Here is a 105,000-nt window from a genome sequence, read left to right on the forward strand (position 1 = left end):
GCCTGTTTTCAATGATTGGTAAATCCTTTAGTCAACAGTCAAGAAATGAAAGTACGTATAGCAGTTCTATTGGTTTACCAGAAGGTAAAAATTTTGAATGTAATGTAAAAGTGAAGAGTTTGACAATAGTGGCAAATAAAAAAGACATGGTAACACTTCAGTTTCCGAAAAATATGTTAAAGAGGTTAAGTTGAAATTGTCAGCTGGCCAGAGAACAGCATTGATGGCTGCAGTTATATTAGGTGGTGGCACTGATTTGAAAAGTGTGACTCTGTTAAAGACAAATAGCAGAAGAGCAGATGAGGAATTTTTACAAAAAGCTCCTCATATAAAAGCATTTTTTACTGTGCCAAAGTACGCCACACTTCACTGACAGAAAAATTGTACCTTTAGACTTGCCATAGCAGTTCTCATAGCAGGACTGCCAGCTCACATGGCAGAAAACTGTTTGGTGGTCCTGTCACAGCTGATGGCAATAGGACAACCCAAGAATCTGTTACCCATACTGCGATACAGAAGTCGAGTGTTGAAAATGCCAATGTAGGTCAAGTTTTTAACACAACTGCTTGTAATTCTAGTAGGAAGAATGGGGCCTGTGTCAAGTTGGAGGCATCACTAGGCAAAAAGGTAATCTACTTGTCAAATGATGTTGACACCAATTATTGGAAACAAATTTGTGTGCAGTTTGGCAGATATTATTTGATGCAACATCCAGCCCAGATACACCAGAATTTAAGGATTTTCAACTGCATAGGGACTCACTTGCTCAGTAATCGACCTACAAAAGGCTTGATCTTTGCAACCATAGAATAAAAAGTCAGCATGAAGTAGTTGCTTTTTTATGTGAACTGCTGTCTGTGCCTGAATCTGACGATGCGTCAGAAGGTGCAATGTCTTGTGACAACTACCAGGAAAGTACCTAGTTGATTAGAGTTGCAAAAAAAACCGTTTTTTTTTAATTGTGTTTTTTTTGCAAAAAAAACATGTTTTTTTTGTGTTTTTTTTGTTTTTTATAGTTTTTTTTGTTTTTTTAGACTAAAAAAAATTATTTACTTTTATTTAATTTCTATTTTTATTATAAATGTAATACAATATATAATAGTAACATGATATATGATAAATATATAGTACATCACTTGAAAAATTTATTTTTAATTAACAAAAGACTCTGTATTCTGGCTTTCTTGTTCATTAAGGTCTTCTATTGTAAAGTCAAATCTGTATTCTTCAGAGTCACTTGATACCTCTGACTCTAAACTCTGTGAAGTACCATTGTCCAGAAAAAATTCTTGGCTTTGACTTGTTGATGATTCTGCATTACATTTTAGATTTTTGAGTTGTAAATTATGTGATATAAATACTAATTTTGAAGCTCTGTCATTTGTTAATCTATTCCGTTTTTGATTGTGGATTCAAGATTGTCTACTAAATGACCTTTCGACTGCAGCACTTGTTGGTGGAAGTAATAAAATTTTACTTGCAATATTTGATAGTATTGGAGCACAAGAACAACATATTCCCTTCCACCAACTTACAGGAGATTAATGTTTTACTGAAGCCCATATAAAAGGTTTTGCAAAAAGTCCTTCATTTGATCTATAATCAGCTATCTCACCCAAAATTTTGTCATCACATTCTTTAATAGAAGAATCAATTTTTCCTAATTTATGTAGCGTTTCAATGGCATCAATCTAAAAAAGATGTTTTAAATAAGGCATCTTAATTCATTTTAAATATAATTTCCTTTTTTTTCAATTAATTTAAATGAGGATTAAATTCTGAAAATACTCACCATTTCATCTCCAGAGATATGACATCCTTTATAAGGTGGATCCACTAAATTTGCAGCAAGATGAATGTTTCGAATGTGAAATTTCCTTCTTTTGGCAATTATTTCCATCATAGCATTTTCCTCGCTTTTTAGAATTGGACTGCAAAGGATACTGTCTTGAAAAGACTTTTCTAAATCTGAAAATGCTTTTGCAACAATGGAAAGACTTAATTTATCTCCTTCAACTGCTGCAATGGCTATGGCTATTGGTTTTAATAACTTGATAAACCCATCCACTTTATCCCAGAATACTTCTGACAACAATAGGTTTTGAATAGGCTTAGCAAGAGATTTTGCTTCATCGTCAATAGCTAATCTCCGTAGTGCTAATCTGTTGTTATGAAGACTTTCCATACAATGTATAATTGAAGCCCATCTGAAGAATATATTTATTTATAATTAAATATTTATTTGCCTAATGTTATTTCCATACTAAGTATTATGATTTATAATGTAATATAAATTTTTAAAAAATTTATAATAATACTTTTTATGTTTTATTTTTTATGTTTTTATGTTTAATTTTATTATAAAATTAATTTTTAATAAACCTAGTTGTTACTGGAAGCTTTAGTGATTGTTGAATGATTTGTCCTGATTTCTGCTGATGTTGTTTTAACAAAGCTGATAAAATTTGAGAGTTCTTTATCCCTTTTACCACCATTGTGCAATTTCTTTGGGAATCTGCTATTGATTTCAAGTTACTCGCATCAGTAAAAATTAAATTTAAGGTATGTGCCAGGCATCCATAAGGATATATGTGAGGAAATTCAGTAACTATTAGTTGCCATGCTTTTTTCATATTGGCTGCATTATCAGTACAAACACCAAGAACTTTCATAGGTCCAACATCGCATATTATTTTTTTAACTATATTTGCCATATATTCGCCAGTATGACTTTCTGCGCCTAAATAAAGAGTTATACATTTAATAATTATAATAAACTATAAAAATTTAAATATTTTTGAAAAACTTTACAACTTTGGAGAATATAAAATAAAACTTGCTATCTGACAATTCTGAAGACATGATAACTAAAATTAATCTAAAAAGACTACCTGTTTCTATGCTGGTCCAAAATACAGGTTGAGGTACCGTTACAACAAAGTTAATGATTCCTTCATTCCTGTAAATAGTAAAATCTATCTTTATTACTGATTTTTATTATTTATGAATTATACACATGAAGTTAGAATGCACCTAAATTATATATGTGTAGCTTACATTGTTACATAATTTTGTTATATAACGTTTAAAAGTATCTAGGTATTGGATACTCCTATACTAGTGCACAAATCAGAACGTAGATAAATAGTCCTACTATTTTAAATCATATTTTCCTTGCCTGATATTGCTCCACCCATCACACAAAATTGCTACACTTAAAGCAGTTCCCACACGTTCTTTAACGGTAGTTGAGGTTTTATTATAAACCCTTTCAAGTAGGGAATTAGACAACATATCACGGTTAGGTAATTTAAATGCAGGTCTCAATTTTGCAAAGCTGTCTATCCATAGTTTATTTTCAAAAACTCTTAATGAGCGCCCAGTACCATAGGCAGCGCGTGCTAAATCCATTTGCGATTCATCCTGTAAAAACATGAAATTTACAAAAATTGTTATTACAAAAATTACTTATGTACTAAATAAAGTTTGCTAAATATTTAAAAGTATTAAATATTCTAAATATAATTCTTACTATTTGTTCATTAGTCATTTTGTCCGATAAAATGTAGGATGCAATTTTATTTTTATGAGGTGTGAATGGAACTCTTGTTGAAGAATGCAATCGTTTCAAGGGAGGCTTATCTGAATTGGTTTTATTTGGCTTACAGTCTCCAAACTTAGGGGTTGTAGACCTACTTTGGTTTCCACAACAGCTTGGGGTTCGAAAGAAGGACTCAATTGGAATTTGCAATATAGCAGATGATAAACATATTTTTTCCTTTTTTTCCATACATTGAATAGGTAAGTTTTCAGGAATATCTTCTTCCATCATTAATTCAGTTTGAACTTTCTTTTGTTTAAGAGGCATATCGTTCAAATATTTGTTTTTTATTTGATCTCCACATTTTATACACTTTGCAATGTGCTCGGTCATTCGAGTTCCATTTTTTGATAGCTTTAAGCTGCAAAATTTGCATATAGCTTGTTGAATTTTAGAACCTCCAGATTCTAAAGGTGCCTCATTGAACAATGTAGCTACAAAACATTTCTTTCTGCCTGGCATTTTTTTTTTTAAATAAATATAAACAATATTTTTAAAATTGTTTAATATTAAGTTTTTTTCATTAGTTATACAAACTTAGTTATTGTGTTATTTTTATTTACTTGAATACTTTTTGAATAAATAAAATTTTAGCTATCTAATTGCAATTTGAATAAACATTTGAAAAAAATGATTTAAATTTTCTAAACTCAAACGAATCCAAGATGAAAAAACTTATAAAAAACAAAATTAAATCTTCAAAATAAACCAAACTATTTCAATTTTAAATTCCAATAATTAAAACTAGTTAAAATTTCAATTTTAAACTCTGTTTAAAATTGAAATATATAAAATAAAGAAATAAACTATTAAAATTTTACAAAAGTAATAAACAAAAGTAAATAAAACATTAAAGTAAATTTTATATAACTGTTGGTTCATTTTTGTATTTTGCAATGCAGTGATATTTCATTCATTTTTATGAATGAAATAACACTGCTGAAATAACATTTTTATTTCATTCATTCAGTAGTGTTATACTTACAATTAACTAGTAGCTACTAGTATAGTTTTTTTGAGATATATTAAAAAAATTACTTAATTTTTTTTTTGAGATTTAATACTGTTTTTTTTTTTTATATGCATTTTATTTAATAGAAAACATTCATATTTTGAAGGTTTAATGCCTCTGAAACTGTTTCACGTATTATTAATATCTTAAATTTAATAAATACTAAAAAAATAAAAAATAAAAAAAACTATAAAAAACAGTTTTTAAGAAGAAAAAAACCGTTTTTTTTGGGTTGCAACTCTATAAATTTGTAAGAAATATTATATAGGGTAAAATACATTACATTTAATAAAAAACATGTATATTTTGAAGGTTTACTGACACTGTAACTTTTTAAAGGATAATTGATATATAAAATTTAATGGACACCTAAAAAAAACAAAAAAAAACATTAAAAACATGTTTTTAGGACAGGCCTGTTTTTTTTGCAAAAAAAAACGCATGTTTTTTTTGAGTTGCAACTCTATAGTTGATACTGATACTTCTAGGAGAAAAACCTTATCATGGTGTACGATGGTTACAGCCTGGAGCATTTAGTCACACCCAATAGATAGCAACCATCCTATACAGTTCAAAGATGTAAGCATTCGGTGAACAGCTGAATTGTAACCAAGGTAAAATGGACAAGTTCCATGGCATTTGCTAGTTCAATGCCATTTTCTACATAAAGGCATGGATTTTCAGACTTTGTTGGAACAATTACAAAAAACAAAATACATGGTCAATACCTATTGCAAACAGTGGAATGGCACTGACATGATATCTGAAATTTCAAGAAGCCAACTTTGCGTGATTGTCCGGCCTAATTTTAGCTTATTGGTGCAGTGCACATCTCTTGTTGTTTAAAATATGAGTAAGCGTTTTAATTTTATGAGCTGTAAACCCTCAAGAAACCATTCCAGGACTGTTATATAATATTTGTAATTGATTATTTGAATAATTAGTAAAACAGTAAAATTTTCGACATTTTTGTACTTTTCATTGGGTTTTGGTGGCAAGGCTAAACAAATATATAAAAAAAAAAAAAATTGTTATCATAATTGTTAATCATAATGCAAAAAAGGGCAGGGAGCACAACTACTCAAACATTAATTTTTTTGGAGCAACCTACTATATATATATATATATATATATATATATATATATATATATATATATATATATATATATATATATATATATATATATATATATATATATATATATATATATATATATATATATATATATATATATATATATATATATATATATATATATATATATATATATATATATATATATATATATATATATATATATATATATATATATATATATATATATATATATATATATATATATATATATATATATATATATATATATATATATATATATATATATATATATATATAGTTTGTTGCATTTGAGAGTACGGAAGGAAAAAAATGATTCTTATGCCAACAAATACGTCACTTTTAATTACTTTTAATTACGTTTGACTTTCGTCCAACATTTGCGTGTTGTCAGAAAGTAAAAACCATTAATTTAATTATAAATTAATCGTTTTTTAAAAAAACTGCAAAAACGCAAATTTAATTGACCAGAATGTTTTTAAAAACATTCTGAATATTTTTAAAACATTTTGAATGTTGTTAACAATATAAACAATGTTTTTATTTTTATTATTTTTAATAAAATGTTTTTATTTTTATCTTTTTTAATGTAAATCATGCGCGTAGTGTTACCACATCGAATATCTTATAGCCTGACACGCAACAAAGTGCTGCTACATTTACTGACAAATAGTCTGACTCGCAATGGAGTGCTGCTACATCGACTGACAAATAGCCTGACTCGCAATGGAGTGTTGCTACATCTACTATCTTTTAGCCTGACTCGCAAGGTTAGCCTGACTCGCAGTGGGTTGATTATATATGAAAGGAGACTCTAAAATAAAAAAAATATCATAAAATGTTAGATAAATAGGTTAAAAGCGAAGGTACTTTTAGGGAGGTGGAGGGTACTCAAAAAAACATATTGCAAAATGCTGGGAGGGGGGGTGACAAAAAAAAAGCGTACATACTTTATAAATGACCCCTTAGCAGTGTGAGGTCATACTGAAATAACCTGCTGCCAGGGGCTTCAGTACATACATAGACTAACAAATATCCTAATTTGCAGAGGAGTGCTGCTACATCGACTGTGGATTTGGTATTGGGCAGCAATCTTTTCATTCAATATCCTTCAATTTCTTCTACTTTTTCTAAAAGATCCATATCGATTTAGATAGGCAAAAAAGTGAGCAAATGCTCACATAAATATGCTATAGTAGATATATATATATATATATATATATATATATATATATATATATATATATATATATATATATATATATATATATATATATATGTATATATATATATATATGTGTATATATTATTTTTAATATATATTTAATTCAAATTTAATATAAATTATATATACATATATATTTTATTTATTTAAAATTTAAATATATATTAAATAATTTAAAATTATTTAATATATATATATATATATATATATATATATATATATATATATATATATATATATATATATATATATATATATATATATATATATATATATATTATTTTTAAGAATAACACTATGTTTTTTATCTTGACATGTTTTATAAATTTATTTACATTTTGAAAAGATTATTTTTCAATAAAAACACTCTGAAATAAATATTAAAAAATAGATGTCTTTACAAAGAAATATTAGTGGAAAAAAATTATACATAATAAACCAATATATTTATTACATAATAACTCTGTAAATAACCAATCAAAATAACTGTCAAAAAATAAATAAACTGACAGTAAAATTAAATAGATAGTTTTTACCATAATGTAAAGTTTATTTATTAAGTAGGGACTTTCCTATTTAATGTGGAGGGCTTCTTTTATCTTTAATTTTTGTTTGATAAGGGCATTATCTAAAATTTCAAAAGAATCACAGTTAGCCAGATTATTGTAATTAATAGAGAAATATGTGTTAAAATATATGAAATCGTTTATCAATTTTAAGGTGCTCATTTATTCTAGTTGCCAAATGTCTTAAGGTTTTTCCAATATATTATAAATATAATATAAATGTAAATGAATTTTATGAAACATGTCAAAAATAAAAAATATCGTGTTATTTTTAAAAATAATTACTTATTTTATACTATTACGACATTCAAGAAATATGTATTTACATATATATATATATATATATATATATATAAACATGTATATATATATATATATATATATATATATATATATACATATATATATATATATATATATATATATATATATATATATATATATATATATATATATATATATATATATATATATATATATATATATATATATATATATATATATATATATATATATATATATATATATGTATATATGTATATATATATATATATGTATATATGCGGTAGTGGTGTAGTGTATATATATATATGTATATATGCGGTAGTGGTGTAGTATATATATATATATATATGTATATATGCGGTAGTGGTGTAGTGGTAAGAGTGCTCGCTTTGTAAGCGAGAGGTTCGGAGTTCGACTCCCACCACGTCCCTGGAAGTACCGCGCTCAACTTAGTTTCTCCGCGCACTGGCCTTGCTCGGCAAGGTTCGTGTTACGGAGTTAAAGAGTTGAGAGAGGGTTGCACCACGAATAACAATTAAAAAAAATAAAAAACACAAAAAAATGAGTAGCCTCCTCGACTGTAGTGGCCCCCTTTGGGTCTTGGGGAGGTGAATAATCTAAAAAAAAAAAAAAAAAATATGTATATATATATATATATATATATATATATATATATATATATATATATATATATATATATATATATATATACAGTGGTGCTGTCAGCATTTTTTGTTCTTTGAGATAGCTAACTTCCAGATATGGAGCAAACTCTAAACATTTATATCTTTACACCTATGTCAAATAAGGATGCTTTGCAAAAAATTGCGATGATTGGTGTTTGGGAACAAAAAAGCCCCAAAATTTTTTCCCCCCTTGCCACAAACATAAGGGCAACAAGTTGATGAAAAATTTTTATACTATTTTCTACTAGACTTACATTCATCGATAAGTTTTAAGTTTTATAGAATTATCTCTCAGCATTCAAAAATTATGGCAATATAAAATTTGCAGCGCCCTCAAATTGAGGGGGGTTTAAACTTTATATGGTCATAATTTTTGAACGCTAAAGTATTTTACTATGAATATAAGTCTAGTTAAAAATAGTACAAAAAATGTTTAATCAACTTGTTGCTCTCATGTTTGGAGCAGGGGGAGGGGACAAAATTTAGGGGCTCTTATTGTTCCCAAGCTCCAATCATTGCAACTTTTTGCAAAGCATCCTTATTTGGCATGAGTATAAACAAATAAATGTTTGTTCTATCTCAAAGGTCAAAAAATGCTGGCAGTGGACCTGTATATATATATATATATATATATATATATATATATATATATATATATATATATATATATATATATATATATATATATATATATATATATATAATAAAATCATTCAGAATGTTTGTTTTTAATTAAAGAATTTTTTTTTTTTTTTTTTTAAACATCTTCGCTTCCAACAAGGCTGCAAGCAGCCACTAATTAAAGTTGGAAGTTACTGTAAAGAAAAGATGAAGATTGTAGAACAAAATAACGATTGACGGACGATTTAAAAGATTGCGAATTATATGAATCAGGAAAGCAAGATAAAGGAAGCGAATTCCAAAGAGCTGATGTTCGAGGAAAAAAACTAGACGAATAAGCGTTTTTGGAGCACTTAGGAACAGTCACAGAAAAAGGATGACACTTAATTGAATGACGAGTAACACGAGAATGAATTTTAGAAGATGGCACAAGAGACGCTAGCTCTTTCGAGCAGTGCCCATTATAGTATTTGTAGAAAAGAGAAAGAGAAGCAACATTACGACTATGTGATAATGGTTGAAGGTTGGCTGCAAGAGCAGGTCCAACTATGTTTACAATGCGTTTTTGCACCTTGTCTAAAAGAGAAAGGGCATCATTAGAAGATCCGCCCCAGATATGGCAACAGTATTCCATACAAGGCCGGATTTGAGATTTATAGAGATAGAGAATAGAATCCAAAGTAAGAAAGTGACGAGCTCGATAAAGAGATGCAACCTTAGCAGATGCTAATTTTGCAACCAATTTGATATATGGTTTCCAAGAAAGATTGGAAGTAAGAGTTAATCCTAGAAGATTAAGAGTAGGTGACTCATCGAGTACATCACCGTTCATAAATATAGGAAGATCTAAATTATTGCGATAACGATTGGCTGAAAAAAATTGGGTTTTATCTGAATTAAAGTTCACCAGCCATTGTGAGCCCCATGCTGTAGCATAAGTGAGATCCTTTTCAAGCTCAAATGCCCCCTCCAGGCAATCAGAGGGTGTTGGTTTCTTATCACGACAAGAATAAATGGTAGTATCATCAGCAAACAATGCCACCTTAGATGTGAGAATATCTGGAAGATCGTTAATGTAAATTAAAAAAAGTATAGGGCCAAGGATAGAACCTTGAGGAACCCCTGAAGGTTCTAGAATAAGAAGAAGAGTGTTGTCCATCAAGGACAACTTTTATGCTATGATTGGAAAGAAAGGATTCAATGATCTTAAAGATGTTGCCGGATACACCATAAGAAGAAAGCCATAAGGAGAAAGACCAGCATGCCAAACTTATTTTTTATTTATTATAACAAATTAAAATTATTCCAGTCTATGAAGTTGTATTTTTGTGGTTTTTTAAAAAACAACAAAATTTAACTAACTGTATATATAACTTATGTTAAAATTTAAAATAACTATGTATATGTTTGTGTATATACATATGTAAATATATATTTATATATATTCTTATAGTTTCACATCTAAATTTACTGTTAGTAATGAAAATGGGAAAATTGTGTGATAAATATCAATAGAAATGTATATTCCACAATTACCAGTTAGGTATACATTTAAGGTTTTTCAACAGCTAAATTATTTTTAAGCATTGCCAAAGTGTGGAAGGATGAAACCAATAACTTTTTGAAAAATGTATGACAAAAACATTGTCATGGTGCTGATTTTAACTAGAGAATAGAGAGGGGAAGAAAACAACCTCGAAATTTAATCACTCAAATTTAAATATTTGTTATATTTTTCATAATTGTAATATAATTTGACATACTTATAAAAAACTTTAATTAGTATATATATATATATATATATGTATATATGATTGGTTGTTTATGTATTATATTATATTAAAATAATACAAAAACTCTCGAATGTAAAACAGTGCTCAATATTACTATAATAGAACAATAAATATTTAAATTTTGTCTAAATGAAAAACAACATTATTAATTGTACTCAAAGTTTTGTGCCATACACGGCAATCATCAGCTATTAAATACATAAAATACATAAAAACCATTAGAAAAAACCGTTTAAAAACAAGCTCTTTTTCAAATGAATTGAAAATTACTGTAGAACGTCTTCTGAAGTAATAAAAGATGAACATTTTTAGTCACCGGTATTAAAAGAGGACAGTAGGAATTTGTTGGAATGTCAGCACTTAGATGGTATTTCATCTTTTGAGCACTCTACTTAAGTTCATCTTAAGTAGAGTGCTAAAATTAAAACTAATTGAGAAAACGGAATCACTTTAAAAAAATAATGAAATGGAAAGCATTTTAGTTTATCAACAACAACTTAGCATACATAGATAATAAGAACTATATAAGCTATGGAATTAATTCCACCAAATGACCACCTCAAGTAAAAGAAATGTCTTCTTTCGAGAAAGATGTAATGTAATATATCTAATAAAAACAATAAAGTTTAGAAAAGTCAAAAACACAATTCAAGATAATTTAAAAAATGATGTAAAATTAGTACACATGTCAAACAAAACTTATATAAAAGCTGACAAAACATCGATTATGTATAAGTTATCCAAAGAAGAATATAACCACCTTTTAAAAAATGCTATTACTGCCACCTACAAGAAAGCTAACCCAAAATTAAAAGAGAAAATGAATAAAGAAGGAAAGTATGTTTTGCAAAACCATGATGTAATGATAAAATCAGATTAAATGGGTCTTCTGAATGTTTTTTCACCTTAAAAGATCGCAAAGAAAATTTTGCCAATCACACTAAAGTACGACTTTTGAATCCAGCAAAAAATTTAGGAAGAATAAGCAAAATATTATATCAAAAATTAACAATAAACTCCAAAGTAAGTTATTAACCAATGGCAAAGCACTTTAAACGTCACTGATCAGTTTTTGAAAATTAAGGATAGACATCTTTACAAATTTTCAGTTTTTGACATCAATGATTTTTATCCTTTAATAAGTGAAAAAATGCTTAAAGGGATCCCTAACTCCCAACACATGTTGTGTTCATATTAAAGATAATGTTGAAAAAAAAGGTTTGAACCAAATTTTTTTGATTAAAAATAAATAATGAATGCAAAACTAATCTTCTCGTTTTAGTCAAAGCTCACCTTCTTCATTTTACTCAAAAAGTTGAAGTCTATATTATGTCGCAATCTACAGACTTCGGTAATTCCCTTGAAGTGCATTAAATTCATTAAAGTTTTAGTATTTGACGTCATGGTAGACTTTTAACAAATAAAAAATGTAATTAAACAAAACTGCGCTTTTCTACTTTTATTTAAAAAGTACGTTGAAGTATTTTTTTAACATACAGCAAAACAAATTTATTTGTAATATTTTTCCAAACATCGCAAATAAAAAAACTTGTAAAAACAAGTAGTTTATGTTATGTAGAATGTTGTATATAAGGGCTCACATTTTTGTGCATGAAAGCGCAATATTATATATTCTGAATCTTACTTATTTCATTTAAACGATGGGAACTATTTTCTAACTTCTGGTCATTTTTATGCTATAACATATTTTGTTCTCTCGTCGAAAATAAGTATTTATTTAACAATTAATTTCATTAACTGAGAGTATTAATTATAGATATTTGATGAACTGTTAAATTTTTTTATTATAAAAAAATTTTAATTACGCTGATTTAATTTAAATTGTCTAAGTGTCGTAACGCGTGTTAAAAGACCTATTATATTTGGTATTTCCCAATTTATGTGTCGTATTTGGCATTTGTCTCTTAACATGGAAAATTAAAAAACTAACAAAATTGACAAATACAAGTTTTCTAATAAACGCTACAATAATTCTACATAATTTCGCAACCTTTAGTCATAATAATTACAATTTTGTAAATAAAACAAACTTTTAAAAATAAATTTAATTAAATATATTCTCTCAAAGCCAGATACATTTTGTGAATATGGGCAATTCCATGGCGGAAAATGAAAAAGTAGTCAATCTTCATTCTCTTTTTCTTCAACTTTTAGCAAATATTGATGTAGACACATGAAAGTTTATTTAAAATATACCTTTAGTACTAAAATTAATTAATTTAGATCATTTTTATGTTTCTGAAAGTTACAGTTTTTCTCATTGTCACATAAAAGTATCATTGTAATATGTTATTTTAAACATGAATTTATTTGCATAACCAAAATTAATTTAACGTGAAAGTGGAATTAGCATGTTCAAATTGTTGTTGGTTAGATTTCATACTGTATAAGATATATTTATTTCAGCAAAATAACGAAAAAACTTTTGCAATTTTCATGTAACGTAAGTTAACAAAAACATAATAGAGTTTGTTTTTTTTCCGAAATAAAGTTTAAAAATTTGTTTTATAATAAGATATGTGAAAGAATATTAAATGTTATGTTTTTAAATTTAAAGATTTGCAAAGCGGTGCTCAGTTAAAGCACATTTTTATTTTAAATTTGTGTAACGTAAGTTAAAACTACTTGGATTTACTAAAGTTCTGGCACTTTTTCGTTTTTTTTTTTTTTGTTATTCACCTCCTTAAGGCCGAAAAGGCCACTACAAATGAGGAGGCTACTTAATAGTGGTTACAACCCTCTCTCAACTCTATAACTCCGAAACGCGAATCTTGACGAACAAGGCTGTTGCGCGGAAAAACAAGTTGAACACGGTACTACCAGGGACATGGTGGGGATCGAACTCGGAACCTCTCGCTTATGAAACAAGCACTTTACCACTACACCACTATCACATGTTTACATGTGATAGTGGTGTAGTGGTAACGAATTACGTCATAAAGTAATTCACATTGTTTTTATAAGGTTCTAACTAACACTTTTTATATTAGGAGAATTTAGAAGTGGTATATATATTTTTAATGTTAATTAAAATTACTTAAATTATATTTTTTTAATTTGTTTTTGTATTCTTATAACATATAAATATACATAAATAAATAAAGGATATAAATAATAATAACATAAATAAATAAATATTTTTATTTAGACAAATAAATTTAGTCAGAATGTGGAAATAAAAATAGGCAGTCGTTTATTTGCATTAATTGACCTGCACTTTCTAGTAAACGATAAATTTCACAAAATATTTAACAGAAACTCAATCAAAGTTAGTTATAGCTGTATGCAAAATGTAAAGTCTATAATTAGTTCACATAACCACAAGATTTTACACAGTAATGCAAATTTAAATGCAAGAACTTACAACTGCATTACAAAAGCTGCTTGCCCATTAAATAATCAGTGTTTATTAAGTAATATTGTTTATTAAGCTTCTGTGGTTGATGAAAATCCTAATCCTTAAGGAAAAGAAAAAAAGTATCAGTATCGAGACACTATTCAAACTTAGATACGCTAATCATTTAAAATCTTATAATGCTGTAAAATACAGAAATGATACTAAGCTTTCTAATGATATTTGAAGTTTAAAAGAAAAAAAGCACACAATAAAGTGGAAAATTATATAAAGCGGTTAACCTATTAAAACAACATTCGAATTTTGTAACCTCTGCCTTCATGAGAAATTTATAATTTTATATCACAAAGAAAATAACCTGCTCAATAAAAAAGACGAAATAAAAAAAAGTGTTGACATTCCAACAAATTTCTAAAAAAAAATTTCTATTAAAAAAAAATTTCATTTAAAAACATATTTCTATTAAAAAAAAAAAAGTTTATATTAAAAAAAAAGAAAATTTCTATTAAAAAAAAATTTCTATTAAAAAAAAAAAAGTGTAGACATTCCAACAAATTTCTACTGTCCTTTTTTGATACCGGAGACTAAATAGTTACATCTTTTATTACATTAGAAGATGTTCTACTGTAATTTTTAATTCATTTGTTAAAAACTTTTAAACAGTTTTTTCTAATGTTTTTTTATGTATTTTGTGTATTTAATAGCTGATGATTGCCCTGTATAGAACAAAACTTTGAGTAAAATTTAAATATATATATGTATATACATATATATATATATATCTATATATATATATATATATATATATATATATATATATATATATATATATATATATATATATATATATATATATATATATATATATATATATATATGTATATGTATATGTATATGTATATGTATATGTATATATATATATATATATATATATATATATATATATATATATATATATATATATATATATATATATATATATATATAACACCCTATAAATAAAATTTCACACAAATTTAATTGCATTTATTATGTAATTTATTTCATGCACGCAAAAAACCTTTATACTTATTTGAAAGAGGATTTTATAATCTATTTAAATTTAATTTAATTAAGTTAAAAATATTATTTAAATATTGAAAATAAAATGGTCAAAGTCAAGGACCTCGAAAAAATTATGGAAATTTTTTTCCAAAAATATCGAGAAAAAGGTAAAGCATTTGTTGCTAAGCAGTTTATGGAATGAGGTTTACCCAGATCAACTGCTCACAATAAAATCGAAAAATTGGAGAATGGGTCTCTAAAAAGAAAAGTTGGAAGTGGTCGAATCGCTAAGGTAGCGATTCGACCACTAAAACTAAAGAAAATATTCCAAAGATTGCTGCATTTTTTGAAAATAAGTCAGGGTGCTCCCAAAAGAAATTAGCTCACTCAAATTTCCCAAGTATTAAAAACAATGACTAACATTCGAAATTCGAAAAAAAAAAATCGTCCAGATCGAAGCCATCAGCAGCAGAAAGCTATGCATCCTAAATGTCATAAATTGTACGAAAATTATAAAAACTTGGATTTTGGTTATGGATGATGAAAGCTATTTTACCTTAAACAATAGCACATTATTTTTATTTTATTTAATTTTTTTTGTTATTTACCTCCTCAAGGCCGATAAAGCCACTACAGATGAGGAGGCTACTTAATCGTGGTTATAGCCCTCTCTCAACTCTATAACTCGGAAACACGAACCTTGGCAAACAAGGCCGCTTTGCAGAGAAACAAGTTGAAACATTAGCTGGTAATAATAGGTTTTATACCGCTGATCCTTCTCAATGTTCTGACCAAGTAAGACACAATTTGTGTAAAAAGTATGAGGACAAGCTCTTAGTTTCTTGTTGCATCAGCCCCCATGGAATAAGCCCTCTTTATATTCATCACAGTAAGCAGGCAATCAACCAGTACACTTATAAAGAGATACTAGAAAAAACTTTACTTCCTCTAGTATCAGAATATTATAAAAAAGACAATGAGTTTATCTTCTGGCCTGATCTAGCTCTATCACATTACGCAAAGTCGGTCATCGACTTTTTAAAATTGAAAAAAATCAAAGTTGTACCCAATGATATAAACCCAGCTAATGTTCTAGAAGCAAGATCAATTGAAAACTTTTTGGGTGATTTAAAATGGCTAGTGTACGAGAATAATTGGAGAGCTGAGAATTTGGAAGAGCTTGAAGCAAGAATTAGATATTGTTATTCAAAGATGAATAAAGAAATTTTCCTTACTCGAATAAAACATCTTTCAAAAAAACTTTATAATATTGCTAAATATGGTATTTGAAATAATTATTTTAATATACCTATAAACTATGTATACTAACATATTAACAGTTGAAATATTAAATAATAAAACTTATTAGTTCTTAAAATATTAATTTTAATAAATATATATATATATATATATATATATATATATATATATATATATATATATATATATATATATATATATATATATATGTATATTATATTAGTAGAAAATCACTTAACTACTAACATATTAACAGTTGAAATATTAAATAATAAAACTTATTAGTTCTTAAAATATTAATTTTAATAAATATGTATATATATATATATATATAAATATATATATATATATATATATATATATATATATATATACATATATATATATATATATAGAACCCTTAGATGTTGTCCGAAAGTTTTTTCCATATTTTGTTGACAAAAAGTAAAAATTAAAATGCAAGACCGGAATTTTTTTTTTTAATAATGATAGACTGCCTGCCCCAACCAAACCCTCAGTCGATGTAGCAGCACTCCCTTGCGGGTCAGGCTATTTGTCAGTCGATGTAGCAGCACTCCCTTGCGAGTCAGGCTATTTGTCAGTCGATGTAGCAGCACTCCCTTGCGAGTCAGGCTATAAGATAGTCGATGTAGCAACACTCCCTTGCGAGTCAGGCTATAAGATAGTCGATGTAGCATTACTCCGCGCATGATTTACAGTAAAAAAAATAAAAATAAAAACATTTTATTAAAAAAATAAAAATAAAAACATTTTATTAAAAAAAATAAAAATAAAAACATTGTTTATGTTTTTAAAAACATTCAGAATGTTTTAAAAACATTCAGAATGTTTTTAAAAACATTCTGGTCAATTAAATTTGCGTTTTTGTGGTTTTTTTATATAACAATTAATTTGTAATTAAATTAATGGTTTTGACTTTCGTCCAACACGGAAATGTTGGACGAAAGTCAAAAGTAATTAAAAGTGACGTATGTGTTGGCGTAAGAATCACTTTTTTCCTTCCGCTCTTCCTAAAGCCAACAAAATATAGATCTATATATATATATATATATATATATATATATATATATATATATATATAAATATATATATATATATATAAATATATAATATCAGAGGAAGCAACTGTAACATTTTTTGGACACACTGCTAATTTCCTTTTCCTTTTTTAAAAATAGCTCCAATCTATTAGTCTCTACTGAATATTTCCTTTTGTGCCAACTCTTGACCTTTGATTTTGGATGTAAAATGTTTCTTTCAAATTATATTCAAAGTGTTTAAAATTCAACCCTATTGCTCATTGTAAATAACTTTGGAGACATATTTAGTTTTATTCTATTCTATTATCTAGATTTTTTTTTGACAATTTAAGATTTATGAAATTTTTTGTTTGAAGCCTGATTCACTGCAATTTTTTTTCCTATCGGTGACTGTATTTTCCTGTATTTGTATTTTCCTATTGGTGACTATATTTTCTTATTTTTAAGGCTAGTTCACACAAATTTGTTTTTTAATTTTGAGATTTTTTGTTGGTGAGTAGAAATTAATAATCGGGGATAATTAATAGTTGGGGATTCTTTATAAGCTTGTGGTTAGTGGAAAAATTTTACAAAATTTAATTAACATCTCCTTTTGTGTATTATGCATGTGAAAGTAAATTTCTTGTTTTAAAATTCACAGCAAAATCACAAACCCATTTTCTATAGTAAGAAAAATTGTTTCTTAAAACAAGAAATTTCTTGTTTTAAGAATCAAACTGTGGATAGGAAATTTATTTCTTAATACAAGAAATAAATTTCTTGTTTTAAAAAAAATACTTAATAATAAATGTAATTTTGGTGTGTAACTAGTTGTTAAAACAGCTGCTTGTTGTAGGTAAAGGTAGAGCTCTAGATTCTGATATTTTACTCATAGTTTGCTACATTCCATAGAAAAATTAACAGCAAAAATGTTTAATATTATGGTGATGCCAAATGTCAAAAATCAATTGTCGCAATCACTGATAATGCTCTAACAGTGCCCTAATGTTTTTTTGAACTCTATATAGTCTCTGTCTGCCACTGATTCTAAATTGTGTCTTTCATCTTGCTGCTGAGAAATTTGGTTCTTACAATTGTATGCAACTCTGCAACTAGAATCTTTTTGCCCACATCCAAAAAGCTATCATTTTTAATATTTTTGCAAAAAGAGGAGATCCTTTTTATAACTGCCTTTCGTATTTAGACCTTTTTGTAATTTAGCTCGTTTTTTTATTGCTTTGCTTGTTTTGCTTTGTCAAACAACAACATGCAAAAATTGTTGCTGGAATCAGCTTGGAGTATCCATGTTTTTCTTATGGTTAATTTGTGTTTACATTTACACATGTTAATTTTAAAAATTACACCCTAGGCAATGCTAGTTGTTGAGGAAAAACAGTTAACATTGTTTCTCTAATTTTTATAGTAAGTTTAAATTTTTCTATCATTCTGAACATGTTCAAACAACTAGAATTTTCTCTATGTTTTGTTAATCATGTTCATAATTTTGTGATAGTTAGCATAATGCATCAAATAAAATAAACATGTAAGGGTCATCAACAAATTTTGACACAGAATTTTTAACAGTTTTTGACTCCCTCCCCACCTTTGTCACAACTTCTTAACTCTTTAGTAACAATTCCTATAGCAGTCATCTCAAAACCACTAACACCTCTTCCTCCTCCACACCTAGAGCGTGATGTAATTTATGAATGACCTCTAATGTGATGTATCAAATGTAAACATGTAACATAGTATATCAAATATGTTCATGGAGTGGTGTCAATTTTAATTTACAAATAATAACTGTAAATTAAAATTTCTTTGAATCTAAAAACTGTTAGGTTTAGTCATTGAAATTTTTAAATTATATATTTTTTATGTTTTTTAAACATTTTTATTATGTAGTTTATACTGGTAACACTGGTAAATATTTTTTAATGAGGTAATTATTTGGAACAGGAGTCTAACTAATAACTTTAGTGAATATCTAGAGAAAAAAATCAAATTTGAATACTTACAAAAGGAAGAACTGAATCAAAAAATTTTGTAATTACGCCTTATTTTCTTAATTACAAAATTTAAAAGACTTAACTTATTATTATGTCAACAAGTTAAGACTTTTTCATGTATTTTATCATGTATGAAAATATTATGCAAAATATTTAAACAAAATTTTTGTATTTTCTATAGATGTTTTAACAAGTCTAAAGCAAAGACGTCATGTTGATTTTGTTAAGTATCTGGAAACAGCTGGTTCCAAAAGTGTTACTCCTGATTGTTTTGATAAATGTCTTAAGTTAGCAGTTGAAAACAACAACTTTACTGTAATAGGAGTAATAATGCTTCGAAAACCTCGTAATGCAAAAGAATGTTTAATTGATGCAATTAAAAAGACAGATAGTTATAAATTTGATGCGCTAAAAATGCCAGATTGTTCTAAAAGCACCCTTTTATTGCTATTATGTTATGCTGTTGAAAAACACTTTAATGATGTTATCAAAGAAATTTTTGAGAACAAAGATTTTGAGACAGACAAATCTCAATGCTTAAAGTGCGATGTTCTAATTTCTGCTGAAACATTACATCATTTAAAGTATTTTTATTAATTTTTTTTTATTACTATATTAAGGCAAATTTTTTGTTTTACTTTCTTTTTTCTTATCTCCTCTCCCCTGACCCTATCTTTGCCCCTTTAAACATAAATCTTGAAAAAAGACTTTATACAAAATAATATAAGACTTAAGTTAAAAAAAGATTTATAAAAGTATATACAAAATTATTTATAACTATTTCAAATTTTGGTTATTTCTTTATTTAGGTTTGTAAATAATAATAATAAATGTTTATTTAGGTTTGTAAATAATAATAATAAATTTTTATTTAGGTTTGTAAATAATAATAATAAATATTTATTTAGGTTTGTAAATTAATAACTTTTATCTGCACTGTTAAGAAAGATATAAGCAAGTCATCAAAATGTGACTTGAAATGAAGTAAAAAACAGAAAAACAATCTTCAATAACAACTTGATGCATTCATTGCAATTATGTGTGACTTTGAGTATCTATACATATTTAAATATTTTTATTAATAGTTCCATGCTTCATTTTTGTGGTGTAGTACAATTACTACAATGTAAGAAAAATGGTCATGTGCTCCAATACTCCACTTTCTTTTGGCTGAACAAGGTAGTGCCTTTGGCCTCTTATTAGTATTTGTCAATAGTAGTAAGATTTGATTTCTTTAACTATTGATTTCACAATGAAACTATGTATGATAATGCTATATATACCATCTTATAGGACTTTCATATTTAAATTGAGCCAAATATAAACCTAATTAAGCCAAAAGTGGACTTGTTGTCATTTGTTGACTCTTGTGGTTTCTTGACTGAATAAAATGATAAAGTTAAGTAATTCCAGGATAGCAAAGTGCAGCATGCAAGTCATACAGTGACTCTGAACTTTTTGCTGCACACCGAACACAAGTAAATGTATCTGGACCACTGTTACATTTCCCTGAGCAATAATGAATATCATAGGAGTATGGAGACAAGGCTGTTCTTCAATGCATTATCTTATCATTCTTATTTTACTGTTTCATTTGTAATAATACTAAAATTCATTCTGATTACAAACCATGCGTTGGCCTGTGATCAGAATGAAAATTTGACCCATAAAAAAATGTCGCCAATGACTTATGTCTTTGAAATTATTGAAATTACTACTCCACTGATAAATAGTATTGTTCACATACTTAAAGAGTACATGAATGCAAGGCAAAAGGTCTGCCATCTTGTTTATGTATGACTGGTATAGCGAAATCGGTCTCTATAGGAAGAGGGATATTCTTATCTATGGTTTGCATCAAAGATTTAACAAGCATTTTTTAAGTTTTCAAATGCTAATATTTGTTGCTGATTGAATGGGTACTTGGTTCTATTATTCCTGCTTTAACCAAATGATGGGTTTCAGATTTGATAAATTCTCTATCTCTTTGAGAATAATGTCAAGAGTGACACTAGGTCAGCAATCTTTGGTGAGATTAGCAAACAATTTAATGATAATATGTAATAACTAACAATTTAATGATAATATGTAATAATGATAATAACTCTTAAAAATCAATTCTCAAAAATGGTATCTAGACATAAGTTACCTAGCACATGCAGTTTGACTTTATTATAGATTTTATATTGAAGAGTTGTTGAAACATAACAATATCTGCTGATTTTGCTGACAAAAAAGCTGATGCCATTCCAATATCATTATTTTCATAAATAATTGCTAAATTGAGTAAATCGACTAGTTTATTATTATTGAAACTTTTATTTGTACTTCCAGGAGAGGCTAGGGCTGAGGGATGGCTGGGGCTAAGATGATGGAACAAAAGTAATTATCCTCAATGTTAAGTATGGTGACGCTGAGAAATTAGAAGATCAACAAAGTTTTTCAAAATGACCTACCTTTTTACATTTATGACAGGTAGCTTCATGAGAAGGACATTTGATATGCAGATGTCATACTTTCACAGAACCGACTCAATTGTTTTGGCTTTACTGCAGCAGCTACACAATTAATATTATGAATAATAGCATTATTTGTAGATGATTTTTTCATTTTCTGAAGAGAGGCAGTATCAGTGAAAATCTGTATAGTTGATTGAGATTACAAGTTTGAGTTTTGTTAGGCCATAGCTAAAGATCTTGCTTGGTCATAGGCTGTTGTAAGATCTAGTGTCTTGTTTTTTAATAAATGTTGACATATAATGTTGGAAAGCAAGCCTATTACAAAAGCATCACGATCATTTTAGATTTGTACTCCTTGCTAACAGCAGTAAACTTAAAGTCTTTAGATAAGTTCTTTAACTCATTCAGGAATTGCTATCTGTTCACCAGTTTTTTTGCTTACATGTAGGTAAATCATGTGTTGCAAATATTTCATTGCTTGGTTTTATATAAACAGAGTTAAGTATACTTGTTGCTTGCCCAAACTTACACTCTGAAATATATTCATACACATTAGGTTCAATATGATTAATTAGTAGATTAAGCTTGATTTCATTATCAGTAACTTATAAAGTTGTTAAACATTTTGAACCAGTTCACAATGGTCTAATTTGCCGGAAAACCTGGCTAAAATCATTATTTTAAAAAGGAAGAAAATACAAGTTCTTTGTTTTTCCTAACCCCTACTATATTGACTTTTTTGAATTAAACAATGTTATTTGTCCATAAAGTGGTTGCAATGGAAACCATTTCGCCCTAAAAACAGTGTTATATATGTGGCTATTCAGCAGCGGATTTTTTCATATTTAAGTGAAGTAATTTCCAGTTTGGTTTTAAACTCCAACCTTTTATATGTCATAAATAAATGTTTTCCCGAAAATTGCGCTGTTTAGAGCCTTGGAACCAAAAAATCCTTAGAAGTAGACAAAACTACCCAACTATGAGGGGAATTAGTTTTTCAAAATATAAATTCTAATATCCTAAACTAGGTGGAAACATCTTCAATGTTCTAAAATTTTATTGAAAGTATTTAGCTTAGAAATTGTGTGGAAACATCCTTGAGGTATTAAAATTTTATTGAAAAACAATACAATACTGCTCAAAAATTTAGCACACATTAGCTTTAAGTTGCGTTTTTTTCTTTAAAAATGAAATAAAAGTGAGAAACAAGAAATTCAAGGATTTTTAAAAAATGAAACATATTTATTTGACTTTTTTAATTACATTAAGAGAAAAAAAACAAAAAAAACAAGTGTCTATCACCAAGTATTTTCAATCAAAGTTAGTATATAAAAAACAAGTTAAAAATAAGCTGCTCATAAGTTTAGCACACCTGTATTTAAGTTTGCTTTAATAGCAAGATCAATAAGGGAATGTCCACCTTTGTTCTTCATGCATAGTTCACATCTTCTTTTAAATGAATCAAAAAGTTTTCGGCAATAATCAGTTGATAAGCTGTCAAATGACTCTTTCAAAGTTTCCCTAAGATTGGTGATCTAGCTGGCCAATGAAGCACCTTAATGTTGTTTTTTTGAAACTAAATAGTCACCATTTTTGCCTTGTGACAAGGAGCATTTGTTTTATTGAAACTAGCACTCCGAATCTTTGCTAAAAAAGATGTCTCTAGTCGGAATTAAATGATTTTCAAGCATTTCGATATATTTATGTTGATCCATATGACCATTGTGCCTACCGAACCTCCACCACCTTGTAGTTGCAGCACAATGAAGCGACTATGAAACATCTCATTATAGCATCTTTGGATAATCACTCTGTTCTTTCGGTTAATAACTGTAAAGTTGGATTCCTCACTAAATAATAATCTTCTTAGTTCATAATTAGTCATTTTCAAAATAGCTCTACAAAATTTGATACGTTTTAGCTGATCAGTTGGTTTAAGCAGTGGTTTCCTGGCAGCAACGTAGCAACAAAGTTTTTGATCAATCAATCTTCTATTTACAGTTTGTCTTGAGATATGATTTTTTAGAGCCAAGTTCACTTCTTGTGCAATCTTCTTGGCTGAGTATTTAGGTTTTTTTTGCAATTCTATAGATACTATTATCATCGGTGATACTTGTTATTCTTGGTCGGCCAGATCAGTTTTTGTCTGCAGTAGTACCAGTTTCTTCAAATTTCTAAATTGTTCTGAGTACACATGAACGAGATACAAACTTAAGAGTTAGAGCTATTTCAGAACTGTTGAAACCACCAAGATGTAGTCCTACAATACACTGTTTTATTTTAGAGCTAATTGGTTTTTTTCTCATCTTATTGGTCAAATTATGGACAAAATTTAGGCGAAAAATACTAAGTTTATTTCAAATGAGGTAAAATACATACTTTGTTTAATTTAGAAGCTTTTGTTCAGTTATTAAAAAGTAGTATCAAAGTATCAAAAAGTAAAAAGTGGCAGTTAAAAGACAATAAGAGTGCAAGTGTGCTAAACTAAAGGCGACTTTTTTACACCGCTTTAATTAGTGGTCTCTGTTTAAGTTAAAAATAGATGGTTAAAATAATGTAATTTTTTCTATTTTTTTTTTATAAGGTTTGTTTTAATTAACTGTAAATAAAAAAAATAGAAAAGGCATATGAAGTTTACTGCCTAAAAATACAAAAAAAGGAAATACAATACTGCTCAAAAAATTTTTTGAGCAGTATTATATTTTGTTTAGAAATTATACTTAATTTAAATTTACAGCCCCCCCCCCCTCATCCTTTGTTTTGAGAGTTGTAACCTTTGAATAGTTATAACTTTTGAATGCCAGATGTTATTTTTGAAGAACCAATTTCACTCACATTTGGGCAGGTAAAACAAAATTTGCTGGAAGCAAAAATGCCCTTTTTAGGGCATCTTTGTTTTCAGGCTCTAATATGCGCAATGTTTTTTAATCTAAACACCAAAATATCCTGGATCCACTCCTGCCATTTGCAAAAGTATAGAACTTTTATTAAAGGACTTTAATTTACTAGGATTGAAAGTTGAAGAAAATAAAAGATATCTTTGTAAAATGCAGGGATAGACAGTCAATAATAATTGTTAAAGACTAGTAGTTGAACTTCAATAATATGCAAAAGTAATTGCTGACATATTCTAACATTTTTTTGAAAGCTCGCCAAAAGTTTACTTATAATTAAGTTAAAGTCATTTAAAACACATTATTTAAAATAATGATCAATCTGGAATCATTAAAATATATTTCTTTTGTCATTTGCATTTTTAAGTACCTACTCAACTTTATTAATTTCCATTGTAAGTTTTATTAAGCAAACATTTTGTTGTGAACTAATTTTTTATGAATTTAACAGTCAAAATTTTATTTATTAACCAGTATTTAGCCTGTTTTGATATCTTGAAAATTTTTATCTCGAATCTATTAATGTACCTATAACATAGTACCTTCATTTCATGGTGTGCAAAAACTTCACATCATTTATTTCTGCAAAAAGTTAAATTCTAAAAACTTGAATTAACTAGACATTTTAAAAATATATTTCATTAATGTGCCCATATTTGGAGTTACAGAAGAGAAATTTGTTATTTCTGAACTTACTTTCTTAGGTAATTGAAGAAAAAGTGTTTGTTAAAACTTTGTATAATGTAATAACAAATAAACGTATTTGTTAAAATTTTTTTAGCTAAGGCTTTAGCAGTTTAATAATGTTTCATATATAATATTAAAACAATATTATTAATTAACAATAATAATATTAAAAAAAAAGAAACGCAACCTTACAATGATGGGTGAGAGGCTCACGCTTGGCAGATAAAGCAGGTCCAACTACGTTTACAATGCATTTCTGAATCTTGTCTAGAAAAAAAAGAGCATCATTAGAAGAAGCATCCCAATTATGATAACAGTATTTCATACAGGTTCGAATAAGAGATTTGCAGAGGTAGAGAATGAAATCAGGAGTAATTTATTAGTGTTTCTGATAGAGAGATGCAATTATCAGATGCTAACTTAGAAATCAGTTGTATTTATGGTTTCATGAGAGGTCAGTAGAGGACTATAATCCAAGAAGATGTAAACAAGAAAGCTAAGTGAGAAAGTAGCCTTTCATATATATAGGAATCTTAGCAGTATTGCAATAGTTGTTTGCAGTTAATAACTGAGTTTTGTTGGATTTAAAGTTCATAAACCACTGCAAATCCCAATCTGTTACAGAAGTGAGATCATATTCAAGATCGGTTGCCTGTCCTAAGTGATCGAAAAGAAAAGACTTTTTGTCAAGACAGGAGTATAAAGTTGAGTCGTCAGCAAATAGAACCACTTAAGATGTAAGATTGTCAGGAAGATTATTAATGTAGATAAGAAACAAACACACTTGTTCAATAGTTTAAAGAGAATTGAAGAGAGCTAGAGAACACTTTTGTAAGACAAGAATGTTGTCTGAACCACAAGTCATAGAAGAGTTTAATTGAGATATAACTTTAGCAATGGATGCTGGAGTGATTTGAATGTCTAATAATCTGTTTAACTGGAATGAAATGAAAAGTATGGCTGTAAGATTCAAGTCTCATGAATTAGAGATGGAATGTTAGACTTTTTTATTTTTATTTCATGTTGATTCTCCTCCTCAAGGCTGACAAGTTCACTAAAATTAAGGAGGGTAGTTTAATTATGGTTACAACCCTTTCAATTCTTTAACTCCAAAACACAAAGCTTGAAAGTAAGTCCGCTGCTTGGAGAAACAAGTTGAACATGGGAGGTAGTATGATCAAACTCTGGGAGGAGGTACTAGGGAGGTAGTATGATCAAACTCTGAACTTCTCACTTATAAAGTGAGCACTCTACCACTACACCACTTATGTTTGTTAATGACACTGTTGAAGATTTTCCAAATGCCTTAAGGCCCTAACTTCTGAGATAAGATTTAGGAGAAAGTTTTCTGAGAAAGATGAAAAAAATGATTACCATTAGATATAGCAGCTGTACAAGAAGGTGAAAGCCAAGGAGTAGAAGGAAGCTTGACTTGAAATTAACAAGAAAGAATAAACGCTTTTATTTCTGCCTGGATGTAGGTCTTTTGAAAGTTCAAAAGATGTCTTTTTTAGGTCCTGTGCTCACTGGGTAGAATTAGAACAAGAATTAGAACTAGAAACCCTTGTTTTAGATAATATGTAGAAATAATTGTATATTTACCCAAAACATTTTTCTTTTCAAATGTAATATGCGGTAGTAGAGTAGTGATAGCAATACATTCACCTTGTAAACATGAAAGTTGAATAAAAGTTAATTGCTGTAATTGATTTGGATCTAGGTAGGCAAATGTGGTAAAAAAAATTACAAGTTTGTTTTTTTTGTTCATAAAGTCCAGGAGCCAGAGCCAAGCTGGGAGCTGAGCCAGAGCTAGACATTTCTTAGGAAACTTTTAACTTTACAAGCCTGTATGTATAGCATATTATTTGTTTTACATAATAATAATAATACTGTTTTTTTATTTTTTACATAATACTGTTCTCTGTTTCTCTGCTGCAAAGAAAAATCATCAGACAAAAATAAAATATACATTCAGTATCTATTTTTTAAGAAGTAAGATATAAATTTTAATTATTGTGCACATTGCCACTATAACTGCTATTGTTTGCTATAATCAACCTATCAAAATTCACTGAACACCTCTTATTCTAATCCTTTACATAACCCAAGACATCAATATTATAATGACTAAAGTATAAAAGATTAAAAAAAAAGCACTCATATTGCTATTTTTTTAAATTTTTTAATGTTAATTCACCTACCCAAGGCATGAAGCCCACTACAGAGAATAAGTCTGCTTAATTGTGGTTAAAACCTTCTCTTAACTCTAAACTCCAAAACACGAATCTTGATGAAGCAGGACGCTGCGCGGAGTAACATGTTGAGTACAGTACTACCAGGGACATAATAGTACCGGAACCTCTTGTTTATGAAGCAAGCACTCTACCACTACACCACTACCACATTATATGAGTTGGTTACGGAATAGCTTTGTTGGTGTAAGTGCCTGGTATTTAGCTTCTCACATAGTAGTGCTGACTTAAGTAAACAATGATTTATCTAATAAATAGAAGAAAAGTATTTTAAGATTATTAGTAGAGTATGAACTTATGGAGGAGTTTGATTGGAGGAGTTTAATTGTTCCAAACTAGAGCTGTCTTTATTCTTTTATCTAAAGTGAACTCTTTGCTTCTGAAAGCACAGAGCTAGCTGACCTAGTTAACAAGTTATTTAATTTAACAAGTTAATTTTCACAGTATTTGATATATGTAAGAAAGATATTAATAGTTAAGTTAGTGATGAAAATCTGTCTACTAACACTCATTTCTAAGATTTCATTGAAATACTTATTAATTAATCAGTGGTCAACAATGGAGTAGAACAATCATAGAGTTAATCCAAGGCTTTATTAATGACACTAGATATGTAGATCACTTTTCAAATATGTTTTTTGTATCTCACAGAATTGTTTCAAATTTATTAACCAAAAAATTGTTGAATAAATGTTAATTATATTTTGTTTGGTATTAGAAATGGAAAGTTTTTTTTTTCATTACTAAATATAACTTCATCATTTACTTGTAATTTTTTTAATGTTGACTATTTGTTAACAAAAGGGTTAAAAGTACAGTAAGAGGAAAAAAAATATGGCGGCACCCATGTTTAGATTAAGAAGGTTAAGTGTCCAGAGTGGAGAGGTAAAAGAGAATATACAACTTTAGTTCATTTTTTTTTTCAATGAGAAGTTGTTAGGTATTGTATTACAACTATATACACTGGAAAATGAAAATATGCTTTAAAAGTTGAAGTTTACTCTTATAGCTTTATTTTTTTCAGACCTGTAGACACTACTGTTAGACCTGTTATTTTAAAGTTATTATTATAAACACCCTTATGTACATTTACAACTTTTATGTCTAAACAAATCTGTCAATGTATGTACACTACAATGTGTATGTCCCTATAAGCCCAATTTTGCTCTTTTTTTACCCTTAAAAAACTTAGTTTGCAGTTAAACAAAAGAAAAATATAGGTCTACAGTTTGAACTTTGTGTCCTATTTCTATTCCTAATTTTCCTATTAGTTTACCAGTATTGTTTACATTTTACAAAAAACAGAAATTTGTGGGTAGCATTATTTTTTCCACTACTATTCTCTACAAACTCAATATGCAGTTAGCATGAGACAATAAGAAATCTTTTATGTTTAATGTATTACTATATGTACTTTAAATCATCTATTAAATCAATTTATTTTATCTGATATAATGTTGAGTGATGAGATGATAAGAATTTAGATACTATCTTCTTTAAAAATTTTTCCTAATCTTTTTAAGAGATAAGGTGACTTTAAGAGATGAGTTGGCTTGAAGAGATAAAGTGACTTGAAGAGATAAGGTGACTTAGCTTACCCAAGAGATGAGTTGACTTGAAGAGATAAAGTGACTTGAAGAGATAAAGTGACTTGAAGAGATAAAGTGACTTGAAGAGATAAAGTAAATTGAAGAGATAAGGTGAGTTGAAGAGATAAAGTGATTTCAAGAGATGAGTTGACTTGAAGAGATAAAGTGACTTGAAGAGATGAGTTTAACTTATAGTTCTTGCTCCTAGTTATATCTTCTAATTTTTTAGTTCTATTTTTATCCAATTTTAGTTCTAGTTTTTGTTCTATTAAACTTTAATGATTTAATGAAAATTTCCGATTTATACAGCAGCATGATGAAGTAATCAGACAGGAGTAAAAATGGAAATTGCCTTTGAATGAATGACACAATGCCTCAAGAATGAATACTTTAGAAGGACAATGACCCAAATTACACTTCAACCATCATAAAAGATTTTACCATGCAAGAAAAAATTAATTGAGTTGTAACAATAACCTCAGTCTGCTCTCACAGTTTGAGTTGTGTAAAAAATTTTTTAAGTCATATATATACAACTAAAAAATTTATTTTTTAGTTGTATATTATTTATAATAATAATGGTATTAATAAATTTGTTAATGAATTTTGATTTTTTGATTTTAAAAAACAGTTACGTATTTTCTTTTTTTAAGATAATTTGTAATGAACATCAAAGAGTATATTTCTTTCCCAATAAGTATTGGATGTAATCCTATGGTGAAAAATTATGAAGGTGTCAAATATATGTTGTTAAACATATTTTCTGATAAGAAAAATCTTGAAGCTGATTGGAGAGGATTGAAGTTAGGTAGTCTTCATGAAGATTGGTGACGACATTTGTCAAGCTTTAAAGATGTTATTCTTTCTTATAATGAAATTAAAAGTATACCATCAACTGGTATTTTGAATTATTTTGGAGCAGTACAAAAGTTAAATCTTAGTTCAAATAAATTACAAGAGGTACCTGAAGAATTGTTTAGGCTTCCAAAACTTCGCAGTATAAATCTTTTAGAAAATAAATTAAGACATCTCCCTAATGTTAAAGAATGGTCACCATCTCTTACAACAATAACTCTTAAGAGTAATTTATTAGAAACTTTTCCATCCAATGTTGAAGGACTCTTAGTGAAATACTTAAATTTAGCATCTAACAGATTAGATTGTGTTCCTGAAAGTATTTGTAACCTGAAATGTTTAAAAACTCTTGATATTAGTCAAAATGTTGACATTCATTCATTACCAGTAAGCATGGGAAAGTTATCAAAGCTTACCCAACTAGATTTGGATGGCTTAACGGTAAATTTTAAAATAAAATAAAATGCTTCTGCTTTATATTTCTAATAGTTTATATCAAGTTATGCATATATATATATATATATATATATATATATATATATATATATATATATAATATATATATATATATATATATATATATATGTATATATAAATACTTGTATGTTTGCGTTTGTGTATAAATTATAAGTTTTGTTTTATTTGGACAATTATATGTAGATTTATATTATTATGCAGTATTATATACAGTGATGTTTAGACCTATTTTTGACTGGTTGCAAGGAAAGGCGACTGAAAGTAGTTATTTAGCTATTGTTAGTTTCCTGCTGATACTTTGAATTGATCATCTTCATTTTTTTAATGGTCTTATTTCATATTTTTTAGAAGAACTTTTATAATAGTAATTTTGATATATATTATTCTAACTAATATGCATTAAATATGTTTATCTTATCAATTACATATTCAGAAATCAATTTTTTTTTGATGGTTGAAATAAAGCTTCTTATCTTAAAGTTCCTTTTTTAAATTACCTTGAAATAAGTATTTTATAAAAAAGTATGCACCTAATTTAAATAAAGTACATATAACATTATTAATGCTAACTTGTTTCTCTGCGCAGCGGCCTTGTTTGTCAAGGTTCGTGTTTCGGAGTTATAGAGTTGGGAGAGGGTTATAACCACAAGTAGCCTCCTCATCTTTAGTGGCCTTCTTGGCCTTGGGAGGTGAATTTTTTAAAAATTGAAAGAGTCAACTTTTAGGTAAAAGTTAGGATTATTAAAAATGTAATAAAATGTTAAATTAAAAAGTTTTAAGATTTCTTAATAGCAATTTTTAGTGTGCTTTATATATGTATATAAAAAAAAGTCAATTGCACATTTAAAAATTATACTAATAAATTTTTTGTTTAATTGTATTTTGATTTGGTATAACTCACAAATAAATATTATATTTTAAATTAAATTATCAAAATATGAATTTCCTTCATGTGACCAAAGGTGCAATGGACATACTTATCTTAAAAATTATAATTGAGTTGTTATAAAGTTGTTTTTATTTACTATCAATGAAATGTTAGTGTTTCTTTATAAGTAAATTTTGATCTAATAATTTTTTTTTTTTTTAAATTATTCACATCCCCAAGGCCAAGAAAGCCACTACAGTTAAGGAGGCTACTTTTGTGGTTACGACCCTCTCTCAACACTATAACTCCAAAACACGAACCTCAATGAACAAGACCGCTGCGTGGAGAAACAAGTTAAGCGCAGTACTACCAAGGACGTGGTGAGGATCAAACTCAGAACTTCTCGCTTATGAAGCAAGCGTTCTACCACTACACCACTACCGTTTACTATGTCAGGTGTTGCATATTGCTACTACATTAAAGCAGTCCTTTCAAACATGCAACTCTAAACTAGTCCTTGCAAGACATTACATTATTGTTTTCAATCTAGTCTCAATCTGTTTGAAATACTTAAAATTACATCAAAATGTAGTGAACTTGAAATGCCAAAACAGTCATCAATAAATAGTGAAGATATTTTCTGACCATAAAAAGAAAATTGAAGATATCTTCTGACCATAAAAAGAAATTTAACTGTGAACAGTTAAAAAATTTCAAAATAGCTTTAGTTAAAACAATAACATATTACATACATATAAGCAATGATTAAAATATTCTATTGTGACTGTTTGAACAGCTATTTTATGTATTAATGAATTTTATCCTTAAAAAGGGTGTTTTAGTTATCGAGTTGGTGTTAGAGGGTTACATTGCCATATACTTGCACTTTTATTGTTTTTGAAACACTATAATGATACAAAAGATATGTTTTTGGCTAAATCTTGCACAGAACAGGTACAAATGTAGCAGTTGCTTAATTACACTCGTCACACTGATTTTATTTGTCATATCAAATAAATGATTTATGACTTTCCACTTAATTTTATGTTTTACATAAACACCAACTCTTCATAGAAAGCTTGGTATCATTTCTGTACTTTACTGGGTTGAAAGATTTTTAATGATTTTTGTATTTTAACTTGAATGGTATCTCACTAATACCAAACTTTATTATTTAAATTTTTTTTTTTTTTCAACATCTTCACCTCCAACAAGGCTGCGAGCAACCACTATTAGAGTTGGAAGTTACTATAAGAGAAAACATGAAGTTTGTAGAGCAAGATAATGATTGACAGACGACTTAAAAGGTTGCAAATTATATGAATCAGGAAAGCAAAATGAAGGAAGCAAATTTCAAAGAACTGATGTTTGAGGAAAAAAACTGGATGAGTAAGAGTTTTTGGATCACTTAGGAACAGTCCCAGAAAAAGGATGAGACTTAATTGAATGACGAGTAACTCGAGAATGAATTTTAGTAGATGGTACAAGAGACGCTAGCTCTTTAGAGCAGTGTCCATTATAGTATTTATAGAAAAGAGAAAGAGTAGCAACATTACGACTATGTCATAATGGTTGGAGGTTGGCTGCAAGAGCAGGTCTAAATATGTTTACAATGCGTTTTTGCACCTTGTCTAAAAGAAAAAGAGCATCATTAGAAGATCTGCCCCAGATACAGCAACAGTATTCCATGCAAGGAAGGATTTAAGATTTATAGAAATAAATAATAGAATCTGGAGTAAGAAAATGTCAAAATACTAGTAAAAGCTTTAGAAATGTCAAGACCTATAGCCTTAATCTCTCCACCTCTACCTAATGTACGATAAAACCTATTAATTATTAATGTTAGCAAATTAGCTGTAGAACGAGAACATTGAAATCCATTTTGATGATCAGAAAGTGAGTTATTAGAATCAAAATGAGAGATTAAGTGTTTGTTAATTAAAGATTCAAAAACTTTGCTTATGATAGGAAGAATACTAATGGGGAAATAGTTGGACAAGTCAGATGGCTCTCCAGATTTTTTGAAAATAGGAATAATAGATGCCACTTTCCAGTAGGCTGGAAAAGAAATTTCTGATAAGTACTTGTTAAAAAGTTTTAAAAGTATAGACAATAACTCCGGAGAACACTTCTGCAAGAATATAACAGGTATGTTGTCTAGACCACAAGCTGTAGAAAAGTCTAAGGAGGAATTCACTTTAGATACCAAAGCTGGAGTGATTTAAATGTCAAGCAATGGATCAACCTGTTTGATTGTTATATAAGATAGAATGCAACTGGTGGAATCAAGGGATGATATTAATGAAAATTTCATAGCAAACAGTTTGACTTTGTCTCTAGGTGAGGTGACAAAGTCTGAACCATACAAGAGAGGTAGAATAATAGATTTGCTCTTATTATTGATACTGTTAAAGATTCTCCAGTAGTTACGAGAGCCTAATTTTTGTGATGAAATATAAGATTTTTATGACCAGAGAATAGCGGGCTTTGGCATCAGAGAAAACCTTTTATCAATGGTTTCTAGCATTAGTAAACAGACGTCTGTTTTCTGAAGAAATGTTTTGCTGATAGATATGGAAGTAATGGTTTCGATTGTAAATCGCAGCAGCACAATGTGAGGAAAACCATGGAGAAGAGTGAGGCTTGTGAAGAGTAAAGCTTGACCTGGAACTGTCGAGAGGTAATTAAAGATTCCATGCCAGCCTGAATCCACCAAGTTATGTAAGAAGCACATTTGTCAACAGGAAGACGAATGATTTCTACCCAAGGGCCATAACGAAGAAAATCATGGAAAGAGTCCCAGTCAGCTTTAAGGTAGTTGTAAGTTGTACAATCATAAGAGGGATTCTGATGATAAAGAAGAATGAGATAATAGTTTTAGAGAGATCAAACCGTGATCAGAAGCACCTAGAGGTGAATGTCAAGAAACTGAGCACTGACTAGGATCAGAAAGAAGACATAAGTCAAGTAGAGAAGGTAAATTGTTGGGGTTGTTTGGAAAGCGATTTGGAAAGTTAACTATTTGAGTTAGAGATTGAAAAAGACAAAAGTTGTAGGCCTTAACGCCTGCAAAATCAGGATTTTTAGTTATACAGTAGTAGTACATGATAAACAATATTATCAAACATTGATTATTTAATGGACAAAGTTTTGTGTGTCATTGTTGATTATTTAATGGACAGAAGTTTTGTGTGTCGTTTTTGTGATGTTTTGTTGTTATATTCCGACTTGTATCAGTGTGTAAAATCTTATCTAAATCTGTGGTTATGTAAGCTATTTATGGTTGTTATATTTTGCATGCAGTTATAAAGCCCTCAGAATTTGGGTCGTCATTCGGTAATGCTAACCTAAAAGTGTTTGAGGTTGGCAAAAAATTGCCAACCTTATTTCTATGTTTTATGGTAGAGCCTTTATATTAAGTTTTTTTTGCTGACCTGATGCCAATCTCTCAAAGAATAAAGTTGGCAAAATATTGCTGTCCTCATTTCCCCTTATTCTGAGGGCTGAGCTATAACTTACTTTGATTGAATTTCTGTTAAATATTTTATGAAGTTTGTAGTTCACTGGAAAGTTCAAGTCATTTAATGCTAGTAAGGGACTTCCTATTTATGTTTCCACATTCTTACCGAATCGATGGGTATACCATATGATTTTTGGTTTGCAATTTTTGCTTTTAATTAAAATAATCTGAGGTTGGTGCTTAAGTGTATAATTGATATCCAGTTTTTTTTTAATGCTTTTTTGTGAGATGGAATAGCTTTATTGAGTTTTTTTAAATGTTTTTTTGTAAGGTGAAATAGTTTTATTGAAAGCAAAATCATTTAATGATGTGAATTAAACAAATTTATTCAATGATGTAACTGAAAGAAGTTTTAATTTCACAAAACAGTATTTCAATAAAATAAAAATTGTCAAATATTATGCATACGACAATTAAATCAAATATCAAGCAAATAGTATAACCAAACACAAATAAGATTAATTTGTTGCTTAGGTGCCATACCTTCAACCTATCAACAATATTTGATCATGAATTGAATCTCAATCAGTTAACCATGAAATTTAATTAACTAAGTTTACCATGAAATTTAAACAACTGAGCTAATATGAAATAAACCATGAAATTTAATCAGCCAAGATAATATGAAATTAATTAATAATTAAATAATATAAGAAACATAAAATTAGTTAAACAACTTTGATTAATTTTTTGTGCATAAATGCGCTTAAGGGTGGCCAAAAAATTTTTTCTTTGAATTTGATATCACACATCCTTTGAATTTGATATTGTACACCCTTTAAATTTAATATTGCACATCCTCTATTTAGTGAGGCTTAGTAAAAAGTAATTAAATATATATCAACAATGAATTCGTAAATAACTGTTATTTTCTGTATTTAACAACTGCTTGCTTATATATTAAATCTTCTGATGTCATTAACATCTTTCAGAAACTTTTCTGGTCTATCACCAACTTGTTATCTTCATTTATCTTGGTGTAACAATCCTTTTCATCATAGGTAACATCAAAAAATATAATCATCTTGGTGGCAAATTTTTGTTCATAGTTATGTCTTGTAGCAGATTTTCTATTTATGTGCTTAGATACTGTATATGCAGAGTATTCATGGAGCAGCATGCTTGTGAATATTCTTCAATTTAATTGCTACATAAGGCTTTGCTTCAGTTGAAATATTAGCCTTAAGCCAGAAAAGTCATAGTGAAAAATCAATGTGTTACAGGATCTTGAAATCTTGAAAAGTTGGTGTTTTGACTACTCTTTCATAAAAAATTTGAAGTAGGGCAAACTCTTTGTTGGCAACTGACTTGGTCCATGTGTTCTTGAAAGGAAAAGCCAAATGTTTAACAAGCCAAACATTCGTAGTTGAGGGTGTTGCTTTATCATCTTATGATAAGTCTTAAGCAGCCATTTTCTTAAGTAACATTAATTACATAAGTAACAACAATTTGATTTCTGTTATAATTAAATGTTTTTTTTTTTTTTTTTCTAGATTATAGATCCTCCCTCTGAAAAGAAAACGTCAAAAGAAATTTTAAATCTTTTAATAGGAAAGTTAAGATACTCAAAGCCTTATTATAATATGAAGCTAATGATTATTGGTTGTCAGCAGCAAGGAAAGACAACTCTACTTAAAAGGCTTAAAGGCGACAATAAATTTAATCTAGATATATCAACACAAGGTATGTGTTTGAATGCATTTGTATTTTTTTGTCATGGTTATAAAAACAGCAGTGTTTTTAGTCCAAGCAAACATTTGCTACAGTGGTTTAATAGTGCAATAGTGTTTAAAAAGATGCAGAAGCATCCATTAACACCATTAGGAAGTAGGATAAGTTTATTAAAGATTAAATTCAGATGGCTTGAGATGTTATCTGGGTAAAAAACTTTAGGGAATTTAAAAGTTTTTTTATATTGTTTTTCAAAAACTAATTACAAATTTTTAGTAAAGAAATATTTATAATTACAAGAATGAAAGTCCAACACATTTTTACACTCCTCAAAACCAAAAATATTATTTTGTATGCAAAATATTTAGTGGGCCTAGAGTGGTCAAAAATTAAAAAAAGGTTAAAAAAAAAGTTTTAAAACCAATTATTTACATATCTGCACCAACTCACAGTGGGCCAGCTATGGACAAAAGTTTAAATTTTGGCATGATCCAATTTGTCTAAAAATCATATACAATGTTCTATATATATAGCTTGTTAACGTTCTGGAGTTATTTTATTATATTTGTTGTTAAATAATTCTTAATCATCTTTCCGGAATGGCTTTATAGTAATTTAGTAAAAAGTTGACAATTTTTTAATAATTATGTTTACATTGTTACACAATTTTCTTTAATTATTTTTGCATAACAACAGTATTGATTGCTATTTTATTACAATTTAACATTTAAAATGTAATACTTAGCCACAGTTATGGATGCTAATGTCGTTTTAAGGTGTAATAAATGAATACTAGAATAGGTATAACAAAAGTTTAATTTTATTATTTAAATGGGCCAAATGAAATGCATCTTTTTTGGGGCGGGTTAGGACAGCATATAAATGGTCATAAACTGTTCTTTAACATGTAAGGAAGCCTAAACACTTGATTTTATGGATGTAGACAGACGTATTTAAGCTACACATTGATTACAAGTTGGTTGCTGAGGTACCAAATTTTACATAGCAACAACTTATTTTTACATTAACGTTATTTTAACAGTTTTTATACGTGTATTAAAATGAGATTCACACTTCTTATGGAAGTCATAATTTTAATTGGTTGCTATGGATACCTAATTTTTTGAATTATTTTTCATAACAAGAATATTAATTGCTATTTTATTACATTTTAACATTACAAAAGGTAATACTTAGCCACAGTTATGGATGCTAATGTTATTTTAAGCTGTAACAAATGAATAACAGAATTGGCATGACATAAAAGTTTCATTTCATTATTTAATTGTGCAAAATTAAAAAAAAAAAAAGCCGAGCTATTTTTTATTTTATTGTTAATATTTTCAGACATGGCGATCACAAAATTGGATATACGCATATTTTTACGTGAAAATAGTATAAGCATTTTTAACTCTAAAAGCTCATGAACAACCTTTAAGCTATTTAATTTGCAAACTAAAAGTGGATGTATTTCATCAGCAGTGATAAATTAAATTAATTCATCAAAGGATATAAAAAAAAATGGAGAATTGCATACAATAATAATACTTTATTTGAAAAAAAGTTCATGGATTGGTTAAATTAGAATTATATTGCTGTAGATGAAGAAGCGCTACCATCACTACCACTGCTCCCAGTTACTTCCAGTTCCATGGTAAGGCCAAAAGTACAATTTGAAAATGCTGGCACAAAAACCAAGCATAGAAGAAGTCTGGAACTAGTAGAGTCAAGAACATCAGAAGAGCTTATTTTATTAGGTCAAAAAGGCACAACTTCTAGGTCAAATGCTTAAAGCTGAGTCAGATGGGTCTTGCTCAGTGGCAACACCATATTTTCCTACGAAAGCTTTAGCTATTTTACTGGATTGTGGGTTAACTAAGCCGGACTACCAAACACTAAGAAATGAAGCCATGATTGTAGGGTCCAACATTTATCCAACTTAAAATTCTCTAAGGGATGAAAAAAAAACTGTATGCCACTAGAAATTGAAATTGTAGTGTCAGACTATTCAGCTAAAGTAAGTCTTCAAGCGCTTTTAGATCATACAGCTATTCGTTTGTGCCTGTTGCAAGAAGAAGTAATTAATTCATTCGATTTGTCATCTCTTAAATGGCTCACATTGCAACACAATATTGGATTTGATGGTAGTACTAGGCAGTCCATATACAAGCAGACTACAAATGGTGAAAGACACCTTGAAAGTGAACAAAGTATATTTCTCACATGCCTTGTTCCACTTGAACTATCTTGTGTTGTTGATGACTGTAAACAAATAATTTGTTGCAACCATAAGCCAACTTCAACATTGAACTGTCGTCCACTGCATTTTAAGTTTATTAAAGAAACAACAGAAGAAGAATCTTTTATTCAATAGAAGAAGAATCTTTTATTAGAAATGCAAATCTTGAACTAATTCAAGAGAATAACATCAGTATGTTGCATATCATTCAAATAACCATGGTTGATGGTAATGTGGCAACAGCCTTAAATGGTAGCAATAAATAAAAAAAATGGTAGCAATAAATAAAAATGCAAACTACTCTGGTCTTTGGTATGGTTTGTTATCATTACATGCATGGATTAGAACAATGGAATGCTGTCTTCATCTTGCTTACAACTTGGATAACCAAAAGTAACAGGCAAGTAGCACAAAAGAAAAGTTTTCTGTGACGACAAACAAAACAAGAATCCAAGATGCCTTTAAAAATCGCCTTGGATTAATTATTGATGTGCGTAGATCTGGTGGTTCTGGGACATCCAATGATGGAAATACAGCTCGTTGTTTTATCTAATTTGAAAATATTGTGACTGAAATTTTAAAGCTGGATGTACTACTGCTGAAAAAGTTGCATGTCATCTTGGCCACATTGTTGTTAGCTCTGCCAATTAATGCAGATGCATTTCAAAAGTAGTGTCTTGAGGTAAGTTTATTTGTTAATATTATTTTTATAATGAGCTGTTGCTAAGTTAGCCTTGTAATTACAGGATTGATTGCCTTTTTTAGGTGGCTCATTTGTTTGTACTGAACTACCCATGATATTACATGCCACAAAGTTTGCACAAGATACTATTACACGGACATGAGGCTGTGAGGAGAATGATCTTGCCTACTGGCACGCTCTCTTAAGAGGCACAGGAAGCACAAAACAAGGATTTCAAACGTTTCCGTGAAAATTGCACACGCAAATGCAGTCATTTGAAAACTAGCTACGATGTATTATGCCGACTTTTATGCTCATCAGACCCAATAATCAGCAGTATGAGGAGGTCAAATTTTTTAAATTCAAAATACCAACTCCCAGAAGGAGTTAATGATTTGCTTCAGGCTCTGACAATCGACTAAAATATGATTTCTTATTTTATGCATGTATGTATATTTTATAAATAGTTAATGTGTTTCAAATTGTCAATGTTTTATTGCAATATTTTTTGTTTTTATTATTAAAGATCTGAATATTTACCTAAAATTATTTACCTAAATATGTTAAACAATATAGTTATCCATAGCAACTATATTAAAAAGTTATGACTTCTCTATAAAGTATGACCTTGTATTGGTATTCATGCTAAATTTAGTGAATATAGCACTTGTAAAAAATCTGAAACTATCAAAATAGGTTGTTGCAATGTAAATTAGGTATCCATAAAACTTGGTAACCATGGCAACCAAATAATAAATATCCCCTCATAAAAAGAGCAAACCTAATATTAATGTGCAAACTAATTATATTGTATATAGCGCGTATAAAACATCTGCAACTGCCGATAATAGGATGTTGCTAAGCAAAATTAGGTAGACAGCAACCAAATATAAAAATACACTTTCATAAGAAGCGCAGACCTCATATTAGTACTCATGCCAAATATTGTAAATAAAGACGTAATAGTTAATTACTTACTTTTGTCCAATAAAAGTGAATTCAGGCCCACTGTGCAACTTTAGAGTAAATTTTTTTTTGGTATAGATGTGTATTAGGGTGTCCTAAAAAACAACATTTTTGAAAAATATATGCAGAGACCCCCTTAATGTGTTCTATTTAATGCAAAAACACTAGATTTAAAATTTTTTTGAATAAAAAATATTTTAAGGGGTCCCTCAAGACCCTTGAATATTTAATGGGTCCCTAATTATTTCAAAAAAGTTTTTTAAAAGTATGTCAACCTGGTACTCAAATGAAGCAAAATTATATAAAAATTTCAAAAATAATATTAAATTTGGAAAAATTTTAACTTATCAAAATTGTCATAAAAATACATAAAAAATGCATTTTTTTGTTTTTTGTTAAAAAACGTAATTTTTCAAGTAATAAAACCCAAATTAACAATTCTATATTTGAAATCTATATTATTTTTGAAATTTTTATATAATTTCGCTTCATTTGAGTACCAGGTTGACATATTTTTGAAAAATTTTTTTTTTGAAAATATTTGGGACCCATTAAATATTCGAGGGTCTTGAGGGACCCCTTAAAATATTTTTTATTCAAAAAAATTTTAAATCTAGTGTTTTTGTATTAGATAGAACACATTAAGGCAGCGTGGAAAATAACGGGCGGTCAACGGTCACTGACCGCCCGAAGTGACTAAAATTGTTATTTTGACCTCTCAAAACGAATTCTTCCCGGTCAAGGTTGACCGGTTGAAAAAAAGAGTTATATAACGTTTGACAAATTATCAGGATGCCTTTGAAAATGCATTTACCAAAATTTCATAAAATGCTACTTTAAATCGCTTCGTTAGTGAGTATTATAAATGACGTAAACTATTAATTTTTTTTGCTTCACTTATCAAAACTAATTTCATTTTATTGGTGGTGAAATCCATAACTGCTTTTTTCATAAATGATTGAAGTTCTTATTTTATTATTGTTTTAATAATAATATAATATTAACTAAGAACATTTTTTTATTCCTACATTTTATTTATATATTCTTTATATCATTTTATTTATTTTTCTTTTTTTCTACCTTTTGCTTTTACATTTTACCTTTCGCTGCCAATTGCAATGAAAAAATACCTTTATCTTTTATTTTTAGTTTCATTTATCCGTAGTCAACAAAACTTACAAAGTATCGACTAAGAGCCGCACACCAAGCCCTTCTGTGATGAAAATAAATTTTTTCAGATTTCAATTGGTTAAGACTCCGGAAAATAGAAAGTTCGTATTTGAAATTGTCGAGGTTCTTATGTTCTCTATTTTAAAGACTCTTTGTTCGGTTGACGCTGAGTGACTGAGAAGTTAACTTTATTATTTAGATAAATTTAAAATTACCAAATGCGCGTTTGTTTATTTTTTCTACTATTAAAATCTTAAAAATATATATATTGTAGTATAAAGTTTCGTTTTAAGTAACACAAATAATTTTGATAGTATTTCATAAAACGATTGTCATGATTTTATTAAATATTAGTTCAGCATCTGCCGGCAAGAGGCATTAACATTATTATCAACTAAATAACATTAATAGTTTATAAAATGATTTTAAACAAAAATGAATGAAAGATATAAAATGATACAAATGAGATATAAAATGCAATCATTTTTCATATAAAGTGCAATCATTTTTCTTTTTCAATGTCGGTAACGACTGAAGTTCTTATTTAACCATTATATAAAATTAATGTAACTAAGAACATTTTCTCCTTTTTTTTCATTCATTTTTCTCGTAACCTTTTCCCGCAATATCTGAAGTCATAGCAATGAATGAGTTATTTTTAAATAAATTTCAAATTAACAATTGCGAATTTGAACATTTTTTATATTACTAAATTATAAGAGAATCGTCAAACATCAGCACTTCAAAATGGAGGCGACTAAAAAGAGACAAACAACACTTTCATTTTTAACACAAGCAGGATCGGAATTAAAACCACCTGTTGAAAAGAAGAAAAAACTCAATAGTTGAAAATAACAGCTAACAACAGCTCAAAAATGGGTAAACCTACTCTTGCAAAATATAATGCAAATGAATGGCTAGAGATATTATATAATTAAAAAAGAAGCTATATTTATTATCAGTTTCGATCCTACTCCAATAGGAAAGACCGAGATATGCGTTGAGTGTTCTTTTCTTTCTATTTCTTATCTTGAATACGGAACATCTGAAGGAGTTTTTAATAAAATTAGTCAATCCCTTGAATCAGAAGGTATCGAAAATTTTAAAACTAAATTAGTTGGTTTTGGTGCTGATCGCGCAGCTATAAATAGAGGAAGTAGAACAAGTGTAAATGTATTACTTCAGAAAGAAATTCCATGGGTAACTTTTGGTTAGTGTGTTGCACATCGCCTTGAGTTAATTTGCACAAATAAAAGCGTTTAATGATGTCAATAACATCATTTTGAAAATGTATAACATTTATAAAAATCCCTAAAAAAGTTACGACAGTTAGGAAAGCCTATTGCTATCCTTGAAGAGGGTAATTCAATTGACATTGCAGGTATTCGCCCCAAAAAAGCATCAGGTATATTGGATTTTTTTTTTCAATTTTAACTATAAAAAATACTTTATAAAACAATATACTTTATTAGATGCTGGTTTTTTATACAACAAAAGTTCTTTATAAAACAGTATTTTGAGCAATAAAAACTTTTTATAAAATAAAATACTTGTGCAATAATAAATAGGAACACGATGGATTGCACATAAAATTCAAGCACTTGAGATGATCTTAGACAAATATGGAGTATATATGAAACATCTCGAAAACATGACTGCAGATTTCAGTTTTACTCAAGCAGAAAGAGCAAAGTTTAAAGAGTATCATCAGAAGTGGAATCATGGACGAATACCTCTTTATATAGCATTATTCATAGAAGTTTTATCGCCAGCAAACTTGTTATCTTTATCTTTTCAATTCCGTAGCATCATCTAGATTTATTAAACAAACTAAAAAACAGTTAAGTCGCTTGAAGAAAAAAGAATTTGCGGATTTACCAACAGTCAAACGTTTCCTTGCAAAAGTAAAAAACAACACTGGAAAGTATTCATTCCAGGATGTTGAGCTTCATGACTTTACAAACGCACTAACTTTAGTTAAGAATTCGAAATCAATGATTGTAGCGTTAATTGCCGAATCCATAGAAGAGCGTTTGGGAACACAAAATACGGTTCCTGATATGTATGGAATGTTTATCCTAAACACTGGTGGCTGGTTTCAAAATAACACCAATAATTCATTTGCTGACAATAACATTGAAAAATTGTATGACTTTTATAATATGCCGTTACGTTATGCTGGCTTCACTGGGAGTGTAAATAATATGTTTGATGCTTGGCATAACTTAGTTGATTACGCTGTCAAATATTTGGCACCAGATAAAACTGAGTACCGTAAAGTATGGTACCAAATTTTTTCGAGTTCTATGAAAAAAGTGCGGAGTCCAGTTCTACTTCTTGTTGAACTGCTGTTCGTATTGCCTATTTCGAATGGAAAGGTTGAGCGTCTTTTTTCTCTTATTAATAGAATTAAAACTGACACAAGAAATCGCTTAACTGAAAAACGGCTCAATAATTTAATTCGGGTGTGCACTGATGAAACAAATAGTGAAGAATTTGATGTGAATCCTGCCATTGAATTATGGGCCGAAGATACGTTGCGAAGGCCTACACAAGAAAGTCGAAAAATTTATTCAAAAAAAGAAAAGAAAAAAACAACTATAAAAACATTAATTGATTTAGAATTGTCATCAGACGAGTCTTTAGATTTAAAATCGTCTTTCGATGAAACTTTGGTTAATAAATCAGATGAAACGTATCTTTAAAAAAACATTTTTAAGTTATATAAAACTTTGTTTTTTGTAACTTAGGCATTTATTATAGTAGTATTACATAAAATGATACTTGATTAAGTATTCAGTTTAAATTTTTTTGATATAACATAAAAATGTGTATTTTTTATTATTTAAAAAAATAGAATACAATTAAAAAAGGAATACGAGTTCGTTCATTTTAAAGTATCAAGTTATTGTTTTATTTACAAAGTTTCGTCATGCAAAATAATTGCTACGATAAAAATTTAAAACAAAAAAAAAAATTAAAATTTTGACCGCCCAAAAAAAACAACTGACCGTCAATTTTATGTATTAGCCGGTCAGTTTGACCGCTCGCCTTTGATTTCTTATTTTCCACGCTGCATTAAGGGGGTCTCTGCATATATTTTTCAAAAATGTTTTTTTTTTGGATTCCGTAATATGTATGTATAAATTTATTTATTTGAATATGTTGTTTAGGTATTGATATTGAAGAGGTCATTATATCCTTTCAGAAAAAGGAACCTTTTGTTTTTCAAGTATGGGATTTTGCAGGACAAGAAGATTACTTTGCAACCCACCAGTGTTTTCTATCTTCTTCATCTTTATATCTATTAGTTTGGGATGTAACTAAAAAAGATGAATTCGTCCAACTACTTCAACCATGGATTGAGAATTTAGTAGCTTGAGTAAAAGTTTTTTATATTATTGTTGTTGGTACAAAGTTAGACCTCCTAAATAATAATGACCTAGATAAAGCTTGCAATCTTATGAAAACCGAGATTAAAGCACTCATAGAAACTATTCCTGTTGTTAGAAATTTAAAAGATGAGGATAAATATTTTTCTGGTAGAATTAAAATTTGTTTTGTTTCTCTGGACACAAAGTGTCAAAGTTATTCTAAAGGTAAGTTGTTTTTATTCATTACTGTTTTTTTGTTGATTTTGGTGAAAATTAGTGATTTTGCCGGTTAACCGTTTCAAAAACCGGATAACAGTTCGAATCATTTTGCGGTTAACCAACTATTCGGTTACGGAGGGGGGGGGGGGGGGGTTAATAAAAGGGGGGGGGGGATTTTTTATAAAAAATTTTAATTTATAAATTCAAATTAAAAAGTTTTTTACAAAACACGAATAAAACTTTTTAATTCTAGCGCGGCTTGCTGTCAAATGCACATTTTCTATCAGCCGTTTTATCATAATTTCAATATAATTTAAATTGCTTTTACTTTGGTGAGAAATAAACTAAGTTCGACGATTTTTAAAGCTTGTTTTCACTGAACTTTTTGTTTTTATTTATGACTGATATAATTATTTTTTAATTTTTAGGCCGATTTTCATAGAGTTTTTTTTTAAATCTAAGATATAAATTTAACTTTGATAACAAGTAAAAATTAATAAACGAGGGGGGGGGGGTCTTAATAAGCTTGGGGTGGGTGGGAAAAATAATCAAAAATTAATAAGGGGGGGGGGGGAACTTTTATTAGGAACTCGAGAGTAAAAACATGAAAAAAGATATAAAAGACATATATTTTTTATATTATAATATACCATTTTTAATTATATAATTAAAACAGGTAGGAATATATTCCTTGTACTTTTTTTTACTTGTACATTATTAATAATGTACAAGTATTGTTTAATTATCGGCATTATCATTCATCTCGACATCAATGCTAAATTGAATTTCATCATCATCATCATCATCATCATCATCATCATCATCATCATCATCATCATCATCATCATCATCATCATCATCATCATCATATTCTTCTTCTTCGTTATCATCAACCAAGTTTCCACGTAATTCTGAATTTTCATACAGAAAAACCAGCATCTCTGCATGTTCTGGCGTTAATTGATGTCTTTTCTTTGTGATAACATTTCCGGTGGTTGAAAATATTCGCTCACTCGGACAGCTGGTTGCTGTGATGCAGAAAAGCTGTGCAGCCAAACGAGAAAGAAGGTTGAATCGAGAACTATTCAACTTCCACCACATTAGTGGATCTCCCGTGAGCGGTTCAGCAGCTTCTGCTATATAAATATGCATTTCCTGACAAAAAGTTGTTGGTAGTGAGCTGGCATTTGTTGTTGGCTTGTATATACGCAAGAGTAAATCAACTTTTTTTTTACTTGTGTGAAAAGCATCAAAGACTTTGCATTTCGATGATGCAGAAGTGATTGCAGCAGGGCCCATGACAGGTTGCTGCTGCAAGATAGCCTGCAATTCTTCCGCATACGTTATCACACTTGCTTTTTCTTCGGTGGTCAGAAATGGGAGGCTTTTGAATCAAGGGTCCAAGAGGGCAGTAACCATGCCTAAATAGCAAGGAAAATCATTGCTAATACTGCTAACCAAACCAAACCGTTGCTTTATTTCACTTTGCAGCTTTTCTTTCAGCTGTACAGCAGCCCACGTGTCGTTCTCATCATCCGGCTTAAGAAAATCTAGCAATCCGAAAATTGCTGGATAAATCGCTGAGTATGAAACATACCGCTGACCACTCCAGCGAGTAACCTGGTCAGCAAAGGGTTTTAAAACTTCCACCACTGTTTGCGCAACGCCCCAATGGTCAGCGTTGGGGATGCCACACTTTGATCTAGCCATGTCTTTCTTCACTTGAGGATCCTTTAGAAAAGATGTTCATAAAAATAAAAGCTCACAAGCTTTCATTTACAATCAATAATCAATCAATTATTTATAGTTAATTATAACAATTTATCTTACCTGCATTGCCGCAATGATGTTCTGTTGTAGCCTCACCATTCTTTCTGCCATATGGATTTTGCTGCTCCACCTGGTTTCACAGTCCATGATAGGGCGGATAGGCTTTGGAAGTCTAGATACTGCAGTACCACGGTTTTTATAATTCCTCTTGATTTCGTCTTTCTGAATTTGTTTGAGGACATTCCAGGACGGATTCGAACTTCGGAAGAACTGTGCCACTCTTTGGATGGCTGCTAGAGCACCCCTAACTGCCTGGATAGCATTGATGCTGTCATTAATGGCCAATTGGCTTGTATGACCGACACACCTTACCATATGCTGTACACGTTTGCTTGAAGTTAGTGTCAGCACAATGTTTGCAGCATTATCTGACACCACTGCAAAGGCTTCTGGAATTTGCCAGGCATCCATTGCAGCCTCCAAACTTTTCTGTAGGTTGACGCTTGTGTGACGCTCCTGGGAGTGAACCAAATTGATAACATAACTGACAAGGTTCCAGTTCTTGTCAATTAAATGAATTGAAAAAGCTATGAAGCTTTCGTTAGAATTTGATGTCCAGCCATCTGTTGTGAGACAAGGATATATGTTTAATTGTCCCATAATTGTGTGAACTTCTGAAAAAATGGCAGCCTTTCTTGCCTCAAATTGCAAAGCTATTCGTGAGACAATTGATGTGTATCCTATTGGTGGAGCACCTGTAAGTAAAATGTAAATAATGTAATAAAGTTATGGAAATAATGGAAATTATCATATTAATATAAGATATTTTATTTGCATTACTTTTCAAGTGTTAGTTACAATTCAAAATACGCTAATAACATTTAAAAATGCTGTTATTAGAACAGCCAGATATCTACTATGCAAAACTTATATATATATATATATATATATATATATATATATATATATATATATATATATATATATATATATATATACATATATATATATACATATATATATATATATACATATATATATATATATATATATATATATATATATATATATATATATATATATATATATATATATATATATATATATATACATATATATATATACATATATATATATATATACATATATATATATATATATATATATATATATATATATATATATATATATATATATATATATAAAAATAATAAATTAATAAAAAAAAGTGGATCCAACCTGGATACAAAAATTGTGCCACTGCACGGAATCCTCTCCCTAAGACAAAACTGATAGGACGTAGATCTTGAATGCACATCATTGCCAACTTGTTGCGGTACTCTTCTTTTTTGGCACGATTCATAACCACAGTTGTTGTGTTAAAATACGTACTTATGAAGGTATTTCTAGCACTTGTTGACGAACCTGCTCTAGATCTTCCAGCAACAACCAGATTAGAAGGATGACGCAATTTTAAGTGATTCTGCATTGCAGATGTACTTCCTCCTTTGCACGATATTTTCTCACCACACACATTACACACAGAAAAATTACTGTCAACTTTTTTAAAAAAATTCCATACAATACTCTTTTTAAGACTAGACATTATGCTCTAAACAAATAAATCCATTGTCATATAGAAAAATTAAAATGATGACATATTCATGCTATTAAATTAAAAAAGTTAAGGTCATAACATTAGTTACATAACTAAACTATGTAATTTTTCTGCAGAAATAGAACATTAAGTCAAGATGTTTTCTTTTCTTTACTTAACAAGAACTTGTCTCTTACAAAATTATCATCATAATTTTTACTAAATCGTACACCTCAAAAATTACCATTAACACCCACCTAAACATATTTACAATTTCATATTAACCCTATAAATTACACATAAAACCATACAAACATATAAACAACCACTATCAAATATATATGCACTATAATTACAAAACCACTTGACGTCACGGAACATTGTAACGTTTAACTTAATATAATTACAAACTATAAGTCCTGCAAATTTTTCTTATCAAAATGTTTTAATATCAGCGGATTTTTAAAAGCATTCTCTCATATAAAAGCATTTGATCAGAAAAAGAAAGATGTTATAAAGTTTGCGTGTATTTAATTAATAAAATTTAATTAATAAAATTAATAAAAATTGCGTGTATTTAAAAAACTTATTGTTATGCGGACATAGATAGAAACATGGATAAACTTGAATGTTCTCAAAACATCTTGGTCCGGAAAGATAATTTAAAGAACATTTGATAACACTAAAATACCGCCAAATCTACAAATAAACGAATTCTACTGGTTCAAAAAACACGCTGAGTAAGCAAAAAAAGTTCCAGAATATTCCGAAAAAACTTTCTTAAAAATGTATTGTTTAAGTTGCATAAGTAATAAGTAATACTTCGAGATTTCTATTGTAAATTGTTATAAGAATATATTATCAAACAAAACTGATTAAATTAACATTTAAATTAATAAAAGAAATTTATTATAATCTTTAATCAATTAAGATTTGTCAAACAATAAGCGTCATAAGTAAGTTGTTACTTTCTATAAAAATTTTAAGTCGGTTTTTATTATCCGAAAATAGATATTCGATATTCGAAGAAAATCCGGTTAACCGAAAAACCGGATAACCGGCGAATTCACTAGTGAAAATGCAGAATTTGTTTTTATATCAAATCAGTTTTTGATATTTTTTTTGTTGATTATATGCTGTTTATTGGTTAAATTTAAAATGCTTAACTTCACTGTGTGACAAAATGATAAGGCATCTTCAAAAATTTTGAAAAACCCAAGTGCACAAGAACTTACAATATAATTTTAACATTATATGATAATGTTTGGACCATACAGGAATAATGACAATTTAAAAATTCATTTTTTTAATGCAACACTTTTACAAAAAACATTTTATTTACAAACTTTAGTTGTGGGCAATGACAAACATTTAGTTGATGTAAACACCACAGATTATGATTTAACTATAAACTGTGGGGAAATGACAAAAACTTAGCTTAGATTTTTTTATTAAGTAAAATTCAAAATTTTATTTTTTTAAGTTTTTTAATTTTAAGTTATAAATTTTTATTTTTTTATTTTATTTATAAAGTAAAATTAAAAATTAATAATGAATTGTGCTGCACCATTGAGTCCAGAAGAGAAAAAAGTGCTCTTTACCTTAGCAAAAATTTGTTATTCCATTAGTTGTATGGCTAGAGCCATTAAATTTAGAGACACAGCCAAACTGTGATTAGAAACTACTTTAATAGTCCTCATAAACATAAACAGAGTCATAAACATGCAAAGTCACAGACGTCCATCAACATTGAGTGACTGTGATAAGCAAAAGTTGTTGAGATGAGCTTCAAATTCTTCATTAATAGCACATCAAATTGCTATAGAAGCAGGTGTAATTGAATATCTACCTACAATTCAGCAAGCTATTTGTCATGCTTTTCACCTTTCACACAAAAAAACTTCAGCGAAAACCACCATTGACAGCAAAACACACAAGCCATCAAATGAGCATTACAAAGGACCACATAGCATGAAAAGAAGTAGCAATAAATAGTATTTTCTAGCAAAAAATGACTTTGTCTTGATGGGCTGCTTATGGAATTCTTATTTTCACAATTTAGTGAAGAACTAATAACATAGCATTGGCGTCAAATTGGGTAAATCAGAAGTTCATTTTATTGACGGAAAAAATTTTCGTCAATAAAAGGCAAAAGACTATCTTTTAATTGTTCAAGAATTTTTATGATGTGAAGCATCTGGCATTGATGGTAAAAACTTTGTTTTTCAGCAAGATAATGGTAGCGTTGATACAGCTAAGATAGTAAAGGATTATTTCAACAACATTGAAATTTAAACATTAAAACAGCCAGCTAGATCCTCAGACCTGAATTTTATTAGGAATGCTTAGAGACAGCTGGCAAATGTAGTGTTTGTAGGTGCCATTTTGTCACACTGAAAAAACGTTTTTTTTAAAAAAATAAAAGTGAATCATCTTTATCATAACTTTTTTTAAACTTGTAAAACTTTTGTTGTATAGTGTTGTAAACCCTTTTCTTTCATTTACAATAAAAATTAGTTTTTAAATATAAATGTATAGTATAGTTTTTAAAATATTTTTGGGGTGCCTTATCATTTTGTTGTGCAGTGCATATAGCATGTTTAGAAAGAAAAAATCATCAAGCAATTTGGAGAAACTGTTTCTTTATGATTTTTTTTTCTTCATGTTATGTTTATCTTAAAGTAAAGATGTGACACCTGCAGTAACTTTAACATTTTATTTATATCATGTTTATCAAGAAAGCATTAAAATTTGTGAATATTTTTAAAAACGTTTACTTATGAAATTAAAATTAAAATATATTTGAGTATATGACAATAAAATTTAAAAAGTATAAATTAAGAACATTAAGAAAAATAACATTATTTGTTTTACATTTTCCCCCTACCATATCTTTCATTGAATGTTTATCAACTTTGAAAAACAAACTATTAAATGCTTATTTACTCTAACACATAATGTATTGTTGATGCCTAGAAAAGGGTGGTTTAGTAGGATACTTAATACTATGTTTGACCTTGATTTTTATTGCTGCTCATTGAATTTACCAATTGGACAGAAAGTTCTTATGTTTTAGAACAAAGTTTCATAATTCAATTTGAAAAACAAACACCTTTTTATCACAGAAACACCAATTAAAACCTCTGCATTAATATAGTTATTAAGAAAAAAACTCAACAGGTAAGAAGTTTACCTTATTAGAGAAAACAGAATTTCTTTTATTTGTCAGTCTCAGTTTGATCAGTGCTTCAATAGTTTTTGATCCCTCCTGAAAAGAAATTAAGTACATCTTCATTGATCAACAGCTAGTCTACATTAGTGAGTGTTCAAAGTCATACATTTGGAATAAACATTTATCCCAAATGTATGATTTTAAACCATCATTCCTTTCTTGTTGACTATTTTCATCTTGAAAGGATTATGTTTACTCTAATAATGCACTGATATAGTGTACATCTTTTGTAAAGATCTTCTTTTTTGACAGATTTCGTGCTATTCTCAGACTTATAAATTAATTTAGCCTACTATCATCTCCTTCATGTTGACTATTTTTAACTATGTATGTATCATCTCCTTTATGTTGACTATTTTTAACCATGTATGTATCATCTCCTTAATGTTGACTATTTTTAATCATGTATGTATCATCTCCTTTATGTTGACTATTTTTAACCATGTATGTATTTTCCTTTAAAAGAATAATAGTAATAGCAAAAAATTCTTAAAAAGTATTTAAAAAAAACTGATAAAATCATTATTATTTAAAATTCACAAAAACTATATTAAAAACAAACTATAGGAACAAATATAAACAATATTATATGCAACAGTTAAAAAGATCTTTTTAAAAACATCTGTAAAGAAAAAAGTCACAATTTAAAGTCAAATTTTTTATAATATGATAAAAAAAAAACTTATTGAAAATAAAAGTCAGTTTTATCATAATATAAATCTAATAAATAATAACATAGTAACTTTATTTTATTTTTAATAAATATTAACATAGTAAGCACATAATTTTATTTAAAACAAATACTAATATAGTTAGCACCTCATTTTGCTTAAAACAAATACTAACATTGTAAGCACCTCATTTTATTTAAAATAAAATACTGACATAGTAGGCACCTCATTTTATTTAAAACAAATGCAAAGTAGGAACAGTGCAATTTATAAGCGATATTTATTTTAAAGAGCAATAAAAAACAAGTTTTATCTTTAAAAAAAATTTAGAATTTAATGTCATTAGAAAATGTCTTTAAAAAAACTAAGCAAACAGTGTGACCATAATTGCATCCTAATTTTTAATTTAAAGATTATTTAAAACAGTTAGTATCTTTGATTTGTTGTAAAGTTTCAATCTGTAGGTTTATTTTAAGTTGTTTAAATTTAAATTATTTTGTTTTTAAAAATCTACAATAGAAATAAAAGAAATTAAGAAGATATTAGCATCACATCAATGTCAATAACAGAATCTGCAACATTATCAACAGATTATAAGCAAGATCAAGTATCATAGCAAAGTCTTTTGTATTGTTTTTATATTGTGTCATAATATAAACTATTATTAAAAATAATAGCACTTAAAATTCATATCTATATATATATATATATATATATATATATATATATATATATATATATATATATATATATATTAATATAGATGATTTCGGTCTGTATCATGATGACGGGGCTAGCGATTATTTAAAGACAAAAATTGCCAGCAAATAGAGAAAATCAAATAACATTTTGTAAAAATTTTAAAAGGTAACGATCTTCTTATTTCTATCCAATCCAATATAAAAATAGTTAACTATCTCGACGTGGCATTAGATCTCAATAACAATTCTTTTCTACCATACTGTAAATGCGACTACCATACTGTAAATGCGAAATAATGTTTACTCTGATTCAAACCATCCACCTAGTATTATCAAAAGACTCCCTTGCACTGTTGAATTGAGATTATCTGCCACCTTAGTAAATGAATCTGTTTTTTATAATGCTATCCCACCTTGCGAAGAAATTTTAAAAATGTGTGGCTATAATTATAAACTAAAATACCAACCTCAAGTTACCTTGACTAAAAACAAAAATCAAAAGCAGAAAGTCATATGGTACAACCCTCCATTCAGTTTGAATGTGGAAACAAAAATAGGCAGTCGTTTACTAGCATTAATTGACCTGCACTTTCCAGTAAACCATAAATTTCACAAAATATTTAACAGAAACTCAATCAAAGTTAGTTATAGCTGTATGCAAAATGTAAAGTCTATAATTAGTTCACATAACCACAAGATTTTACACAGTAATGCAAATTTGAATGCGAGAACTTACAACTGCATTACAAAAGCTGCTTGCCCATTAAATAATCAGTGTTTATTAAGTAATATTGTTTATCAAACTACTGTGATTGATGAAAATCCGAAACCTAAAGAAAAAGAAAAAATATATGTCAGTATCAGCGAGATACCATTCAAGCTTAGATACGCAAATCATTTAAAATCTTTTAATGCTGTGAAATACAAAAATGATACCGAGCTTCCTAAGGAGATTTGGAGTTTAAAAGAAAAAAACATGATGCACACAATAAAGTGAAAAATTATAAAACGCTGTAAACCTATTAAAACAACATCTAAAATTTGTAACCTCTGCCTTCATGAGAAATTTATAATTTTATGTCACAAAGAAAACAACCTGCTCAATAAAAAAGTCGAAATATTATCTAAGTGTCAACATTCCAACAAATTTCCACTGTACTCTTTTGATACTGGAGACAAAATAGTTACATCTTTTATTACATGAGAAGACGTTCTACCATAATTTTTAGTTTATTTGTAAAAGAGTTTGCTTTTAAAAGGTTTTTTCTAACGTTTTTTTTTTAATGTCTTTAATAGCTAATGATTGCTGTGTATGGCACGAAACTTTAAGTACTATTAATGTTGCTTTTCATTCAAACAAAATTTAAATATTTATGGCTCTATTATAGTAATATCGAGCACTGTTTTACATTTAAGAGTTTTTGTATTATTTTAGCATAATATAATACATAAACAACCAATCAATATACAGGCTTTGGCAGGAGTAAATGAGTGCATGAGCTATAAATAACTGGTCTAAATCTGTTTTAGCGGGCCCGCATAGCCTGCTTGAAAGTCTTGCACAGGCTTTTTTGAAAAATGAAAATTATTATGTTTTGCTAAAAAGTTTTATTCTAAAATTTTATTTTGTTGTTTTTCATGCCAGGTATAGTAACAATTTTAATTGTAATAATAAATGTTTTTTTAGCAATAAAAAGCCATAGAAAAACAACTTGCAAAAAAAACAACAACCTAATGTTTTTTTTAAATAATTTTTTATATATATATATTTTTTTTTAAACGTCTTCGTTTCCAACAAGGCTGCAAGCAGCCACTAATTAAGGTTGGAAGTTACTGAAAGGAAAAAGATGAAGATTGTAGAGCAAGATAACGATTGACAGACGACTTAAAGGATTGCAAATTATATAAATCAGGAAAGCAAGATGAAGGAAGCGAATTCCAGAGCTGATGTTCGAGGAAAATAACTAGACAAATAAGCGCTTTTGGAGCACTTAGGAACAGTTACAGAAAAAGGATGACACTTAATTGAATGACGAGTAACACGAGAATGAATTTTAGTAGATGGCACAAGAGACGCTAGCTCTTTAGGGCAGTGCCCATTATAGTATTTGTAGAAAAGAGAAAGAGAAGCAACATTACGACAATGTGATAATGGTTGGAGGTTGGCTGCTAGAGCAGGTCCAACTATATTTACAATGCGTTTTTGCACCTTGTCTAAAAGAGAAAGGGCATCATTAGAAGGTCCGCCCCAGTTATGGCAACAGTATTCCATACAAGGCCGGATTTGAGATTTATAGAGATAGAGAATAGAATCCAAAGTAAGAAAGTGACAAGCTCGATAAAGAGATGCAACCTTAGCAGATGCTAATTTTGCAACTGATTTGATATATGTTTTCCAAAAAAGATTGGAAGTAAGAGTTAACCCTAGAAGATGAAGAGTGGATGACTCATCGAGTACATCACCTTTCATAAATATAGGAAGATCTAAATTATTTCGATAACGATTGGCTGAAAAAAATTGAGTTTTATCTGAATTAAAGTTCACCAGCCACTGTGAGCCCCATGCTGTAGCAGAAGTAAGATCCTTTTCAAGCTCAAATGCCCCCTCCAAGCAATCAGAGGGTGTTGGTTTCTTATCACAACAAGAATAAATGGTAGTATCATCAGCAAACAATTCCACCTTAGATGTGAGAATATCTGGAAGATTGTTAATGTAAATTAAAAAAAGTATAGGGCCAAGGATAGAACCTTGAGGAACCCCTGAAGTTACAGAATAAGATGAAGAGTGCTGTCCATCAAGACAACTTTTATACTACGATTGGAAAATAAGGATTCAGTAATCTTAAAGATGTTGCCAGATACACCATAAGAAAAAAGCTTATGGAGAAGACCAGCATGCCAAACTTTATCAAAAGCTTTTGAAATGTCAAGAGCGATGGCCTTTACCTCTCCACCTTTATCTAATGCACGATAAAACCTATCAGTTATTACTGTTAGCAAATCAGCTGTAGAACGAGAAGATCGAAATCCATATTGATGGTCAGCAAGTAAGTTATTAGATTCAAGATGAGAAATTAAGTGTTTGTTAATTAAAGATTCAAAAACCTTGCATGTGATAGGAAGAAGACTAATGGGACGGTAGTTAGACGAATCAGATCTCTCTCCAGAATTTTTGAAGATAGGGATAACAGATGCCGCTTTCCAGCAGGCTGGAAAACAAGACTCTTATAAGCACTTGTTGAATAGTTTTGAGAGTATAGGCGACAGCTCCGGAGAACACTCCTGCAAGACAATAACAGGTATGTTGTCCGGGCCGCAAGCTGTAGAAATATCTAGACAGGAAATCACTTTAGATACAGAAGCTGGAGTGATATGAATGTCAAGCAATAGATCAACCTGTTTGTTGGCAATATCAGGTAGAACGCAACTAGTGGAATCAAGAGATGACATTGATGAAAAGTTTTTAGCAAACAATTCAGCTTTGTCTTTAGGTGAGGTGACAAAGTCTGAACCATACAAGAGAGGTGGAATTATAGATTTGCCCTTATTATTGATATTATTAAAGATTCTCCAGAAGTCACGAGAGGCTAATTTTTGTGATGAAATATAAGATTTTTATGACCAGAGAATAGCGGGCTTTGGCATCAGAGAAAACCTTTTATCAATGGTTTTTAGCATTAGTAAACAGACGTTTGTTTTCTGAAGAAATGTTTTGCTGATAGATAATGAAGTAATGGTTTCGATTGGAAAATGCAACAGCACAATGTGAGGAAAACCATGAAGAAGAGTGAGGCTTGTGAAGAGTGAGGCTTGACCTGGAACCGTCATGTGGGAATTAAAGATTCCATGCCAGCCTGAATCCAACAATTTATGTAAGAAGTACATTTGTCATCAGTAAGACGAATGATTTCTACCCAAGGGCCGTAACGAAGAAAATCATGGAAAAAGAGTGCAGTCTTGAGATGAAGGAGAGCGATATAGAACAAAGAGAAAGGCAACAGAGTGAAGTGGTGCTAAACGAAAACACATGAAAGAATAGTCTGTGGATTCAAACCTAGTTTCACGACAAATAGGTGAATTCTTACGAATGTAAATGCCCAGGCCATGCATGTGACTATTGGAGTCTTTACGAATTAAAGGAAGATAACCATCAACACTAAGGTCACAAGATGAGACAGCTGAACTCAAATTAGTCTCACAAAGAGCAAGTAGGTCTGGTGAACTTTGCATGAGATAAGACTCAACAGAAGAAAAGTTACTTCAAAGACCACAAATATTGGTGAATGATAGGTTTATTGAACTTGGTGATGATGATGGTTTTTGTGTTTTATAGTTTTTGGTACTTTATTCATTTTAAAATTAGATTGAAGAACTTGACTCAAAGCATAGATAGTACTCAGTACACTGTTTAATAGCCCAAGCAATTGCCTCACTACTACTAATAAACCCTAAGCCGTAACAAAGGGCTCCAAATGTGGCCTCCGCAATGCACACCAAAAGTACAAACAGGGACACCATCCATGCGCAACATGGCACTGTTAATACTTTGATATTTTTCAGCTGTTGATGGAATCAGCCTCTCTGAGAGCTACCACAGTGTTCGGGAAACCTGACTACCAGCCGGCTTCAGAACCATAAAACTGAGTTTTAGAACTGTACCCTCATTAGGAGATAATAGAATGAGTTGCCTAGTCACAAAAACAGAGACACAAGCAAAACCTGCATTGAGTCAAGAACCCATGCATTGAGTCAAGAACTTACTTTTTATTTAATAATTTAGTAATTAATTAAACAATAAATAAAAAACAATATTCAAATAATAAAATATAATCAATCGTTCTAATAAAACAGTAATATATAAAAAATTGTTATACATCACATTGTTGTTTTATAAAAACAAATGATCTTAATTATATTATTATAAAAGTTCATTCGTTTCTCTTCTTTTTTGTGAATGAAAATGTCATCGTATATAAAAATTTCTACAATTGCTATATTAACAAGTAAGAGAGTGACAAATCATTTCAAAAGACTTTGGTAATTAAACTTCGAGTAGTTGGGTATTTGTAAAGTTGAGATAATAGTTTTTTGAAGTTACACTGCAGTTTTTAACTTTTGCCCAGAGTTATTAGTTTGTGCTTTACTTAGTGAATTTTTGTTACTATGTTTTTGTTTTGGTTATCTGACTGACTTTATTTTTTTATTCTTTAGTTTTATCAGTTGTTTAACGGATTTTTGTTGATTTTATTCCAGATAAATTCAAACCAATAATTTGCAAGCAACGCAAAAAATAGCAGAAAAACAACCTTCGCAACCATCATGTTTCTTTATTCAAGCATCTTGATGTTTGCTTTAAAAATTTTGCAATGAACGTAGCAGTTTTTGCAAGATTTTTTTGAGTAATAATATTTTGTGTTGTTAAAATAATCGAATAAAATATAACATTTTTTATTGAGCTTCTTTAGTTGACTCATTTTTCTTGTGCTTTGTTAATTAAATTCAATTTTAAAAATTTAACTGTGATTTCTCTAAGCTATAAAGATATTGTGACAATTATATTGAAATCTTTTTTTAAATAAACCCTGAACCAAATAGTTCTATTCTTTTACACTTTTTTTCAACTGTTTAGATTAAAATTTTAATTATTACCACTTTTTCCATTCAATGTACTCCTTTATGAACTCGTAAATGATTTTATATTCTTTTCGGAAATTAGGAGAATATATATGTTATGTTGATGTGATATGTACGTTAAAATTTGAGGTAATCTATATTTTAATTTCTAAGAGACTTGGTACAAATAGATTTTTTAAGATTCTGGTATATATACTACTTAAATATATTCTTCTTATATAATATAGGTGTGTATAAAAAAAAGCGTTATAGGATTTAAAAAAAAACTAATCTTTTTTTATATTTTACATTTTTATGAATAGAAGCAATAGAAGGGTATTAAATGCAGTATTTTTTTATATATCAGGTTTATTGCTGTAAAATATATTTAAATGTATTAAATGTAGCGCAAATATAAAAACGAAAATAAAAAATAAATAAATCATATAGTATTATTTTTATCATACAAAAGGAATACATATAGTTATTAATTATTTATAATTATTCATTTTAAATAAATTAACCCAAAATACCTTCAATTTCAAAATCAAACGCAGTTTCTTTACTTTCACTCGATTCAGGTGTTCCCCATTTAATTTCACTGCTTAAACTATCATAATCAATGTCGTCCTTTTTGTCATTTACTGATGTAGCAGGTTAAATTATTGTATCAAAAATAGCTGTTTGCTGTTTTTATAAAAATATATCAGTAACCCTTTCAATTGCGTTTTCCTATCATTATCACTAAAATTTGAATAATTGATTTTAATGGCCAAGTTAAGAGTTTTGTGGTTGATTCCAAGTCTTTGGTCTGATATAAGCATTGTCAGAAGACTAAAGGCTCGTTCCACTGATGAGTTCGACCCAGATAAGCATGTGATTAAACTTGCTATTTTGCATAAATTTGGGTACTCGGTCTGTTGACTTTTTAAAGTATGGCTCCATATATCGCTCATGAATATTTATCTCGCGAAGCAATTCTTTTTTATACTGAATACAGTTGTTACACCATAGCTTTGCAACAAATATTGTTCCATTTTCCACAATTGTTTCTTTTCCACAAACTGCATCTTTACCCTAACTCAGATATGTTGCTAGTGTAACTCTGTTACCGGAAGATACTATTTCTTTTTACTGAAACTTTACTTGTTAACTTGAAAATTTGAATAACTTGAAAACTTGAATAACTTGATAATTTAATAACTTGATAACTTTATATCAGACACTCAATTTATACTATAAAAATCGATAAGCAGTCTGTTGATTATAAATGAAATATTCGATTTTTAATAGCGAGTTATATATTAGCTTATTAAATAAACTGCCACCTTTTTCAAAAAAAAAACAAGAAGTTAACGCGAAAGTATACAGGGAAATATGCACTACTTTAAACAACTTTAAAGTATGACAAACTAGTTTATCAATCAATTAAGCAAAATGTGTGATTATACAAAAAAGAAATTGTCTTTATTATTTAACAGTTTTTATTGTATAAGTTTACAAATTTCCGAAGAATACTGAAAACCCGGATTATTATGTTAAATTCTTTTGCAACGCAAGCATATTTTGCCTGCTTTTTAACATACTAATTATTTAACTTTTTTCAATCTGATTTACATTCAATGTTAAAATCGATAAGGATCTTATCCATTCTTATTGATTTTAACTATGAATTTTCAAATATTCTTTCTAAACTATTTAATATATCATTCGTAAATGGAACTTTTCCGAATGTTCTAAAATTATCTTGTGTTGTTCCAATATTTAAAAACGGCTCCAAACTTTTATGTACTAACTACAGACCTATTTCTCTTTTATCTATCATTAGTAAACTTCTTGAAAAATTTATGTAGTTATGTTAATTATGTAGCCTGTGTGTGTATATATATATATATATATATATATATATATATATATATATATATACATATATATATATATATATATATATATTTATATTTATATATATATATATATATATATATATATATGTGTGTGTGTGTGTGTGTATATATACACTAGGGATATGACTTTTTAATTTTTTTTCAAATAAAATGTTTCCTGTATCATAAATCGATGAACTTTTACCTAAAATCATGAAAAAAGGCCCAAATAGCTTTCTATTAACAAAAAAAGGTCACCCCCAAAATAAAAATTTGATTTACCATTTTTATACATTCATTTTTGACCGATGTTTTAATCTTAAGCTTAATTCTCAGCTTAATTCTATTTATTTCATTATTTTGTTATGAATTTATAAATATAACGCCACACGTTACCATGGCAACGAAACGGCCGTGTGCCGGCAAATACTTGGAATTGTTATGTGATGACGTCATTGTGTTACCACGGTGATATAGACGACTGTAACAGACTGTAGAAGATTATAGAACTTAGTAGAACATTCTGGAAGCTCTAAATAATTATATAAGCGAGCTGCTGTCAGAGCTCAGTGTTGATAATGTGAATAGTTCTATGAAGTACTCTGCGTGTAACTGAGCTAATAAGGAACTACTGTAGCGAACTAAAGACGCTGTAAGTGTACGAAGTATAAGTAGTTGTAGCATTATCGTTAGGATACGGACTGGATTATCGAACTGTTATCAACATTGACTGGATTATCGAACTATAATTGGATTACTATACAGTTAAAGTATTTTATTAATTAAACGACTTTATTAAACGGATATTTACGCTCAGCTATCCGTAAAGTCGTAACAATATTATATGATGTCTCACAAGAAAAGTCATACCACAGTAACAAAGAACAAGAAGACTTGGACTAAAAATTTGGTGAGATTTCAAGAGTCACACAGAAGAAGAGGAAGCGTGGCTGTAGAAGAACATTCACTCGATGAAAAATCCAGAATACCACTTCAATTGCAGATCGTAGGAAGATACCAGTTTCTCGGAGCATATGTTAAAGGAAGAAAAGAACGAATAGACCAAATTTCTAAGGAAATTACAAAATTGTGGGACAATAAACTGAATTTTCCACGTGTGTCTGATCAAGTGATAAGAGCAAAGCTTATGAAGGTGCTGAAGGTCTATGATGAATGTGTCAAGCATGGAAAATATGATGTTCTCAATGCATTATTTGACATCACGAAAGTGAATGGCCAGTGGTTATCCTCGGAAGATAAACGTCTATACCACCTACAAAAAGAAAGTAAAGGACAGGTGGGGTACTCAACAGGACAAGTGGCAAGTAAAGAAACCATTCACCCTTCCAAGAGAAGGAAAGTCCAGTCTGGAACAGCAATACCTTCCACATCACAAGTCCTGTCTACCACAGACAGTGGTACTGAATCTGAAAACTGCAAAAGTAAGAGTGAAGATGATGAAGACGACGACGGTGATAAAGACGATGATGAGGACACTCAGAAAAAAACTAGAAAGCACTACAAAAGTAAATTTGCTGTAAGTATGGTTACATCAAGTGGAGTTTCCACAAAGAAAGCTGCTAAAATATGCAATGTATTATCACAACAAGGTATTGATATTCCAACTCCAAGTCAATCAGCAATTTACAAGTCCATATTCAAAGAGGCAGGTAAATTAAAAAAAGAAATGATACAACAACTTAAAATTGAACAGTGGTCCTTACACTTTGACGACAAACGAATAGATGATAAGGAATATCAGGTAGTTGTACTTCAGAATGAAAGAACTGACGTGAAACTTGATGCACTGCGTTTAAAAGATGGCAAAGCTGAAACTGTTGCTGAAAAAATTGCCAAACTTATTGATGAATACAATTTGTGGAATTCAATTAAGATGGGAAGAGAAATGGAGTTGTTGTGAAGTTGCAACGTATGTTTAAATTAAAGGGTGTCACAATACCACAATTTATCGGTTGTCAGCATCACGTACTAGACAGGATTCTCCGTCTGGTGATGGACGAAGAACTTGGGGGTGATACCAAATCTCCAAACATTGAATACCCATTTGTGTCTGAACTGTTGAATAAGTATGATGAACTGAAGGATAAGTTTGTGAATGGAACTGTAGAAATTCTTGATAAATCAGGGTGGAGAGACGATATGAAGTTTTTGTACCATTTAACAAGAGTGTTTAGGTTCTATGAAGAACAAAGAAACTTCCCTCTGATTCACTTTCAGAACATTCCTAATATGAGCAATGCCAGATGGAACTCAAGAGCCATTCTCGCCATTCTGGCGTTCATTCTTATGCCTGAAGCGAGAAAGAATTTGGAGAAGGTTTGCAGGTTCATTTCATATGAGTGGGCAGAACATTGGTTTAGTAGTCAAAAGTACAATGACAATGACTTCAAGAATTTATCTGATGTATTGAAGCCTTACAAAAAGGCATTGCAGTCATTCAAAAATCACTGGAAGAAAGAGCCATCCGTCATCGACATACCACGAAGTAATCAGATAGCTGAACGTGCAATCAAGGTGATGCAAGACTTGTATGCTTCCTGCAGAAAGAAAGACAAACTGCAACTTCGATTCATTCTAAGTAATAAGCGCTAGACTCTTTATGAGACGTGAGCATCATGTGACCCATGTACTAAACACAGTAGGCCTATAGACACAGACAGTTATGTATATTGTTGTACTAGACGCTTTGATACTGTTAATTTTGTAATACTTGTATAATTATATATCACATAATGTTTTTTGTTATATCACAGTACATGTTGCATAAATAAATAAAATAACAACAGGAGTATGACTCTTACAATATCTTCAGCCTTTAATATTCATTTACTGTACAAAAGTGTACCTATTGAAAATTCGATTTTTTGGTTTTGGGGTGACCTTTTTTCAAAATATGTCAAAATGAAACATCTATTCGTTCTTTTTACATAAAAGTTCATTGAATTACGATACAGGCCTAGTAGGTTGCAAAAAAGTCATATCCCTAATATACACACATATATATATTTATTTTTTTCTATTTTGAGTGTACTCTTTTGTTAACTCTTTTAACTGTTTAAATGAATTTCAATTTGGTTTTCATTCAAAACATTCTACCTGCCATGCATTGATAAGTATAACGGAAAAAATCAAGAAAGCTCTCGACACTTGTTATTTTGTTTGTGTTATCTTTATAGATTTACAGAAAGCTTTTGATACTGTTGATCATAACATTTTGATTTCTAAATCAGAACACTATGGTATTCGTGGTGTTGTAAGTGACTGGTTTTGCTCCTATCTTACAGATCAGAAACAATTTGTAAGTATTAATGGTTATAATTCTACTAATAAATCCATTGAGTGCTGTGTTCCTCTAGGTTTTGTTCTTGGTCCTCTTTTGTTCTTAATATATGTTAATGACATAAACAACTCTATTAGCTTCTCGCCAATTCATCTTTTTGCTGATGATGCAAACCTATTGCATATCAACAAATTGTATAATTCTCTGTGCTAAATCATAAATTCGGATCTAAGGTATCGTTCACTGGTTAAAAAGCTAACCTAATATGTCTTAACGCAAAAAAAACTGAACTAATATTTTTTTCATCTTCTAGAAAAAAACACAATCAAAAAAACAATTCTAAAATTCAAATTCAAATTAATAATAAATGGCTATATCCTACAAAAGTTATTAAATATCTCGGTGTTTTGAATGACTGTAATCTCTCGTGGAATTTTTATATTGATGAGCTACACAAGAAACTAACCCGAGCTAACGGCGCACTTTTAATAATTTGTCATTATGTCGATAAATTCACACTAAAGAATATTTACTCTGCATTATTTTATCGCATCAGTTACTGTTTTCAAATTTGGGGTCAAAATGGCAACTATCACATCAAAAAATTGATGTCCTCTCAACGCCAATCCATAAGAAATATAAACTTCCAACCTTCAGAAACATCAGAATCTTTCAAAAAACTGAAAATTCCAACCTTTCCAGCACTTGTAAAATTTGCTAATATTCTTTTTGTTTTTGATTCTCTTAACAAAAATTTAGCCTATTCTATAACAGATTTTTTTACAGAAAGTAGAATAATACATACATACTCTACTAGAAAAATATATAATGGAAAACTTAGTGTACCATTATTTAAAACTCAGAAGTATGGTAAACATTCTGTTGTTTATCAGTGCATTTGTGAATGGAACAAGAGTCTTGTATGCATAGTGAATGAGTATAAAAAACTACAACTCCAAACACCTTTAACGACTTAATCTTAATTTAAAACAAAATCAATTTTAAAAAATTCTGAGAACAAATTTATTCTAACTTATTGACATGATTTTCACTTAATATTTAAAATATACTCTTATTTTTTTAATTATGATTAATACAACTATTATCATTAACTTCTTGATTGTTTATTTTTTATTGTTATGATCAAAGTATGATTTTTAGATGTTACTTTGTTTATGTTAGTTCTATGTGTGTATTAATCATATTATATTTAAAAACTGGTGTCACTCCTTTGATCAGAATTCTGTTTGAGTGACACCATCCTTATCAATCATTTAGTTATCATTATTAAATCCTTGTAATTAATTTACTCATTATTATATTATTATCATTTTTATATATATATATTTTTTTATTTTTTTTATTAAGCAATTATTTTTACTTACTACAATCAATAGAGTTATGAATTTTTTATTTTATTATTATATTATTATTATTATTATTATAATATTACTATATGATTTAAAAAGGAAAATAAATATCTTGTTGTTGTTGTTGTTGTTCTTATTTGATGTTAAATTTTTTTTTTTTTTTCTTGTTCAGACATAGAGAAACTTAAAACAGAGATCTATCTTTTGGCAGAAGCTATGACATATGATGGGAAACAAAATGGGGAGAAAATAATGGGTAAATTGTTTCCACAAATTTATATAAAGTTGGAAGAAAAGATCAATGAAATTAAAAAACAGAAAGAAAAAAATAGTGAGGTTCCAATAATTAGTCAAGAAGAATTCATTTCTTTTGCGAAGTCATTAAAATGTGATGATGATATCTTTCAAGATGATGATTTAGAACCAGCAACTAAGTTTCTGATGAGCACAGGTTTCTTAATTTTTTTAATGTATTTGTTTGAGTCTTAATTATTTATAACTTTATTTGTATACTGTTATTCATGTGATTACTTTTTCATTTTTAGGCTATAATTTTTTTGGCGACACTTAATTATTACTTAAGACCATTTTACATATGGCGATTTTTTATCTTTGTTAGTTGACTGTAATTAGTTTATTGTTATTGATTGGCTTATCGATTGTTTATTTTTATTGGTTGTCTCTATCTTTATTATTTGTGTGCTGTTATCTTAATTAGTTGACTATTTTTAAAGTAATTTTTAAAGAACATGACTAAACTATAGATGTAATACCTTTAAAAAAATGCAATAGAGAACTAATTGTTTCTTTATTTTTATTTCTTTGTTATACATATTAAGCATTCTTTGATTAACACACATAGTATTAGTTTGAACCTTAAATCTTACTTTTTTTTTTTTGTGCATATTTTTTCAATGGATTACAACACACCTATCATGTTTATTCTCATATTTCAAACTTTTGTGTGATGGTTACAAACAGCTTCTATTGGATTTGTTTGAAAAAAAAAGTTTTTAGTTTTTTTTAGAGATTGCTTTCAAATACTCATTATTTTTTGATTTAGTAAAATTATTAAGATGGCATTTTTCATCACCGATACAACAAAGTGAGAGCTCAAAAATATTTATTATTGATTAGTTCTCAAAATGTTCCTAGTGAGAATGATCAAATTAAATATTCGTAAACTAATATTTCCAATGTTAGAGTACCAAAGTTGTAAATAATATTTTTTTTTTTTGTATTTAATATTTTTGATCTTTTAGAACTATCTTTTGGTATTATAAAGTCTTCATTACTTTTTTTTGTTTTTAATAAATTATAAACTTTTTTGATTTATGCGTAAACAAAATTAAAGAAAATTTAAGAAAAAAAAATTAATTCTATCTCAGGTAACAGATTGTTTCTGTGTAACAGATTGTGTCTATGTAACAGAATGTGTCTGGTATCAATTTTTAAAAAGTCTTGATCTGACTTACTCTGATGACAAATTTTAAGTTCTTTGTTTTTTATCCTTGTTATCAACTTCGACTAAAAGTTAAAATTAGTTAACTTTGAAAAATTGAATAGTTGATTTAATTGACTATGGACTTCCTACTAATCAACTAAAAGTCAATTTAGTTGACTATGGACTTCCAACTAATGAACTAAAAGTAAGTTAGTTGAGTCTAATCTAACTAATCAACTAAAAGTTAGTTGAAATCTGAAAATCCTTTTATCTTTTCATTCGAATTCGTTTCACTTTTTAATTTCTTATCTAAAATATATAAATATATCTAATCTATATATTTCGACAAACAATGTATATTATTGATATGAAACTGGAAGATTAATTTTTTATATATCTTCACCAAGCCTCTGCTATGCATAAAGTGTTAAAAAAAATCAAATTATAAAGTAAACAAAATAAAATGTACTTTAAAATTTTCAATTATAGAAAGCATAGAGCTCAACTGAATATAAATATTGAAACTGAAATATATAAATATATCTAAAATATATAAAATATATATATAAAAGATCTTTAATTTTTGTTTGTTCATTTAATAGCAATAGTATGCACTATTATAACTTTTACTTAATTTTTTGTAATTCATAGCATGTTAGCATTATTTATATCTAATTAAACTTTCAATTATGTATTTAATGCATTTTTTTTTTTTTTGTTTACTTCATGCTTGTAATTTTCATAAATACTTTCATAAAGGATCACTCCAAACTGGCTCTGGGACCTGGGGCAAAATTAAGATGTGTAAATATGATTGGATAGACTTTTTGATATATATCAAGTATTTACGGCAGTCCCTAAATCATTGTGGTCTGGAAATAGATTGTTCCATTGTTGGAGCAGCTTTTCTCACATTGTTTTGCTCCATTTTTATTTAAATGATATGACGTTAAAAAATAGAAAGTGAGTAGTTTATTATTTTTATTACAATTTATTTGAAAAAAGTAAATTATTAATTTAATTAAAAATCAACTTTTAGTCGACTTAAACGATTTCATAAATATATTAGTCAAAGTTGACAGTCGAAGTATTTAATAGTCGTAAAAGCATTATTGCTTTTATAAAATTATTAGGAATACAAAATTATAAAAATTTTTAATATAGGTATGTTCAAAATCAAAAAGTTCCATTAAATCCAAGATGATCTTTTATGAATCATTACTCTACTTACGATGGTTAAATTGCGTTTTTGTCTTTATGATGGGTAAGTTGTGTTTTTGACCATTCTCAAGAATATCAAGTTTAAATACTAATTGATTAAAAATAATATTGTACTGTTTATCCTTTTAACTGCTGTCATCCTCATTCCCTAGCGTTGAATAAAGCAATCGCAAATTGAATAGCTCTTAAATATCTTGAAATATTTTTAATACTCATCTTTTCAGTCTTTTAAACTAGAAAAATATTAAAATAGAAAATTAAACCAAACAGTTTAATAAAAAAAATTAAAATAAAATAAACATATTCATAAATGATATCTATGCATTTTTATATTTATTGTGAGTTGCAATAGTTGAGAGAATTTAGCAATCATAAAATATATACTACGATTTAAATATTAGCAATCATGAAATATTTTATATAGTTGCAAATTTTAAGATATAGTTAAAAAAGATGCAAATTTTCTTTGCATCTTTTTTAACTATATCTTACAAAAAAACTATCAATAAAAAAAATTAGTAACTCTCTAGCATTGTCATTTACTAAAATTTACTTTAACAAACTAAAAATAGTGATGTTTACAAAATATGAAAGCCGGTTTATAAAACTTACGTTTTAAAAGAAAAATGAAAAAAAAAAAAAATTTTAAAATATTTACAAACATCTTTTCATCTTTATTCTTTCTATCAATAGTTAACTGGTTAATTAATCTGAACAATTAACAATTTTTCCTATCAAATAACTGAATAACTAATTTGAATAATTAATAACATTAAAGTTTTAAAATTGTAGTTTCCTGCTAATAAAAAAATTAGCAGTATTTTTATTGGTTGATTTTAAATTTAACGCTCATTTTTTTCGAACCATTTTTAGAAATGTTTTTAAAAGTAACGTACCAAAAGTTCATTAAGTTTTAAATATTATTCATTTATTATATTGAATTTTTATTGATACATTATTATTTCAATTAAAATTTGGGATATAATATTTATATCAATCTTTTTTTTTTACTTAAACTTGAATTAACTGTTTTTTAAACAACAACAAAATTATAAATGATTATGATTATCATAAGTTATTAAACTTTGTATTCTTAAATTTATTGTTTTGCTTTTTGGTAAATAAACTCAAGTTAGTTCGCCCCTTCAATAACAACAGTTTTCTATGAACCAAAATTTTAAGGGCCAGAAATTTTTTAAGATACGCTTCCTTCTAATTAATTATCAACTTCATCTTCAACAGCCTTATGTTTGAGTGAGTTGTTGCCTACTACAACAGTTAAAAGAAATATTGTTTTCTTTCTATCTGCTTTACAAGATCACTCAAACATTATTTACTTTCTTTGATCTCTGAAGCTGTGTAACGTTAATATTACCTTCAGATATTTCTAGCTTAATCTGTACTGTCAGTAAGCCATGAAGTTCTTCACTATGAATACTCTTTTGATTTAGCACTTGAATTAACTGTGAATAATCGAATTTTGATTTCCAATGTTAAATTATTTATAAGATTTATTTTTTTAGGTTGGAGATTCAACAGTGTCTCTTCAATAAAAGTTGAAAAACTGGGTTTAACACATGTTGAAGTGCCTATACATAATGTAGTTTGTATAAACTTGTCCTGTTGCATGTCTTGATGTTTAATGATACAGTTTATTAGATCACACATCTGGCAGTTTTGACTATTAATTGTTTTAGAGTGAAGTTAATTCAAATAGGCCCTAAAATCATCAAAAAAGCTTCTTTGTTTAGTGACTTCAAATCAACATTTTTCATTTATACAACAATGCTCATGATGGAGGTTTTTGTTAAATTGGTATAAAAGCTGTGTCACACGAGTGGTATCAGAGGAATTTAGGAACATATATAAATTGTTTGATTTGAAAATTTTAGTACATTAAAATTAAATTGTAAAAAATGCGTGTAAGAAAGCAGGGCTATTGGCCTTGCAGCTTTTTTTTCAGTACTATATTTGTCAAACTCATTAAAAATACCTTAATCTATTTAAACATGCAGCAGCCTTCTGTGAAGTCAGTTGATATTCATCAATATCTTTACTGTGAAGCCATTTGATTTGTAATTCTAAGAGTAGCAATAAGTACTTGATAAAGTAAGTTCCTGCTGTAAATTAATGTGATATTATATTATCACTTTAATCTTTATCATAAATATCTTTATCAAAAGTTTTATATAACTTCAGTTGCCTGATATTGATAAAAAGGATGTTCATATACAGAATGTGACAATTCATAGCTCTATCTCTCAAAACTGAAGACCATTCTTTGACTAGAACAGTCTAGACAAAAATAGGTCTTCAGTTTTATTTTCATCAGTTAAAGTACCATCAACGCCATTGTTGATAGGCTGTGTTTTCATCAACTTGCACAGCATTTTGTTGTGATGAAATATTCCATCTGCATCAAATTCTTCTGACCAAGTTCCTATATCCGCTTGTCCTGTTTTTGTTCAATCAATTTATTTGCCGAAGCATCTAGAAGGATCCATTATTAGTTATTCTGTTCTGCTCTAACTATTTTTTATGAATATAAAGTTTTACAGTATTTGAAATATTTAAAAAGTATAGTTTTGAATTAAGGTTCAAATAAAGCATGTGTATGTTAGAAAATATATATGAAGGCACAATTTTTACTCATACCAGAATAAGAACATGCCATTTTCCTGATGCAATAGAGACATCTATTTTTTGATAAATTTACTTGACATTTGAGTGTTTTTTCTTTGCTTTGAAACACAACAAATATTTAGAAATCCTTGTTTTAAAAAGTTTTTATTTGTACTTAAAAAGTCATTAAGAAGACATTAGCTAGGGTTACCTGAGACTTGTTCATAAGTAGTTTTTTGCAAATACAAGATTTTTACAACTCAAACAGAAAAAATAATTTAGTAGTAATCTTACAAATACTAAATGTTAACTTAATTTACATTAATTTTAAAAGTTGATTTTTTTTTTTCAGTTTTTTTTTTAAATTTATTCAACTTTTCATTCACAGGCACTATTCTTCATTTTGATGGCGCAAATGAAGGTTTAAGAGATATCGTTTTTATTAATCCATCTTGGGTTTGCAAATTAATGTCAAAATTTATCACTGTGGATGCTGTTCATACATTTGTTAAAAATGGCATTTTAGAAAAAGATAAAATTCCAGTAAGTAAATATTAACAATGAAAAAATTGTTTTTTACTTTTGCAAGTGTTTTGCAAGCACACATTTAATGAAAGTATTATTTTAAAACATTTTAATTTATCATAACCCTTTGGGCACGTGTTATCCTATCGATGTCGGATGAGAAGTAGCAAAAAGAATAATTAAGTGTTATTTGAAGAATATTATTTATGTATAATTAATTAGAATTAGTTAACTAAGCAACCAATTAAACAATTTATATTTTAATAATTTAAGTAAATAGCTTTTCTATATTATGTGAATTTTTATATTTTTTGATTTAAAGTTTTTTTTTTTCTACTTTAAACTCGACTGTCTACAGTAAACCTTTGTTGAACCAGTGATCAGGCTATTTAAAACTTCTTGATGGGTTTTAATTTCATAGACATTTGATTTTTTTAGTTAGTGCCATTTTTGTAACGCAGGTTACAAATTTTAATAATATTTTGCTATAAGCTTATTAACTGCTAACTTAATATATATTTATTTATAAATTAGGATACATTTACAATTAGTTTAGATATTTACAATTAGTTTGGATATTTACATCTGAAAAAACACAAAGAGTTGAAAGTGACTATTTATTGTTCCTAGATAATTAAATATAAGTTTTTATAAAAGAAATTAGTTCAGTTTTATAAATAAATTTTGTAAAGCAACTTTTGAATTGGTTGAAAAGTTTATAAAAGATCAGTTGTAATTGCAGAGTTCTCTGTAATGAGTTCTTTTGGAAGCATTGCTTTTCTTTCCTCCCCTTTTTCTTCCAATTCATTCTTATAAAGGATTTTTTAAACTTATAAATATAATATAAAATGAGTTCTTCTCAATTAAATGTAGAATGATTTTAATTAATAACCTAAAAATAATATTGTTTATCACTACTTACAAAAATCTAAGTTTCTTTTTTCCAACTTGTTTCTCCACGCAGCTGACTTATTTTTCAAAGTTTGTGTTGCAAAGTAACAGGGGTGAAAGTTACTCATAAACTTAAAAGAACAAGTAAAGAAAAGAAAGAGCAGCTTCCTTGACTACAGTAGTGCTCTTGCATGTTTCAATCAGCAACAGGTAGATGCTATGAAACAGTTGAAATAAAACATTTGTACAATAACATATATAATAAAATGATAAATTACAACATCAAAATTATTAAAAATTTGATTTAATTGTATTAAACTTTTATACTTATTGATTAAAGAAATATTTATGTTTTATAAAATGTAAATAAAATATTATATGATATAAATTAAAAAAAAATAAACTGGGGTATGAGATATATGCCAACAAAAATTGCAAAATAAACATATACATAGTGACTATAAACGAGTAACATGTGATTGTTTCACAACAATTAATATCTGCTTATATCAAACTATCAAATTACTTTGGGTAATATGTCTGCATTTTAAATTTTCAAAAGGTTTTTAATTGCTTGTTTGTGACTAAGTTGCAAAGCTCTTGTAAATAGTAAGTATATATTTTTTTGGGCTAAAAATAACACAAAATATTTATTTACTGTTTACTTGGAAATGTTAGATAAAAGAATGGTACAAATATTTATTTGTACCACCTTATGTATACCAATATCCAACACCAAGAAGGAATTCAGACAACCGTCATCACCATCATGTCCACTGTTAGCTTTTAAGCTAACAGTGGACATGATGGTGTTGATGGTTGTCTGAATTCCTTCTTGGTGTTGGATATTGGTATACAGTAAGGTGGTATCTGCTGTGTGTAAAAAAATAGAAGAAATAAATTGGCAAGGTTTTATGCCGTTATCTATATCTTACAAGGTTTGATTTAAAGCGGACTGGTAATTAATAATTAATAATAATAATAACTGTGTACATGTACAATGACAATGTACGGAGCCTAGGTAATCTAGGTTTTAACAGCCAATTTATGTTAAAAATAATTTCAACTTTGATTTAAATTGTTTAAGTGTTTTAGAATCTACAATGTTTTGATCTAAATTATTCCAGCTGTTAATGACATGGTTTGTTAAGAAATAGTATCTCTTTGGATTTTTAATTAATTGTCTATGAAACCTCATATTGTGACCTCTCGTATTTGAAGTTATTAAATCTGGTGGGTATTCCAATGTTAAGTTATCTATTTTTTTTACTATTTTGAAAAGTTGGATTAAGTCATTACGTTGGCGTCTTTTTTCAAGAGTCGTTAATTTAAAGTAGGTTAGTCTACTTTCATAGTTTTTCCCTTGAAGACATTTTGTTCGTGTTGCTTTACGTTGTATCGATTCAATTTTTTTTTTATCTTGTTCTAAGTAAGGACACCACACTGAATTTGCGTAGTCTAGATGCGGTCTTACAAGAGAGGTGTACAATAATTTAGATGCGTTTATGTCTAAGTTTTTAAATGAATGTTTTATTATTCTAACATTTTATTAGCTTTACCAGACACATAATTAACTTGACTAGACCATTCTAAGTCGTTTGAAATCATAATTCCTAAATCTTTCTCAATTTTTGTTTCTGGTAGTTCAACTCTATTTAGCACTGAATCATACATTGTGTATATATGCCTAGTATATTTGCTACCTATATGCATGCGTTTACATTTGCTGACATTAAATTTTAATAGCCATAATTGTGACCATGTCATTAATTTGTTTAGATCTGTTTGAGTCTTTTCTATATCAGAAGATGATCTAATTATGTTAATTAGTTTAATATCATCAGCATACATTTTACAGTTCGTTGATAACTCATTCGGTAAGTCGTTTATATAAACAATAAACATAAACGAACCCAAGACAGACCCTTGCGGTACTCCACTTGTAACTGGAGACCAATTTGAAAATCCGCCGTTGCAGACGACACGTTGCACACTGTTACTTACGAAATTTTTACACCATCTAACTGCTTTTTTGTTAAATCCATAACTTTTTAGTTTAAGACACGATCTGTTGTGAGGCACGGAATTGAAAGCTTTTTTCATATCTAGGAAAATGATATCTACTGGTAAATTATCTTCCATTGCTTGACTTATTAGATCCATTAATTCTAAAAGGTTTGTACAACAGTTTTTTTTTTTAGAAAATCCATGTTGTTCCTTAGTCAAGAGATTGTTATTTTCTAAGTGCGACATAAATGTAGCTTTAAAGATACGTTCCATTACTTTACTTATAACTGAAGTAAGTGATACTGGTCGATAACTTGATGGTTCCGATTTATCTCCACTTTTAAATAATGGTGTTATATTAGCATTTAACCACATCGATGGAATTATTCCAGTGTCATATGATTTATTAAAAATAAGTGATAAAGGAAGTGAGAACGCATCTGCGCAACACTTTAAAGGAAACGGGTGAACTCCATCTACTCCTGTACATTTATTTGGATTTAGTGACTTCAGGATTATATAAACTGTGTCCGGTGAAAATGTAGGGTCATCACAAATAATGTTTGTCCTATTTTTAAAGAATGGCATATTGTCACTAATTTCATTGGTGAAAACAGAGCTAAAATAGTTATTTAATGAATGCGCTATTGATAAATAATTTGTTTCAAGTTTGCCGTTTACATTTAATGCGTTAATTCCTTCTTTAACTTTTGATTTTTTGTTTATATATGCATAAATTGCTTTTGGGTTATTTTTAACGTTTAAGGCGATGGTTGTTTCATATAATTTAATTTGGTTCTTAATTTCTTTTTTTACTTTATTTCTAATTGATTTGTATTCTAATACATTTCCTTTGTTTAAAAAACGATTATGTAAACATTTTCTCCAGAGGTTTCTTTTCTTTCTAATTAACTTTTTTAAGTAAGAGTTCATCCAAGGCGCTTTTGTTTTAACAACTCCCTTTGTAATTGTTGGAATGAAATATATAAGACCTTTATTGTAAATATCGACAAATTTGTTGTATGAAACATTAGCATCTAAATTTTTGAATTCAAGATGCCAGTCGTAGCTATTTAGCATATCGGAAAAGCCATTATAATTGCCGTATTTGTACAGAGTTATATTTTTTTTTACTGTTTCCGTTTTTTTTAATTATTTCTAAAGCAATACAAAAACTTTAGGATCTGATGACCGTGACTAAGTGCACCCAAATTATCAAAATGATTCAAATCAACTATTCTTTGGTAAAAAAGAAGTTGCATCTTTAGTTTGTGATAAAGGGAATGTATTTTGAAAAATGGCAGGAATTTACACAAAACAGAAAAAAAATACTCTTAGAATGATACTGCATCTGATACATCTTAGAAAGAGCTTGATTAAAAATGTAAAAAATAAAATGTTATACAACTTCTGAGTTTTCCTAATAAGTTGTGATCTCTATAAGAGTTATATTATGAAAGTAAAAAGAAAGGAGCAAAAAGTGTCACAGAAAAGAAAAGCTATTGAAAAAGAGAAGTCAACAAAAGAAAATATAAAAAAAGATAGATCCAATGTACTGCCAGAATTTGATAATGAAGACAAAATTTTCAATAAAAAAGGAAGAAAGTGCTATTACTATACAGGGAAAAAAATTAGGATATATGAACACCCTAAAGTTTCTTTAATGGCTTATAGGTTAAATTTATCCAACAGGTAAAGATCTGGCATCATTTTTGCTGTAACTGAAGCATTAGGCAACAGTTGGGATGAAATATCTATCTTAAAAAGCACAGCAACCATATCAGGTAATAAAATTTGACAGCAAGTTTTTGATGACATTAAAAAAAAAAATTCATTTCACCCACATACTCTTCTATTCATTGGGATTCAAAGCTGGTATCTGAGGTAGATGGTAAAGTAGAATGCTTGGCTGTTGTAGCAACAGGAAAACTAAGTGTGCCACAAGGAAAATTGTTGTGTGTATCCAGAATACCTAATACAACTGGGAAAAGTCAGGCAACAGCAACCATAGATGTTGTAAAGACCTGGAAACTAGAAAAAACGCTTGAAGCAATTTTTGATACAACTCCATCAAATTCAGGTTGGATAAATGGGTCTGCAAAGTTAATTAAAGAACACTTCATTAAAAAGTAACTTTGGTTTGCCTGCAGACACCATATCTTAGAAAGAGTTATGTCTTTTATTATTTTAACAATTTTCGGAGAATATCGATCTCACAATTATGAGTTATTTAGACACTTTAAAAATGATGTATGGCCTAAACTTTCATTAAATTCAGACACCACTTTAAGAAAAATGAAAACTGAGGAACCTTTATTAAAGATCAAACAAGCAGAAATAAAAAATTTTTTGCCTGGTGTACTTAACTGGAAGTCTCAAAAAATATTAAAAGATAATTATCAAGAATGTTGCCAAATTGCTTTGCAATTACTGAATGCAAAACAAATAAATGTACAGTGGCGTAAACCTGGTGCTTTTATGCTAGATGGATGTTTAATTTTTTATACATCAAAAATGTTTGCTTTTGCTGAATTGGCAGAGTATGAAGAAAGTTATATAGAAAAATTATCATGGTTTAGTAAATTTATATTGCTATGCAAAATCTACTACCAAAGATGAAGAAAAGCTCTTTCACAGATACAATATATAATCAATTTAAAAACGCAATTTTCGAAAGTTTAAACAAAGCTTTTTTTCATATTTTTAATACCTTTCAAATACTTTTCAAATATTGCTGTCATAAATTTTCAAAAAATGAATATTATTTTGAATTTCTTTGTACTTAGTCCCAGTTCAGTCCCAGTTCCCACAGTTAATATCAATTTATACCAATGATTTATTTTCTTGTCATAAAAATAAATTTCAATAGCAAATTTTGAAATTATTTATCAAGTAAATTTCTTTTGTTTTAATTAAAAAGTAAAGTTCTAAAAATTGATTATTTTAGGCAGAAAAATATCATAATTAAGGTGTGTGGGGGGGGGGGGGGGATATCATAAAGAATAAGGTGTCTTGGTTGGCGAATTTATTTTGAATAAATTTTTATTTAGTTTTAGTATAAACAACTCTATATAAAATTATTTAAAAATATGAACATAATTAAATATATTAATAGATATACATTGGACAAAACATTTGCAACCAACATCGAACAATGCTAAAAAGCGTTCCTAATTTTACATGTCTTAAAAACGAAACGAACTATATTACCACAGCAAACAGTTCAGGAGTCTGGAGTCATCGCATGCCATGACATGAGCAATCAGCTGACAGGTGACAGCGCACAGGCAGAATTTCGTTGACAAGTGCCATTTTGCAGCGGACAAAACAAGTGCAACTTTTTTGGTTTGTTTCATATTCTTAAGTCTGGTCTGTGTCAACGTCACGGAAGTTTTTTAACAATTAAAGGAAGTATCCAGAAGTTTCCAGAAGCATGCAGAAGCTTCCAGAAGTTTCCAGAAGAAGCATCCAGTAGCATCCAGAAGTATCCAGAAACATTCAGAAGCATCGAAAAGAAGCATCTAGAATCTTCCAGAACAGGTTCACACAGGTTCATTTTACTATATAAGAGACATGTAAATCGACATGTAATTCAGTCAGTATATGGAAGTCAATCAGTCAGTATTATCAAGACAGTTTATCGAAGTGAGTTTTATCAAAGTGTTTTATCGAAGAACATCAATACAAGAAGTGAGATATAACAAGTGTTTCATTACATCAATACAGTCCACATCCAACCAAGACGTTGTGTTCCACAGAGCATTATTGTATCATCACAAGGTAAATGTAACACGGTAAGCCTTGAGAAGTGTGATTATTTATTTTTATTATTTTTATGACTTCAAGTGCAAAAGTGGCTCCCGACAGTCTTGGATTGGAACTAAGAAAGAAAATTATTGGCCACTACATAAGTGGAATGTCACAAAAAAGTATTTGTGATAAATATCGCGTGAAAAAATGGACTGTATCAAGACTATGTTCCAAATATCGTTCTACGGGGAAGTTGGCAGCAGATAACAAAGGTGGAAGACCGCGTTCCACCACTTCTAGAGAGGATTCTATGATCGTCAGATCTGTCAAGAAGGATCCCTGGATATCATCAGTCGAGATACAAAAGTAATTAGAGCTGCCTGTATCGGACCGAACAATCAGACAACATGCTGTTGAAGCCGGATTGTTTTCTCGACGCCCTGCAAAGAAATTGCTGATTTCACTAAAAACCAGAAGAAAAGACTCCTGTTTGCTACATCTCATATTGACTGGAATGTGCAGAAATGGCGAACTGTCCTGTTCAGTGATGAATCGAAGTTCAATATCATTGGGAGCGATGGCATTTGCCGTGTATGTCGACCGGCCTAAAAATATCCTGAAAGATGTTATGTTACCTCATGCTGAATGGAATATGCCAATAAAATGGGTTTTTCAGCAAGACAACGATCCAAAACACACTGCAAAAGTAGTCAAGCAGTAGTTTCAAGACAACCACCTATCGGTGATGGATTGGCCGCCTCAATCTCCGGATCTCAACCCTATCGAGAACCTGTGGGAGATCGTCAACCGCAGAATTAATCGTGAAGGTGTTCATAATAAGGATCAACTGTTTGAACAAATCCAAAAGGCCTGGGCAGCGATTCCACAAAGTTTCATTGATCACCTGATTGATTTTATGCCTCGAAGATGCAAGGCTGTGATCGACAACAAAGGATTCGCCACGAAATATTGATAGCGAAATTCAGCTTGGTCAACATTTTGTCGAGTTGCACTTGTTTTGTCCAGAAGGAAATCAACTTTTTTTAATACTTTTGATTAATTTATTAATTTTCGTGTACAAATAATGAACTTTGTGATGAATAAAACTTGAAGAACTTTGTCTCTAAACAGTTACATAGTTATTTCTCTAAATTGAAAAAATGCAGCACTTTTATATAAAGAAACTAAATTAGCATTATTTGGTTGCACTCGTTTTGTTCGATACTGTATGTAACAAGTTTATTTGGGATTATTTTAGGAAAAACACTTTAAAAATAGTTGTAAGGGGTTTATTTATAAATTTTTTTTTAAAATAGCATGTCATTAGGTTTTATTAAACTAAGCAAAACAAGAAAACTGTTAAAATGCGAACATTTATATATGCATTTATAATATAACTATAATATATATGCATTAAATATAATATAATATGTATGTAAATTATAAATTCAAAAATATATTATATATATAAATAATATATATTTTACTATTTTTTACTATTCTTTTAGTTTTTATTAAGTTTATTTTCATATGTTTATAGTTAATATTATTTTATATATTTTCGCGTTTTTATTAGTTAGTAATCAGCAAAGAAATAAGCTCCATTATTTTAAATTGAAAAATGTTATTAAAATTACTTTTATTGATTAATTTATTTTTTTAGCATTATTTTAACTTGGTCAAATCTGAATTGACTGATTTGTTGGACTTAAATGGGGAGCTTTGATTTGCTTTAATAAGCATTTAAATATTTTGCCAAAAACAAAGTGCAATTGAATAGTAAATTTCTTATATGCATTCTTTTTTAAAATAATGTATTGTAACATTTCTTACAACAGGCTTTAAAAAATTGTATTTAAATTAAGTTATATTATTGCATTAATAATGCAAATTTGCATTTTTGAATAATAATATTGCTTTAATGCAATATTGTAATTACAGGGTTATTAACAATTATATAGCGATTTATTAATAATTATATATCAGTTTATTAATATTTATATATCAGTTTATTAGTAATTATAGATCAGTTTGTTAATAATTATAGCGATTTATTAATAATTATATAGCGCTTATATATAATTTAATTTTTTAGAAATATATGATATATTCATCCATTATTACCATGTTATTTCATCAGAAAGTCATTATTATTTTAAATATATTTTTGGTTATTTTAGCTCCATGGAAAAAAGTTTTAATGAAAGTGAACCTGTCAGAAATATAAGAAGGAAAAAAAGAGTACCAATTTCATCTACATTAATTAAACAAATAAAAATAAGAATGGACAGAGGGGAAAGTATAGCTCAGATTGCCAATGCTACTGATTTGGGAGTATCCACCATTAGAAAATGGCAGGCTATAATATCAAGTAATAATAATCTTAGTGGTTGTTTTATTCTACTACAGAAAAGTGGCCCCAAGCAAAGCTCCAATTCTTGCGCTATGATGTTATCTAAATGCATTCAAGACGACAATTCACTTTTGCAGGGTGGAAGCAAGATTGTTTGAAAATAAAATTCTTATGATAACCAATGTAAAATTTCATAAATCAGAACTGATAATTTAATAATTCAGGGATAAGAATATTAAATATGGATATCTGCCCCCCATATTCTCCCCAGTTAAATCCTATAGAAGAAGTATTTTCATGTTTAAAGAACAGATATTACAAATTACGTCCATATCGAGAAACTAAATAAGATATTATTCAACACAGTAATATGATAATAATAGATATGAATGAGAATGTTGGTTTTATGGCTTTTTGTCAACATATGAAGCATTATCTTGATCTTGCTTTTATAGGACTAGAATTTAAATAAAAACTTAACATTTAACAAGACTTTTTATATTTATTTTACTGGATGTACTTTTTATTTCAACTAAGACAGGTATTTTATAAATAATATATAATTGTAAACGACCCACTATATAATAATAATAAACTGATATATAATTTTTAATAAGTGGCTATATAATTATTAATAACACTGTAAATGAAACACATGATTGCATTGCTGAATTATAATATTGAATTAGCATGTATATAATTGCATTTTTTCAAAGCTTAATTTTTTACTTTCTTTATTTAGTTAATTTTAAAAGAAGAGCTGGGAAATGAAAATCCTGATTTAATAAAGAAATGTATAAGTTTATTATTACGCTTCCAAGTTGCTTGCAAGATTGATGATTATAGAGTTCTTATTCCACCGAAACTTCCAAATTACGATCCAAAACATAAGGTGTGTCCGTAAAGATTGATTGATTAGACTGCAGTTACTACTGAGGTAGCCAGTTTATTTATTATAAACTATCTGCGATAAATAGACTATTTGGAAGTGAAATAATATTCTGGCTACCTCTGTAATAACAAGGTATAAAATCAATTTATTGCAGTGGGTTTTTTTAATAACCCGTTAGTTCGTAAGTACATAAATCAAAATTGCATGCGGAGTGGTACATTTGTTCCTAGTCTTTAAGATATAACTTATAAATTAATGTTTTAAAATGGTTACTTTTAATCTTAGCAAACTTTTGTTTGATGATTTTCATCTAAGTCATGTTATCACAAGGCATTTTCAGAGCATTTTTTCACAAGTAAAAATGTATTGCATAATACATATAATGCTAAATAAATACAATTCATAACTTTTTTAATATAACAACAAATATATAAAAGATTAGAAAAAGATCCTGAAATATAATTTATTACATATGAGGAGGAACAGCAATTAATAAAAAAATCTGATTAAACATAAGGTGTCACTCATATAGTTAAAAATTAGTCAATGGAGTGACATCTAAAAAAAAATTAAACAAATACACAAAAATAAAAAATCTATAAATAAAACATAGAAAGAATTTAAAAAAAAAAATAAGGAGAAAAAAAAAAAAACAAAAAAAAAATAAAATAAAATAAAGCACTAATAAATAAAAATAATAATAATAATTGTAATAATAATATAAAAAAATAATAATAATAATAATAATAATAGTAATAATATGAATAAAAAAACATTACAATTAGTAACTATAATATGTTAACTTGACTAAAAATTATAATTAATGATAAAAACTATGGTAAAAAAAACTATAGTAAAGTTTATAACGATGACAGAAATTATTAAAATAAACATAACATTAGCAAAAATAAGGACAATAACCATAAAACTGTTACTACAATAGAATCACTAACACAATCATTATAAATAATATTAATAAGATTAATAAAACAAAGTTAAATTGATGATAATAGTAATATTAGTAGTAGAGTATTAGAGTAGAGTTAAAAAAGACAGTATAAAATAAAAGTAATTATAGTTTTATAAATACAGTAATATAAAAAAAGCAATAATAATAAAAGATAAAATTAATATTCATTAAATATATACGCAAATATAAATTTTTTAATTTGGTTTTGATTAAGGAACCAAATTTGTTTCTTAAATTCTCTCTAATATTACAGTTCTATTATGGCTTTAAACTGTCATTTATGTAAAAAAAAAATTAGTCAAAATTCCCACTCAACTCAATGTAATATTTGTTTATTTTGGACTCATTAAAAATGTGGAAGGCTTAATGATACTAAGTACAGTTTACTAAAATAAAGTCGCATGTTGTGGAATTGTGTAAACTACACTAAAAGTGTCTTTCCTTTCACAGATTTAACAGATAACAAATTTAAATTGCAATTTTCTTCTAATAAAATTCTTAAAACTGATGATTTTAATCTATTCTAATCCTCTGTCTACAAACCTTTTCCCATCTTTTCATTTAAATAGTCTCTAATCAAATTAATAATTATGTTTTATTTTGTGTTTTAGATAAAGAAATTTCTTCTTTATTGGACATATTATGAAATTATGTTTGTGAATATTATGAACTAAGCAAATTATGTACACTTAACTTTAACAAAATAAACACTTTCACCTTTTTTTATCTAAACATATCATCGTTACAAAAACACTTTAAAGATTTAAACATGATACTATCATTAATTAATTTTGATTTTCTATTATTTGTATAACTGAAACAAGGTTAAAAAAAAAAAAACATCCTCAATTCATCTGATTCTCATTGATAATTACAACTTTGAGCACACACCAATCCTCTTGTGGTGGTTACTGTGGTAATTATAATTGTCAAAAAAACGAATATACAAACAAAGAGATGATTTAATGATTTGCATACCTAACTGTTGAGAATACATAATTGTTTTATCTATTTTTTTCTAAAAAGATTAATGTTATTGTTGGTTGCATTTATAGAGACCCTTGCATGGATATCAATACTTTTAATAATATCATGTCTGTCATACTTCAAAAATGTCCATTGAAAATAATTCTGTTTTCTTACTTGGTGATTATAATATTGATCTGATACAATCAAATAATGACATTGCGACGTCTGATTTTTTAAACTTATTTTCTTTTTATAATATTCGCCCTTAAATCACTTGCCGACTAGAATTACTGATCACTCTGCTACAACTCTTGATAATATTTTCGCTAATTTAATAACTAATGAAATTATTTCAGGATACTTGACAACTTCTGTTTCTGATCATATATCTCAATTTTGTATATATATATAAAATTGCAAACTTTGGAAAGGCATTAACATTTATTTTTTTTTTTTTTTTTTTAGATTATTCACCTCCCCAAGGCCCGAGGGGGCCGCTACAGTCGAGGAGGCTACTATTTTTTTGTGTTTTTTATTAATCTCAAAAATTATAATAAATCATCCCCCAACTGTTTGCAAGAAAATGAAATATATATAACTGACCTGACACTAATCTCTGAATCATTGAACACTTTTTTTACAAATGTTGCTCATAAACTCAAATCCAATATTCATTTGTCTTATGTTAACTAGCAAAAGTATCTAAAATATCCAAACTTACATAGTTTATTATTATCTCCAACAAATATTCCTGAAATTTCATCTCTTTTCTCTAAATTGAATCCTTGTCGTTTTGTTTGTGATGTTTTTATCAATTTACAAAAAGCTTTCGATACCTCTGACCATAGTATTTTGATTTCTAAATTAGAACATTATGGAATTTGCGGTATTGTAAATGACTGGTTTTGATCTTTTTTTTCAGATCGAAAACAATTTGTAATTATTAATAGCTTTAACTCTAGTAATAAATCAATTTTGTGTGGTGTTCCTCAAGGTTCTGTTCTAGGTCCTCTTTTATTTTTAATCTACTTTAACGACCTAATCAACTCTGTTCACTTCTCTTCACTTTATCTGTTTGCTAATGATACAAATCTCTTGCACATCAACAAATCGTATCATTCTTTATATAAAAATGTAAATTTGGATCTAAAAGGTATAGTTCACTAGTTAAATGCTAACCTAATATGTTCTAACACCAAAAAAAGTGAACAAACTTTTTTTTCATCTCTGAGAAAAAACTAAAAACTATTTCTTTAAAAATGTTGAAATCAAAATCAAAATAAATAATAATCTCTAGCTAATGGTATGCTTTCAATAATTCGTCATTATGACAATAAAGTTACACTTAAGAATATTTTCTATGCATTATTCTCATCTCATCTTAACTAATGTAGCTACATAGACAGATACATTTTTACTAGAAATATATTCAATGGAAAACTAAACATACCATCTTTTACAACCCAGAAGTATGGTTAGCATTCTATTGTTTATCAGTGCGCCTGTGAATGGAACAGGAGCCTTGTGTGCAATTTGAGACCAAAAAACTACATCAAAAGCACCTTTTCTCTGAGTTAAACAAAATTAATTTCTTTCCCTTATTTTACAATTCTTTTTTCTAGCTTAAGGAAAGCCTCTAAATTGTTTAGGGCTGTTGAAAGAATCTGATGATTTAGACAGATCGAGCATGACAACAATAGTAGCAACAGGTTTATATGAATCAAAAAGAGGTGGAGATCACAGTATACTCAAATCTTAATATTAGAAGCAGTAGGGTTTCCATTTGGTGAAAGATATATAAGCTAAAATTTCAGATGTAATGTTTACATTATTTTTTATACAACTTTTTTTAAGATCAAAAGGTCTGTTTGTCACAGAACTGCACATAAAATCAATATCTGTAAACACGTTTCTATCATAAGGAAATATAGCTGTTTTTTTAAATGCAACTATAATGTTAAAATGTCTTACTGCATTTCGAAATGCAATAAGACACTTTTAAACTTTTCTTTCAAACTTTAAAATCAAGTAGTTTAATAAAAACTTATTTATTGAAAATTACTTTTTGTTGGTTCTGCACAGTAACATGTCCAGTTTCATCAACGTTTATAATCTGTGTTCCATTTGTAATCCAGTTTCATCAACGTTTATAATCTGTGTTCCATGTTAGTGATCTTGCAAGAACATTTTTACTTTTTTAAAAAATATAGCTACATTGTGGGCATTTAATGATGTTGCCCTAAAAAAAGAACATCCTTCAGGTGTTCTAAAGGACATATCTGGATGATGTTTTTTAAAATTGTTCATCCATTTCAAACCTGCCATTGAGTCCTTGCACCACTTTTGTGGAATACTAATTTTATTAATAGTTGCAATCTCAAAAGTTATATGCCCACATTATTTTATTGGAAGGCCATAGAACATTCCTGAGCAAGTCCAAATATATTCATTCAGTTCTAACTTTTTCTCATCTGTGAATATTCTTTTAATATAGTAGTTTGGAGTCAATCTAATATTTTTATCAATCAGCATTTTTTTCCAATAACGACAAAGCGATGCATATGGGATGATGGAAGTTTTTGCTATATCTCTAATAACTTTTTCTTTTTTGGATTAAAATTATAACTTCTTTCATATCTTTACTGGAAGTTTTTGCTTTTAAGGTAGTTCTTTTCAAGTAACCCTTGAAATACTTTAAGTCAAATTTGATAATGTTTTTACGCAAAAGACAACACTAAGGTAAAACTTACAACACTAACGTAAAACTTATACTATGTACAAGTGAGCCACAGTTCCTCCTACCCATGAAGGCATGGCTCATTCATCCCCAAGCTGTGCAACTGAATTAAAGTGTTGAATGTACAATAATAGTTCTAGAAAGTGTTGAATGTACAATAATAGTACTATAAATTGTTACATTTGAGAGTACGGAAGGTAAAAAATGATTCTTTTGACAACAAATACGTCACTTTTAATTCCTTTTGACTTTCATCCAACATTTCCGTGTTGTCATAAAGTTAAAATTAGTTTTAATTGGAATTTAATCACTTTTAAAAAAAACGCAAAAATGCAAATTTAATTGACCAGAATGTTTTGAAAAACATTCTGAATGTTTTTAAAACATTCTGAATGTTATTAATAATATAAACAATGTTTTTCGTAATATAAAATACATTTTTTTTTTCTTTTTTAATAAAATGTTGTTTTTTTATACTGTAAATCATGCATGGAGTGTTGCTACATGAACTATCTTATAGCCTGCTGTTAAAAGGAAGTGCTGCTACATCGACTATCTTATAGCTTGCTGCTACAAGCGAGTGTTGCTAAATCGACTATCTTAGAGCCTGACTCACAACAGAGTGCTGCTACATCAACTATCTTATAGCCTGACTCGCAAGGGAGTGCTGCTACAGCAACTGAGGGTTTAGTTGGGGCAGGCAGTCTATTAAGTAATAAAAAAAAATTCCAGTTTTGCATTTTAACTTTTTTTTGTGTCAACAAAATACAGAAGAACTTTCTGACAACCAATTAGGATTTATATATATATATATAAATATATATATATATATATATATATATATATATATATATATATATATATATATATATATATATATATATATATATATATATATATATATATATACATACATACATACATACATACATTCATACATACATACATATATATACATACATACATATATATACATATATATATACATACATATATATATATACATACATACATACATACATACATTCATACATACATATATATATATATATATATATATATATATATATATATATATATATATACATATATATATATATATATATATTTATATATATATATATATGTATATATATATGAATATATATATATATATATATACACATATATATATATATATATATATATACATATATATTCATATATATATATATACACATATATATATATATTCATATATATATATATATACATATATATATATATTTATATACGTATATATATATATATATATATATATATATATATATATATATATATATATATATATATATATATATATATATATATATATGAAAAAAACGGAAAAAAACACATACTGAAACTTTTTAGTCCCTGTGTAATAAGACGGAAAAAAACACATACTGAAACTTTTTAGTCCCTGTGTAATAAGTCCCTGTGTAATAAGTCCCTGTGTAATAAGTTCTCGACCACGAGGTAATCCACTGTTATTCAGAGTGGTAGCCCTCTTACCAAATATAAAATATCAGATTGAGCAATTTGTAAATCATTGATGATAATGACTACACCATATTCAACTGACCAACTTGCAGCTCTAGCAGCCAACTGGCCAGGCCTTGGTCAAGGTAACCATTCAGCTGCTTCTCAAAAGCTTGATGCTACGATATCAAAACTAATAGCCACAGTCAGCATGCTTCTCACCCGTGTATCTGTTCTTGAAACTGAAAATATTACTCTAAAAGCAAATCTTTTTCAACAGCCAAAGTCAGCATCTCCGAGCTTGACCACAACTCTTAACTGGGCAAGCGCAGTCAAGCACGGTTCAGAAGCCAATAAAGCAATTATCACAGCAGTCAACGAAAATGCTAAAATTGTAGAAACAAAATCAAAAAGAGCTATAGTTATCGGTCTTCCAAAATCCTTTGACAATAATCAGAGGCTAATTTCAGTTCAAAGTATGCTTAAAAAACTTAACTATAATGTTGCTTTTAAAGTTGTTGGGCATTTCACAAAAAAGATCAACAGCACCACCAGTTTAACTACAATAGCACCTGAACCAAATGAATTGATCATCATTGAATTTGACTCGAATGAGCACCGCAATGATCTCTTATCTAATGCAAAGCGACTTGCCTCAATAGATGAATTAAAATCTGTCTACATTCGCCCAGACCGTACACCTCTCGAACAAGAAACATAACAAAACGCTTTCAAAATTGCAATGGCAGTAAATCCTCTTCTTTACCTAAAATCCTATCTAAGATCGACGATAATCACGCTAGATTTTCCAACACTCAAGAAGCAGAACAATTCCTCATTAAACAACACCCTGCGATACAATATACGATCAAAACTGAAAGCGAAAATAGAACTCTAAACTTCCTCGATTTAACCATAATAAATAACAACAATGGAAATTACGAGTTTGAAGTTTACAGAAAGGAAGCCATTTTTAATATCCAAATTAAACCTTACTAAAATCTTTTTTTTTTTTACAACTAATACAATACATGACATAATATAATGCAACGTAAAAAATTAAAAAATGTATATATAACATAATATCACCACGTATCACCACGTATAACATATCATAATAAAAAGTAGTTTAACAAGTATAACTACCAGGTCTATAAGGATGAAATTTTTTTTCAAAATACAACACTATTTTCTAATGAAAAAGTAAAAAGATTTTATTCAAAGTATTTGCCATTGCTTTCTAAACATTTTGACCACCTTTCTGGCAATTTGTGGATACCACGCCAATAAAACTGATTGTTTTTTGAAGCAAACCAATCGGAGACCCATTTTTTGACTTCTTCGAAGGAATTGAAGTGTTGCTCATTTAATGCATGTCCTATCGATGAAAACAAATGGTATTCGGAAGGAGCCAAGTCTGGTGAATACGGCGGGTGAAGTAACTCTTTCCAGCCAAGTGATGTTATCGTTTCCTTGACCGCTTTTGCTGTTTGACTCGGAGCATTATTATGCATCAAAATTACCTTTCGGTGTCTTCTGGCCAATTCTGGTCAATGCATGGTTCAAATTGATCATTTGTTGTCGGTAGCGTTGCGTATCAACAGTTTTGCCAGGTTTTAGAAGTTCATGATACACCACTCCCTTCTGGTCCCACCAAACACAGAGCATTGTTTTTTTTCCAAACCGATCAGGCTTTGCAGTCGATGTTGATGCTTCTCCTGGATTTACCCATTATCTTTAGCGTTTGGTATTCTTAAAATAAATCCATTTTTCATCACCAGTCACAATTTGATGCAATAGTGACTTCCTTTCGCGTTGTAACAGCAACATTTCTCATGTGGTTTTTCGCTTTTCCATCTGCCTGTCATTCAATTCATGTGGCACCCATATACCGCGCTTTTGGATCTTTTCCGTAGCTTTTAAACGGTCAGAAATTGTTGGTTTTGAAACATTTAACATTTCTACCATTTGTTTTTGAATTAAATTGTCATCTTCATCCAGTATTGCTTGCAATTCTGTGTCTTCAAACTTTTTTGGTGGTCCTCCACGTTCTTCATTTCGCACATCAAAATCATTATCTCTGAACCGTTGAAACCATCTTTTGCATGTTGCTTCTGATAGAGCATAATCACCATAAGCTTCGACAAGCATTCGATGCTACTCTGCAGCACTTTTCTTCAAATGAAAAAAAAAAATTAGTGCTTTCCGCAAATCATCATTTTCTGGTACAAAATTCGACATTTTTAACACGATTAAAAAATATGATGTTGTTTTTACAATGACTTGATGTTTACTAAATATGTTTGACAGATGTCATAGCAACAAAATTAAAAAAAATTAAGGCCCGTTCACAACAAATGTTCTCTATCGATACATTTGTAACTCGACGCTCACTTCATGCTTATAGACCTGGTAAGTATAAGGTAAACTAATAGTGTTTCTTATCATAAAAACTTTCAGTATTTTTAAAAAACAAAAGAAAAAAAGATAAGACAAGAAATTTTTTTGTTACTTCAGATATATATACATGTTGTTGTAAAGGAAAACTTGTAGAAGTCTAAGAAGACTTATCATCGAGTACCTCTTTAAATGGTTAAATAAAGTCTATTTTATATTTATATATAGTCAAAAGTGGTTAAACAGTATACAGTGATACACAAATATTTTAGTATAAATTTTGTAGTTAAGTTTAATACATGTCAATATAATTGTTGATATTAAGTATGAGGTGTTTTAATTTATTTTTCAAGTCGGCAGGATTGTTTAATACTTTAAGTTCTATATTTTTGGATATTATTTTGTTATTTAGGTACGGACCCCGGGAGGAAATAGAAAACCGTGAGAACTTTGTTGTTCTTTTGGTCAGTGTAAAGTTGCCTGTTGATCTTGTTATATATCTATTAGATTTAACTTGAAAGAAGTTATCTATAAAATGCGATAGGGACTATTTAAGCATGAATAGTACATTTTGGTAGATGTTCATTTGGTAAACATTTAGAGCATTCGAGGTTTTTAATAAGGGTTCAGGATGGATGAGTTTATCTTTATTATAAACTAATCTTGATGCATGTTTTTGACTTATCTAAATAGTACTCAATTTGGATTTGTTAGTACTTGCCCATGTAATATTAGCGTACGTAAGATAACTTTGAATGTAAGAAAAATAAAGGGATTTAAGATTATGTTGAGACAACATAGGTTTAACTTTGTAGAGTATCCCAATATTTTTTGAAATTTGGGTGTTTATTGTACTTATATGGGCTTTCCAAGATATATTTTCGTCAATAAGGATCCCAAGAAATACAGTTGTTTCTGTTCTTTCAATGTTTATCTATTTTTAGTGAGGAAAGGATAGTTGGTATACTAATTTTTTGTTATTTGGAATGAAACAGTATGTATTTTGTTTTTTCTGCATTTAGTGATAACTTATTTAGTTTCAACCATATATTTAATCTTTTTGGCTCTTTGTTTATACATTCATAAAGGTCCTTGATTGAGTTCGAGGAATAAAATAAGTTTGTGTCATCGGCAAACATAATTACATCATGTTTTTCTGAGGCTTTTGTAAGGTCGTTAATATATAGAGGAAACAGAAGATGTCCAAGAACTGAACCTTGGGGACGCCGCACTCAACTCTTAGTAGTTTTGAGTGTTTATAATTATCTGAAAAAACACATTGTTGTCTGTTGCTTAAATAGTTTTTGAACCAGTCAAGGGTTATGTTTTTTATCCCATAGCTTTCCATTTTTTTTAGGAAAGATATTATGATTTACAGTATCAAACGCTTTTAAAAGTTCTATAAAGATGCCTAGAACAAACTATTTTTTATTAAAAGAACCACATATATTGTTAACTAGATCTAGAATTACTTGTTCAGTTGAATATTGTTTTTGGAAACCGAATTGCTTTTTATTAAGAATTTTATTTTGGATTAAATACTCATACAATCTGTTATAGATTACTCTTTCGAGAAGGTTATAGATTACTGTTATAGATTACTCTTTCTGAGATAGGTCTATAATTATTAACTATGTATGTTTCACCTGTTTTAAATATTGGTACTACTTTAGCTACTCTAAGCTTGTCCGGTACAACTCCTGTTTCTAATCGAAGACTTAAAAATTTCAAATATAGGTTTATTTATCGTAAAAACATTTGATTAGGGCCAATGTTAACAAAAAATTCGTTGATTTTTTCAGCAATCGTATTTTTGTCACTGTACTCTATATTATCTATGATTATTTGAGCAGGTAAACTATTTGATTTTACTTTTTTGTTTTTTAACATTTTGAATAATTAAAAAATTAATAATATAGTTAAAGTTATTAATTTTACTTAATATCTGTATCGTATGCTATATTATTATAATATTTATAACCTTTTTTAATTTTTTTATTTAATTATGCTCCTTGAGATTTAATGTCATGTTAAATCTAATATGTCATAATTTATGAGCCATGCTGATTGGTGTTTCTTTAAACTTTATTATACATTTTTTAAATCAAGTTTGTTCTTAGATATATTTACTTTTTTTGAAAAATAATTTGTTGGTAAGTATATTTTTCTTTGTTTCAAACAAAACAGTTATTAACTGACAAGAGTTTATTGACCTACAATGACACATAACTTAAATAAGATATATAAAACATTCACAAGACTAATAGTATTAATGATTATCAACTAATGATAATGATGATTATTTATGTAATAAGTGATATTACCATTAATACAATGACAATAGTATGAGTAATACCAATAAACAATAAACAGTAATAAAAACAAGCTATAATAATTGTAATAACTGCTAAAATAGCTATAATAATTATAATAATGATAATAAAATTGAATTATATTATAGCCAATAAAGTAATAATATTGATAACAGCAAAAATAGTAACAGCTGTAACAAAAATCATAACAATAGCAAGAACACTAACAATAACAACACAGGAATATTAGCAACAATAATAATATTAGTATAAGAAGAGAACTATTATTATTCTAACCCGCACTATATACTTAAAGTTGTGACAAGCTTTTAGGGTATTCTTGCTTTTTCTAAGATTCTAATCATTGCAATTTTTTGCAAAATTTTATCATTTTATATAACTATTAATATGCTGATGTTTTGAGTTTTCACAATGCCACAAAGTCATATCTAAAACATTAAAAAATTCTGTGAGGCGCTGTGACCTAGCTACTATTTTATAAGAGTTTACCTAAATGTTTCTTTCATGCAATATCAAAATAAAGTATTATATAATATATAACTATATCATTAATCACACTGCTCACAGAGACTGATGACACCTTGTCTTCAAATTTTTATTTAGTTCACTAAAAAAAAATTACATACTCCTTAGTGAATCATTCGCAAGTTTAATTTTTGTGATGGCTTTATTATTTGTCTGGATCGCATCACTTGTTTATTATTTTTATGGAATTATTCTGAACTTAACTTCAACTTCATCGTTTCTTCCCTTGATGTTTTCAATTTCTTTTTTCAGTCTTTAAACCATATGATTGAAGCATTTACTTTCATTCATTTATTTGATGATTTGGGATATTGTGGAGTAGGCTTGAAATATGACATGGATATACATGAGTTACAGTTACTACTTTGATCAACAATATAATTTGTTTTCGTACTACTCTTTGTGTCCACTGCTGACCACATTTTGTCTCTTGAGTCAATTTTACCCATATACTGTCACCCTTCTTAAATCTCATCTTATCTGCTTTTCTCCATATATCAACCCCTGGAATAAAATATAGTGGTCCTAAATAGCATAGATCAACTCAGTACTATCTGATGATATCTTGTATAATTGTATTTCGTCTTATGATATTGTATATCGTATAACGACTTTTTTTCTAAGCATTTTCCCAAAGTTATTTATCTTTTACTAATTTTAGTTAGTCTATTTTTTTGCACAAATAGTTTAGCTTTGATGTAGTATAAATATATGGTACAACCACTTGTATATTGAGTATACAAAAATATGGTCTCTATATATGTATATAAATTATACACATGAAAAACATTTAATTTATGCTTTTATGTATATATTTGAAATGTATGAGTTTAATGTTGTTTTAATTCCATTTTTAGAACCAAGAACATTAAGTGTACCATTAAATGCCATTAATACTCTTGAAGAACGGCAAATTCTTGCAACATATGCTGATGTTTGTTCAAAAATTAAAGACCATGAAATATTACATACAGTTCATTATGTTGCAGCTTACACAAAAGGAATGGAGAAAACAAAAGAAGGTTTGACTTATTATAATTTTTTTTTTTTATATAAATTAATTGATGGCTAGATTGCTTTTTTTAATCCAATTTTTAAAGTTGATCTAAATTAAAAGCTCAGAAAAGCAAAAAATAATGTGGTTACTTTTTTATTTAGAGTTAATTAAGAAAAATCATAAAGTATTTTTTGAAGATAAAGATTTTTCTTATTCTGGAGTGCCGTTTATTGTTTCGTCCCATCGCACTCTTGATTGTCAGCAAGGCAAGGATAGAAATGTTAAACTGAAAGAACAGTATAGAAAAAAACAAAATGATAAAGCAGTAAGTTAAACTTTTTATCCTTTTTTTTTTTTTTTTAATTAATTTTTTTAAATGTTTAGGTTGCAGACCAATCTTTCAAAAAAAGTAAAACTAGTTTGCAAGTTACAAAGAAGTTTAATTGTCCTGCTAAGGTTCACTTTAAGGAAGTTTAGGAGTTTCCTGAATTTAAGGTATTGTATTCCTAATTTTAAGTTTTGTGATTAGGATTTTTTTAATGGTGACATACAGTTAATTCCCGATTAATGGAACCTCCAAGGAACCAAGGAAAATGGTTAGACTAAAGCAATTTCCAATTAATATGAATTTTGACTGATATTAGTTTGAGTTAAGATGATTTTTTTTAATTAAATGTTTAAGTATAAACATATACTCCATTATACTAACAGAAACGTGAAAAATGTCTCGGTTAAAGAAGCTTGTGTTGTATTCACTCTGTACACTTAAAAGATAACATTGAAAAAAGTTTAGCATCACAATAACTTTCTTATCATTTGGTAATATTGCATCCAAAAGCTAACGATTTTTTATTTCAAAATTAATTAAAACTTTAAAATTGCTTTTTTAACATTATTTTATTAAGATTTGTTTCAATAAGAGTCTACTTATTCAAAGTTCTAGATATCCAAGTTTAGACTAAACGGGAAATTTTTAATAGTATTCAATTAGACAATTTTAAGGGACCAAATAAAACAGTTCGAGATAACAAAAATTGTAGTTAACGTGTATTTTACTTAACAGAAATTAACTGTATTTTTTAATTTTTTTTTTTTTTGTTGTTATTTCATTAGTATTTTCAAATATTTGTTAAGTTTTTTGTTTATATCGTTTATAGAAGCAATTGAGTAAATAATGTTTTCAACTCTATCATAGTTTTATATATATTGTGAACATAGGGATGATATTATATTATTAACATTAGTAGGTGTATTTTATATTTCCATCATTTTATTTTTTTAATCACTCCATTGATTAGTTTTAAACTATATGAGTGAAACCTAACCTGATTTTGTTAAAATTATAATAAAATGTGTAGTTTCATTTTTTGGTTGAAGAGTTTTTTTTTTAATTTTACAAATTTTCTTATTAGGTTTATAAATATTTGTTGACATTTCATTTTTTTTTTAAAGCTTGATAAGGATTCAGAATGGCTAAGAAAAGATGCATTAAAAAAGCTACGAGTAGCTCTTACTGAAAATAGAAATATTATTATGTGTAGAAAATATGTCTTGATAATATCTGATATATCTGTTCACAGAAACCATCCTATTGGTGATGTAAGTTTTTGAAAATAGGCTTTTAAGAATGATTTTATTTAACTATTTTACCATTCACTGTGCTTTTTAAAGGCTGCAGGTATCAATCAACCCATTTCAGAAGATCTTATTGTTAAAATTGGTGAACTAGTTGGAGTTGGTGTTAATACTGTTCCAGAAATGAAAAGACATCTTGAAAATTTTGTTCAAATAGATTCCAGTTCCAGTAATATGCCACTTAAATCAAATAAGCTTTCTTAAAGCTTATTTGATTTAAGTGGCATATTACTAATAAAGTTTCTTCCCAAGGGATGAGACCATCCGTAACCATATGATGAAAGCAAGACAAAAGCTTCGTTACTCATTCATAGACCAAGAATGTCTACTTAAAAAAGTAAAAGAATGGGAAAATAACTTTAAGGGATCTTTCATAAAGTTTCGACCAAAAGGTGTCAGTTTAGAAGATAATGACCAAGAGCTTCATAAATCTTTGTTGTTTGTTTATCAAGATAAGTGGCAAAGGAGGCTACTTTTGCGGTATGGTAATGAGCTAGCCTTTCTTGATGCTACATACCGAACCACTCGATACGCTCTTCCTCTATTTTTTTTGGTCGTGAAAACAAACATTGATTACCAAATAGTTGCCATCTTTGTTTGTGAAAACGAAACTACAGAAGCCATTACAGAAGCACTGCAATGCCTAAAACAATGGAATCCTTCATTGAACCAAAATTCTTTATGACTGACTATTCAAATGAAGAAATAAATTCCCTTGAATCTGTGTTTCCAGGTAGGGTTTTTTTTAAATATTTTTTTCACATCTAAGTTTTTAAACATAAATTTTTTGAAATAGAGTTTAATTTGTGAATATTTCTTATATGTGTGTATTCAATCACTTTAGGGTGTAGTGTATTTATTTGTGACTTCCATCGGGAGCAAGCTTGGGAGCGATGGCTGTCCAAATCTATTAATGGATGTTCTATAATAAAAAATGATGTCCAGGTAAAGCTGCGTAGAATCGCTCATGCAAAAACAGTTCAGGATTCTAAAGAAGCTGTAAAGGTATTGAAAGAATCATTTGAATACAAAAGTAATCCAAAGCTCATAGAGTATTTGAAAAACACTTGGTTTTGTATCAAAAAGGTAAGATTTTTATGAATAAGATATTATAAGTAAGGTTACCTCTAGTATACTACTTTAGTTTTCAATAAGCAACTTTCTAGTTTCTTAATAATCATAAATGTTTTTTAATTCAAAAAAGTAAAAAATGTCTAATTTTATAAATAATAATTTTTGTTTTTTTATCTAAACTTGTGAATAATGGTGGATTGATGAATCTGTCTAGGTATTTTGTTAAATATTTTGAACATCTGTATCTTATCCTGTCCTAAAGTAAAATTGTTGACTTGGAAGTTGTGAGAAAACTTATGTGCAATATGTTTCTTTGTATTCAATTATAGACATAGTATTTCTACCAAATTTTGTGTGTGCAAAACTCCTTCAATTTCTCCATCTAAACTTCTTTTAGATACATTTTTGTTATGAAATATGTTTTTGTAATGCTTTAAATCAAGCTTTTTTTAGACAGGGATGTGAAGTGTTGAGTTTTATGGAAAGTTTTTTTTCTTTCACTTCCGAGCTTTCTTTTAATGCTTTGAGTAGCCTAAAACTTATTTATAATATTTATCTATGACAGTATAATTTTGTGTGTTTGCATGTTTAGCAATCATGCAACATGAAGTTGATTTGATGATTATTTTCCTAAAAAATTTTTAAAACCTATTTATCCACTTTCATTTTGCAAGGGTTTGCAAATCATTGATTTGTAAACAAGAGTTTATCAACACAATTAAAGATGAGAAAGAAGGGTTAAATGTTTTAACAATGTTTGAAATAAAAAACTTAATTTTATTTTTTTTTAATCTTTATAAGAATTGGCAATAATTTATTAAATAGAATAAGTTAGATTTAAATAACTTGTTGTGTCATTATTAAGACCCAAGATTTTTTTATTAATTAAATGTTTAAAAATCAATTAAAATTTTTATTATTTTTAATACTTTTCAAAGTTATATCCTATTTTAAATATTCTTAGAGATGGTTATTTGCCTACCGAGAAGATAGACTATTGTTGAATATTAATACCAACAATGGAATTGAACGTCAAAATCAATCTTTTAAATACAAATTTTTGGAAAGAAGAAAGACATCTTCCCTTACTACTATGCTTAGTGTTTGCATTGAAGAGTTCCTTCCGCACAAGTATGACAGGTTAGTCTACTGAAAAAAAATTTTAATTCTGCTATTGATAATAATAACAATATTTATAGTTATTCTGATTAAGTTAATAGTATTTCTAGGATAATAATATTATTAGTATTAGTATAAATATTAATAATATTATTAGATAACAGTAATAAATATAGCCTACCATAAAGTATTAAATAATTGACATTTTTTGTAAATCTTTATATAATGTGATTCACTTTTCTCCTTAAAATTTTTATTATCTTGGTCCTTCAGTAATGAGCTTTAAAATCTGTAAAATCTTTTAAGAATATTTAGTTAATGAGTATATAATTGCTGAAAAAAGTACTTATAGTAACACTAACTATAATAGTAATTGACTATTTTTGTGAGTTTGTTGTAGTAACAGTTTTTATTTTGTGTATTTTAAAAAACTAATGTTAATAATGTTTTTAGCTATGTTGATGAAAACAGAAGAGCAAGTTCATCATATAAAAAGTATCATGAGAAAATACCAAATTATTTGACAAATCGTCCAAGGCCTTTGGTTAATCATTGCATGAGAATGATTGACAAATTGTATGGTGTTGATTTATCAGGAGTTACTGCTTTGACAAACAGACTATACAATGTTCCATCATTCCAGTTTAACAGTAGGCTTATATACCAGTGTTTTCTTGGTGATGCAGAACATTTACCAACTTGTTCTTGCCCAGCTTGGTTTACTAGTGCATATCCATGCAAGCACTTCTTTGCTATCTTCCTTAAAGAAAATCTTTCTTGGTTTGATTTGGGTGCAGCTTATAGAGATTCTCCCTATTTTGCTCTAGATTTGTTTTCAGAAGAAAGTGGTCCATCTATTACTGTTAATTCTCCAGAGTTTACTACATGAATGGGTAATTCTGCTGAAAATGATTCTGCTGAAACACTATTAAAAACAAATACTGAGTTCACCAAAATATGTCATACAATCCCAAGAAGTAATAGTCAGGTATTAAAAGATAGCCAACATTCACCAGAAGCATGTAGAGAACTGTTGAATGACATTAGACAGTTGACATATCTATGTAACTCTCAAAATACATTAGATAATTTATTTGAAGAGCTGCTTAAAGTGAAAACTACCTTAGTTCAAAGTCTTCCATCTGAAAAAGGTATTCTTTTACATCCAACGATTCAACCAGAAACTTGGAGCAAAACCATAATAAAGTCACCAAAACCTTTTAATCTACCTGTTAGACGAAAAAGAAAATTGATCAAGCGATTTGGTGCTAAATATGAACAAAGTAAAGCTGCCACAGAAATCTGTGTAAAGCTTGATAAGAAGGAGTCTTGTTATTCTGAAATTATTACAGATCACTCAATTGATGAAAATTGTACAAGTTTTTTGGTTACCAATGATGTTCAATTTGACAATCAGTTAATTGAAGAAGTTATAGCTGGTGAAAGCAATGAACATCGCAGAGCCACTTTAAGTGAAATCAATGATAATCAACTTCAAAGCAAGTTTCAGCAAATTCAAAGTCTTAGTTCCTCCTTCATTGGAGGCGATGAACTCTTTGCAATTCAACATTGTGAAATGCTTAATGACAAGGTTATTCACTTTTGCCAACAAATGATGAAGATTCAGCTGGAGATTGATGTCGGACTGCAAGATCCCATAAAAGGAAAAATCAATGCTTTTCATATCCATCAGTTCGTTCCATTTGTTCAAGTTCTTCACGATGGAAATCTTCATTGGGTTTGTGTCAGCACACATGGTTGTGAAACAGGGGAGATTTTTATGTTTGACAGTCTTTTTCATGGAACTATTACTGTTGAGACAAAAAGGCAAATTTGCTCTATTCTACACTGCAGTAAAAACTTTGTTTCTGTAAAAGTATTGCCTATTCAACAACAAACTAATGGTGTTGATTGTGGACTATATGCCATAGCATGGGCGAGACAGATTCTTGAAAAAAATATTATACCTTCAACTACCACGATGTTTGAACAAAGTGAAATGAGAAAGCATCTCCTAAAATGTGTATTTAACAACCATTTAGATGTTTTTCCGCTCACTGTCAATCCTTCTTTGTATCGAAGATGTGCACCAAAAACATTTCGCATTCTTTTATATTGTTCATGTCGTATGTTTTGGACCCATGAAGACGAACACATCATTAACAGGTAGATAATCGAATTATCATATTTAAGGACTTAAGTTTATTTATTACAAACTGTCTGTTTTGTATGCAGAAGTTTTTCAAAAGTTGACATGCTTGTGCATTGTAAATTAACAATGGTTAGAAATATACTGAGACAAGTGAAGCAATTAAAAAAGTTATCTTTATTTTTTCTAGGCAAATGGCTCAATGTTGCACTTGTAAAAAATGGTTTCACCGCGAATGTCAAAGAATCCCTCAGAGTGCATTTGAGAAAAAAGACGAGCTTTGGAATTGTCAAGATTGCTTGGATGTATTATGAGGTAAGAAAAAAACTTTAATAGCTGTAAAAAAAGTTTAGCACAATTACATTTGCGATATTTGTACGACAAGTTATATATTTTTGATTTGTTAATTAGGTTTTCCTATTAGGTATTTTTTCCACTACCTTTTCTTTATATATAATTTTTTATTACCTCTAATTGCCTTCACATCATTAAAAAAAATTAATACATATAATTTATGTTTTAAGTTTGTTTGCTTTTGTTTTAGGACTGCAAGGAAAGCATTTCGGAATAGTTTTTAACAAATTAAGTATTTATATCACAACATATCAGCTATTAACTTTTCAACACTTGATAAATTTTATTTAGAAAAGAAACTAAAGAGCTTGATCGACTACTAGTACAAGTTGTGATGACACCACTTCTAAAAACGGTTATTTTCATAGCCACATAAAATTTTAAAAACATGTTATTTGAGCATTGGAGACTTTTCAACTAAGGCGCATGATATGGCACATCAAAGCATATCCAAGTTAAAGGACTTATTTTTAATCTCATAATTTTGATACGTATATATCATAATTCTTACCATTTTTTGTCGTTATTATAGAACGACAAAAAATGGTAAGAATTATCATATATGAAAAATGGTATGATAGATAATGTTATATAACACTTAATTTTTGATAAAATTCGCAAATTTCTGCTCCGTCATAACTTCCCATTGTTACATCAAAGCATTCGTGCGTGGTTTTTTTCTTTCACGTTTCCTTTTTAAAATAGAGTAAAGTTTTTCTGCAGTGCCTTATTATACGAGTAGTATCCTCAGTAATTTCTAAATGGGATTTTCCAAATTCTATTGTTTTATCTAAAATTTCTGGTGTAATTGAGGGGTAAAAATCATTAATATCAAATTGTATAAATGTGCATTCATTTTTATTGTTAATTTTAGAAAACTAATCTATAACATCAGTGGTATTTTTCCACTGATGTAAACCTAATTTTTTCCGAATAGAGTTATTAATTTTGTCTAGTTTTATTTAACTAACGTGCCCTAGTTCACTTTTTGAAGGAACTAGCAGCCTTCAAGGGAGTTTATTTTGAAAATTTGGTTTGTGATTTAGTGAAACAAACGCTTGCACTGGTGCAGCTGATTCAATTCTCGCATCTAAATTAATTTTTTTGGCATTGTTTTGAGCTTCTAAATTAATGGGGTTTTCCAATTTTTTTGGTGCTTTTGCATAATTATTAGAAATATTATCGCGCAGTAATTTACCTCTTGAAAAATTATAAAAACAAATGACCAAATTAAATTATCCCCATTCTAAAGAAATTTATTTAGTAATTACTTTCTGTAACTTCCTGTTTACCAAAAAAATATAGTAATTATAAAAATTTATTTTTATTTTTAATTATAATAATTCATAACTTCCTGTGAACTATTTTTTTCTATAAATTGAATTTTTTGAGATTTAGTAACTCTTCCTGATGATCCAGCAATGGTGAAACTTAAAGTTGAAGAGCAAAGTTAGGTGTTTTTTACTAATTTATTATTGCTCTGTTCTTTAAGAACATTGAGCACTCTATTTGTAAAATATACTAACATAATTTACATATATATATATATATATATATATATATATATATATATATATAGATAATGCAAAACCGAGATGAATAAATTATAAAGATTGTTTATAGAAATAAACACTTACTTAGAGTTTCCAAATGAAACATTTTATTTTCAACCCCTTCATAAGTACCTAATAAAAGATGCATTTTTTGGGGTTGAGTAGAAGTGGGTTTAAAGCCGACTAATACTTATCCCAGGATAAATTTTCTTTCAGCTTTGAGTTGGTTCCCTTACTTGTTAAAATTATTCGCCATAATATGGCGAATAAATTTACATAAGCAACATAAATAACGCCATATTATGGCGTTATTTATGTTACTCTTATAGTTTCATTCAGGGCCGCCCAGAAAAGGGAGGAGGGAGCTTAGGGTACATTTTACTTAGGCTCACTGACAAAGGAGGCTTATGCGACCCTCAATAAAAAATGTTTTTGTTGTGACTAGCATGCCTAATGAATACATTTTTTTTTGAACTAGATAATAGATAACCAGCTGAATCATTTCAAATATTCCTGCCTTTGGGTGTGCTAATCAGTCTAGTAATACAGCAAATTACGAGATACCAGGTAGAACTTTTTTTTTTTTAACTTCTTTACAAGTTCAAATAAAAAATAAAAGCTTCAATAAAGTCTAAAATTGGCATCTAATAATCCTACGACCGACCAATTAGTCAAGGTATAGCTTAATATCTGGATTATCTTGTTTGGATATTCATAATTTTATTCCAAAAGCGGTTATAAAAATTCTATTGAAAAAAGTTTACGCCACCAACAGTGATGAACTCTTGAGTCCAAGAGAGCCATTGTTCCTTCAAATCAAGTAATCCATGTATAATTTAATACATTTTGTTTCGTTTTATAATCGTTTGTTAATAATATAATAATAATTGCTTGATTTCAAGAACAGTTGCAAAATACACGGTAGATTTGATTTATGTAAGATTTCACGATGTACTAACCAAAAATTTTATCAGACACCACTAAGTCTCTGTGCGGGCCTGCTTTCCCTAACAGCTTCAAAATTATCGTACTCATTTAAATCTATTTTTAAACTGTAAATAGTTTATGCACTTTACCATGATTTTTTTTTTTTTGTTTGGTTCAAAAGCAAAATATTTTTAAATACTTTCTTTTGCAAACTTATCTTTTTATGCGTTTATGCAATTTATGCCAAAGAAGCAAAATATCATCTTCGTTTGTTTTGCGGGTAAAATTATGGTCTTGATTACAAAAGGTTTACACAGACTAAGTATTATATCGACATCTTAGTCGAGAATAAAACTGGCAATAGATAGTTGTATAATGGCAGTATTAATCAAAATGCAGCGCATTAGACTTCTATCAAATCAATTTTAAACTGAAATTTAATAAAAGCATGCACCGAGCAAATACAGAGTCAATGGATGTTAGCTATATTTCTGAGATCTGTGGGTTGGATTTCGATAGTCCTATTAATATAATATCAATGCGACAAAATATCAAAAGAATAAAAACACGAATAAATAAGCAAAAAATAACAACTATATTTTATCAGTCTTTTACATAAATTGTAAAATAAAAATTTCATATGCATCAAACAGTCCTTTCATTTTTAAGCCTTGTTAGGGAATTTTTTTCGCTATTTTTTGGATAGCTATTTTTTCGTTTTTGTCGTTAAATTAAATGCATAAAAATATTTTAACTAAAACTCTCATCATAAAAGTAAACTGAATTACGAATTGTAATGGCCTAAGCATCCAATTTGATGTAACAAATGTTAAGACAAAAAAATTTGATGAGGAAGGTTGTGGTCCATTCGGGCAAGTATATACCTGCCTACACGTTCTTTTACAGAAAAGTGACTTTTAAGGGACACTCATCTGTACCTGTATAAACAAAAATAAATGTAGATTTATTAATTATAAGAAAACTTGAGAATGATTGCATGAGAAGACACTTTTGAAAGATTTAAACATATTCATTCTAGATTCATATTCTATATTTTAGATGCATATCTTCAAACACAAAATTCACATATAAAACTAATTAAAATTTCATACCTAAATCTTAGGTTTCTATCAAAAATCACATTAGATTTATATCCAACAACTACATCGCTTTTGAACGGATTTTTTTTTTTTAATTTTTGAAAAAATTTGATTCCACCAGTTGCACCTGAAAATACGTAATGAAAATACACCTGAATTTACGTTTTATATTATATTTTCATTAATTTTTTTTTATTTTAATTAAACTTTCTTCCAAAAAAATGTAAAAGAACCTACTCATTTACATCAAACAAACAAAAAAAAACGTTTTAAATTAGTAATGGCTAAATTAAGTGAGTATAAAAGGCTAAAATACAAACAAATTAACTAATGGTTGCAACTCACAGTTGATTTTGATTTTGTTAATGGCTGCAACTTGTCCTAGGATTGCAATAATGATAATTAAATATGCTTATAAAAATCAAACTGCAACAAGAAGAAGAAATGGCTAACATTTTAAATTATACAAAAAACTTTATTAAAAATATACTTAAATAAATATGCTTTATAAAAAAATACTAATGTTACTTTTAAAAAAACTATTCCTAAATTTTTAAAAACACTATTTTAAATTTTATTAATTCCTTTAGAACATTTAATTTTATCTGGGACATCATATCCTTTTGGTCCCCTATCTGTGAACGCTACTCACGAAGATTTAATGGATAACCATTAAACAAAACAAATGATTAATCATTATTCAATAATCATTTACATTTACAAAACAAATGATTTTTTTTATTAAAAAAATTTTTTTTTTCAACATCTTCACTTCCAACAAGGTTGCAAGCAACTATTAGAGTTGGAAATTACTGGAAGAGAAAAAATGAAGTTTATAGAGCAAGATAACGATTGACAGACGACTTGAAAGATTGCAAATTATATGAATCAGGAAAGCAAGATGAAGGACACAAATTCCAAAGAACTGATGTTCTAGGGAAAAAACTAGACAAATAAGAAATTTTGGAGCACTTAGGAATAGCCACAGTAAAAGGATGAAACTAGCAGAATGACGAGTAACACAAGAATGAATTTTTGTAGATGACACAAGAGGCGCTAGCTTATTAGAGCAGTGCCCATTATAGAATTTGTAAAAAAGAAAAAGAGAAGCAACATTATGACAATGTTATAATGGTTGGAGTTTGGCTGCAACAGCAGGTTCAACTATGTTTACTATGCGTTTTTGCACCTTGTTTGAAAGAGAAAGGGCATCATTGATCCGTCCCAGATATGGCAACAGAATTCCATACAAAGGCAATT

The 105,000-nt window shown here is 28.5% G+C and overlaps 1 protein-coding gene and 1 long non-coding RNA gene across 4 annotated transcripts in view; one reads left to right on the top strand and one right to left on the bottom strand.

Moving 5' to 3' along the window:
* The first annotated feature begins 11,592 nt into the window (after positions 1–11,592).
* Positions 11,593–81,401, top strand: LOC136083035 (uncharacterized). The gene is made up of 12 exons (XM_065802444.1): positions 11,593–11,744; positions 16,086–16,609; positions 19,533–19,550; positions 19,818–20,220; positions 28,390–28,491; positions 28,647–28,745; positions 30,351–30,813; positions 36,731–36,920; positions 45,139–45,564; positions 65,869–66,147; positions 71,372–71,526; positions 81,252–81,401. Exons 1-9 carry the CDS (start codon positions 11,593–11,595, stop codon positions 45,345–45,347), a joined length of 2,160 nt encoding a protein of 719 aa, XP_065658516.1. The 3' UTR covers positions 45,348–45,564; positions 65,869–66,147; positions 71,372–71,526; positions 81,252–81,401.
* A 21,815-nt stretch (positions 81,402–103,216) lies between these two features.
* Positions 103,217–105,000, bottom strand: part of LOC136083637 (uncharacterized) — an 8,397-nt gene continuing 6,613 nt past the window's right edge. The window contains exons 2-4 of one of the 3 annotated variants that reach the window (XR_010639948.1): positions 104,086–104,121; positions 103,753–103,867; positions 103,217–103,578 (exon numbers count right to left, since the gene is read on the bottom strand). This is a non-coding gene — a long non-coding RNA (uncharacterized LOC136083637). Of the gene's footprint in view, positions 103,579–103,752; positions 103,868–104,085 lie in introns of all 3 variants that reach the window. The other 2 variants (XR_010639947.1, XR_010639946.1) reach the window with 2 other exon arrangements.

This window comes from Hydra vulgaris, chromosome 08 (assembly GCF_038396675.1).
Source record: "Hydra vulgaris chromosome 08, alternate assembly HydraT2T_AEP".
Lineage (NCBI taxonomy): Eukaryota > Metazoa > Cnidaria > Hydrozoa > Anthoathecata > Hydridae > Hydra > Hydra vulgaris.

Excerpts from the sequence above, each read along its gene's own strand:
- LOC136083035 (XM_065802444.1), top strand. The coding sequence starts at position 11,593 with ATGTCAAACAAAACTTATATAAAAGCTGACAAAACATCGATTATGTAT. Across the intron at positions 11,745-16,085 it reads AAAATGAATAAAGAAGGAAA|GTTTTATACCGCTGATCCTT; the intron begins GTATGTTTTGCA and ends TGGTAATAATAG. Across the intron at positions 28,746-30,350 it reads ACAAAAGGGTTAAAAGTACA|ACATTTGTCAAGCTTTAAAG; the intron begins GTAAGAGGAAAA and ends AGATTGGTGACG.